At 35.6% G+C, this 142011-nt stretch overlaps 11 protein-coding genes across 25 annotated transcripts in view; 6 read left to right on the forward strand and 5 right to left on the reverse strand.

The window, feature by feature from the left end:
- Positions 1–3873: 3873 nt before the first annotated feature.
- Positions 3874–32896, reverse strand: LOC149942735 (suppressor of lurcher protein 1-like). Its single transcript, XM_090177604.1, has 8 exons — positions 32062–32896; positions 30647–30830; positions 22704–22903; positions 17180–17215; positions 14220–14391; positions 12657–12856; positions 8964–9032; positions 3874–4165 (listed from the first exon to the last, which is right to left on the reverse strand). The coding sequence occupies exons 1-8, from the start codon at positions 32468–32470 to the stop codon at positions 4128–4130; spliced, it is 1308 nt and encodes a 435-aa protein (XP_090033730.1). The 5' UTR covers positions 32471–32896; the 3' UTR covers positions 3874–4127.
- Positions 32897–34154: 1258 nt separating this feature from the next.
- On the reverse strand, positions 34155–37733 carry LOC149942736 (uncharacterized). The gene is made up of 5 exons (XM_090177905.1): positions 37511–37733; positions 37093–37302; positions 36898–37021; positions 36670–36828; positions 34155–36607 (listed from the first exon to the last, which is right to left on the reverse strand). The coding sequence occupies exons 2-5, from the start codon at positions 37276–37278 to the stop codon at positions 34194–34196; spliced, it is 2883 nt and encodes a 960-aa protein (XP_090034031.1). The 5' UTR covers positions 37279–37302; positions 37511–37733; the 3' UTR covers positions 34155–34193.
- Positions 37734–43864: 6131 nt separating this feature from the next.
- Positions 43865–49390, reverse strand: LOC149942737 (solute carrier family 71 member 1). Of its 2 annotated transcripts, none has more exons than XM_090177313.1 (9): positions 49180–49390; positions 47666–47952; positions 47481–47595; positions 47201–47419; positions 47022–47135; positions 46878–46949; positions 46468–46678; positions 45727–45929; positions 43865–45649 (listed from the first exon to the last, which is right to left on the reverse strand). In XM_090177313.1, the coding sequence occupies exons 1-9, from the start codon at positions 49255–49257 to the stop codon at positions 45296–45298; spliced, it is 1653 nt and encodes a 550-aa protein (XP_090033439.1). In that variant the 5' UTR covers positions 49258–49390; the 3' UTR covers positions 43865–45295. The 2 variants fall into 2 exon arrangements, with proteins under 2 accessions (XP_090033439.1, XP_090033438.1); XM_090177312.1 differs by having other exon boundaries at positions 45718–45929.
- Positions 49391–49674: 284 nt separating this feature from the next.
- LOC149942738 (oxysterol-binding protein-related protein 9-like) lies at positions 49675–57264 on the forward strand. 2 transcript variants are annotated; one of them, XM_090179654.1, is made up of 21 exons: positions 49675–49816; positions 51269–51351; positions 51447–51497; positions 51567–51645; positions 51728–51813; positions 51876–51974; positions 52043–52120; positions 52198–52248; positions 52343–52454; positions 52521–52745; positions 52810–52957; positions 53355–53482; positions 53555–53581; positions 53653–53815; positions 53886–54139; positions 54209–54383; positions 54445–54541; positions 55111–55233; positions 55291–55382; positions 55447–55582; positions 56198–57264. In XM_090179654.1, the coding sequence occupies exons 1-21, from the start codon at positions 49801–49803 to the stop codon at positions 56312–56314; spliced, it is 2340 nt and encodes a 779-aa protein (XP_090035780.1). In that variant the 5' UTR covers positions 49675–49800; the 3' UTR covers positions 56315–57264. The 2 variants fall into 2 exon arrangements, with proteins under 2 accessions (XP_090035780.1, XP_090035781.1); XM_090179655.1 differs by lacking the exon at positions 52198–52248.
- A 358-nt stretch (positions 57265–57622) lies between these two features.
- On the reverse strand, positions 57623–58613 carry LOC149942739 (uncharacterized). Of its 2 annotated transcripts, XM_090179668.1 has the most exons (3): positions 58390–58613; positions 58075–58327; positions 57623–57685 (listed from the first exon to the last, which is right to left on the reverse strand). In XM_090179668.1, the coding sequence occupies exons 1-3, from the start codon at positions 58417–58419 to the stop codon at positions 57633–57635; spliced, it is 336 nt and encodes a 111-aa protein (XP_090035794.1). In that variant the 5' UTR covers positions 58420–58613; the 3' UTR covers positions 57623–57632. The 2 variants fall into 2 exon arrangements, with proteins under 2 accessions (XP_090035794.1, XP_090035793.1); XM_090179667.1 differs by lacking the exon at positions 57623–57685 and having other exon boundaries at positions 57937–58327.
- A 135-nt stretch (positions 58614–58748) lies between these two features.
- Positions 58749–61899, reverse strand: Atg14 (autophagy related protein 14). The gene is made up of 10 exons (XM_090179666.1): positions 61015–61899; positions 60881–60943; positions 60761–60803; positions 60614–60695; positions 60317–60554; positions 60077–60249; positions 59868–60015; positions 59355–59537; positions 59063–59282; positions 58749–58998 (listed from the first exon to the last, which is right to left on the reverse strand). Exons 1-10 carry the CDS (start codon positions 61314–61316, stop codon positions 58909–58911), a joined length of 1542 nt encoding a protein of 513 aa, XP_090035792.1. The 5' UTR covers positions 61317–61899; the 3' UTR covers positions 58749–58908.
- Positions 61900–62619: 720 nt separating this feature from the next.
- Positions 62620–66514, forward strand: LOC149942741 (REST corepressor 3-like). Of its 2 annotated transcripts, none has more exons than XM_090179664.1 (11): positions 62620–63109; positions 64209–64346; positions 64407–64621; positions 64682–64803; positions 64869–65039; positions 65098–65308; positions 65370–65447; positions 65521–65578; positions 65639–65817; positions 65877–66043; positions 66124–66514. In XM_090179664.1, the coding sequence occupies exons 1-11, from the start codon at positions 62968–62970 to the stop codon at positions 66203–66205; spliced, it is 1563 nt and encodes a 520-aa protein (XP_090035790.1). In that variant the 5' UTR covers positions 62620–62967; the 3' UTR covers positions 66206–66514. The 2 variants fall into 2 exon arrangements, with proteins under 2 accessions (XP_090035790.1, XP_090035791.1); XM_090179665.1 differs by lacking the exon at positions 62620–63109 and adding an exon at positions 64058–64121.
- Positions 66515–66842: 328 nt separating this feature from the next.
- Positions 66843–71908, forward strand: LOC149942742 (unc-112-related protein-like). 2 transcript variants are annotated; one of them, XM_090179657.1, is made up of 12 exons: positions 66843–67149; positions 67837–67995; positions 68072–68305; positions 68377–68579; positions 68642–68844; positions 68935–69037; positions 69106–69213; positions 69279–69454; positions 69531–69762; positions 69832–70047; positions 70123–70269; positions 70338–71908. In XM_090179657.1, the coding sequence occupies exons 2-12, from the start codon at positions 67854–67856 to the stop codon at positions 70632–70634; spliced, it is 2061 nt and encodes a 686-aa protein (XP_090035783.1). In that variant the 5' UTR covers positions 66843–67149; positions 67837–67853; the 3' UTR covers positions 70635–71908. The 2 variants fall into 2 exon arrangements, with proteins under 2 accessions (XP_090035783.1, XP_090035782.1); XM_090179656.1 differs by having other exon boundaries at positions 66844–67113.
- A 137-nt stretch (positions 71909–72045) lies between these two features.
- Positions 72046–78844, forward strand: ps (RNA-binding protein Nova-1-like protein passilla). Of its 5 annotated transcripts, none has more exons than XM_090179659.1 (5): positions 72046–72171; positions 72292–72436; positions 74444–74587; positions 74687–74841; positions 74913–78844. In XM_090179659.1, the coding sequence occupies exons 2-5, from the start codon at positions 72325–72327 to the stop codon at positions 76290–76292; spliced, it is 1791 nt and encodes a 596-aa protein (XP_090035785.1). In that variant the 5' UTR covers positions 72046–72171; positions 72292–72324; the 3' UTR covers positions 76293–78844. The 5 variants fall into 5 exon arrangements, with proteins under 5 accessions (XP_090035785.1, XP_090035784.1, XP_090035786.1 ...); XM_090179658.1 differs by having other exon boundaries at positions 72071–72090; XM_090179662.1 differs by lacking the exons at positions 72046–72171; positions 72292–72436 and adding exons at positions 72452–72679; positions 72752–72968.
- Positions 78845–81941: 3097 nt separating this feature from the next.
- beta-Spec (spectrin beta chain) lies at positions 81942–96117 on the forward strand. 5 transcript variants are annotated; one of them, XM_090177722.1, is made up of 42 exons: positions 81943–82208; positions 82881–83028; positions 83101–83252; positions 83430–83603; positions 83667–83839; positions 83913–84028; positions 84261–84373; positions 84431–84618; positions 84679–84861; positions 84927–85184; positions 85245–85788; positions 85868–86068; positions 86143–86259; positions 86318–86395; positions 86473–86937; positions 87010–87138; positions 87204–87254; positions 87329–87670; positions 87751–87918; positions 87982–88154; positions 88219–88309; positions 88396–88542; positions 88615–88878; positions 88946–89464; positions 89535–89743; positions 89810–90014; positions 90081–90344; positions 90412–90522; positions 90588–90832; positions 90905–91128; positions 91192–91283; positions 91526–91630; positions 91697–91821; positions 91883–91971; positions 92751–92810; positions 93265–93378; positions 93533–93629; positions 93686–93761; positions 93826–93929; positions 93994–94036; positions 94101–94249; positions 95483–96117. In XM_090177722.1, exons 2-42 carry the CDS (start codon positions 82899–82901, stop codon positions 95484–95486), a joined length of 7092 nt encoding a protein of 2363 aa, XP_090033848.1. In that variant the 5' UTR covers positions 81943–82208; positions 82881–82898; the 3' UTR covers positions 95487–96117. The 5 variants fall into 5 exon arrangements, with proteins under 5 accessions (XP_090033849.1, XP_090033852.1, XP_090033848.1 ...); XM_090177724.1 differs by lacking the exon at positions 81943–82208 and adding an exon at positions 82590–82717; XM_090177723.1 differs by having other exon boundaries at positions 81942–82208; positions 94101–96117.
- Positions 96118–131677: 35560 nt separating this feature from the next.
- Positions 131678–142011, forward strand: part of LOC149942745 (uncharacterized) — a 10440-nt gene continuing 106 nt past the window's right edge. The window contains exons 1-6 of one of the 2 annotated variants that reach the window (XM_090177266.1): positions 131683–131953; positions 138762–138837; positions 138919–139197; positions 139327–139523; positions 139593–139776; positions 141187–142011. The exon at positions 141187–142011 is cut by the window's right edge and continues 106 nt beyond it. In XM_090177266.1, the coding sequence (XP_090033392.1) occupies positions 138792–138837; positions 138919–139197; positions 139327–139523; positions 139593–139776; positions 141187–141716 (1236 nt within the window). In that variant the 5' untranslated portion in view covers positions 131683–131953; positions 138762–138791 and the 3' untranslated portion in view covers positions 141717–142011. Of the gene's footprint in view, positions 131954–138761; positions 138838–138918; positions 139524–139592; positions 139777–141186 lie in introns of both variants that reach the window. The other variant, XM_090177265.1, reaches the window with a different exon arrangement.

Raw genomic sequence — 142011 nt, forward strand, 5'->3', positions numbered from 1 at the left:
GTCGGCGTTCGATTAACTTTTATCCATGGATAAAATAAGTTCGGCGATATTTAAATAATATTTATTTAAATAACCAATATTTGAATAATAATTGTAAAATGTTTAAATAATCGAAAGTGGATAAGCCTATTATTTAAACAAAACAAACAATTATTTAAATAAATACCATTTTAATTCCAATAAATGCTTGGTTGCGTAAAAAAACATAATTAAATAAGTTAAAATTATATTATTTTTACCAACTTTTGTTAAATAAATCGGAAATTTTGTGGATAATGAATAAACAATCCCGAGCACTACTTGGAAATAAGCTTTTCTTAAAAAAATACTTGAAAATATAACCACTAGGCTCCATGAATTTAATTTAATTACCTGGTCATACCTGATGGACTAAATGACCTCTGCACCTAAGATATAATTTATTTCACAGTGCATTACTCGAAATTCGCTGATCAATATGACCACTAGGTCCCGGGTAAATTACTTTAACTATACATGGCTCGAAATGAACTAGTCGAAATGACCAGGGGCCGTAAAATTTAATTTAATTAAATAGTCATGGTTTGAAATAAACTAGGCAAAGAGTCCCAGTAGGCCCCCCAAGATGCCATTTAATTAACTAGTCAAGGCACCAAATAAACAGTCCAAAATGACCAGTAGGCCCCCAGATTTAATTTAATTAAATAATCATGATTCCAAATAAACAGTCCAAAATGACCAGTAGGCCCCCAGATTTAATTTAATTAAATAATCATGATTCCAAATAAACAGTCCAAAATAACCAGTAGGCCCCCAGATTTAATTTAATTAAATAATCATGACTCCAAATGAACAGTCCAAAATGACCAGTAGGCCCCCAGATTTAATTTAATTAAATAATCATGATTCCAAATAAACAGTCCAAAATGACCAGTAGGCCCCCAGATTTAATTTAATTAAATAATCATGACTCCAAATAAACAGTCCAAAATGACCAGTAGGCCCCAGATTTAATTTAATTTAATAATCATGACTCTAAATTAACCGTCCAAAATTAACTAGTCAAGACTAGAAATAAAGTGTCCAAAATGTACCGTAGGCCCCCCCAACAGATTAAAGGGGTTTTACCCCTAGTTCTTCGGTTTCCCCGTTCCCTCAAAACTTGTAGAGGTTAACGGTAAAGTGTAGGGAGCTATTGGCTCGCGTGGTTGAAGGACTTGCCACCACCCTCCTACGCATTCTAACCCGGCCACCTGAATTAAACGCAATAAAAGTCGATAGATGACTTGGGCCTATTATTATTACAATTATTTATTTTCTTTATTTCATTTAACTGATAATGACTCGAAATAAACTGGATTTTGAGCGTGGCCACCATATTTACAAAACTGGTTCAGAATAATTTATTTGGCATTCCTTTTAACAACAAACACGCGAGCTGTTAGACAATTGATTTTTATAGGTAAAGTGATTGAAAACGGAAGTGTAAAAAGGCAAAGGTACAATAATGAAACCAGTATAAAAATATATTTATCATTTGCTTATACGTTAGAAAGAAACTTACAATCTTAAAATAAGTTTTGAGCTTTTAATCAATAAACAAATATTAAACGAACAAATCAATCAGGAAGTTGTATTTTTTTCCTTCAGTCCTAACATATATCATATTATAACAACATGGAAAAACCGTTCCTTTATATTTTTATATAATTAATGAGAATGGTTCTCGATTGTGAATTGAAATAGATTCCTGTACATTTTAATCGCGGACGTGAACTACTTTTTCCACTCGAGTTACAACGGTAAAATGCGTGATATTATACATCATTTATTGTGTGTCGGTGCCCGAAAAAATGTGCGCAATTTGTTTTCCAATAGACACGGTATTCCCCCATTTCCCTCCCCCGTTCCGGAATAAACAGATCATCCGGGACGTGTCAGCCGTGAAAATATAATTATACAGAATTGCCACCCCGAAGTTGTTCTTTTATCGTCTTCAATATTAGATATAGCTACGTGTATTCTATTAAACTACGCTACCTCCGGAATTGGATAATTTGAAAAATCCTATTGAACATTTATTTTATATTTCATTTTTTTGGCACGTATGATATTTCAAAGACGTCGTTTCGAAGGGGTCCCGTCCGATCGTGCCGGTTTTCGTGTAAAGACGAAACTAGGCTAGATTTTTGGATAGGTACAATATTATTTAGATGATTTGAGAAAACAATGTTTCAATACCACTTTTTACAAATATTGTTACATTATGGTAAATAATGGTAAGTAATATTATGGAGTAAATCCTTCGGAACAGCGGGAAAACGTTTAAAAAATTCGAAAACTTGCAATTAGGTAACGTAATTTTTTTTAAATAAACGATGGTAATTTAAATTTTGGTAAATAAATGATGATAATTTAAATTTTGGTAAATAAACGATGATAATTTAAATTTTGGTAAATAAATGATGATAATTTCAATTTTGGTAAATAAATGATGATAATTTAAATTTTTATTAAATTAATGATGGTAGTTTATATTTTTGTATATTAATGATGGTAGTTTATATTTTTGTATATTAATGATGGTAATTTCTATTTTTGCAAATAAATGTGGTAATTTCTATTTTTGTAAATAAATGTGGTAGTTTCTATTTTGTAAATAAATGTGGTAGTTTCTATTTTTGTAAATAAATATGGCAATTTCTATTTTTGTAAATAAATGTGGTAGTTTCTATTTTTGTTAATAAATGTGGTAATTTCTATTTTTGTAAATAAATGTGGTAGTTTCTATTTTTGTAAATAAATGTGGTCATTTCTATTTTTGTAAATAAATGTGGTAGTTTCTATTTTTGTAAATAAATGTGGTAATTTCTATTTTTGTAAATAAATGTGCTAATTTCTATTTTTGTAAATAAATGTGGTAATTTCTATTTTTGTAAATAAATGTGGTAATTTCTATTTTTGTAAATAAATGTGGTAATTTCTATTTTTTTAAATAAATGTGGTAATTTCTATTTTTGTAAATAAATAATTGTACTTTATTTATCAAATTTACCACTGCTTTAATTTTATATCATAACTGTGTCGTAGCCAGAAATTCGTCAAGAACAGGGATCAACCAATTTAAAATTATATATATAGGGGTCAAAAAGGGTTAGTTTAAATTTAGAACTGTCCAAACTTAAAGACAGAGAAAGGGGGTGGTAATTCCCCCCTAATCTATTCCATTGTCTGTACTAAAAGGTGGGTAAAAATGGCGACCCACCCATAAAAATTTGAATTTATACGAAAGACCAATAAGAAACTGCTATTGTTACACGTCGTCGGAAAGGCAGACGATTTTAATCCGAAAACACGAAACTCCGCAAGACCGGAAATTAGTTTTCATATAAATTCAAAATTTATCGGGATGGGTCGTCATTTTTATCCACCTTTTAATATAAGACTTTATTTACCATTATTAACATTATTACATTTTTAACAAGAGCGTCACTGGATTTTCACGTTTCGTCAAGATAACTTAACAGTGTTGTGGAAGCACGCTATAATGAACACTTGGGGCAGCACTGTCGGGTAAGCAAAAAAATAAATTTACAAGAAAACCGTCGAACAGACAAATAAAACCCTTCGAAACTCCACGAACTAGTTATTTGAATAATAACCAGGCAATTAGTGTTATTTGTTTTGATATAGTGATGTAAATCACGTCATAATCTAACTAAAAAAGAAAAGAATAAAAGTTTCGAAATCGAAACAATTGTTCCTCCAAAAAAAAGGTATTGTTTCCCAACAATCTTTCACCGTGAAAACCACGCGAAAAATATAAAAAGAACATTTTCAATTGTCTTTTTTTTAAATTTGTCTTTTACACGTTTTTTATTAATATATTTTTTTATTACGCAATTGCTCGCGCACTTGATAAAAAATAAAATAACGCCATCTATCACGCGTAACAGAAACTAAAACCCAATTCCGACTAGTAAATTAAAAAAATAATAACGTTATATTAAATGAATATAGAAAACAATTTTTTTCACGTCCTTTTTTTCTATTCACTCGAATGAGAATAAACCTTTTTTTCTTTCTTCTTTGATTTTTTTTTTGTGATTAGCCGGTACACAAGTTATCAGAAGGAACAACGGGCCATCTCAGAGAAGCAGGAGCCAGATTACGACCAAAAGGAAATCTGAAAAGAAATGAACGATCGAAAAAGAGAATTTTGCGGAATTGAAAAATTTTGACAATTTCTAAAGATTTCCAGCTCATTTATTATCGGACAGAAAATGTTAATTTTTTTATTATCGGATCCGAGAAATTCCGATGGAAAAATCTAATTAAGAATCTGAATTAATTTTATGCAAATATTCGGTTCTACAATGGAAAAAAACCCAGAGAATCTGAAAGAGAACAAGGACTTTGTAGCCAAAATTTAATCACATTTACATAATTCTATTATAAGTCAAAGGTCATAAAACTCGGGTATTTTAGAAATATAATATTTTACGGAGGTTTGGATTTTGCAGAAGGGTTATAGGTCAAGGGTACAGCTAGCACCAATATTTAGGGGCAACATTTTGAAATTTAGTAAAAGCAGAAGTATATAATTCTTTTATTAGATAAGTATATATCTCAGTGGCGTAGCTAGGAGGGCGGGCGGCGAGCACCGGGTGGAGAAAAAAAATTACACAAACTAGAGAAATTCGAAAAAACTTTTTTACACGTTTGGACTAGTAAGTAGCACACCATGATATCCGCACCGGATTCCACCCATGCTAGCTACGCCACTTATATATATATTTCCATACTGCTCATGAAACATGTGTCATTGCTGGTTGCTTTTCCAAATACGTAGAAAATATTTTCGACTTTATAAAACTATTTTACATCGGAAAAATATGATTTCTAAATAAATAATATTAATATTATCAAGAATGTATTTATTTATACTCAGGGAGAATGAATTTGTCGAGATTATTTAAATAAATAAAATAGATTATTTTTAGCGTTTCTCCAATTCCACCCGTTGGGGCCCCCAGTATGCTCCTCCGCTTTAATAAAATCAAATAATACTGCAATCTCATTGGTTCTTAAAAATTACCTTTTTTCGACGCGATTAACGCTGCTGCGAGGACGCAAAAAATAAGACCGCCTCCTTTTTTCCTCCCCCCTTAGCGTGACGGGGTTAGGGCCTCAACGTGTCCGTCGATAGTCTCGACATTTTCATTCTCTCTGAGTAGAAATAAATACATTCTTTTATAGCCTGCCCGAGACCCTTTGAACAACGATTACAGGGGAATTGACACCGCGTGGGAGGGTTGTGGTTAACCCAGCTTCAGCAGGGAGCAGGGGTTTAGTGCTCCCTGGCCTCAGATAACCATTAGCGTCCCTACATTAACTATTGCTTTAAAACCTCTTTGATATTCCTAATCAGATTCATTTTTAATTTTTAAACCGTTACGCGGACGAATACGCGTGAAATACTTGGCAGGAAATTCGAGCAGGCGAACGTAACTGTTTCGCTTTATACATTTTAAATGAATCCTGGTCTGCTAATAAATTATATATTTTTGGTAAAAGGCAAAGAGTTGAATTCATGTCCACAATTAAATTTAACCAGAAGTATATAATAGCAAAAGTGACATAATTACCAAAAGTGTGTAAATCGGACCTATTTCTTAATGAATGTTACGAGTGAAATACAAGTTGGGAGGGGAGAAGGGAAAGTATGCCTTGAGGAGGGAAGGAAGTTAAAACCAACAAATAACGCCTCGTAGTGAGGAACGGAGGAACTAAGTAGCACTGGTCGGAGATGCTATCGCCATCTACCTACGATATAATACCATAGACTAAAAAAAGATCCAGAAAGGCGACAATAAATAGTTTTTATGTGGTTGATCTCGAGTCGAGCATTCATTAAACCTTTAACATACGAAAGTACAGGGATTGTCACACTTTTGGTAATTATGTCACTTTTGATAATACACCTGTTACGAGAGAAGCATTCATCTAGGCTGTTAACATAAAACATAGGGACTATTTTATAGCGGAAGTCTACACCACATCACGGCTTTAAATGTACCAAGGGTATTACTCCGCCTGACGATGTAAAATATAAAAACTAAACTCAGTAGGAATATATTAACTAATAATAATAAACCATATTTTTACAATTAAATAGTATATGATATAATTTTCCCAGCGCTATTTAATCTTCCCAAAACCATTTTGAAAAATAATACCCAATATGTTTGAATCGAATAACCTTGGACAGTATAGGAAAACTAATACTTATCTCGCAATAAATATCTTATATACTTCTGGTCATATGAAAATATTAATTATAAATATCGCCAGCAAGTTGCTATTTCGGTTAGACCAAGTGATAAGAAAACAATCAGAATACCGCACCATTACGTTTCGAAGTAAAGGTACAGTACCACGAAAGAAAAGCTAGATGATGACTCTTACGAATGTCCCTTCGTGTCTCCCATTAATAATAATAATAATGAAAAAAGAGAGCCAGACTTAATGGGAGATAAAAAGAGATAGAACCGAGTTAATGACCTATTAACTCAGTTTTTTATTTCTATCCGATTCTCCAAGGCCGTTCGGACGACTCTATTAAAACTCTTAACTTCATTTCGGTCGACGAAATCGCGAAATAATTACCGTCGTTCGACATTACGCCTTACCACCGAATCATCATTTTCAAAGTACTATCGTTGACTTTACCCTCTTTAGACGCTTTTCACTTTAGCGTCAGCTGATATCCGCGACTTTAAGAGCGTCACCGTTTCGAATACGCTGCCAAGTAAGGACAAACGCTCACTGCTCCTCGTAACGTCTCCGTCCTAGCTTCCACAAGCCTTTGCTTCGTAACGGAGACAATGCCTTGTGGAAGGCAGGGCGGATACGAAACAGAGAGCCAGTGGGCGCCTAGTCTAACCCGTTATTTCATAGTTTTAAGCGTAGATTACGATTATAGGGAAGTTTTATATCCACTAGCAATATCTGGCGTCTTGTTTGGACAGCGCGTTTTGATGGGCAACGAGCCGCCCTGGCGGATTTTAATTGAACTTCGGGGGATTTAAACGAGAATTAGCTCGACTTTCGGATGGGAAAATTTCGGGTGAAATTTGCCTCGTAAGAGCGAAGTAATAATCCGTCTGAAAGGTATTTCGTGTTTCCTGAATTATACTTCAAATCCTCTCAGATCATTAGCATTTTTAATGAAAAATGCATCGCGTTTACGGGTAAGTAACGATGGTGATTAAGTATAACAATTTTTGTAGTCATTTACGAATATAACTTTGGCAATATAAACCTATATTTTGGTAACGCGAAAATCTCATCGATAAATTTCCACAAGTTCCATATTTTAAAAACGATTATAGAGACAGTATCTCCATCTATGGGTGAAAATGTTAACTATTTGAAAATAAAACACTGGAATTTTAGGATAAACGTTGTAAATGGGCTACCATATACGCGTTTAAAAATAATTATAGCGAACGACATCTTTTGGTGAAACGTATAACTAATTTCTAAAGACGCGTCGGATATTTTTTGGATAAAAATTTATTTTTAGAATAATTAGGAAAACAAAATTAACTTTTCAAAACAAATACTCACATTTATGTTTAAAAATATTATAGAATACTAAATTAAGTCACAGATTCCTTAAATAAAAACTATAAAGTTAAAACCTGAACAATCTCAACATTCAAACAAACAACCGAATACTATTTGCGCGATTTCTAGCTAATAACTGACTGGTATTGCCATCTAGTAATACTTGGTGTTTTTATTAAATCGGCCAAATATGGCCGGTAGCCCTGTTAAAGCAAAGAGTATAAAAACTACGTAACCGTAGTTTTTATACTCTTTGGTTAAAGTATCTTCTCCCACTTCAAATATGTATCGGTGACTCGGTCTATAGGAGTTTGAAAACCATTATAGAGACCATAGCGACATCGTTTGGCGAAAATTAAAATTTTAGAAGGTGCCACGGGGAGTTTTGATGCTTTTTCACGAAAAGAAACGTTAAATTTCTCCTCGCCACCTAGCGGGTAACAATTTCCCTTGAGAAAATAGCAGACGGAATTTTAAATCTTGTGGTACCAGAGACCTTCTATCTCAAATAAAACCGCGTTTCCCTAATATTCAGGGCTGGAAAAGATTTAGAAATACAGAAAAATTGTAAAGCTCAGAGGTCTAAATGCAGTTAAATAGGATTTCAAAATTATATTCAAAATTGGACTTTGATCGAAAATTACAATCCAAAATTTGTTATATTTGATTCAATGACAATATACGAAATTCGTTATTATTACGATTGGATTCAAATTATTAAATCCACCAAGAATTGGAATCAAACTGAATGTGTCTTGATGGCAGTTTGATCCAAATTTGAACCAAGTCATTTTCGTAAGGTTATGTAACCCGACCACCTGTTTAAAGGCATTAAAAGTCGCTCGATGACTTGGGCCTAAGGTGGTGCCTTGGGTATTAGCCTAGCTGATTATAATTATTAATTATTATAAGATTATGGCAATAATATTTTGAAGCGAAGCTATTAATTTTGGCATGAGTTTCAACTTTTATAAGCAATTTTAGTAGATATTATGAAAGATAAATTAACAATGAAAAGAAAAAACATTTATTCGGAAACGTCGGATCGTAAAATAAATTTATTTATTTCGTTTCACAATGTGCTTCTCACTTGGTTTATGAAAGATAATTATAGACTTATGGTAAAACGTGTTTGAAGCGAAACTACTAATTTGTACATGAGTTACAACTCTTACAAGTAATCTTAATAAACAATATGAAAAATAATTATACATTTATGGTCCCAAGTGTTTGAAGCGAAGCTATTACTTTACGCATGAGTTACAACTCTTACAAGTAATTTTTCTAGACATTCACAAACGCTCGTACACAAAATTAACCTAAAACTCGAGGTTTGAAAAAGGTAAACTTACTTTTAAATAAAGAATGTTTGCTACATGATCCCGAGGGTACTCCGTGCTTTTTAACCTGGTTAGCGGGATCTTAGAGACGTTCCAAATCCATCCAAAACAGCATCCGGAAAGAGAAAAAGGCAGACGGGAGAAGAAATAAAAATGAAAAGACGTAAACTTCTGAAATCCATGAATAATTTACACGCGAGAAAATCTCATCTCTAAATCCACTGTTTTGAATGAGATAAAAAAAATAACGTAGCAATCTCTCTTTGAAAAGATTTAAAAGACAGGGTGCGCGGGCGGATTCAACGGAGTATTATCCCAAAATTTACATAATCCTAGTTTTACAAGCCAAATGATACAGAAAACGTAACGTATCTACGAGTTAAAAAACTTGGTTAAGCGGGCGCTAGAAAACGGCTAAGGGAAAACAGTCTGCGCGCTCTAAAGCCGCGGATACGCTGCTACACGTTCTCCCTACGCGTTTCCTAGCGCGTGCTTAACCTGTCAACAGCTATCCGTTTGCTAGAGCGAATTTTATACCTCAAAAAAGTTCCTTCATTACATAGGCTAAAAGCATGCGCATTCGTTTAAATAAATAAATATCATTTCGAGAGACGGATATAGATGGCGCGATCGTGGCCAGACTTGCTAATGCCGCACGTATATAGAAACAAGAGGCGTAAGACCAAAATGTGCGTTAGATGAGGTATATTTTTTCTGGTTAAAACGTACTAAAAACCCGATGCGGAATTATTGCATTAACCCTAATGATGGGTGGAAACTGATATGATATGGGTATCTGTTACCAATATTGCGATTTTCTCTATTCATCGATTCACGTCTAAATTACCAATTTAAAGAATACCAATACCGATTATTTACCATTTTCCCCCGATATTTTAAAATCGATTTCATCAAAAACTAACCTGTACCTTTAATTTTGCTGATATGGCTACACCCATGTGCGCGAATATTTCACTTGATTGCCCCACGTGAATCTCCAATATCGGTTAAATTATCGGTATCGGTAAATTTCCCAAAATCAGTATCGGTTAATTCTCAAAATAAGTATCGGTTAATTCTCAAAATCAGTATCGGTTAATTCTCAAAATAAGTATCGGTTAATTCTCAAAATCAGTATCGGTTAATTCTCAAAATCAGTATCGGTTAATTCTCAAAATAAGTATCCGTTAATTCTCAAAATCAGTATCGGTTAGTTCTCAAAATCAGTATCGGTTAATTCTCAAAATCAGTATCGGTTAATTCTCAAAATCATTATCGGTTAATTCTCAAAATCAGTATCGGTTAATTCTCAAAATCAGTATCGGTTAATTCTCAAAATCAGTATCGGTTAATTCTCAAAATTAGTATCGGTTAATTCTCAAAATCTGTATCGGTGAATTCTCAAAATTAGTATTGGTATCGGTATCGGTAAATTCCTAAATTCGGTATCGGGTAATTCTCAAAATCGGTATCAGTAAATTCTCCAAATCGTTATCGGTTAATTCTCAAAATCAATATCGGTATCGGAATCGGTTAAATTACGAAATCGGCCAACACTAACCCATTAACACTATATATGCGAGTTAAAACAGAATGAAATGAAGTGAATCACACCTCTTCGGTAATTATCATGGCGCCATCTAGGGAATATTATCGAAAACAGATACTATTAAAATTTTGTAGAAATGACATACTAAGCATTTATCTATTCTGATACTTAATGTCACCTGAGTCACGGCAATTGTGCAGATCGTATTTTCAAAACGCTGTACTTTAAATATATTCCGGACATTTTCCTATATGTTTTAATACCATTTTCCAGGGTTGCCACAAAACTTTCAATTTCAAATTCCCTGAATTTTCGTTGGCCACTCTACAAATTTTCCCTGACCTTTATTTAAGCCCAAATTTTTTCATTTTGGAACTTAATATTTTAATTTTATCAGATTTTAATCGTTGTACTTCAGCTTTTATTTTTCCCTGACTTTTCTCAAATTTTTAAAATTCCCTGATACTTCCCTGACATTGTAGGCCTACGTTTAGCGGTTTTCCCTGACCTGTTTTCCGAATCACGCGTGCTAAAAGACCACTTAACTATCGCCACTTATATACCAGTGGCATAGACAAGGGGTTGATTCCTAACTAAATTTTCATCCCATGTACCATCCCTCGGCAGTTTTCCATATTGCGATTCCCCCTTCGACACTGTCCCGAAAATACCCACAGCTCAGCACTGCAATTTTTATCAGAAAATAAAATTATCATATCAATTTCTGTTCATTTACTTCTGATAGAAAACCAACATCCATCAACAACTACGATGGCGGAAGGAGTAAAAATATATCTACGTACACTGACGTGTTTGGTCGGACTAAAATGCGGAGATAGATGGCAGGAAAGAGGTTAGCGGGCGTAATTTACATATCTGTCAGCCTTGGAATGGCGCTTCGCTTTCAGTACATCAAAGTCGATTAGGATAAAAAGAGGGGACTCTTAGACTTCATCTGGAATACCCCCTTCGCAGATCTAACCCCCCCCCCTCGCGCCATCGAGCCCAGTGATATTAGTTTTGGAGGAAACTTTTAATCATATTTGGAGAAGAATTTATCGAAAGCCGAATTTGAATGAAGTGAAGGGTGCAGTAGAAGGACCTGTTGCCGACATTATTAGCTGGCGTCAAAAACTGTTTATCGAACGAAATTTAAACGCGTTAAAACTTTCACATATTTTAGCCCTAATTTCGCGCGATTTCGAGAGTTCAGTTGCTACGTCTCCAAAATATTAAGTGGAAATTAATATTTCATAAATTTGTAAAAGAGGAAAAGTTAGCGAAGTTCCGAACTTTAACTTTAGTAGGTCAAAAATAGATCAGACGCCTGTAGAAGTGTTCCGCATGCAGCGCTTCGGAGCTCAGGGATAAGTCGGCTACCAGGGTGCGTGGCTTTTAATGACTAAATCTAGTTTTAGGATTAGAAGTGCCGTAATTAAGATTATTTTAGGCGGAGTGCTTCGAAAACAAAATTAATTCCTTTCTCTTTGTCGTTTTAGTGGAGGTTCGAATCAATTTTCAAGTTGTTTAACGAGCCATTCAGAGCAACAAAATTGGCTCATCTACCGAATAACAGGAAAATTTCCTAATGATAGGAAGTTGAAAATAAAGGAATTATTACCAAATATAGGAGGTTACCTTGGGATATTAAGATCGGTACAAAATTTCGACGATAGAGCGCAACCCGGAATACTAAGATTAGTACGAAATTTCCATGATAGAGGGCGCCATGGAATACTAAGTTTAGTACGAAATTTCAATGATAGAGGGCGCCCTGGAATACTAAGTTTAGTACGAAATTTCTATGATAGAAGGCGCAGTATGATACTAAGTTTAGTAAAAAATCTCAAAGACAGAGGGAGCCCAGGGATACTAAAACTTTTAAAAAATATTATTGATAAAGGGTGCCCAATAATACTAAGTTTAGTGCGAAATTTTGATGCTAGAGGGCGCTCTGGGACCCTAGGTGTAGTACAAAATCTCAATTATAGAGGGCAGCCTGGAATACTAAAACTAGTAAAAAATATCAATGATATAATATAAAGCTTTGTACAAAATTTAATTATCAGATGGCGTCCTTGAAAAATAAGAGTAGTACTAAATTTCAATGATAGAGGGCGCCATAAAATGATAAAAATAAATTGTCCATTTCTCACCGATATTGCTTCTGAACTGGTAGAATGCTTCGAAGCCGGTGCCATCAAATTTGTCGTTGGATTTGAAGGTAACCCTGAAGAAGTCTCCGTCCGAGTCGATCTTTTCCGGTTTTTTTACCCCACAATGCCTTGGCAGCTTCCGGTCAATCGTCCGGAAGTTGGAGAATTCTACATAGTCGCTCGCCGTTTCCGGACTACATCTGTTCGGGTTTTTTTTTTGTCGATTCGGGGAATTGAAAAGAAGAAGGAAAATCGTGTTAAGAACAGATGGAACGATTTTCTTAGGGCGACACTTTTGGACAAAAAAGTGAAAAAAAACTTAAAAAAAAATAAAGAATTTATAGGAGAGAAAGGCGCAGAAAGCTAGAATCGAAAAACGCTTTCGAAGCTGCAGTATTTAGCTCGTAAAAAAATCCGATTTTTTATTAATCATTTTATGTTTGTTCCTTTCGTATCGGAAACCGTTTTAAAATTGCGTTTGGATCTCGGCGCCCTTAGAACGAAAAATAAGTAAATCCAGTTTGTCGCGAAATAGTTCTAACTTTCGCTTTTGGCACTTTGTCAACAGCGAATTAAAAAAAAACAGATGTATACAACATTTCCCTTACGAAAGAAGTACACATCGAGGTTATAAAAATAAAACGTTGTAGCTTCGCAGACTCCAGTCAAATTTTTAATTCTTAAATCTGATAATTTTAAAAATTATCAAATCTGATAATTTTAAAAATTATCAAATCTGATAATTTTAAAAATTATCAAATCAGATAATTTTAAAAATTCTTAAATCTGATAATTTTAAAAATTATCTAATCTGATTATTTTACGTATTTCCGAATCTAATAATTTCCAAAATCTCGAATATGATAATTTTTACAACTATTGAAATCTTATAATTTTTACAACTATTGAAATCTTATAATTTTTACAAATACTGGAATCTGATAGTTTTTACAAATATTGGAATCTGATAATTTTTACAAATACTGGAATCTAATATTTTTTACAAAAATATTGGAATTTAATAATAATACGCATTTCCGAATCCAATAATTTTAAAAATTCTCGTATATGATAATTTTTACCACTATTGGAATCTGATAATTTTTACAAATATTGGAATCTAATAATTTTTACTAATATTCGAATCTGATATTTTTTCCCGAAAATTTCGAGTTTGTTAGTTTCTTAAAATTTTTAATCTGCTATTTATGCTAATTTCTAACTTGATAATTTTTACAAAATTTCATTTTCGAGGCAGTTTCCAATGAATCTGACTACCCTAGCAAACAGCGGTAGTAAACACCGCAACACGACTCGAAAATTAACTACTGCGTGTAGTGCTGACGATGTGAAATATAAGAGCTCGCGAAGTTATATGTTACGAGCGAATAACATTAAAAGAGATGGGTACTTCTCTCGTAAGAGATATTATGCACTTCTGATAATCGTCTTTACATATTTGCTGGAATATTTGTGCTTTTGTAAAAAGGTCACTAAAAAGGATTTGGAGAACGTTTTGAAATGGGATTTGAAAAGAAGCGCATGCGGGCGAGTTGGACTTACAGGGGTATGCCGTCGACGTCGAAGTAGGCGAACGTAATGAAGACCCTTTCAGAAGAGGATCTGCCTAGGAAGAAGTAGCTGCACTCGGTGTCTCGTGGATAGTAGCCCGGGTAGTTTGGCGACATGAACGTACCGTTGCTGCGCACGCTGCTGTTGAAGTAAAAAGTGCACCCTGACGCCGAAAGAGGAACGAAACATTTGGCTATTAAAGTCAACGAGAAGCCTAGCGGATTATTATTATTATTATTATTATTATTATTTATTACTATTCACACGACCCAACAGATTTGCCAAACTTTATTTGTGAAACACATCGCGTTGAGTTTGCAAGTTATCTCTCCGCGGTTAAAGGAGTTTTAACCCGTGTTCTTCGGTTTCCCCATTCCATAAAAACTTGTTGAGGTTATCGGTAATAGTGAGTGTATTGAGCTGTTGGCTCGCGTGGCATGAAGGGCTTGCCACCACCCTCCTACAAAATTGTAACCCGGCCACCTGATCTAAAGGCATGAAAAGTCACTAGAACTGATGATTTGGGCCTAAGGTGGTGCCTTATTATTAGTACTAAGATAAATACTTTTTCTACGATATGCATTATATACTTCTGATATTACCTATTATTGAAATTTTCGAGTGTATGAAAATATAGTTTGGGCATGGTAGAATCAGGTGGATTAGTATTCGGATTCCAAGGATTTTTGTTTAAAATGTAACCTGTAATTGAAAAGTAGTCTGTGCTGGACTCAAAAAAAAGTGGAGATGTTTAAGAAACTTCGCTAATAACGTTATTACGGGTAATACGTATAACAAAATGTAAACTTAACTGTTAAAAGTTAAATACGTGGCTCCACGAAAAGTTGCCGATATTTCACGCGTTAACCGGTGAAAGAAACTACCCGTAATTATTAAAATAAATGCATTACCTACTACAAAATATGTCAATTTACATTTATAAAACTATTTATGTTAATATTATCAATTAATAGATTTAAATATTAGTAAAAAATCGACCGTTCTTTAAAAACTTGGCCGACAAAAACGATTCTGTGTAAATATTTTTTCTTTTAACGCGGAGCAACTCAGTTTCCTAGACCAACACGGTCAACATTGTTTTGCAGAAATTTTGTAAATATACCATAATTTGTCTGTAACGACCCGACACTGAAGTCAGGATCTATTTGTGGAGAGGTCAGCGCACGGGCCCATCTCTGTCGTATAACAAATTACGTAGTCTGCCAGAGCTTATTTATTGTTGAGGTTAACATAATAATAATAATAATAATAATAATCAGCTAGGCTAACGTTAATAGTAAGTTTAGGGAGCTGTTGGCTCGCGTGGCACGAAGGGCTTGCCTCCACCCTCCTACGCATTGTAACCCGGCCACCGGAATTAATGTCATTAAAAGTCGCTAGATGACTCGGGTGGTGCCTTGGGTATTAGCCTAGCTGATTATTATTATTATTTTAGTGCACAGTTCTACTCTATCTAGGTAGGTATAAAATTGAGTACTACCGAAAAGTGTGTCAGCCCTACCTTTGTGGAACTATTTAATTTGTCTTGGTTAACAATAATAATAGAGATAAGTTCTAAAACGCCACACTTGGTGGCGCTAGAGTGGCGAAACTTTCCCCCACACTTACTCCCTATTTTAACTTCGTGAGCAGCTCTCAGTAGGAAATACAACGATCTGGCACATTTTTGGATCTTATGACGCTTTTTGTAGTTCTAAAATTGAGTACTACCAAAAGTGACATAATTATAAATAATAAATAATGTAACGAGTGAAATACAAGTTGGGAGGGGAGAAGGGAAAGTATGCCTTGAGGAGGGAAGGAAGTTAAAACCAACAAATAACGTCTCGTAGTGAGGAACGGAGGAACTAACAAGGAGACTACCCGAGGTGTTTATCTCCGATTTGGTTCAAACTCGGGTGGTAAGTAGACCTTCATGTAACTTGAAAATCCCTTAAAAGTGTGGACAAGAATGGGCTTTCGTTTTGCCATGGCAACCAAAATTGTTTTTCGCAAATTAAAAACTGATTTTCTCTATGAAAATTAACATGGGAAAATCGAAGATTTCAAGGGTCCCCCCCCTAACAATATTTTTCAAAAAATTAAAAAAGGTTCATCAATTAGATACATAATTCAGATCATGGCTAAACCTGGTACATTTGGACCAATATACGTCAATTTTGGTAAATATGAGTATATATATATATATTGGGTAAATACGAGTTTATAAGTTGTGAAAAATATTTTTGGTTGCCATGGCAAAACTAAAGCCCATTCTTGTCCACCCTTTTAGGGATTTTCAAGGTACATGAAGGTCTACTAACCACCCGAGTTTGAACCAAATCGGAGATAAACCTCCTTCTAAGTAGCACTGGTCAAAGTTAGTGTATTTTTTGATTTTTCGTCGTTCTGGAAGCCATTTTGGGTAGTGGTAAAATTGGTTTTGACAACTAAATTATTGCAAAAGTGACATAATCACCAATCTTATCATAATTTTGATAAATGAGCAAGATTTCTACTTCGACTATGTTTCAAGATGGGGGCTTTCCTGCTAGTATTTTATTTGGGTTCTTCCCATTGCGCCGAATCCCATTCGACCGAATTCCCATTAGACCGAATTCCACCAATGTTTTTGATGAAATTAGCCCAAAGGCGGGTTTTGTATTTTTCTAATCGACCGACGCAATATTCACAATTGAGCGACCGCTAAAAAAAATAGTTTTTCTTTCTACTCCTTTTGATTTTTTAGGTAGGTTAGGTTAGGATAAAACCGAATCCTAAATCCGCCAAAGTGCGGCTTTTTCGGTCGAATGGGATTGGGTTCGGTCGAATGGGATTCGGCGCAATGGAATAGATTCATTTATGCGGTGGTCAGTTCGTCGGTTGTCATGGAAACGAACTAAGTTAATTAGGTCTAAAAAACTTGAGGAGGGGGAATTAAAGGTAATTACCTTCTTGAGCTTGCTCTCCGGATGTTATTCCGTAATCTGTGCAAAAAATAGAATGAAAAAAAAATGTCAAAGTTAGTCCTAAAATAGCACAAAAGGCCACGCAAAAAAACTTCGCTTTTCTATATTAAAACGCTGCAAAGAATAGCCTCAAAAGGAGACCAGAGGCTATTAGGCGTTTCTTTATTGTTTGGCTCGGTGCAAAATGTAAAAGATTTCACATAGCGTTGTAATTAACTTTTAATCTATACGCCAGGCTCGTTCAGATAGCCCTAATTATTTTTATAATTTATATTTTAGCAAAAGTAAATAATATATCTCTTACGATAAAAGTAGGATACTAGGCTGGGGCCAGGCCGGCTCAAGACATTTTTCTCACCCGGGCAAGGGGGATATTTGGCGCCCCTCTTATTTTGAGACTAAATAAAACTACCCCCCCCCGTAAAAACATTACCATGTCCATGTTCTAAATTTACCGTTTTCATAACAATAAATAATCCCTATAATCACTTTCTAAATACTCTGTGTAAACATATATAATACCTTCTTTCTGGTACATGGTCATTTTACATGGAGCTTGAAACACTAGGTAAGGTGGAAAGACTAGTTACTGTGTATACCTTAAGTTCATTAATAATAATGTCCATACTGATTAGTATCACGGTTAATATATGTGAAATAAAAGAATTAAGTTTACGAAGAACCCGTGAGTTAAAGATAAAACACATAAAAGTAATGGATATTTTTATTTTTAACTCACGGGTTGTTCTTAGTAAACGTAATTCTTTTATTCCTTACATTAATTGCTTTAACAACTTAATTAAAACACTTTTTGCGGGATTTTTTAAGGCCTACACCATATGTGACATAATAACTCTTAAGTAGGCCATAAAAGCATTTTCGTTAATGAAACCTTGTTCACGGGATATGACGTTATTTACGTCACTTACAATTCCGTAACGAAATAAGCGTCATCAACTTTACTGATTGGAAACGGAAGTTAGTGAGAATTCCTCGCGCGTTTCTGGCTTTGCCCATGTCAAGTTTAGTTCGTGCCTCGCGATCACATGATTTCATTTCCATGGTAACCTTTTCAATAGCGCAAGGATGATAAGCATTTTTGCATTTTAGGGTTCGCTTTATGTTCCGCGTGAAACAAGGTCTCATTGAATTTTTTTCAATGGAAATGTTATACAGAGGCATACTTATGTTACATATGCCTACACTTATGAACATTTTTAAAGCTGTCGCTCGCTTTTCTGCTTCAATGACTTCTCTTCATTTAGTTTTTTTTTATAAAAAGAACCAGAATGCTTCTTTTTCTCGGACATCTTAATTCAATTCAACGTGACTCTAATTAATATCTATCTAACTAAAACTATTTAACTATTTAACTATTTAAGGTGGGGTGGCGGATTGGTTAGCACTTCCGCCTCGCAGCAAGAGGAGCCGGGTTCGATCCCAGCTAGTGGCACTGAGTGAAAATCCGGAACCACTCCTTCTGCGTAGAGTTTGTAAGTTATCTCCCCACTGGTTAAAGGGGTTTTCCACCGAGATCTTCGGTTTCCCCTTCCCATAAAAACTTGTAGAGGTTAACGGTAATAGTTAGTGTAGGGAGCTGTTGGCTCGCGTGGCATGAAGGGCTTGCCACCACCCTCCTACGTATTGTAACCCGGCCACCTGTTACTTGATCACGCACAAGCAACATTGCTTATGTGGTCGAAGGTGGTGCCTTGGGTATTAGCTCTATTTAAAAAAAAAACTAATAAATGGCTTTCTGCGCATGCGCGTAAAATAGAAGAGACTAACTGTAACCACGGACACACGACAGATTAAATCGTACCGATAGACTGCTTTGGAACTAGCCATCGAAAACGATTTAAATGCATTTTAGAATTTTAAATGCAGGTTCATAATAGCCTGAGAAACAAATAGAATTCTTGAAGATGGCTAGTTTATTTATCATAAAGCTGGCTTTTTGGAGCACACCAGGATCTACGGTGCCAGCTGTGCCGGGCTATGTGGACCGCTGTGTTCCCATCGTTCCACTTTAGGAGCTCTCTCCAAAGGATATGACTCTTTACCTACGTAGGTAGGGTGTCGGCTGGAGTTGCTATAGCCTCCACTCTTAATCCCACCGCTGTGTGCGAAGTGAGAATTGGTCCACCCGTTGCTGCACCTTTTGCTTAGTTGAGTGGTTTTCGTCAAAGGTGCGACCAACAGTAGTAGGGTACTACTACCCATGCTGGATTTGTCACCTGTCCGGGCTTGGGGACACTGGCGTAGGGCACTATGATGATAGGCCCCCGGTGGTATGGCCCCTGTTGCTAGGTACACCGGGCTAATAATTCTGGCACACTTCTATTCTTGTAGTATAGCCCAACTACTTTTTCTTCTTAATAGTATATACCCTGGTTTATAATGAAAATACCAGGATAATGCTTCATCCGTCAGAACTATATGCACCGAAATTTTATGGTTTATTTGATATTGTAAAATATATAGTCGTAAAAAAACGTTCATCGACGATGTTGGACATTTTGGTTGGGAAAACGATTTGTATTTCTAATTAGCTAAAGATTTTTCAAATTATGTTATGCTTTCATTAAAATTTTTATAAACAAATCCAATTCTTGGTAAACCAAAAAGGCCCACAACTCAATTTCGGCGCCCCTCTCAAACCGGCGCCCTGGGCAGTTGCCCGGGTTGCCCGGCCCTTGAGCCGCCCCTGAGGCTGGCCATAATGACAGGATACTGAAGGGTCATTCCAGGACAGATTTTCCCACTTGTTCACCCGACCATCGCCAAATTTCGTGAAAGGGGTATACGAAATAATTTTTTTTCTCGAAAACAAAAAATATTACCCTCGCAGTTTTTTGACTGCAACTAAAGCGCGTATAGGGAATGCGGAAATAAATTAAATTTTGAAAATTAAAAATGAGCTATTTTCAGGGTCAAAGGTCAACTATTTAAAACTTGATTTATTGTATTTTATATTATATATAGCATGAACTTTAGTGCTAATTTACATTCCGCTCTTCAATTCCTTTAAAATGGGCCCTCTTTCGAATTTTTGGGTTAAGTAGAAGCTGAGATAAAAAGTGGTTAATGGTAGGGTTCAATGTCATTTTCAAAAATGTGACTACACTGTATCTCAGCAACCGCTCCTCCAATCTTTCTGAAAATTTAAAAATTGACTTCTACGGCCAAAATAACCCTAAATAAAAGTTTTCACGAAATTTGGCGATGGTCGGGTGAACAAGTGGGAAAATCTGTCCTGGAATGACCCTGAAGCGAAGCGAGCAATTGCGTAGTTTACGTTTTTGGCTAAACCTATAGCGGTGGGAAACGTAACAAACGGCTCTATTTTTCGTCTGCTCCTTTTATTAAGGTCCCCAACTGGGGTGGCGGAGTGGTTAGCACTTTCGCCTCGCAGCAAGAGGAGCCGGGTTCAACCCCAGGTTGTGGCACTGGGTGAAAAGGTGGAACAACTCCTTCCGCGTTGAGTTTGCAAGTTCTCTGGCCACTGGTTTAAGTGGTTTTCCCCCGAACTCTTCTGTTTCCCCTTCCAAAAAAACTTGTTGGGGTTAACGGTAATAGTTAGTGTAGGGAGCTGTTGGCTCGCGTGGAATGAAGGGCTGGCCACCACCCTCCTACGCATTGTAACACGGCCACCTGAATTAATGACTTTAAAAGTCGCTTGATGAGTTAGGCCTAAGGTGGTGCCTTGGGTATTAGCCTAGCTGATTATTATTATTATTTTTAATTGTTACTAGTTTCCGGCCCGAGCTCCGGAAATGGTGATTAAGAAATCCAAGAATGTGATTAACTGGAGGTACGGATCAGCTAATAGATTTTCGTCCAATTTAACTTTAAGTGAGAAGGAAATTAATACTAATTTATTTAAAAAGATCCAATTCTAGCACTATTTTAAGTTATGAATAATATAAAATGAAGAACACTTAGAGATATAGATGTATAAACCATTCAAATATTGTAACCGTCGAAAACTGGGTGTAGAGGAAATCTTTGAGGGAACTGGAAATTATCTCGGAAATTATTCATCATCAAAAAAAGCCTTGGTACAATCATTTATATTTATGAATAATATTATATTATGATGATAATAATTACCGTATCAAATTTGGGAATTGCTTTCCGACGGTAAGCAGAATATTTTACTATATGTACGATCGGAAAAGCTCGACATTCTAAATTTTTACGACGATTAATTTAAAAGACTAATATATTAGCACCGCATGGTAATCTCATGGTTCAACTTTCAAATTCCAAGGCCCAAGCATTCCAAGGAAGCTTCTTTCCCTATTTTGTCCCCCCCCCCGGTTATTTTGAATCACCAGCCTATACAAGCATTTCCTTTTATGCCCGCGAGTACCGCTAGAGTGCGTCGATGCTTGTTCTTTTTACCTTTTTCCCGGGCCGGACCGTCCCTGTTGATAATTAGTCCATGGTTTGCTTTAGATCCTAGTACACGCATGCGCATTTACGATTTTTATGTTTAAATAAATAAACATCGGATCTTAGTCATTTGTTCCCTTATTTTTTTGTAAACTTCAATGGATTATCGATAATTATTTTCAATAAACTGATATAGACAAGAAAACCAAAAATAAATCAGTTAACCAAAATAAAGCTTTTATTACCTTTTAACGTTGAAGGTCTAATTTGAAACTAAGCCAAAATTAACGTTTAAAAGAGCTCTAAGCCTTTGGATTTGTTATAGCAGACGCTGCGCTGACGAACTTTCAAAGATCAAATTTTAACGGAAAAAACCTTGAAAATAAATAATTGTTTTGGCCATAGGTGGCACTAGCATCGGGTCTACGTCATATTCCCCCCCCCCCCCCCATTTTCAAACAAAACCTTCTTTGGGAAGAGGATTGGCGAGCTTATACACGTATACTAATACTTTTGCTCTTACAAGGAGACGTCCCGAAGTGAATTTATTCAATGGGCAACCGTTTTGCTATAGCAACGAAAAATGGTTTTGACAACAAAAAATTGAAATGTTCCCATTGAAAATAACATGGGATTCTGACCAATTTTAACAAATTTCAAAATTTCGAAAATTCCAAAAATAGAAAAAAGAAATAAAAATTAACAAAAAAAAACATCAAAACTGATCAACTTTTGATCAATTTGAGGTTAAAATCCCTTGTTATTTTCAATGGGAAAATTTAATATTTCGTGTGGTCAAAAACATTTTTCGTTGCCATGGCAAAACGGTTGCCCATTGAATAAATTCCCTTTAGAATTTTTAATGATACATGAAGGTCTACCAATCCCCCGAGTTTGAACAAAATCGGTGGGTTACACTTCGGGATGTCTCCTTGTTAGTGAGCCTACAACGACAATATGGCAAGTTTAAGATACGACTTTTTTCTTCTAACAAAACCCAAGTCGTTCGAATCCCCTTACGCGGACAAAAACTGGCCAACTTTTGGAGCCTTTTTCCCGCGCACTATCGCTCTGGGGACGGGGCGGGGGTAGAGAAGAACTTACTAACTCGTTAGGAATCTGTAGATGGCGCGAAATCCGCGGACATTCCTGGCCGCCTGAGATTTGCTGTGGAATTCGACGGTCATGTTCGGACCGTTGGACATCAGTTGCGGAGGCAGTTTCGTCCCGCAAAAATTGTCCACCCGCTCTCGTTGACCCTTGATGGTAATGAAAACATTGACCACATCCACCCCTTCGCAACTATCCCTGCAAAAATTATCAAAATTCGAAATTAAACGTGTTTGACATTCAGAAAAAAAAGTATTGGATTTGAAAATCGAACTGCATTTTTTCTGCGATTTATTGATTTTTTACTGGATTTGTGGAATTTTTTCTGAGATTTATAAATTTTTCACTGGATTAGTAGATTATATTCTAGGATTTGTTGATTATATTTTAGGATTTGTTGATTTTTAACACGATTTGTTGAATTATCTCAGGATTTGTGGAATTTTCATTGTATTTGTGTATTGTATTTTAGGATTTGTGGAATTTTCACACGATTTGTTGAACTTTCTCAGGATTTGTGGATTTTTCTCTTAGATTTTGCCGATTAATTTGTGGATTTGTTAAAAATTCGGGATTATTTAAAAAATACAAAATCATATTATCATTGGTGATTTATTTCTTGGATTTGGTATTTTGTAGTGGGAATTTTTTGTATGTTCGACCAGTCGATTGTGGTCCATTAAAATTTTGACAGGGTAAAAACAAACAAATTTGAAATTCTTTGGACGTTTTAGAAATTTCGATAATACAATAAAAAGGACACTGGATCACCTTTCTTCGCCACTGACAAATTATTCGAAGGATTAGCAAAACAGCATAGTAGTTCAGTCGGAGGGGAGTTTGGTGTGTTTTGATAATCAATATTATGTTCCGATGTAACAATTTGTAGCTGCTTGGCCAAAATAAGCGTTATCTTTTATTTCTAATGCGTTTTAAATTACGTTAAGCCTTTTCCTTGTTGATAAACTCAACGTAAAACGCGTTTAGATCTGAATGTACTTCTACAGACGAAGCCAGTGTTTTCAATAATCAATATTAGGTTCCGATTCAATCGTTATTTTGCTACACAAACAATGTAAGCATTTTCTTTTATTTCGAAAGCGTTTCAAATTTCGTTAAGCCTTGGCCTCAAATAATAAAGAGAAGACTGAAGGCGATTACATTTCCCAACGTCGCTACCGGATGGCGCTTTTTTCGATATTTTCTGGCGTCATTCTGAAGAAATGGCGTAGTAAGCTTTCACCAACTATTTATCTTTGTGTTGTTATATTACTTATGAAATAGCTATTTATAACTGAGCGTTTGAACCAATCAGATACACGGGATCGATTTGATTGACTCTTAAGGGCAGACTGTGAAGTAGATTTGGTGCAATGCTAAAAGGCGGCGCCTTGGGTATTAACATAAGTAACATAATAATAGTAAGTATGTCTATTATGAAACATTATCACAGCTTTTGCGCAATCTAGGTTTAGTTTTTAGTACAGAGCCCCCTAGTGTCTAAATACGCCTAAAGCGAATATACCAAGGACGATAACACGCTACTCAGTTCGAGTGCGAGTCCATGTCGGAACTTGTCGAGAATGTCAGCGTCGAAAAAAGGTTCGGTCGGGAAATTCGAATTAAAACAAAAGGAAGTGTCTTACTTATTGTTATTATGTTACTTATGATGATCTTATACTGCTTATGTTACTCGTTTGAAACTTGTACCTTCTAAAACTATTTACATCGACAAAATATGATACATTAATAATTACAGATCCCTAAGCAGTATAATTTTTACATTTCAGGCGGATAAATAATAATTTTATATAGTGATGCGGTTGGAAGGAAATTCACCTCGTAAGAAAAATATTATAGACTTCTGACATAATTTATATGGAAATAATTTTAAATTCCTAACTATTCCGAGCTTTGTAGCGTTACCGGATAGTTGAGAAAAGGTTTTTATACGGGTAAAGTTTAAGAATAAATACAGAGAATGGAATTTTTGAAAAAAAATTCTTTTGTTCGGGTTTCTGTTTAAAATAAGAAAAGAGATTGATCAATGCTTCCTTTCACGATGAACGCCAAGCGGAACGCGGAGAGTATGCGTGATAAATGACTTTTATTCCCAATAGTGCTTTTAATGCGAATATAACGTCTTGCAGATGTCAGTTCAAAACTTTTAATATACCTATATCATCAACTAAACAGCGTCTATGTCAACAATAATTTATTTATTAATACCAGAAGATTATAATACATCTCTTACGAGAGAAGTATCCATCTAGGCCATAAAAATGAAATACGTTAGTGTGACGAATACTTATCGCGTTAGTGGTATATTATACACCTCTGTTCATACCAGTGATGCGCACTTTTGTTAAAGAACGGCTCGTGCTCACGAAATTTTCGCTTCTCTCATTTCGCTCTTTTTTGAGATGTAGGCCTAAAATTTTCGCTCCTCAGCTTCGTTTTTCTTGAGAGGCAAAATTTCCGCTCCTCTCGTTTCGTTTTTGGAGCAGTTAAATTTTCACTCTTCTCGTGGCGCTCTTTTTTGAGAGGCAAAATTTCCGCTCCTCTCCTTTCGTTTTTGGAGCAGTTAAATTTTCACTCTTCTCATGGCGCTCTTTTTTGAGAGGCAAAATTTCCGCTCCTCTCGTTTCGTTTTTGGAGCAGTTAAATTTTCACTCTTCTCATGGCGCTCTTTTTTGAGAGGCAAAATTTCCGCTCCTCTCCTTTCGTTTTTGGAGCAGTTAAATTTTCACTCTTCTCATGGCGCTCTTTTTTGAGAGGCAAAATTTCCGCTCCTCTCGTTTCGTTTTTTTAGATGTAAAATTTTAACTCATCTCATTACCGTTTTGTAATCTTATAAAAAGATAATTTAGCGCTCATTTTGCTCAAAATGAGATGAGCGCGCCCATCACTGGTTCAAACTTAGCAATGATAAATCAAAAAGGGTCTGCTTAGCAGATGAAAATCGAGAAGTTGAAGAACTTCTCGCATTAACCGCTACGCGGCTTTATATAAACTGAAAAGTCAAATTTTCAGCTTTTCTTGAAATCCACATCATGCACTTTAAATTCAGCCTATGTACATATGATGTGGTTTCTTTTAGCTTGTTTCGGAATTCGGAATAGGGTAAGAAGAGTAAGGCTATATCTTAGTTTCCACTGTGCATATTTTTCGTCCGGAATTTTTCATTTTTCGTAACAAAAATATTTCTTTTTCGGTTTCGTGACGATTTGGCATTTTCACTGAAATATTTTACGGCTGATATTTTTGGATGTAGTACGGCCGATATTTTGTATGTAGAAAAGAAAATGGCTCCCAGAAGAAATGACTCGATTCGAGCTAATCTCATAATTTGTAATCTAGCTACTATTTTGTTAGCGACCAATATTTTGAAGAAGAAACTAAAATATAAGAAAAGATGTTGGATTCGAGAAATTCTTCGAAAACGCGAAGATCGGGGATATTTTAATAATTTAATCCTCGAAAAACGGTTTGGTGACAGAGAAAGCTATTTTAGCTAAGCCTTGTTGAAAAATATCAATTTAATAAAAATTATAAGTTATTACATTTCCATGTATGTTCTATCGAATGTCACCTGAACTGTTCGATAAAATTTTAGGCCTGATCAGATTTTTGTAGTCAGGATGACTTGCGTCATATAATATCGGTCTTTTTCTAACAATTTCTATTAGTTTTTCATTATTTACATTTTTACATCTGTTCGGCTTTGCCAGCTTGGCGATGCTGCAGGTAGAGGAAATGGTCTAGAAGTCACGTGAAGTTTTTGAGAGCCCTTATTGGCTACGTAAAACTTTACGGGCGAAAAAAATAGAAACTGGCTTTCGACCGCCGAAAATCCGTTTTCGTTGACGGCCTTCGTAAAAATTTTCGGCACGACAGGTTTTCGTCCGTTTTTCAGTGGTTTTATGCCCAGTGGAAACTAAGCTATAATATGACGTCATTTTACTCCGATTCCGTGGTGGCGAATAGTTTGAGTCGGAGTAAAAAATTGCCTTTTCAGCGGATAAATTCTGGCTAGCAGACGACAAAATCCGATTTACTCCTTTACACCTCCTTTTCAGAAGGAGTAAAAAGAGTAGCCCTAATACTCCGGAACAAGCGAATAGTTTCTGGGCCGGAGTAATTCTCAACATCTTCTAGGAAATCACAAAGAATTAATATTTAACAGAGCCAGGACCTGCAAGTTACATTTAATATAGTGCTTGTTGAAATAATGGAAACTTTTCACCTGTAAACCGAATGTCGTGTTTTTGTTAAACCTTAATATGTCAAAAAAAGCTACCAGGTTAAAAGGGAACACTTGTTGCGTACCGTACAGGTGAAAAGTTTCCATTATTTCAGTAAGCACTGCATAAACAGTAACTTGCAGGTCCTGGCTCTCAGAAATATTACTTTCTCAAAGAAGTTTTATTAAAGTGCCCATTGCCAAGAAATCGTTCCATGAAGACCCTGGCGCCATCTAGAAGCCTTAATTAAAACTATCACGTCGGCTGATTTTCATCATTTGATTTTGGCAGTTCGAGCATTTTACGGCCAATTATGAGCTACGCTTTTGTTGGGGATGAATGTAAATCGTTTCTAGTGGTGAAGAGCCGGTTCGCTTAGAGAGCGGGAGAATAAATTTTGTCTTGATAGCGAGTTCGCGAAGCAGCGTTTGTTTCGCGTCTTTTGGGATATTCAATCGACTAAAACCAATGATCAAGAAAGGTAAATAACATTGCACCAAATATTATGTTTAGCATATTTGCTTAAGTTTATCATATTTACGAAACTTAAAAGAGTGTAAATACGAAACGAAATTTGGACTATTTGTAGTAGGATAAGTAACTTAACACCAATAAGTATGACAATAAGCAAAAATTATTATATATATATGGTGAGTGAGGGTAAGAATGGACACTTTTTGTAAAATTCGATTTAAAAACACAAATTGAGAGTAGACCATTTTAAAACGATTTGAAATACAAATAATGAATGTTCATTTTTAATATATTCTGGTTTTTGGTATTTAAATTTGTGAATTTTTAAAACAATAATTATTTTAAGAAATGAAGTGAGTAAGTCAAACATTGGACCAAATAGTTTTGAATTAGCCTGGGGGGTGTTAACTTTGGACACTATTAGGAAAACTATGGACAAGAAGGGTAGATATTGTAATATTACAATATTAATATATAAAAATATTAATATATTACATATTATACTTCCCGTGTCCAGTTATCACAGAAATAGTTTACGGTATCTTTGGAAATTTCTCCTTCGGGGTTTTTTTTGTAAATTTCTAAATTTTGAAGATTTCTTAAATTTCCCGTAGAAATTTATGAATTTTCTCAAGATTTGCTAAAATTTCAATTCAAATTTCATAAAAAAATTTCGGAAAACCATCAAATTTCACAAGATTTATTAAATTTGAGAAATTTGTTGGAATCGATAAAAAAAATTAAAATTTTCCAAAACATTTGAGAAATTTGAAAAGATTTTCTAAAATTTAATACGTAATTTGAAATTTGGAATTTTTCAAATCACTGGCGTGTACGAAATTTGAAAGAGTGTCGACTGTCAGACCCCTCGACTCTCCTTCACTAGCAATGTAAGCGAGGCAGCCTCATAGCTACGTGTTTCGTAGAGCTCCAACCTCACAGCCGTACACAGTCAGCCGTCTGCTTTCCCGGGAAATTTGAATATGAAAACTTGTTTTTAAAGTTTCCTTTCAAGGAAAGACTTTAAACTAAATCCTACCTCGTTTAAAATTGAATACAATCGACATGTGATTGATCACAAAGTAGGCTGTCCAATCTTAAACTTTGCACTAGTTATTTAAATGCTTATAAAAATGGCAAAACCTTCATTAAATTATAAATTTCGTGTACTAGAAAAACGCCAAATTGCTTAAAATAATACTTAAACAATTTATTTTTATCTCACCATTTCATGTTTGCATGCTATATCTTATTTCCTAAGCCACAAAACGAAATTTCCAATGAAATTTCAAGACATTTTTTTCGATAATTTTAGTTGTTTTATTTCAAGACTTGCTGTATAATCTGTCGCGGTGTAAATATTTAGTAATAAATTGCATGTTTTAGGGTATGTTTAAGGCTTCAAAATGAGACCAATTTTGCGCTTTGGCATCAAAGTATAAATTTTCAATTAAATATTTTTCAAAAGTGTCCAAACTTCGCCATGTCCATTCTTACCCTCACTCACCCTACTTATTGACATTATGTTACTTACGGTGGTAGTCCTACTAAAAATAGTCCATTTGAAGTGACAGTGTGAGCTAGGAGCCACAAACACAGCACCCCGGACAAGCAGTGCCGTATTTCCGCCTAGGCCTACCTAGGCCGTGGCCTAGGGGCCCATCCTTGGAAGGGGCCCTCCAGTGACCGTAATTACTGTATTCGAAGGCATAAATCTATAATATCAATCGTAATTTATATTGGAGAAATTTTGTTTTAAAATTACCAAAATTTCTGACTGGCAGTTTACGGACCCAGCCTTTAATCGCAACGTTGCATAATTATCGCATATTTAGTCGACGATTGTTAAGAGCTTTTATTTAGTAATATATAATAATATAATATATAGTCCGGCCCTGCGCACAAGGAGAACGCAACCCGTCAAAAGTCGTGCATTTTCTCGCGTACATTTTTCATTGGTTAGACGCTTTAGCGCCTGCTGCCGTCGGAAGGGGAAAATTGGGAAATTGTCTTCCCCCCACCCGTAAAACGTTCAGCGTAAAGGGATCGTCCAATGAAATTTGTACACAACTCTGCCTGAAGGCTGGTTCACACGGGCAGTGTTTTCCTGATTTTCTCTATTTTCTCGTTTTACCACTTTTTCCCGTTGTTCTGGCGCACGGGAACACGACTGTACACACTGACAAAATTTGCCGGATTTTATCACAGCGAGCGCTGCCGGGGAATGAGAAATCGGATAACCTTTTTTTGAGGGGCGTTGGGCTCGACCAGTCAGCGAGCGTTATGCCGTCACGTGGTAGACGCAAAAATTCTTAAGCCTACTTTTAAAGAATTTCAAAATCCCGTGACAGCGAAACGCTCGCTGATTAGTCGAGCTCAAAGTGCTTCAGAAAACCGGGAAAAAAAGTAGAGATATTTCAACATCTTTTTCTCCGTTTTCTCGTTTACCGGCAGCGCTGACGGCGGAAATATCCGTTTAATTTTGTCCGTGTGTACAGTCGTTTTCCCGTGCGCCAGAACAACGGGAAAAGGTGGTAAAACGAGAAAATAGAGAAAATCAGGAAAACACTGCCCGTGTGAATCAGCCTTGAGCGTGGATTAAGGCTAGCTGGGTTTTCCTCAGTGTTGCCAATGTGTGGGATAAATCCCACATTGTGGGATTTTTGGCGATTTTTTGGGCTGTGGGGGATAAAGGGATTTTTAAGCGAAAATCATTGATTTGGTGGGATTTTTGGCCTGAATTTTTGAAAAAACACTTATTTCCAGAAATTCATAAACCGAAAATATCAGACTTCTATAATCACAATAACCATAATATTAAATCTCTTGCAATATTAAAAATACTGCTCATTTAAGCGTACGTTTCAATCAAAGAAGATGGTAAAATGACTTAACAAAAAATTTCCTATAGATTTTTTTAATAAAAATTATTAGTATTTTGTATTTAATTTTTTTTCCCGCGCTGGCCTACGAAACTGGAAAATATTTGGCATGTTTTCCGCCGCGTTTTGGGAGGGGGCGTGGCTAAAAACGTGTAGGGGGTTTGGCTGGAAATTTTGGAACTGGACTGTGGGATTTTCGCTCGTCAAACATTGGCAACACTGGTTCTCCTTGTGTTTGTTGCTTCTAGGTGTGAGGAGGTGTAAAAGTCGATACATATGTCAAACAGATCTGGCGTACACAAGAAAAGAAAGAATTTTGTGATAATTACGACGGTACTTACTTGCTAGTGATATCGTGAGGGGCATACAGATCGAAATCCGTGAACAGTATTTGAACGCGTTCGTGATCCTGCCCTAGGAACTGATACGAACAATGAACGTCAGCTGGGTACGGCTCCGGGTAGTTGGGGGAAGTGAAATTGCCATTCTTGCTTACGTCGCTACTTATCCATTGGCGACACAACTCTGCCACGGAAAAAATACCACAAATACCATTACGTATCGACAAAAGTATATAATACGCTTTTAGAGATAAGTGCATTTATACTCCTAATATCAGAAGTAACATAACACGTTATAACAAGTGTATTATATGTTACTTATTCTAATGCCGAAATATATAATACACTTCTAGACATAAATATTTATTGCTCTCTATATTGCTAATGTCATAAGTAACATAACAGGTCTTTTAGAGATAAGTATTCGTCTCTTTATACTCCTAAATTTTCATTATTTCATCAAGCACCAAATAAACAGTAATTTGCAGGTCCTGGCTCTTGGATATATTAATTACTTCTTGGTGATTTCCTAGAAGGTGTTTTATTGAGGCGCCTATAGTGCATACGCGGGTTGCGGGATCTCGCGAATTGACCAAAATCTCGTTTAAAATTAAAATTTCTTAATGCAACCGTAAACTTAGTTCCAAAATGATGAGCATGCACTAACTAAAAATATAATTTTCAACCCAGTCGGTCTTCATTTAAAAAAAAAGTATGTAGATTTAAAGTCAAATACCGCCTAAAATCATAATAATGGGCCGAGAGCATGATACTTCCTTTCGATTGAGCCTAATTCTTGGAGAGTTATGACGAATACGACGGCGGCGGCATCGGCTACACTGTACACGAAATCCCTTAGGGATTGTGTGTAAAAACTACACCGCAGCGTGAAATAAAGAAAGCGACCAAAATCTCACGACGCGGGGATACACTTCTATTCTTTTTATAATAATTCTTTTTCTTTTGACATAACGGTTTCTGCCGAAAAGTCCTTTTGAAAGGAATCCTAGGTTTTTCCCTTTTTATTTTTCCTTCTCCTATCCCATTTTTTTTCTCTTACAGTCGACCCACATAAATTCGGAATAAAATATGTCTTGCCTCAAAAGTTATCTTACAAAAGAGGACGTTTTCTGGAAAAGCTATTTCGAGCTCTTTCATTGTTTGAGGAGAAACAACTAAACAAAAATGCAATTCCAAAAGGAAGAAGATCATTTATAATTCTTAAATGTTCCTCCTTTTAGCAGTTATATCTATTTCAATGCCGCTACGGCGTTGAAATGATTTGGGGAAAAGCAAAATCATATCGGGGCCATGAAAAACACGTGGCTCCTAACTTCGTAAGGAGGATAACGAACGCGTTCTTGGGCCGTTGGAGGTAAAATTGGACAGACTTTGAAAAATAGACGAACGCTTACCCCCTCTATTGGGCATCGGTTTCGCTCCTCCGGCTTCAGCCGTTGAAAAACACAAAGCGAAACAGTAGGCAAAGAGGCACAAAATAATATTGACAAGCTGATACCAAGAAGAGGGATTCGGATTAAGTTCGCGTCTGTTGTAATTGTGGCCGCGCGAACAGTTCGCTTTCTTCTTTCTCGAGTAATTGTAGTCGAAAGTTGCCGAGTTCAGACACTTGACACTTCGTACATTCATCTTCTCTTTGTTTTCACTTATTGACAAAGTTTTCGGTTCGATATCGTTCGCCAGATTGCTTCTGGACAGTCTCCTGGCGTCCGCCGTCGTAGAGAAACAATATCCAACGTGCTTGCCGAAAATTATATGGCTTTTGTAATTGACGACTAAGTTTCTCTTGACGCATTTGCTCATCTTTTATCTCTTTTTTATTTTAATATTAAAAAAGAAAACGGGATGCGACGAAGGGGGTAAAATTCATTCGGACTCGTTCATCATCCTTATCAAATCGCTGCCGGGGCTTCCCTTAACTTTCGCTAAAGCTCGCGGCTGGAAACGTCGCTGGTTCGCCGCCGCCTGATATCGGAAGAGACGTCCACGCTATCGGGGAAAAATTCGAAAAACGCGTCACCGCTTATCGGGGCAAATTCGAAAAACGCCTCACCGCTATCGGGGGGAATTTCTTACATGATATCTTCAACGAATGCTACGAAGCTTCGAGCTAAATGCTAAAACGAGAAGTACTTCGAGGACGGCGTGGAAATTCGTGTCCATCGTCTCCTGGGTAGATGGGCGCTCTGAGCCTCAGCCGTTGGATGGCCGCGAACTAGCCCCTGTCTCATCTCGATTCTATCCAAGTCGCGCTTCCGAAATGAGGGAGAGGAAAAGGGGGATGAATTTCGCGGAGGCTCAAGAGCGAACCGGCGCGGAGATGGAAGGTGGGCCGAACGGGATGACGGGTGGGGGGGGGGGGGGAGACGAGCTAACGGTGTTCATGGACTTCGCGGAATGCTCCTATCGAACGCTGACAGGGGGGAGGACACACGCGCGTATTATTCCGTAACCATTTGTGATCAGGAAATTGGGAATATAATTCCCCCCCTTTATTGTCCCCCAACCATTCTATTGAATTAGAAAAATATTAGACATTCACCTTTTTTTATATATAAAAGCGGTTTTATTTTTTTTTATATAACTACGCCTACAATCGATATTTTTTTCATTCACAGAAAAAATTATATATGCTGTATTTTATACTTTTGAAGTGATAAAATTACAATGTATACAGAAACCATAAATATCTTTTAAATATTGTACACAACCTAATTGTTTTTTTATCAACAAACATTATTAAACTATATAATTTATTTCCTTACTTTAATGAATTCCTAAATATTCAATAGTAATGGTTTGTTCATTGCAAACAAAAATACACTCTAGTCATTATATCTCACATGATTAAAAGTCACTAAATTTGAAATTTTTTCCTTGTGAAACAAATAAAAAAAACTTCTTTTAAGGGATGGAATTTTGTTTTATACATGTATTTATATTTATATACAGAACCATGACAGTTCAAACATTTTTCTAAATTGTTGAAAGCTTTTATTTTTATATAAAGGACTTTTTTTTATAAGTAGATCAAAAATAGGTGAAGTGCATTTTTAGAAAATGCACTGAGAAAATGTATCACTCGAGTTAAATATTTTTTTTCTTTAAATCTTCAAAATTAGTTGTCATTTCATTTCTATATATTTAACTTAAATTGACTTTAGGCATTCGTTTAAAATAAAATATGAAATAAAAATGATACACCTACATTAACAAAACAAAATATTTGGCAGTAATGATAAAAATTCTGACTTAGAAATGGTAAATTAAAAACAAGTCATTAAAACAGCTAGTAGTAAGGTCATTCTTATGCATGATAATTTTTTAAACTAATATTATAAAAAAAGAGATTGGTTCATGAAAAAATTTATATGATCTTAAAAAACCAATTAATTACACGTACTTCATTAGTTCAGAGTTCTTCTAATAAAAATAAATAAATTTAAAACACTATATTTTGAAGGATGCAGGCGTATTAGCTGAGAGATTGACAACTAGATAAATTTTATTAATATAATTACAATGCCTAAGTGTTTGAATTCCTGGAAAAATCATTTCCATTGCCGGAAACATGTCGATTCTTGATTTGCAAATAATACCCATTGGTGGTGCTTTTACCGTGATCATTACTCGTCGTCAAGAGTTCCGAACTGTCATCGTAATCGTGAGTATTGGCAAGTTCATACATTGATCTGTTAGGTTTTTTACCTCCATATTTTTTGTGTTTAGAAGCCATTACACACAAGACTATGAAAGTTACGTAGCAAAGAGCGTTTACTATCATATTTACATACATAAGTACCATTGGTTCTTGGTTGATAAATAAATCTACAATTATGGGAATGACTATTTCCCCAATGGCAGCCCCTAAGACAAACATAGAAGCCGTTTTGTTAGTTATGTGCAAATATCTTCCTAGCCAAGAAATGGAAGTGGGAAATAAAGGGCCCATTCCGCATCCCAAGACTACGATGCCGATCCAAAGCAAAGCTTCCAGCTTATCAGCACCCGCCACCAACATGATGGAAGCCACCAAACAGATTGAAAGATTTTTAATTAGCATGGCGCGACTACTGAAACGAGTGGCCACAAATATAGAGATTCCTCGGGCGACTGAAAAACTAGCCCAAAAAACGTAAGGGAGGAAATATCCTCTTGATTGGGGAAGTTGCAAGTTTTCCTTTGTGGCAAACGTTTCTAATAGTTCCCCTACGGAAACTTCGATGCCAACATAGAGGCAAAGGAAGAGTGACATTAACCCGACCATCACTACTCTGAAAGAAAGACTCATATCTCGTGATTTGTTGCTATCTTCCAATTGCATCGACCTGGGTTCTCTGGGATTCTTGCACAAAAACACTAAGAAGATTATTGCAACGACAAAAATATAAACAGCAAGCAGAATGTAAGGAATTTCAAACTTTCCCAAACGATTCTTACGCAGAAAATTGAATACGGTGGAAAAAATATCATTGTCCCAACTATTAGAGCTCTGATTTTTACCCAATAACAAATCACTTTCATTTTGCACCAATGATGGATTGTAATTGACATATAAATCACTAATTGGTGGGGTTGTTGTCGTTTCTGCTATAGGACGTTTAGTGGTTGGTGGTTGTTCGGTTTGACGACTGCGGTTTTTGGGGTGCAAACCCAATGGTTTTTTCAAGGTTGGGAAGGGCATTCTTCCTGGAAGAATTTCTGGTTTCATTTTCTCAGAAACTGGTGGTTCTTCGGGAATTTGGGGATTAGCTTTTTTGACAGAAGACTTGGTTTCAACACTGGTTGTTGCTACGGTAGACGTGATACTTGGCTGTGTTTCTTCGCTTGGTACCAGTTCGATTTGGGTGCCAATAGTTGTTTTAATATCAGTTTCAAGCTGCTTAGTAGGAGGATAATAAGTTAAGTTCTTTGGGGTTAAATTGAGACTAGTATCACTTGAATTGTCCTCTGATGGTTTTGTTGAGTTCTTGTCTACGGATTTGGGGGTAGTTGGCTCCAGACTAGTAACACCAGAATTGGTATATGATGGTTTTGTTAAGTTCGTGACTATGAATTTTTGGGTCATTGGGTCCTTTTCTTTTGGAAAGGTGGATGTCACAATGACGGTACTCTTTTTGGAAGATATAGTTGGAACCGTTGTAGGCGCTTCAGATGTAGAATTGTTTAGTTCCAGCTTCTCGAGCTCAGCAGTAGAGGAAGTAGCAGCTGTTGAATTTACACTATCACTAACATGGATTTCTGCAGGTTTAGCCATTGTGCCATTAGAACTTTCATTGGTATTGACTTGTATATTTGGTTTAGCAGTTGTTGCTGGTTTAGCTTGTTCTGGAGGCGAAACAGGATTTCCTTTATCATCTAGCTTCGGTTTCACCCATGTTTGATCTTGAGGTAACTTGTTACCATCAGCATATTTTGGTTTTGGTTTCACAGTGGTCGTTGTAGTAGTAGTAGTAGAAGAAGTTGTCAGTTTCTTTACGGGCGTAATCTTCAAATTTTCAGTATTCTTGCTATACGCAAAAGTACTATTAAGAGAGTCTCCAGTCAAATTAAAATCGGAGCTAATCACAATTTCAGTGGTGTTTGTCAGCCATTCAGTATCGTTAAAAACTTCCCGTTTAGTTCTATCTAATTCGAACCCATTCTCCAGTGACCCAAACCTGTTCATATCATTTATAGAATGTTTCACTACAGAGTGTTTTCCATTGATCAAAGTAAGTGGGTACTTAGGAAGTCCAACTCTAGGAACACTCAGCAAAGAACCATTAAAAAATGTCACGTTTTCCAAAGAATTTACATTATGATGCCCAGAGAGTGGCGAAAGAAAAGGTTCAGCTACTAAAGGAGCTACAAAAGCTCCCAATCCAAAGCAAAAGTGAAGAGCTTGCATAAATGGCGCACTCCTTTGGCCCCAAAGATCCAAACACCACACATTGCCACCTGCAAAATATTTATCAGAAAATAAAATTTCAGGACTACTTCCATATTTCTCATTTGCTTACCTGTGTCTAAAAATCCCATAGTTATGCCAGTAACAGCGGTACATGCCATTAATGCGGGCAATTCTCGACAAAATGGCATTATTATAATACCAATGCCTGTAGCTAATAAGCTTAGAAACAGCAAAAACTGACGGTTGTAACAATCAAATAAAAATCCGCCTAAAATTAATAACAAAGTTGAAATTTAAGCTTCATTCAGCGAATTTTAATTGAAAAAAATTATTTTACCAATTATAGCACCAAATAAATATCCACTATATCTTGCTGTATAGATGTTCTTAATGTTTTCATTAGCTTGAACAGCTGTTTGTAAATCATTAAGGGTAGCTGTTGGAATAGCAAAGCATAGCCCCTACAGGCATAAAAAAAACATTTTGACAGTTTTAGAGCTAGTGCACAACATAATTAGAGATAAATAGTTACCAGTCCAAAAAAAGACAAGCAAAGGTTAACAGTTTTAGCAATTTGTAATTTTCCTCCACTAGGACAACATCGATACCCAGATTCTCTAAATGCAACATCTTTACGCAGGAGTGTTGAGTGATCGAAAATAAGGTCTTCTTCGTCGTCACTTTTTAGCAAATTTTCTTTTGTATCAATGACCATCATATTGAAATGTTTGGTAATGCGAGGCTGTAAAGAAAATGAATGAACACATTTTATGGTGGAATTTTGAAGGTCTGGTATTTTTCAATGAGGAGAGTGAAAACTCTTAAGCCTTTGCTTTGAACAAAGCCTTTAAATACTAGAAAGTGTGTTAAATCAATGATAATATGAAAAATAAATTAAATAATAATTCATCTAAATGTACTATTTTAACAAAATTAAAAGGCCAACTCACTTTTTACGTAGTATTTTTCGAAACATTCCTCTGATCGCAAAATCCTGCGCGTTGCTCAAGTTGCTCAACTTGCTCTTTTCAAGGTTATAATCGCGAGTGAATTTGTAAATTTGTAATCCACTTTTCGCGGGTGGGGTGCTGCATTTGGCCGACTCCTCATTTGGCCGACTGCTCATATGTCCGAATGCCCATTTGGCCGACAGCTCATTTGGTCGACTTTTCGGTCGGCCAAATGAGCAGACCATATGGCCGACTACTCATTAGGCCGACTATTCATTTGGCCGACTACTCTTTTACCCGAAATTCTGGTCGGCCAAATGAGCAGCCCATTTGACCGACTGCTCATTTGACCGACTGCTCATTTGTCCGACTGCTCAATTGGCCGACTACTCGTTTGGCCGACTACTCGTTTGGCAAACTGTTCATTTGACCGACCGCTCATTTGAACGACTGCTCTTTTGAATGACTGCTCATTTCACCGACTCTTATACTATAGCCTGTCCTTCTCTATGTTTTTAGTGTTAGGTTGACTTATAGAACGGGACTGTATTCTAAGTATTGGCGCCTGGCGGCGCCGCGCACTCACTTCGCTCGAGCGCTGGGGGGCCGAACCGGCACCCCCCCCCCCCAGCCCCGTTCTTTATAACCAAGCTGGGCCTTCTAAAACGCGACCTAGAGGACAGTACCTAGCCAAACGCACCTAGTATCTTCCAAATGCCAAATGAGCAATCGGCCAAACGAGCAGTCGGCCAAACGAGCAGTCGGCCAAACGAGCAGTCGGCCAAATGAGCAGTCGGCCAAACGAGCAGTCGGCCAAACGAGCAGTCGGCCAAATGAGCAGTCGGTCAAACGAAACTCTCCCTGCGGTAGCATTCTAGTTACCTATGAGATTTATATATGGCTACCAACATCTAGTTAAAACGTAAAGTTTTAGTGAAAATTGCGCCGTGGTTTTTGACTTGCGGTTTTCAAGGTACCAGATATTTTTTCGTTATATTGTTTTAAAACAATAATGGATCATGCCTGTAGCTCTAAAAATGTTTCTAAACGAAAGAAAACTATAGGTGAGTAATATAATCTTGGGTTATCTATTGAAATTCCTTATTTCTCACCCTGCTATGAAGCCCGATTTTTCCGACTTCCGGCGCGAATTCAGTAAAAGCCTCATGCTTGTTTTCCACTGGCGCGCGCAACGACGCGTTTCTCAGCTTTGAAACGTTCAAACGTTTTTACGCGCGTAAAGAAAATAACATTATGACGCGCGCTAGTGGAAAACAAGCTTCACGAGTAAACGCGCTAATTTCGAATCTAGGGTGCGTAGTTATATTATCTTTGATTGAGTAGACACTTCAATAAATCATCCTCCAAGGAAATCACCAAGAAGTAATATTTCCTAGAGCCAGGAACTGTTATCAGTAAAAGCCTCACGAGTAAACGCGCTATCAAGAAACGCCGTAATTTCGAATCTAGGATCTGTAGACCCCTAGTGTATTTTTCTCTACGAACCTTGCCCTAGGCTGACCCAGTGTTGCCAATGTTTGAAAGTTGAAATTCCCATTGCAGGGTAGTAAATTTCCCACAAATTCCCACACCCATATTTAGCCCCGCCCCCAAGGAAAACATAACGGAAAACATGCCATAATTTTCAAATTTTTTGGTTGTTAGGCTTGTGCATTGATTGATTGCAGTATTAGGAGGCACCTCCTTTATATTATTTATAAAATCACAAGATTCACGAAAATACACAGCTCTGGATAATTTTGGGCTTTCTGTTGATAGTCAAATTTAAAAAAAAAACATAGGATAAATACCCGCGGACATGAAAATTCCACACAAAATCAACGTTTTTGAAAAAAAATTACCTTTTTTCCACAGAGCCAAAATTAACCCAAAAAATTCCCACAATATGGGAAATTTCCCACCATCTGGCAACACTGGGCTGACCTGTGGTGCGGGCATAGAAATCTTATACTCCTACCTAGAATGCTCCAGTCTACGGGAGAACCTGACGCCAAGTCATTTTGTAGCAACGACTAATGATTATATAGTCTTTGCTTAAGCTTCAGCCAATCAGCGGCCATTCATTGACTACGGCAAGCCGCTAGCGCCATAACATGGTGGTTAAAAATAGTAGAAGCTCAGACTATTTTTACAGGATCCATCCGATCCAAGCTCGCAGAATTCCCATAGGTTTTTGCTGGAATTTTTCACATGAACCACTTCAACGTTTTTGGATTTTTATTTAATAAGTGTTAAGATTTTTTGAACTTTTAGTTTTGTTTTCATATTTACTTATTATAAGGAATATTTAAATACCATTGTGAGGAAGATAAATAAGATTTCGTTTAGGTTCGCTTTGAAAATACTTAAGCCTAGGCCTGACATAGGCCCAACTTTTAAAATATCAGGCAATGCCAATGGCAGTTTTGGGAGAAGCAGTGACTGAAGGTCCTTAGTATTAACCTTTGTATTTAAAGGTTATTTCACATTTAAAGTAAGTAAAATTATATTTATTATTTTGTTTGTAGAAAATTAGATAAACAAAAACATTATGAAAGAGTAATTATATCCCACTAAAAATACATTACACTAAAGAATGACACTTATGACGAATTGACGACAGTCATTGAATTAAACAGCAACAATCATACTGATAATTGTCTAATTTTTCAAAACTTTACCTTCTATTTAATAATATGCTTTTTCTCTGAGAAGCTTAGCCAAGATAAATGTCTCACACTCTGCTTAAATTCAACATTCCACTGTTAAACAACATAAGAGATAGTACTCAACGAAGACCGATATTTACAATGTTAAATAAAGTATTTAAAAAAAACGGATATTGCAGTAATTATAGTCCTGAGTTGTTGTTCCACTAGGCTCACTGAACTTCCTGAAGTAACTTTTACCAAATCATCAATTTGAAAGCCCGCCGTTGGTTAACATTTCAAATTGCCTCGAGGCTTAAGGAAACCCAAACTTTTACCTGTACAACGACACATTACCGTGGAAATGAAACATCGAGGAGCCATAACAACAAACAACGCAATAGTTATCCAAAACGTTTGCATATAAGAGAGCGCAGGGGCCGCGACTCGATTGACGTGGGCCAATCAAATGGGGGTTCTTAAGGTGACGTAATCTAAAATCGAATTATTATTTTCAGTAACTCAAACTAGATGGCAACGAGTCGTTGCCGTAGTCACTCTTTGAATCGTGATTGGCTGATAATGACGAAACCTCCGAAAATGCAATTGGCCCATTTTGTATTTATACGGAATCATTCTATGTTATAAGATTTCTATGGGTGCGGGCCCTTCTGGGGGAATCCCGGGGAATCCTGAAATCGTATTATAAAAAAATTTTATGACTAAAAACCTGATAAGACTATTAAAGCTTTGTATGAATTTTTTTTCATTTTCCTTTTGTGGTGCGGGCCCATAGAAATCTCATAGGTAACTAGAATGCTGCCGCCTACGGCCGAGCTTGACGCCAGTTCGCCTTGAACCTTCAGCCAATGAGAGGCCGTAGAGTGGTTCCGCCAAGGAGGATAATAATCCTCCTTGGATCCGCTACTATAGCGGGAGATAGGTGACGTCATTCTCTCTGGTGACATTAAATTCTTGGCAGAACCACTCTTTGAGCTCTGATTGGCTGAGATCTGGCTATCGTCTGCCACGGCATTTGGCCCATTTGCCAGTTACACGGCAGCATTCTAGTTACCTATGAGATTTCTATGTGCGGGCCCCTAGGATATTATGGCAGATGGCGGTATATTTCCCAAGCTCGAAGTCAATAGGTGGTTTTTTTTCGCCTGTTCTGGGTTTTTTGAGCAGGTTAAAAAGTGTAGCCATATGACGTCATTTTACTTAAATAGGTAAACTTTTTACCCTAAAACGTTTTATTCGCCGGTTTTCGGGGTAAGATTTACCCTGTCCCGAATTTTGTTCGCTTGTTCCAGAGCTCTAAGGTTACACTTTTTACTCCTCCTCGAAAGCTAGGAGCAACAAACACAGCACCCCATACAAGGAGAACGCAACCCGTAAAAAGTCGTGGATTTTCTTGTGTACGTTTTTCATTGGCTAGACGCTTTAGCGCCTGCTGCCGTCGGAAGGGGAAAATTCGGAAATTGTCTTCTCCCCGCCCGTAAAACGTTCAGAGTAAAGGCTCGTGACGCTCGTCCAATGAAATTCGTACACAACCCTTCGTTAGCGTGTTTAAAGGCTAGCTGCGTTCTCCTTGTGTTTGTTGCTCCTAGCTCGAAAGGAGGTGTAGAGGGAGTAATCTAGCTTTGTCGTCTGCTTAAACGAAAACATGACGGGTTTAGACCTCTTCACACGAGGTAAGCTTTTTGTAAATAACCTTTAACCTTTAACTACTCCCTTCTTACTCCAACCACGGACTGTAAATTTTAGAGGACCGGTATTCCCGAGGTATTTTACGCACCGTTCACCGATCAGGCTGACGGGAGTCGCTCAAGGTCATAAAAAAAAACTAAAGCGCGTGTCTTTCGGTCGGCCAGATTTCCAGATAAGATGCGGGGGGGGGTCTATCTCTATGCGTGGTACGAATGACCTTAACGGACTCTCTCTCCCTAGTTCGAAGTGATTGATGCTCGGGGAAACTAAAATACTACAGGGGAAGGCTACGCTTTACTCGTCCTCTAAAATTTAAAGTCCGTGCTCCAACTCGTTTTTTTCGTCAAGACAGAATTGAAGTAAAATGACGTCATATGGCTACACTTTTTAACAGGCGAAAAAAAAACACCTATTTCTGTCTTGACGAAAAAAACGAGTTGGAGTAAGAAGGGAGTAGTTCAAGGTTAAAGGTTATTTACAAAAAGCTTGCCTAATGTAAAGAGGTCTAAAGCATAGAAATCTTATAGGTAACTTGAATGCTGCCGCCTACGGCCGAGCTTAACGCCAGTTCGCCTTGAACCTTCAGCCAATGAGAGGCCGTAGAGTGGTTCCGCCAAGGAGGATAATAATCCTCCTTGGATCCGCTACTATAGCGGGAGATAGGTGACGTCATTCTCTCTGGTGACATTAAATTCTTGGCAGAACCACTCTTTGAGCTCTGATTGGCTGAGATCTGGCTATCGTCTGCCACGGCATTTGGCCCATTTGCCAGTTACACGGCAGCATTCTAGTTACCTATGAGATTTCTATGGTCTAAAGAGTCATGTTTTCGTTTAAGTTGGCCGTGGTAGAGCCACTGGTAGAGCCATAGAAATCTCATAGGTAACTAGAATGCTGCCGCCTACGGCCGAGCTTGACGCCAGTTCGCCTTGAACCTTCAGCCAATGAGAGGCCGTAGAGTGGTTCCGCCAAGGAGGATAATAATCCTCCTTGGATCCGCTACTATAGCGGGAGATAGGTTACGTCATTCTCTCTGGTGACATTAAATTCTTGGCAGAACCACTCTTTGAGCTCTGATTGGCTATCGTCTGCCACGGCGTTTGGCCCATTTGCCAGTTACACCATGGACTGTAAATTTTAGAGGACGAGTAAAGCGTAGCCTTCCCCTGTAGAATTTTGGTTTCCCCGAGCATCAATCACTTCTAACTAGAGAGAGAGAGTCCGTGAAGGTCATTTGTAACACGCATAGAGATAGACCCCCCCCGCATGTTATCTGGAAATCTGGCCGACCGAAAGACACGCGCTTTAGTTTTTTTTATGACCTTGAGCGACTCCCGTCAGCCTGATCGGTGAACGGGGCGTAAAATACCTCGGGAATACCGGTCCTCTAAAATTTACAGTCCGTGGTTACACGGCAGCATTCTAGTTACCTATGAGATTTCTATGGGTAGAGCATAGCCCAGATTTGATTCTGGTAGGCGGCGTTTGGCAAAAATTAAACGGCGGCGCGAAATTGAAAAATTGGTAAATTCTTCCCCTCCGAAAGTTCGTTTAAACCTTTCTTTCCAAAACGATTTTGAAAAAAAAGTTAGGGATATGTTAAAAAAAATCCAAAACCTTTCGGCGGAAAAAAACAGTCTTTAGTGGTAAAGTAAATAACTCGGCGGCTGCGGTTAAGCGCTGGAGAATTGTCGGCGGCGTCGTGATCTAAATATTGGCCCATTGACCCTCAATTTAAATTGAGTGACCCCTCCGTATTCTATTAAAAACAAAGATTGTAAACAAGGTTCGTAAAATCGTACAGGCACGATTGTAAACTAGTAAAGCCTGATCAACATGACACTTTTCAGTACTTCTCACCTGTTACATTTGTTATTTGATTAACGGTATGTCACCCTATAGGATGGTCTTAAACTTTGACCATTCCTTTCCAAAATAGATGGACGCACAACATACAAAACTTACGACGCCAGTTCACAGAAAAAAATACACAAAATATTAAAAAAATCATTTATTCCATCTTTAATTCAAATGTTTATGTACATTTACATTCAAAACGAAATATTTTTTGCTAGGCAGGGAAACTTATACTGATGTGCAATCTCATTTTAATTTTAATACAACCCCTTCCCAACAAAATGACAAAATATTTCATACACTTGTTTTTGGTAAAAATTCTTTAAAAAAATTTATTTTGGTAAATGCCATGATGTTAAAAAGGACATGACAAAAATAACCATCAGAGTTGTCGTAGTTAATAACCAGTCAGGATTAAAAGTTTAAATGGAAAGGATAAAAAATAATTAAAATATATATCATCATCATATATATCTATTATTATAATTTTAAAAGGTCATTTAACATTTTGGCAGATCACTTCAAATTCCCTAAATTTCTAAAAAAAAACAAAATTATCATTCTAAAGGCAGTTAGTAAATCAAAGTTCACTCATTTCCTAAATGAAAAGATAAAATTATTTTCTATAAAATGTTAACATCTTTTATTGGTAAAGTGCAATTTTGTTAATTTGTCTACATAAAATTTTCTAAATACTAAAATTTAAGTTGGTTATTAAAATAGGGTGTATTAAATCTAATAAATATTAACCTATGAAACCCGCTTTCTTACTAACACCACAAAATTTCACTTAAATAAGAATTTTTTATTATTTTAACGTGTGTGCTTAAGTTTAGGTTGCGCTTAGCTGAGAAACAAGTCTGTTATTTTCTTAAAGTACAAATGGAGAGGAAACAAATGTTAGTGGTTAATTAAAAAATATAAGTATTTAGAAAGTGAGAAATAATATTCCTATCACTCCTCCAACCTAATAACATCGCTTAAAGGGCCTCACTTTTTTAAATAATTCTTCATAATTAGTAAACCAAGTTCATATCACTAAAAGGCCGCAATAAAAGTTAAAGAGGGGAGGCAAATATACTGGCCAATAAGAGCCTTCTTACCTATAACAAAAGAAAAAAAAAGGCAATTTAATGGGGAGTTCAACAAATTATAACATTTATAAGGGAAAATATTACTCCGTGTTACTACTTTTAGTTAATGTGAATGGACGAATGTTTTACCAAAAGATCATTATAGTACAGCGTATCTTAATTACCTAACAGTGGTTTATTTGAAGGGGCCTAATAATCTAAATCTGCAAAAAAATTCAAATAAAAAAATGGCTATATTCCAAGCCGACAGTTTTATAACTCTTTTTCTCAATAAAGTTTTTTTCTTAAATATACTGAAATTTCTTTGGCAACACACTCGACGCATCTTCAATCATTCCCTCCTTGTGAAATATCCTGCCTTATATTTTACAAAGTGTACCGTAGTTTCACTCCACCTAATGCAAATCAAAAATTCAGCATCTATTTCTTAATTTTTTTTCCTTCTTAAGGAGGAGAGAACACCGCCGTGATTTCACTTATAATGGATCAGTATCGTGCATAAGGGGCTCTGAACCATCGCTTCTCTTATGGATGGTTTCAAAATGATAGAGATCATTTCCCGAAGTGACCAAGCCACTTTCGCTATCTCTGCTGATGGCACCGACTCCGCTGAGCAGATGTCCTCCCAGACTGTCCGCTTGAGAAGACGAACAAGATGAGTGTTGCAACATGCGATGATAATGACCGGGAGAGCCTCTTACTGAACCTCTTCCTTCTCCCGTATTTGAAGATGAACTATTGGACTTGGTACCCTCTGGTATGAAAGCCGCAACTAAAAGGGCCAAAAACACCAGTAGAGCTCCAAAAACAAACGGTGGCCCTGGGGCTAGCTATAGTGTGGATATAGAAGATAGAAAAACATTACAGAGTGCAAGAGGGAAAAATAGTTTTAAAATACCCAGTCAACCTGAGTGTCAGCCGGAGATTTGAGAGACATATTGGGTGATGTTGTTGGAACACGATAAAGAGGTCTTCCTTCAGGGTCAAGAGAAGAAACCGGTGGGTTTTCATTGAGGTCCATATGAAACAAGTAAAATATAAAGCCATAGACAGCTGGACCCAAGCCATTGCATAATCCTCTCATTCCCGTAATTATTCCTTGAACTAGACCTTTACGACAAATTTACAAAGAATTTTTAAGTCAAAAATGAATCTACCATTTTATTGAACAATGGAAGAAAATGTTAGCACCTAAAGTAAATAGGAGGCAAAAGTCTTCAATTTGAATCAGGTGGCGCAACAAGCTATTTGAGGGGCAAACTATTTTTCAAGATTGGCTTCCATCACCCGAATGTGTAATGTACAGTGGTGAAGTAGTTTTTTCCCCATGGCTAAGGCAAAACTAAATTTCGAGGTGTTATAAAATTACAGTCATTGCCAAGATATTTTAATTTATATTAATTTTTTAAATCAAATTTGCTAATTTGCTAGGGGAGAACAAAATTTTTAAGAAAAGGGAGTTTTTGGAGGAATTCTATAGCCTTTTAAAATGACACATTCTCGAGCTCATTTAATAATATGTAAGCCACAGTAGTAGCTAGAATATGCGGTCATTCTGTGACTTTATTCCCCTAGTTACTTTTGGTTAGCATTACTCCTTCCAGGATCCTCCACTAATTTACCGATATAAATCATTACAAATTTATACCTTGTTTATCAGCATCTGCGTGAGTTGAGACATAAGCGCTAATAGCGGGATAACTAATACTGCAAACAGACGCCAAAATTCCAGCAGCCCACATCATCCAAGTTTGTGATCCAAACCCGTACCAGATGAGTTCCAGCATTTCAAATAAAAGTCCTATCATTATAGTGTGTTTTGCTCCCACGCTTCTCATCAAAACCGTTAAAAGAACAGTCTGAAAGGAATAGATACATATTAGCCGGAAGTGGAAACTTCAGAGCAAAAATAACGGGGTAGATACAGGAAGTGTCTAATCAAGGTCTGGTGCAATATGTTTCATATTTGAGAATCTTATCAGTTTGGTAATCCAAGTTAAACAGAAAATGTCTGTTGAATTGGAATCTGTAAATTCTAATCAAGGGATAATACATTACCTGGGCGACGACTGAGAGTAATCCAACAACAGCTATAAATAAAGCTACTTCTTCATCAGAAAATCCCATCACCTGATTTGATTTAAAAGAAAAATTAAGTCATCATTGAATTTACTTTAAGCCGCAATATAAGAAAATCTATACCAATTTGAGGTATACAAAAAAACAAGAATACTGTCCTGCTTCAGGTAAATAAGACAGGAAAACTGTAACTGACAACATCATTATCATTGGATCCCTGCCAACCTTTCTCAGAGCCTGAAATAAAAAGATTTCAAACTCAGTAATTAAGCGTGAAAGAGAAGCTTAATGTTAGAACTTACCGAGAACGGATCAGCCTGTTCCCACGATATAGGGGCGCCCCAAGAGGCTGGCCGTAGTTTTTCCGGTAAAGATTCAGGGACAGCCACTAGTATGAAGAATATATCTAAGAGAGCGATGGCTGATGCCAGGGCTACGACTAAATTGTCACTGTAGAGTCGAGTTAAATAAGCACCTAAAGCTGGGCTTGTAACCAAACTGGCAGCAAATGTTGCAGACACCTGTTAGAATTTAACTTATAGAACAATTTCTTTAAGCTTCTTGAATATAACTTGTTTATACCAGTCCGTAAGCCGCACTTCTGTCCTGTTCATCAGTTACATCAGCCACGTAGGCAAAAACCACGGAAAAGGTTACAGCAAATACACCAGACATAGAAATCATGGCAAAATACCACCTAGGTTAAATACGTTGAATATAACAAAGAATATAAAGAGGTTAAAACAGAGTACAATAAAGTTTCTTACCAAGTATTAATCTTCATAAGGGGTATCGGGGCACAAGTAAAGAAGACAGTGACTAGAAGGAAAAATTTTCTTCCCCAAATATCAGAGAGGGCTCCGATGAGAGGGGCGCTTAAGAAGGATAAAATACCCTTGATGCCCATGATCAGGCCATTCATGAGAAACGTGTGATTAGGAAAGGTCTCATTTAGGACTGTTATCATGGGCGTTGTTAAGAGCCCCCAAGCAAAGAACTCCAAAAATATGACCACCAAAGCATGGTACACACTAGGCTCTCCAAATCCAGAGGTCTAAATGAGAATTATAAAAAAACTTAAAGGTTTTTAAAGAAAAACAAAAAATGAAGAAAATCTAAGGTTTAAATTTAAAGTCAGAATTAGTTTATTTAGCATATTTTATTTTGAAGGTTTAAAAATATCTGTGCAGTTGTAAATCTTATGAAAATTAAATGTCAATTTATTTGTGAAATTGTGACCTTAAGAAAAAATAAAAAAATTTAGAATTTTAGATAAAAAGAATCAACGTGCACTATCATAATTTTAATAAACCCAACCATATACAATTACATGTACATGACATGTGAATACGTGGAATGAGGAAATTGCGTAGGTCTGACATCTGCTTCAAATTGCCCATGGTTAAAAATCCAATTTGATTGAATTTAATAATGCGTCACAAATATACATTCATAAATAAATAAAATTGCAATAGTAAGCTTAGGGAGCTATGGCCTTGAATAACATGATATGTAAGCCATAAGTGTATAATATTATAATATTATTTTATAGACTTATGGTAAGCATAACAACCCTACCACCTGATCAATGGTATTACAAGTTGCTTCTTTGTATTTGTGGAATCTTAAAGACATTTTGGCATATATAATGTGTAAATATGTTTCATATGATTTTATAGGAGTAGCTAAGACTCCCTTTTAAAGACATCAACACATTATATAGTAATATAATTAATACTAATGAGATATTTCCGACTCTCGGAAGATTGAATATTTTGTTGTTAGTGTCTCAAAAGTACCAAAACATTTTCCTACTGCCCAGAAGCTTTTATGTTGCAGTTAAAAATTTTTTTATATTGATAATGAATGATAATAATCAGTGGTTCTTTATGACGTTATATAGATTTTATGAAATGGCCATTTATGTAACCAGATAAGACTATGGGGTAAAGAAAGTTTCTTCCATTAAGGAGGTAAATTTCTGAAGGAAATATATCATACAAATAAACACAATTTCATTGCCTCATACCTGCAAGGATCTATCATAACTGCCCTACAAAACAAAGTAAGGCCACTAAAGTCTACCTAGGCCCAATCACACCGCGGAATGTTAAAGTAAACCCAAAAACCAAATAATTAACGAATTTTGTGTTTAATTACTAGGCATAGGCCTAGTTATAATCTTTCTCTTTTAACAATTGGAATTTTTCTTACAGCTTACAAGTAAAAAAACAGAAATTATTAAAGAACCATGGCTCCAAGCCTTTGTCATTAAACATACCACAAAATTGTCCTTCATTATGGATTTCCTGCTTCTTAAAATAATTCCCGCAACTTTCTTGGATACCTTTGCGCACATTTTAACATGTTTTTTATTTTGGGAGTAAAGTAACTAAGCAAAATACACTAAAAACTAATTTCAAAATAAATTTAAAACGTTTCAGCGGCAGCGAACAACATCATCGACTCAACGACCGATTCGTTTTTGTTACGAAAGGTGGCGCTTTTTATACATTGCGTCACAATTAATGAGAAGCTCGTCATCAGTATCCATGGCAACAGCTCAATCAAAGGATAAACAAGTTTAATATATTAATTTCATTTAATGTGAGAAAATGAATGAATTTAAAATTTATCTGTGAGTTTGCTTGTTAAAATTAAATAAATTGGTTGATTAATTCAGCTGCTGGTATTTTTTAAACAGTGAATGTACTATAGATGGCAATAGTTTATTTTTCGATGATTATGATTATGATCTAAAGCGAATGATGTTGGATGTCGATTATCGGACGAGTCGTTTTTGCATTATTTAATTTCTTAGAGACGCTATAAAATATAAGTAAAATAAGGAGTGTGAAGTTTTTCCTGTTGTTCTAATTGATGCCTTAATTGTTCACTCAAAATGGAAGGACCTCTTAGTAAGTATGGACCAATTTTGCTTCCCCCAAGGCCCTAATTTGAATACTGCAGTTTGCAGCCTCAGTAGGCAGCGCTCAGTGCCTGTAACCTGCAGTTGCTCTTTCAATAATATTGCCCTCCTACCTGAACGCATAATTTGCACTCGCACAATCATAGTACGATATTTCATATTATAATTGTTATAAAATATTTAATTAACAACAATCTTCACAACTGTTATTGGTATCAGTTATAAGCCCAAAATCTAAATTATCTCGACTCAATTAGTTCCTATCAAGATAGTTGCATCTACATTATGTAATTTAATGAGTCTTCACCACTTCCTCAATTTTTCTTTGAAATATAGAACTTTTTAAATAGCATATTTGTTGAACCTGCAGGATATCATTCTAGCTACGTATTTATTGTGATACATTCAGTGTTTTAGTTAGTTAGTTGAAGGGAGGGGGCATGAATTGAGTAAAAAAAAAAATTATCAAAACTTTACCAATAAACTACATTTTTTAATTATTACTTCCAGTGGGGTGGCACATAACCTCCGTTCCTCCCTGGTTATGCCACTGGTGGGTTACCTGGGTCGCATCGTCATTGAATTGCGTGAAAGGGATTTCATGATGTCTTACATTCCTTAAACCTTCATACAGGTTAATTCAGAAGAGTGATAAATAAAACTTATTTTATCAATTGTTATAGTTAGTCAAATTTAAAAAAAGCTACTGAGAGTAATTTTTCTGGAGGAGGTTTGTGACCCATTAGGTGAATTTGGAGGAGGGGATTAAAATTAGATGTGTATTGATAAGAAAGGTGTTGGTATTTAAGTTTAAAATAAAAGATCATAGCACTCTGTTATAACAGAAGTTAATATATAAAATTTAAACATGTACTTTCACAAGCTCGCAGCAGTTTTTAATGTGCATGAATTTTCTTTCAAACTGCAAATTTGTATACTGCATCACAAGTCAAAATGTACGGCGTGTATTATTCAACCTAACGGTGAAAATTGTAAACATTATATTGCCTAAGGATAATTACGTATTTAGAAACCATATTTTTCATCCACAATAGTTTTAGAAAATCAGTATTTGATGTATTTTGCCCCATGCCATTTTTCTTTAAAAAACCAGCTGTAACCTGCGAAGGTATAGGTTTAAAATGAATATCATTAGCAGTATAGTGAGATGGATACTTCTCTCATAAGAGAGATATTATACACTCCTAGTCACATATATTTCTTATGAATAATTAGAATCAAGGATACATACAGTATTCTATTATTCAATTAAATTTTTATTTGCACCCTACTTGCTTTTTTAAAGCTTTTTATGACAATCCTATTCTCAACTGTCACTTTTTCACTTATGATAGCACTTATGAATTTTTTAACACAATTTTTTTTAAATGAGATTTTTGTTTTTGTATATATCACTTAGCTTTTTGCTTTGTTTTATTAGGCAAATGGACGAATGTTATGAAAGGCTGGCAATTTAGATGGTTTGTTCTTGATGACAATGCTGGGCTTTTGTCATATTATACCGTGTGTACTTTTTATTACACAATTATCATTATTTACACCTTTTTATTTTACCCTGATGATTTTTAACCAATAAAATATGTTTGTTTCTATTTTAGTCAAAAGACAAAATGGTTAGGGGAGCTCGTAGGGGCTGCGTTCGTTTAAAAGTGAGTCAAACTTAAACATTTTGTTTTTTGTTGCAAAATAAAATTTCAACCATCCCAATTTAATATTAGGGAGCTGTGGTTGGTATTGACGATGAAGATGATAGCACTTTTACGATTACAGTGGATGGGAAACAGTTTCACTTTCAAGGTGAATACAGAGTATAAAATTAGTGGATCTTATGAAATAGAGAATATTGATTTTATTCACCAAATATATATGAATTATATAGCTCGAGATACTGATGAAAGGGAACGTTGGCTAAGGGCTCTTGAAGACACAATTTTAAGGCACACTAATAGCAATTTATATGGTTATGTCAGTATTTCTACTTCTCTACAACCCTATAATAATTTAACACAAATAATATATCAATTTAGAAATGGGCGCACGCTAAACACCCTCCTAGTGTGCAAGATTTTGACAAAAAACTTACCGAAGCTGATGCTTATTTGCAAATACTTATAGAAAAAGTTAAGGTAATAATCGCAAAATTGAAATCCACACTTAGTTTGATTTTCTTTAGTCTAACTGAATTTTACTGCAGGATCTGGAAACTAAATTAGAATCCATTACGGATGAAAAAGAAAAAAGTCAAATGGTGCTAGTCTTGGAACGTGCCAATGTAAGTTACTTGTTAAATATTCTACGTGACTGTTTGACTGACATTTTCACTAATAATATTTATTAATACTCATAAAGACACTACTAGAAGCTATCAAGCATTCGATTGTACTTTTACAAATTGCTAAAGTAAAAAAAATCACTATCATTTCCTTGCAACCTGTTTTATAGATAAGATAATTTTATTCCGGGCATTGTGCTTTTCTTTTTTTGTTTGTTTTAGAATACTACCCATCACACTGATAGTATCCTGAAACCTCAAATAACATTGCAAGAAAATAATGTGAACTTAAATCTTTCCTCGACTAATATTCCCGTTAATGAAGATAACTCAGGTGACTTTTAAAAAAAATCCACACACAATTTACGGATCAATAATTGAATTTTTATCTCTTGTTCAGACGAACATTCTCAACACTTGACTGAAACCAAAATTCAAAACCAAGATTTAAGTTTGGAAAATAAAGCTATGGAAGAGAAGAAGGGCTTTACTTCTGCTACCCAGGAAGAGTCAGAAACCTCAAAGCCGGGAGACGTCATATCCATTAATCTAAATATGGTTGATAGAACTTTAGAATCCGCTCAAGATAACTCCAATTATCATTCTAAACATCCCCGAGAACTTTGTCAGTTTCAAAATTTGTTATACTATTTAAAGGAATGTATAAAAATATTGATTTTTGTGAGCAGCCTTGTCAAGCAGCATGGGACATCTCATATCCAGTTCCTCCGCACCTTTGAATTTAATAGTTCCTGAAACCTCTTATTCGAGTAGCGACGATGAAGATTTCTACGATGCTACAGAAGAAGTGATGGCTAGTGCGGCCCAAAGTCCAAGGTTTTACACTATCCCAGTGGCAGCGGAACCAGGGTACTTGGTCCGCTCCCAAAAAAATTGGGTGGGGACCAGGTATATGTTGCCCCCCCCCCCCCCCCCAAAAAGGCTTTTTTATTCATAAGTAATAGGTTTTACAAATCACTAAATGATTTATGCGTTGGAAATACTCTTGAACTTTAGCCTATTGGATTATTATTAGATTAAATTCATATCACGCTTAAAAGTTTTATTAGACAATCCTCAACAAGTATTTAACCAGCTTTCATCCATTTGGAAATATATATATCACGGGTTTGTACCCCCCCCCCCCCAAAATATGAACCTTCCACCGCCACTGCACTATCCCTTTCTAGCTGTTGTTCTAGTTTGAAGTTAATACGACTTAATTTTTTTATAGTAACCCAAGGTTATTCGAAGGTGCCGTGGAACAGTTAGAAACTGAATTGATTCAAAGGATTAATCCCTATTCGACTGATCATTCACACGCTGTGTTTATTAATGAAGACAGTACTATCAATTTTGATGGTTTGTCTTGTACAGTTTTAATTTTGTTGTTTTATCAATATATTTATTTCCATTAATTTTGTACATTAACAGCAATTTATGAAGATGAGGAGGAAGAATGTAATGCTTCGCTTACTTTGATATTTTGTTTCTTAAAGTTTTTTTTTAAGATATTTTTGTTTAATTTGTAGTGGGATCCTTGGAGGGCCAAGGAAGCGTTATTTCTCATTTATTATCTCAAGTTAAAATTGGGATGGACCTAACCAAAGTGGTCCTTCCAACATTCATATTAGAAAAGAGATCACTGTTAGAAATGTACGCTGACTTTTTCGCCCATCCTGACATATTTGTTAGGTAAGCGTAGTTAGTTTTGAATAAATTTTTAAAAAATTTGTATTTTTTATATTAAAACTATTTTTTGTAGTATTCCTGATTTTGAAAGTCCTCGAGATCGAATGATTCAAGTAGTTAAATGGTACTTATCAGCTTTTCACGCTGGAAGAAAGAGTTCAGTAGCCAAGAAACCTTTTAATCCCATTCTGGGAGAGATCTTTCGTTGCCATTGGGATGTCGAAGGCAAGGAACCAGTCAATGAGAGAGTAGATGAAGGTCCAATCCCCTGGTGCGATAGAAATCAATTGGCTTTTATAGCGGAACAAGTTTCGCATCATCCTCCAAGTATGATAAAATTAATCTCTCTTCTTATAAGAAATTTTGTTATTTAACATATCTTGTATTCTCTTGTAGTATCTGCCTTTTATGCTGAGCATTTTGAACAAGGAATTTCCCTATGTGCACATATATGGACCAAATCAAAGTTCCTTGGGCTCTCAATTGGCGTCCACAATATTGGTCAAGGATGTGTTTCTGTCTTAAAGTATGACGAAGAATATATTATCACATTCCCTAATGGTTATGGAAGGTAAAGTAATGTAATTTCATAAACTTAGTTAGGGTTTATTTGTGATATTTAATTTTTTTAGATCTATTTTGACTGTACCCTGGATAGAATTGGGAGGTGAAGTTAACATTACGTGTTCTAAAAGTGGTTACTCTGCCAATATTGAATTTCAAACTAAGGTTTGTTAGTTTATTTATTTTACACCCTTCTGGTAGCAGTTTTGAACATTGATGAGAAGTTTATGACCTAATTTTGTTAAGTTATAAGACTTCAGTGGTAATTTACTTAAATTTGGGCTTTGAGAATAAAGTTCAAAGTTTATAATATACAATGAGGCCACGAACTATGTTTGTGTAACCTCAGGTGGATTCTCCCATTCTAGTCTTTAAATTATGTTGACTTGGCAGAAGGCTGACCTGAGCAAGACAAACTCCATTGTAAATGTATTCTGAATACAAATGTTATGAGGTGACAGCCAGGCATCCGATATAAGGGTGGTTTTTTAGACCTATTTCAGAATTGGAAATTTCAGGGGTTACTGGACCCAAGTTAAGGAAAATTAATGTTTTGAGCCTAATTCTCGGAAAATGGTTCAGGGTAAAAGTATTCTGATGTAAAGATGCTTACACCAACTGATCCAATAGACAAACATTCGCAATTCCATAGTAATATAAGGAGTCTTTGATACAACATATCTTACCCTGTTACTCTCAGCGTCAATCTGGGTTTATAGTGATTTATTTTTCAGCCTTTTTACGGTGGAAAAAAGCATAGGGTGTCTGCTGATGTATTTCAACCAGGAGAAAAGAAAGCATTTGTTAATATCACCGGAGAATGGAATGGCACTATGAATGCCAAATGGGCCAATGGGGTAAATACAATTTTTTTATTATAATTGTCTCATTCTGAACCTTTTTGTTTCAAATAGAAAACTGAATTATTTGTTGACACCCAAAGCATTCCAATTTATAAGAAAAAAGTTCGTCCAATAGCTGAACAAGAATTGTTCGAATCTAGAAAGTAAATTATACATAATTTTGGTTTAGTTAGTTATTTATTTATTCTAATAAAATACTTTGTATAGTTTATGGAAAGAAGTATCAGCTGCCTTGAAATTTCGAAATGTGCAAATGGCTACTGATGCCAAATATGTTTTGGAACAGAAACAAAGAGAAGAAGCTAGAGTTCGTAAAGAAAAAAATGGAAAATGGGAGACAAGAGTGAGTTTACTTTTTTTTAGTTTGGTATTTCAATGATTTTGAGCGTTTAAAATGCGGAAATGTCCAATACATATAACCATAAGTAACAAAATAAACACAAGTATGACACAAAACGATTGAATTAATGACCACTTGTAACAAGGTTTTCGTTTAATAAGAAGTGTTTTCTCTCCTTCTGATTAGCAAGACTTATATTAATTTTTTGGCAGAATTATAACAATTTCTTTTGATGGCGATAATTAGGATAACAATTAAAACAACCATTGTTTAATGGTAAATTTTATGTTATGATTCAATAATTCAAATTATTTTACCAAAGTTAGAATTTTTTTGTTTTGAAAGCATTTCAAAGATTAACATACAGAGTTACGTTGAATTTATTTGCCTATCCGAGCTTTCCACAAGCCCCTACACAGCACCATTTTAATTTCTGTCACGTGACATTGAAGCAAAGCTGTTAATTTTGTCATTGGTAAAACAGATTATTAATAGAAAAATTATAATCAGAAGAACAGGATGTGTCATACTAAATGCTGTTATGTTACATATGCTAAAATGTAACCATAAGTTTGCTACAAAAAATTTTGGTACCCTAAATTTGGTCTATCTGAATAGGTTTTTCACGAAATTGGAGAGCATTGGGTTTACGACAAACCACTGCAAAAAAGGATGAAAAAAAGTGATTCTTCAGAATCATCTTTTCCGCCTTCTCCCTCCTCCTCTACTCATTAACACTTTCCAAATATATTTCCATATTATTCCAGTCAATCCTTCTTAAAAAAATATTGACAATTATATAATTATATGATACCTTAGGCAAATGTTTGAAACATCGAAACAATTTCCTTTTATTTTATGTTTGCCCGCTATGTATTTCATTTTAAGGCTACCATTTTACAAAGTTGTTGATAAAAATATCTTTCTAAATTTAAATTTTATCCTTCAACAATTCCATTTTCAAAAATCATATTGAAGTTAATATCTTCGAAATAGCGTTAAGTGCTTAAATTCTTATTTAAAAACATTTTTTTTGTTTGTTTCTTAAATGTGAAGAATTAGGGCTATATAAGAAATTTATCATGGTGTGTTGAAGTTGGATGTCTTGGGAAAATTTCTAATTTTTTATTTACATTATAATTTTTTCCCTGGAGTATTCCATCTTGCATGATTTGATGATTTCAGTTGTACATTATTTTAAAAAGGGGTTGTTTTACCTCAAATCTCAAGTAGATATAAACGCGTTTTGTTGTAAATTAAACTAGAAAAGGATTTAGGCCTATATGTATATTATATAAATAGTACAAATTATATTTTTGATTTCTCGAGAAGAATTTATGCAATAATATATGATGGTTCTTGAAAAGAGTCTAAGTCAATCATGTTTTTTTGTTCATCTAATATTTTTTCCGCCTTTTTTAAATATAATATGCAATTATACACAGTTCTAAATAATGATATCTTCCCCCTTTTTAATTACATCATATTTCTTTTAACTTAAAATTCCAATTCACTTTGATTGTTGCCAATGTTTGGCTTGAAAGAGTAACCGAACTAGTCGGTTTAAGTTTCTTTGATAAGATAAGGTTGCACCATTAGAATTTAAAGAAAAAAAATGTTACGCAAAATTTGCTTTTGTGTTGAATAAATCTTTGGTGCTAGAAACTAGCTCCTTTGCAGTGTAATTTTGTTTTAAATCAAAACATTTTTATATTTGAACAAAAAAAGGCTAGTCAGTATTAGGCTTATTAAAATAGTTGCCATAAAAACTACCCACTGCCAGTAGTTTGTGGAAAAATCCTTAAATTTTATGTAATAACATTGCAAAGCCATTCTGTGATGTTAATTACTAAATCAGATAATAAAAACCAAGTCTCTTTTGCTTTTTACAACATTTGCCTAGTGCCTGATTTATAATCTAACAAGCTAGCTTCTTTACTCTAAAATATTAAAGCAAAAAAACTTTTATTCTTATATAAGAGGTATTAATTTAAGAAATACTTAAAAAAAAAGTTTATTTAACAATATCAACAAATATTATTTTCCATTTTATTTAGTGATGACCAACAGGGTGGTCAGCATACCATCCAAATGCTCCGCCTTTACCTGAAATTAAATATATAAATGACCAAATTGACAAAAAATACTTTTAACAATCCTTTTTTAGTAATTTGTTTAATTATCTATCAAACAATACCTACTGTGGGGACTATTTACTCTATCAATGGTACTACAAAATAATTGATGAGATATTCCAAAAAAGAAACACTCGTTTTATTCATCTCTATGAGATCGAATAAACAAAACCCAAGTTTGGGGTCCTTTTGTGCGCTTGTTTTTATGATTTTCAATGTTGGCTCTTTTTTACTTTGTCAGGGATTGAGGATATTTATAGAATTAGAAACATGCAAGTAGCCAATTTTTTTCCCGTCTGGGTGAACTGGGGAGGGGTTTTGGTGATTTTACCATATCTATGAAAAAAAACAAATGTTTACCAGAGTATGCACCCATGTCAAGGTAACCACTGGAATCGTGACCATGATGGTGTTCGTGATGACCATGGTGATGTCCACTCTCTGATGACTTTAAATCTTGGTTCTCTGATGCTGAAGCTTCTAAATCTTGAGCTTGTCTGAGATAACTAGCGGGAATGATTATGACTGGTTGTCTTGTATTTTCTGCCAAAAGTTCATCAAGTGGAGAAGAATAGCTCAAATGAGCCATTGTAAAGACAAAGAAGGCAATGCACTAAAATTGAAGGAAATAAATTACTGGAAAGATTAAGCTATGGTAAGATTCTTTATACTTACATAAAATTTCATCATTGCTTTTACTTTCATTAGATTTTAACCTTTCTGCGTACGTTTCAAGTTACAATAACCATAGATCTTCCTCAGTGCTCATCTTTTATAGTTTATGGGAAGCGTCAATTCATTCTAATTAATTCCAGTTGACTACCCAAGCAAGTGCATCATTTTCCCATTTAGAGCATCGTTCCTTCCTCCACAAGCCACAGCAACGCATCTTCATTTGAATTGACCCACTTATGGACAAAAACAACTTTTTCTTTCACTTTTATCCTCAATGAAGCGTTAAGTTTTCACCAAGCAGACCCATTCTTAACAGGGCAGCAGAAAAGTGTGTGAAGTAAAAAGAAAGCTTACAGGTATAAAACACTAAAATATCAAATTTTATTCATCTATCACAGACATTAAAAAATGTGTATCATTCTTAATTTACAGAAAGGCGCTTTTTTTGTGCGCAGTAAAAAAGTCTCAAAGTACAATTGGAAATATTAAAAAAAAAAGAGAAAAAGCCTTAATTACAACTTATTTCTGTCCAGTTGCCGCTCTCCATAATGACGAAATCAGTCCACCACCAAGCGTACTGGTTGTTTGAGGACTTGGTGTAGGTCTTGCCTGAAAGCCATAAAAAATGCTTAATTTGAAATGAAAGAGAATCAGTTTACATTTTTAAAATTACCAAGGACTGGCCAGCTTGCGAATTTACAATGGTAGTAACGCTAGTACTACCATTTGTTGGAACTATAAATGGCTCGAAGGATGGGTCATTGCTGACTGTTTCCCATTCTTCAATATCTAAGTTTACGTCTTCTTCCTTTTCGGTGATAGAAAAATTAAGATCTCTGAAAGACTGCGTCATGGCTTCAGCCAAGTCTGGGCTTATTTCTATCGGCCCAATCCTAGAAAAGTTACCTCAAAATTTAAAAAAAAAAACAGTTTGGGCATATTTAAGAAAAGAAGAATGACTATACCTTCCTAAGTCACTTGTATCAGGATTGAAAATATACATCAGGTTTTGAAGAGTGCTTGAAGGATTCAAGAGAGAAGAATCCACTTTTTGACTGGAGCAAAGATGAATAATATTTATGTTAAGTTTGGCAACTTTAACTAAAAACTGCTCTTCTGTCTCAGCTCCAGCAGCTCCACAAAACTCGCTTTAAAAGAGGTGAATAAAAACTTGGGTTATCTTGCGGCTCAACACTTAAGTTGAGACTATTTTATTTTATTAATGTGATGCGACCACTGATAAAAGTGAAGTACATCATGGGAAATTTGTATATATTAGACCCCATGATAAAGATACTTCATTTTTTTCATAGAGTCAAAGCTTCCCGTTGAAAATTGGGTTCCATTAAATTTAGTTAACTTTTACTGCGGGTATGAGAATGACAAACATATCACCATTTAAGTCGGTGATAAGGATGCTTGACTTCAACGAATATTCAAGAATGATGATAATTGATACGTCAATGATTAATGCATACCTATAACACACATTTTTAGGTAGCTTAACGTCTAAGAAATAAGCCAAAACTGCTACTAGCTGAGCTGTGTACGTTAAAGCCGCAATAATGCGATTGGCAGGATTATTGAAAATGCTTTCTGATGAAGGAGAATCATGGCTCCTCATACCTAGTAAAAAACCATTATTACAAAAATAGCCAAAAGATGTAAATGCAATTTGACTAATTACTAGAGCTATAAGAAGAGTAATCGGAATAATTCCAATTTGCAGGTAGAATTGCATCCAGGATTTTGTACTCTGTTTCTTGGCAATCAGGAACCACCCAGTGTTTCTTAAGGAATGTAAGTTGCTGGGCTTCGGAAACATCAGAGGAATTTTGGGGTTCTTCTTCTTCCAAATCACTAAAGGCAGTCATTACGAAATTAGTCATCCTTGAAACCCAAAAATTTGTTAAGATTTTCATCTAACCTTTTGATTTTTGAAACTTTATTTACAGGAAAAATGTAGTTTAGTAAAAAAATCACATAATTGCGCTTTACTTCTTTCAATGAAACTAAATTCTCTTGCAACGAAATATTCTTCATTTTAATCCTATCTTCTATATGTCCTTTATACCTAAGCATTTTCTGAATCCTTTCAGTGGTTTTCAATTTCCTCAATTTTAAATCATTGAGATCTTCATTAAATTTCTTTACAGATTCTTCTCCTAAAGTTATATCAGTTAATAATAAATATGATTGAATAAAACTAAAATTTATTACGAACTTTGGCTAATGTTCAGTTTCTTATCTTCTATGGCTAACGTTAACAGCTTAACTTTCTCTGCATGCAAATTTATTGAATTTTTCTACAATTGCGCAGATAATAGCATTAGTATACAAATAAAGGATAAATATTACAATAAGCATATACCATTTCCTTGGCAAAGGTCTTCCTTTTATGGGTGTTTTCAATTCTGCAATGTAAAAACTTTAATATTTTTAACATTTAGTTTGATGTTTCCTTTTCCCTAACTATTTGCATGAACCGCACCTTCTAGCACAATCTTCAAGTTCTTCACTTAGATGGTAAAACCTTAATTTCTTATCAGCGAACCTTTGGATGTAAAATAACATTGGTATTCAAGAAAGAACCAAACGTAAACAAAATATAAATTGAATTGATACCTTTCAGGATAATGTTTGGCTGTTGAATGGGTAAAATTTCCCTTCTCAACGCAATCCCTGCAGAAAAACGTATGACGTCTCCGCAAACAAAGGTGACATTTTTTCTTCACTCCGTTACCATTGGCGCTTTTCATGGAAGGTGATGGGCTTTCAAATCCCAAGCCAAGATCCATATCATTCCCACGTACACATTCTGTTATGTCTCCTAACTTTAGCTCAAGATCTATTCCTGGTGGCATATTATGGGACCTTTTGATTCTAGGACTTAAATTAGGTGGTGCATCATTGTCAAAGCCTGCCATTACTTAATGTGACAGGGTTCGATGTAGCTAAACTAGTCCTAAATCGCAATACAGTATAAAACTGAGAAGTTTTTCTACTAGAAACCATCGAGAATCATTCACACTTATTCAGTAATTTATAGAAGAAAAGAAATTACGTATACGAAAAAGGAATCCAACATTTTCTTTGTTATGAGTTTGTATCGGAGTACACAAAGTGCAAAGCACTGCGCCAGTCCAACACGAACCATAATATTGCATAATCAAAACAATCCCTCCCAGAAACCAGAAAACTATACTAAAGGAGGCTTAGCAATTCTATTTACGTGAACGTGTACGTGTATTTTCTTTATTTACATTTAAACTTACGCTTCATAGAATTTATTTTTAAACTAGCTTTTAATATAGCAGTCCGAGATTAACGTTCAATAAAATGCATTTAAAATACATTTTGTCTGTTAAGGTAATTAAATAATTGATAAATGGTTTTTCACGTACGCGTTTATTGAGCGCGAAGGCAGCGTGGCTCCAAGGAGGATCCTCCTTGGTGGATCCTTTAAACTCGCAAACCACGCCTTTTGAAGTACAACACAGTCATATTTTTTTAAATATGTTTGAAGTTTCTTTTGACTATAAGGTAAATTGAACTTTTAGGAAACTGTATTGACCCATATAATAATTCAGATTATTATTAAAACCTATATATTAATTATTTGACAGTAAAAGCTATAAAACAATTGGGTTAACGATTAAAAATCATCCGCATTTATACGGATCTATTTCTCTTGTCTTGACCAATGGCAAAATTCTGAAATCTATCCCTGATTGGATGGCTAGAATCTGAAAACTGATTTTACAGAGATTCTACGAGTCACTAAAATTTCTAAACAGTAACTTTCGTTTAAACCTTTGTTCAGCTATATTGTAAAATAGATTTAAATGATTTTAAATGTAGGAAAGTATAATTATTTTCAATAATATTTCTTTTCTTTTTATATTTTTGACGTTTCAAGGCTTTTTGTTGATTAATTATATTTGGCACTTTTTGTACACTCGTAGGCTGATTAAATTTGAAATTTATTGTTAGTTTCGTAAAATATTTAGTTTGAAATTATAAGAGATAATTTATGAAGTGTAAAATTAATTATGGTAATTTGCAAAAATTATGAATTCTCAGGAAATTTCCACTTTGACGAAAGAACTATTTAAGCGAGCGCCAGGTGACGAGGTAAATTTCCTACAAATAAGCGGCAAGTTTAGCTATCGGCTTTTTCGTTCGAGAAGAACGCGTCGGGAACTTGTACTTTTAAAAGTATAGTGTTTTTGTATGATAATATTGCAAAAAATCTTTAAAAACTTTTTATAATTGAATAAGCGTGTTTTTCACTTAGTTTTAGTTCCTTTGCCTTATTATTATTTCTTAAAACTATAAGTAAATGATACCGTTAGTGGTTAAGCCTTGGCAAGAATTATATTTTTGCCAAAAGCAAAATTTTTACAATCGCGCCCTAGCGGATCGACGGTAAAAGTGCGCCCTCCTTTGACTTTTCGTGAATTTCTCAGTTTGTGCCTTGATAATTTTAATTTCTGTACTGAAAGTACTAGCCTATAGCGGCAAATTATTTATTTATTTTTATCGGCTTGGTTGTAAAGTTAAATTGGCAAAAATCCAATGGTTTTAGCAGAAAAAGGAGGCGATGACAATTGTATTAAACTTAGAGCCGGCGCAAGTGGGCGCCGTTCGCGTGCTGCAAGTCCAAACGGAGTTCATTTAATATCGGAAGATAGCAATGTTTCAGACGATTCCCAGCATGGTAATTGTCTTTATTTTTCTTTTTCGAAAAGCATGTTTTTTTATTTTGTTAATTGGCATGTGTACGAAAACAATGGCAGCTTTAATACGCTATAGGAAATCGTGCGCAAGGAAAACTGTACTGAACTAGACTAGACTAAGCTGAACTGAACTTCAGAAACACATAATTTTATTGGTTTTGATAGATGGCGTTATTTTCTCCATTCGCAATTGTGCCTTTCGATGTTTCGCTCGAAATTTAAAAAAAAAAATAAGCATGACTTTTTTTAAGTTTCTTTTGTTAACAGTATTTGGTTTTTATTTAAAAGTATTCCGTTCTATTAAGATTCAATATTAAATAAGCGCCTGAACAAATCAGAACATTGTGTTTGAAAACTGTTATCGAAAAGTAACGTTACCCCAATTCCCAATAGCTCTACGAAGAAAAATTATTGGAGGTTTAAGTTAAGCTAATTTTTATGCTCTCCTATATTAGCTTTATATTTTTGGATGTGGGGCTATCCTCTACACTTCTGTTATTAGACTAGTACCCTGTTAAAGTGGACCATTGATATTAGCATCAGTTTTTATTAATGAGAATCTTTAAGCTTAATTCATTATTAGGCTATGACATGATGATGTAGTCCTCCTAAAGGATAGGATGAAGATTTAAGATTGACCAGTCAAAGGATAACTCGTTATAATAATATTAGTAAAACAGTTAAGCCTTTCCCGTGTTTACTGATCTCTAAACTTTGTTAAGGTCTTTCATTATATCAAAAGTAAATATTGAGATTTACTTTTGATTATATTAGTTATATAGACCACCATGTTTTCCTCTCTTTTTGTACATAGATGACTCTTAGCTAGTGCAGAACTGTATTGGCTAATTAGAGTTTATTTAGCTGTAATTAATTTAATCTATGTTAGAATTTGCTTCAATGTTGTGTAGTACATTTAGTTAATTTGCCAGGCAGACTGAAAAATGTTACCCAATATTGCAACAAATGATAATGCAGAAGCAACCAAACAAAGTAATAGTCGCTTGTAGTATTTGAGTGTTGGCCGTGTCTTATTGCGCAAATATTTAAGCTAAAAACAATTTTTTTTTTAAATCACAGATTCTGGTATGAGAGTTGGTGAAGATTACCAAGCGGTTGTCCCAGAAATGGTATCTTCCACAGAACCATGCCCTGAATTTATGCCTGAAAGGGCTTTGCTAGTATGGTCTCCATGTTCAGAAATTCCAGATTCAAAATGTAAACAAATGTAGATGATTAAATTAGTATCATCTTTTTAAAAATAAATTCCATTTTCAGTGGAGGAATATATAACTGTTTCAAAAGAAAAGTTTGGTTATAATGCTGAACAGGCCTTGGGAATGTTATTTTGGCATAAATACGATGTGGACCGGGCTTTATCCGATCTTCCAAATTTCACTCCATTTCCTGATGAATGGTCTGTGGAAGACAAAGTTCTCTTTGAACAAGCTTTTCAATTTCATGGGAAAAGTTTTCACAGAATTAGGCAGATGGTAATGGGACTGATGGCTACCTTTAATTGATTTAAACTTAACTAGTTTTCTTTCTCATAGTTACCTGATAAATCAATTGCAAGCTTAGTTAAATATTATTATTCTTGGAAGAAGACAAGATGCAGGACAAGTTTGATGGACCGCCAAGCTCGTAAACTAGCCAACAGTAGAGAAGAAGGAAGGTAAGTTATTAAATAAACTTTTTCCAAAATTTGAATAAATTTTAAATATTTTGACTTAACACCAGTGATGCTGGCTCGGAGGTTCCCTCAGAAAACGAAAGCGATTTGGAAAATGAAACCAAAGAATTGAAAGAAGATGGAAATTCAAAAAATCCTTGCTCAAATTGCAACACTGTTGCTACTCTCTATACCTCACCAAAAGGCAGTCTATGCCACACTTGCATTAATTGTTTTAGGTATACCAAATTTGTGGTTTTCACGAAAAAATTCAAATTAATGAATATGATTTTTCAGGAGAACTGGAATGCTGAGAAGCCCTGGTGGCCCAATTAGAAAGCACGAATCAACCTCCACACGACACAATCCTGTGAGAAGTAAAAGAAAACCTCCTCGGGGGATGCATTTGAGTTACGATGACTTGGTGGCCATCGCTACTGGTCCTTCCAAACAAGGGGATGCCATTTTGAGAGCAATGGATTCTGAAGTTGTGTCCCTAAAGCGACAGGTAAACTTTTAGTTTTGGTAGGAAAAAAATAAAAACGTTTTCTTAAATGTTTTTATTTCAGGTACAAAATAATAAGCAAATCATTAGTCAATTAAAGCATAAAACATCAGCTGGTATTGATGAATTTAAGTTATCCGAGGTAAATATTGCATTTTAATATTCCTTCATTGATGTAACAAAGTAGTTATTCGAAATACATAATATTTTTTCAGGCTAACTCTCGTATAAATGCAAGATGGACCAATGATGAGCTCTTATTAGCAGTTCAAGGTTGGTCGCTTTTAAATTTTCCATTTCTTCTTACCTCTAATCATCATCTATTGTAAATAGGTGTGAGAAAGTACGGACGTGACTTCAAAGCCATAGCGGAAGTTATTGGAAACAAAACGGAAGTCCATGTGCGCAGCTTCTTCGTTAACTATCGTCGACGCTATAATTTGGATGGTGTTTTGCAAGAATATGAAGCTGAATATGGTGTTATACTGGATGATAAATCTGATGACAAATTGGTATAAAAACCCCGTTTTTATTGTCTCATTAGAAATGTAATTGACATCTTGTAATTTAGATGGATTGGGATCCCAGTAGTGTGGCAACGTGTGCTAGCAATTCAGCGAGCCATCCTTCTTCTCCTGTTTCAGCTACTCAGCCACCAGCCCCAGTTTCAAAATCATCTCCATCTTCGCCTATTAGTAAAACAGGACCTTCTCCGTCAATTCATTCAACAAATAATAGGTTATTGTTGTTTCTACTAAATATCGAAACAATTTTAAAAGTGGCGTGTAGTCTAAACGTAGCAGTATGCAATTTTTCAGGTCTGCTCAATCACGAACTTTGCTTCAACATCCATCTCCTTTAGTTCGTCCAACACCAGTTCAACCAACTCCAACTAATTAATACATAAGTCATTTCTAATTTAAATAATTATTGATTACAATGAAATCAATTATATAGTTTGGTTCATGTTTTTATAGAACCGCTTTGCTGAATTTGTTTGTCCCACCCTTTAACAGACATTTAGGTATTTGAAATTAATCCATTGCCTTTCAAGGCCATTAGCAAATAATACTTGAAAATTATGAAGTATATTGTTTGGCTACAATTAGCTAGTGAATCATTTAGAAGAAAAAAATTTTTCACCAAAGTTAAATTTAAGGAAGAAATGGTAAAGCGTCTTTTTGACCATGTTTGAATGAATAAAAATTATTCGCCACAAGAGATAAGTATTTGTTAATTTACTTATGCAATAATTACTCTTTTTAAATAATCTTATGATATTACTACATTTTCATCTCTTTACCCTCAATTTTTATTTTTAAATTGAATTTTATTTAATGAAAAACAAGGGGAAAAGTTACAGATGTGTCACAAATTTTAAGCTTCGTTTGGAACGATTAAGGTAAAAATGTGGTATTCATTTTCCGGGAAACATTTTTTGAATCGGAGGGATTGATGGGTAATCCGCCTACGTCATTTTACGTCTTTTACCATTTTTGGAAAGCGACGAATATCGTGAACTCTCGTTGGTTGCGTAACTAAGATCACGCCCCCTTATTTTTTGTAGTGTTGTAAGAAGCGAACCCTTTGTATCTTTCCCGGAAGCGCGATGAATAATGTAGAATTATTTAAATAGTTTTCAAGGAATACAATCGAAATTTTATTGTAAAATGAACTTTTCAACTGCTGGAGAGTTACTATAATAGTTTCTTTTCATTAATAAATCGAGTTCGCGTGGTTAAATTCGAGATACATTTCAGACATCATCTAAGCCTAAATTCAAGAATCTTTGAAAGTTAGGACAGAAGGTGTGGCGCTTGTTTGATATTCGTCCTACTTGAAAAGTATCGTATTAATTTTGTAGGGGTTTTTATTTTATTGGGAAGTGTTGGTTCTTGGGCTATTAGATAATACTATTTTCATTATTATTTATTTATTGGAAAGTAAGTAGATGTACGTACCTGTTTACAGCACTTAAATGATGAAACTTTTATAACTCCTATTTTAAGATGGAAATACAGACGTTTCTATTATTGTCAATGTCACCAAAATCTGTCTCTTAATAGTTTATCTTTAACAGTTACATGATTAAATATAATTACTACTAGATTATCTTTTATCTCTTTCAATGGACTATTTTCCCTATCAACACCCCTTAGCATTTGTCTGTTTTATTATGTCAGATAATTGGTCACGAATCCCAACTAGAATGGATAATTATCTTTATTAATTATTTCACTAGGAAAGGAGAAATTGTTAGTTCTTTATTCATTTGGCTAAGCGTAGTACTTGTAGCTGTTTTTTTTTTTAATTATAGGAAAACTAAACCTGTACATAAAAAAACATTCCTTACTACAAATAAAAGAAAACTTTTATCTTGTACATCTTTTAATATGTACGTGTACCATTGTAAGCTTTCTTTTATCAGAGACTTAGAGGGTTCCTTTTTTGATAAAGCGCACTCACAGTAATTTTCAGTCATAGTAAGAGAAAGATACATAGACATTGAGAACTATATTTTCTTGTTCCAGAAACTCTTATTACAGTCATGATTTCTGACGGTTATTTGGTTGGGGATGGATCCTGGGAGCTACTTATTGTAGTAACTGATTTAAAAACCGAAAGGTCCCTAAGAGTTAAAGGTGACCTCCACATTGGAGGGGTTATGCTGAAACTTGTTGAAGATTTGGGTTAGTATGATTTGTTGTTTTGCACCTTTTCTTTATTTTTGAAATTAATATTATTTTTTATCTGCTTATTTATTAGATGTTGCAATTGACTGGTCAGACCACGCTTTATGGTGGCCAGAAAAGAACATCTGGTTAAATAGAACTCGATCTACATTAGATCAGTGCGGTGTACAAGCAGACGCTGTCTTGCATTTCACACCGATGCACAAAACACTCCACCTTCAGTTGCCTGATTTAAGATTTATAGATGTGAAGGCTGATTTCTCAGTTAAAACCTTTCACGCAGTTGTCAATCTTTGCAAAGAAATAGGTAAGCGTCTTTAGTGTGTAGTTTCATTTCAATATGTAAATTACCGAATAGACGAAATTTGCAAATAATAGGTATAAAACACCCGGAAGAATTATCCTTGTGTCGGCCACTTTCCCAAGATCATTTGAAACGCAATTTTAGGGGTGTAGGCTGCAGCCCCCGACAAAGACCCAAAGACAGCACAGGCCAACATGGTACCTTAACAATAAACCCCGTCGGAACTCCTGAAAAGACAGTTGTTGATGGCACAAACAATACCACACCACTTAGCAGCGTATGATTGAGTTTAATTGAAAATTTTATCCAATTATGAATAAGGAATTTGGTTTCTTATAGCCTTGGAATTCAAATCAAAGCTACAATTCCACTTCCAACTCTAGTTTCAACGGCTCTCCGTTTCACAGTTTCACTCTTGACAACAGCTTCAATTCTCAAGAAGCCCCACCTTTGGCAATGAGTCCAAAAACTCCTTCTGAAGAATCTCGTCAAACTCTCTTACGACCCAAAACACTCATCGAAAGAGCTAGACTTAATAGCGGGTACAAAATAGCCAACGGAATTTGTTTTCTTTGGCTTCATTCCCATAAATTGGGCTAAAGTTTTTTTTATCTCACTCTCTTTCTTTGTAGTTGGCTCGATTCTTCGTTGTCTCTAATGGAGCAGGACGTCAGGGAATTTGACACTCTTCTTATGAGATTTAAATTCTATTCATTTTATGATTTGAATCCAAAGGTATGATAGAGCTATAAGAATTTATGATCAAAGAGTTCACCTGTTTAATAACCTCTAATTCTTACTAGAGTGACGCTGTGAGAATCAATCAAATTTACGAACAGGCCAAATGGTCTTTGCTAACTGAAGAAATTGATTGTACAGAAGAAGAAATGATGCTGTTTGGTGCATTACAAGTACGATACTTGTGATTAATATTTAGTTAGTTTAAATATACAAGGTATTATTTTTTTTAATGAAGCTTCAAGTAAATCTGCAATCTGATGTGCCTCAACCAAATTATCATAATGAAGAAGACGATGATATTGAAGCTGCCTTGAATGACCTACAAGTTACATTAGAAGGTACGAGTATCAGCAATGGCGGAGGTGACATTACCAGCGTTCCTGAATTAGCTGGTTACTTACAATTCATGAAGTAAGGAAAAAATTTTAATATCTAAAAATTTAGGGCTACCAATAAAATAACTCTTCCTTTGTTCCATTTTAAAAAGGCCCAAAAAATTTACTCTAAAAGGATTTAAACGTTGCTACTTTACCTTCAAAGACACTCAACTTGCTATTTATAAGAATAAAGATAGCAGTACTGGTCAACCCACTCAAATGATCGCCCTTAAAGGCTGCGAGGTGACGCCAGATGTCAATTTGTCTCAGTCAAAATATGGAATTCGTCTAGAGGCTCCCAGTCACGATGGAATGAATGAATATTGGTTAAGATGTGATTCTGTAAGTTTTGTAGAGCTAAAAAAGTATTATTTTCCAATTTTTTACGCTTCCTATGTATTGTCAATGTAGGAAGAACAATATGCTAAGTGGATGGCAGCATGTCGTTTGGCTGCTAAAGGCAAAACTATGGCTGATAGCTCCTACGAAGCTGAAGTAAAGTCTATTTTAGACTTCTTAGCCATGCAACACCCTGCACCAGCCCCTGCTCTCAATCCTTCAAGTGTTCAAATTGCCCCGGAGGATTTTGTAGCTCCCAGATTCTTAAAGAAGATGAAATCAAATAAGGTAAATCATTTTGAAGCAAAGTTAATGATTATTTTTTATTTAAACTGGCAAACTTGTTTAATATATTTTGTTTAGATCACTCATCGCATTTTAGAAGCTCAAGCGAACGTAAAAGATCTAAACCTTATTGATGCTAAATTAAGCTATATCAAAGCGTGGCAAGCTCTTCCAGATTATGGAGTTTCGTTTTTTGTTGTAAAATTTTCTAACGGAAAAAAAGAGGTAAATGTTAAATATTGATTTTATCCTATTATCTAATAAAATGAAAAATATTTACACATGTCTTTCAGGAACTTTTGGGAGTGGCTTTCAATCGCTTAATGCGTATGGAACTAAGTACGGGTGACCACATTAAAACCTGGAGATTTAATACAATGAAGGCATGGAATATCAATTGGGAGGTGAAAGAAATGAGGGTTCAGTTCGAAGAAAATAACGAAAATGTAGCTTTTGCCGTTCTCAGCGCAGATTGCAAAATTGTTCACGAATTTATTGGTGGCTACATTTTCCTTTCCATGAGGTCTAAAGATCAAAATCAAACCTTAAATGAAGAATTGTTTCACAAATTAACTGGAGGCTGGCTTTGAGCTTTCAGTCTCGTACAAATGATTTTAACAAATTTTTTTTATTTTTCTTTTCGAGAGCTCTTGAAATCTTGATTTTATTTTACAGTTGGGCTATTTTCAAATGACAATAGGCTACTATTTAAATGATGACAGTTAAATTGTTAACCTTCAAAAAAGTAGTTCTTATAATAGGAATTTATTATCGTAAAACAACTTATTATTAATGTTGCGCTTTAATGACGGTACTAATTGCAATTAATTACGAAGAAACTTTGTTTGAGGCGAGTAAATTATAGTAAAGAAATTTAGTGTAGGCTTAATAATTTCATTATAATGGTTTGATTATTTAAGACACGTGCTGCGCACATTCACTTAGTTCAACATGATGCTAGTTTTTACCATACATAGACTTTATGTGACCATTTATCCAAAAGAATTATTGGTAAATAAGCAAAATGCTAAGATCAGCAACTAACTTATGTACAAATCTTTTAATGTATATTTTTCCCTGACCAAATGAATTAACTTGTTTTGTATTGCTAAGTATAACTGAACATTTTGAACTCAATAGCTTGAAATAAGTAGTTAAGAAGAAATTCATTCGAAACTTAGGAATAAAAAGTGAATTGGAAACAATTTAATCCATTCTATTGTATTATATTTTTACGGAAGCTGATATTAATATCGTAGGTCCTGTATGAAAGTGTTATTCTTAAAAACTTGCCAGAAATCTTAAAAGCATTGTGCCTTGATATATTTGTTAAACTACTGGTAGCCTCTAACCAAAGTAACCTCATAACATGATTTACCAAAATAGATATTTCATTGAAGAAATCATTATTATTAATGTATTAATAATGATAAAGAATTCTTTTGATTTATTTAAAGTCAGTTTAGCATTTACTTTACGTCAGTTTAGCATTTCTTTTTTTCCTGAGAATCGCGTTTAAAAGGTGGCTTGAAATTTGTGTATTTTTACAAGTGAATACTATATTACATGTAGTTGTGCCAAAAAAAAACAAGCATTTTTTTAAATGCTATTTTGCTAAAGCTTTTTGGAAGAATATTCTGTTTTTAAAAAGTTGTTGAAATTGTATAGATATAAACAGTTTCCAGATTAACCAAAAGTACGGTTGAAATAGTATTGAGGATAATTTATATTGCATTATAAATAAATGCTAGAGTTATACTTTTGGTGTACATGTAAATAACCTGGCTATCATTACTATTTTAACAATCATAGTCTAAAAAAGTACTAAATAAATCATGTTATTTTTTCTGTATTAAAAAATAAAAGCGTAATAAAATTAAATATTTATAACTAGCTTATAACCATTTCAACACTTTTCTATGCGTTTGAAGTGGGAGTCATCTGTCAAATAACTTTAATCTTAACCACGTGCTCAACGGCGTGGCGGGCAAACTTTAAATGGCTCTCTCAACAGCTGCAGGAAGTGACGTCCCACTTTCCGGAAAAGTAGGCTATATTTTTTTTATTAATTTGTAGCCGCATTAAACCAGTAGGAAGAAATTTAGCGTAACGACGGATCGAGTTTAGGTATTTGGATTTGGATTATGTTATATTAAACCGTTTACGAATAAATCTTACGATACAAACTTCTACTTTTATTTTTATTAATTTGAGTTATTTTTTGACGTCATGATCGTGTGACGTTAGAATTTGAACGTCATTTCCGTTAACCGCACCAAGATGGCCAGCGGTTTGAATGGACCAGAATCAGATTTATCGGATTCGAGAAAAAGACCCTTGGATTCCGAATTAGAATCTTTAGGCGCAACTAAAAGATCACATCATAGCGGAGGTACGCCTAAATTTTCATAAACCTCCGTTCAGTAGAAATTCTTTAATTTGAGTTCAAAGACAGTGACGTGTGTGACGACCATATGAAACCCTCGCAGAGTCTCTGCTAGGGCTAGCCCTTGGCCAGCTGAGCTGAGCTAGTATCTATCTACGTGTCGTAACTCGTAACCCCCGAAAAATTCCGTGCCGGTTTCTCTCCCGAGTGATCTTAATAACTTATGCAAGAATTAAATAAAGAATTAATGTAATCGTTGGAAAGCACAGGCCTATATTTTGGCTATGTTTTCCTTAAAGACTTTATTTATTAATTTTTCAGTTTTAAAGTGTACGGTATTTTATTAGAAGGACAGGCGTAGCTAGCCCTACTAGTTTTGCAGTTGCCTAGGCTTAGAGGCCGTACCTGTTACGTGTACGGTACCTAGGGCCTTAAAGCCTGCAGAAATTTTCCCTTATGCCAATTAAACATGAAGAGAGCAACTCAATCATGAGCATAGGCGATTCTTTGAACGACGATCCGTGGACAAATAATTTTGGTAACTCTATTTTGTAAAACTTTTGTATTTGTATCCTAGGCTAGGGTAGTTCACCTTGCAAAAAGCTTTTCTCATGATTCATCTCCCAAATACTCCCTCATTTGTTTTGATATATCAAATTGTTGTCCAATTATACTCTTGTCAATCATTGTTTATCTTCGTGGATTAATTATCATTTAGTATAAAAAATTTTGTTGCATTTAAATATGACTGTCAAGGTCTAATGCCCTATGTTTCTTTCCTTATACAATTGTCATTTAACGTTACCCATTTATATTTCGTAGAAACCACGTAAATTTCACATTAAATTGGTTAGGTTTTGGACAAAAAAATATCTTAAAGTATCCCTTATCAGTGATAATTCAGAATTACATAGGTTGCATGAACTTCTGTAGGCCTAAGCAACTATCATTTTAGCCACATCATCATTTTCATCCCTGTTGTTTATTTATTAGCTTCTTTAGTATTAACAATTTTTCACTTTGTCTGTTTCACAAAGAAATACATATTCTTTAAAGTTTTATAGTAATCTAATAGTAAAACCGAAAATAGTATTAGAAATCTAGGTTAAATTATTTTTTATGCATGTTCCATGTATCTGAACCACTCCCTCTCTATCTTCTAATCAACTTTTTACGACTAATCAAAGCCTTTTCATAATAGACTATTATTACAAAATATTCTTAAAGATGACTATTAAGTAAATGGCTGAATAATTAAACAGAAACCTGTGCCATGATTATTTTAATTTAATTCAGAATATATGAGTCCTAGGCTTACATGGACAATCTGCTTATGTCAAAACTTGCAGATTCATTTATTTTAGACATTCTTGCATAAGTCAAAATACTTTTATCGATTTAATAATTTGAGCATATAATAACAACTCATTGCAACCTCACCATCTGGTTTTAACACCCATTAAATCATTTCATGGGTATCATATGGTTATCATTTAGCATATTCACTGGTGTTTGTTTTCATTTTCACTCCTTATTCTTAAAATCTTCTTTTCAGTGGATTAAAAAAAAATTGGAATTCTCTTACTTTTAATCTTATTGGTTTCTTATTAACTTGTGTTTTTTGTTTTATTTCTTAAATTTCTGAAAATGTCTAGTATGCAAAGATATTCCATGAGGTCTTTTAAAATTATTTTTTTTAATTGTGACAGCTCTAACATTTATACTCACCTTTTCATTTCTTGCCTTTACACTTATTCACTGTCACGTGATTCATTTAAATTGATGTTAAAAGCTTTATTAATTTTTTTGGCGAATTTTAAATTAGATAGGATATAATCAGGTTTCTTAAATGTTGTGCATGCACTTAATTTAAATGAACATGTATGATCATTGGTTTTAATTGTTATATTAGTTTTATTATTTAATTAGACATATATAAGTTTATGGAAAATTTTATGCAAAGTCTGTCAAGTATTTGACTCATTGACAGTTGACTGTTTTAATGTTTTGTAGCGAATGGAACTTATCATTTTAAAATCCTTGTACCAGCGGTTGCTGCTGGGGCAATCATTGGTAAAGGTGGTGAAACAATTGCCCAGCTCCAAAAAGATGCTGGGGCAAGAGTTAAAATGTCCAAAGCAAATGATTATTACCCTGGTAAGAATCTATTTGTTGGTCTAAGCTATGTTCTATTTACTACTATTAAGAGTTGGGTAATATTCCAGGCATGAGAACTTTTAAATTTAACTTTTGTAGGTACGACAGAAAGAGTTTGTTTAATTACTGGTAGTGTAGAAGGAATTATTCAAATTCACGACTTTATAATGGAAAAAATTAAAGAGAAACCAGATCCCAATGCTAAAATGGCCATTGACTTTGATCACAAACAACCAGCTGAGAGAGAAAAACAGGTAACTGCCTTTAAAGCTTGATGTTGGCTTAATTTTACGATAATTCTGCCAATTTTCTTTTCTACAAAAAGGTGAAGATTTTAGTTCCTAACAGTACTGCTGGGATGATAATTGGCAAAGGAGGAAGTTATATCAAACAAATCAAAGAAGAAAGTGGGGCTTATGTCCAAATATCCCAGAAATCCAAAGATCATGCCTTAGCCGAACGTTGCATTACAGTAATTGGCGAGATGGATAACAACAAGAATGCCTGCAATCTAATTCTTGCCAAAATAGTGGAAGACCCTCAAAGCGGTAGTTGTCTCAACGTGAGTTACGCGGATGTCACAGGACCAGTAGCAAATTTTAACCCAACAGGCTCCCCTTACGCTAATCCTGGAAGTGTGCAAGGAAGTGGTAGTGCGATGAACAATAGCAATGCCAGTTACAGTTCTAGCGGAAGTTTAAATAGCCTGAGCCCTACTCTCAATAACAACAGTTTCAGTCATTCTCAAAGCGCTAATACCAATGCCAGCATCTTACCATTTTCGGGTATCAGCATTGGCATGGGAAGTCACACTGTTCCACCAAGCGCTGCCCAAATGATAGAAAATGTCAAACATATGCTTAGAAGTAGTGGATATTCCGAACAAGCCACTGCTGAAATTGGAGCTGCCATGTCCACTTTAGCGAATTACGGAATGTTAGGGTTGATGGGACTGAGTCTAGCGGGAATGTTTAACAGTATGAATGGAGCACCCATGATTAGTGGTCCAATGAGTATGGGTGTGAGCAATTCCACTCCCAATAATTGTCAAGTACCTTCCAGCAGCGTGGCTGGCCAAGCTATGTTTCCTTCTAGCGGTGTTCCTGGTATAGAGGCTGGACCCTGCACAACCGTAGCAGCTGCAGGAGCCATGGGCGCTGGATCAAGCGTCTTTGGTCCGATTGGTAGCATCGGAGGAAATATCGCCAGCTTGAATTTGGGACCAGGATTCGCCTCGCCCACTTCTCGTTCCAGCGAGCGTTTTCCTATGCCCGATCCAAATATTTTCGATCCCTTTCGTAGAAATTCTCCCGCCTTGGGATCCCCAGGAGCTCCATCCCTACCCATCAACAACAATTCCTTTGGCCTGGGAACCGGCTTAAGCACCAGTCCTGGACCCATGCGTAAGAGTCCCACTCCCAATGACAGGCAAGACTCTACCAAATTAGAGGTGGAAGTAGGAGAAAATATTGTGGGTGCTATCTTAGGGCCAGGAGGGAAGTCTCTTGTGGAAATTCAGAGATTTAGCGGAGCGAATATCCAAATATCTAAGAAAGGGATCTTCGCACCAGGAACAAGGAACCGCATTGTCACCATTACTGGCTTGCCTAACGCAGTCAGCACGGCTCAATACTTGATAGAGCAACAAATAACGGAAGAAGAGAGCAAGAGGGCAAGACAGAATCCGATGGGTGTCCTTCGTTAGAGAAGCTACCAGAAAGTTCACAGTCGCGCATTGACTCATTCAAATACCATTGTTGTTTTTCATTTACTTCAAATCTGCCCCTGACATTACACCAAAAAAGAAAAGAAAAAATTTGAGTATAAAAGTTACTGCGCATCTTTATATATCCTAATTGTTACAAGCGAAAAATATTGCCTATTTTGCGTGAAATATTTTAATTATTGAACCCTAGAGCCTTAGAAACCGCAACAAAATTTTTGCGCGATTGGTGTTCAATGACTGGAAAGCGTTGTAATAATTATTACTGGTACCAGTGAAGTAGAAGGTTTACATTTTCATTCGACATAATTGAGATAGGTTTCCATTATTATTTTTAACTTTACAGCCCAATCAGTTCTTCCCTTCTATTTTCATAAAAGTGTTTTCCTCCTTCTCAACGTAACTGCTCACTTATCACAGGTTCAATCATTAAACAAACCTCAAACGCTTGACTTAAAAAAATGAACGAACTACTCTCTTCATATCTAATCATAAATGTAGTGATATTTTGATCATCCGCTAAAACTGGGAAGTTGCAATTTCAGTGTAAGCATATTTGCGTGAATGCTCATAATTGTCTCTCAGGTGCATTATCATTCATATATAGATTCTATGAACATAAAAAAATAATGTGCTAAGCTTCGTTGTTTAACTTGTACTTGTTGACGTTTAGCCTGAATTCCTCTTTAAACCTTGCGTTGGTTTTTCCTCTAGGGTAGCAGGCCTAAATTATATATATATATTTTCTTTTTAAATATAGAAACATTTTTTCTAAATTAAAAAAATAGTGTTAATATTTGAAAATTTTCGTGTTTGTAAAAAAAACGAAAAGAATTTGAATTGTTATGATATTAATAGGGGAACCTTTTATATTTAAGCTTTAGGTTTCGAAGAAATCTGCTTCCTTTCATAAATTGTAGAAACTACATAGTTATTTATCTTAAATTAAATTTATTTCAGCAGTTTGGCTATTTCTTTATATAAAAATAAATAAGTAAAAAAAAATGTTATTTAGGAGTGAAATTGAATACGGAACGTCGCGTAAAGTGTAAAACTTGTAAGATATATAGGATAATATATATTATATGACAAAATGTGATCATGTTAAATGATTTAGGAATGGGTAACAAATTGAACAATTTCTTGTCGAATCTTGAAAGACAACGACGTTAAGAGATTAAAAAAAATAAGAAAAAGACGGCGGAAGTTAAGAATGTGTTGTACTTATTGAAAGCCACTATTATAATTCTCTAAAGAGCAGTATATTAAAAAAAACTACCAGCCTCATCAGCAACAACAATGTAGGTGTCAACTAGTCTTCACTGTGACCGAGTCCAAAATTTTGAAAAGCACTTGACTCTGAAATATTTCTCAAATTTACACTGAACCAGTTTGTTTATTTATCTTAATGTATTTAACCTTTTTTTCTTGTAGTTGGGAATTTGTACCAAACTTTTGCAATGCGTTGAAAAGTTATTTAAATATAGTATATATCTAGCTAGCTCAAATAAGAAAAGAAAATAGGTCTGAAGGCTCCTTCTCTAGGTTCAAATTACATGTGCCTGTATGTGTAGAGGATTATAATCCATTCATCACACACAAGAGTTATCAGATAAACTGATTAAAATGTACTAGAATATAACAATTTGCCTACCTTGTTCTATGTATTCCAATTGTAATGGGGAATGGTATAAAATTTTAATCTTTGATCAGTTTAGGCTGAGCGAGACAATACTGGTAATATTTAATGGCAAACTATATTTTAATTGAGATTTTTTGTTTTATTAGCCGAGATTATTTCGAGTATTTGCATTATGTTTACCAACTGAATGGCTTTTAACCGGTATAGTTATTGTTACCATTTTTCCATTGGATAATAGGGATAAAAAAAAATATATTCCTTTTGTATGTGAATTTTGAATGGTTTAATGTTTGCGCGTAACGCCAAATTGTTAAATGTTACGTCTTAATAGTGAATTAAGTATTTTTCCCATAAAATATGAAAATAATATTACGCTTTAACACTAATTTAAATAGAAAATCATTGTAATAGGCCTAACATTTTTGAACAAAAAAAACTATTGGTACTTATTTTGAACATCAGTTTTTAGGTCACATTGGGGGAGGGGGGTATTTTTATTTGTAACATAAGTAAGTCGTAGCCAAAGTGGAATGATGTATTAGGAAATTTTGAACTGATAAAATACTAGGCCAGCTCTAAGTAAAAGCAAATCACTTATGTTTAAAAGAAAGCAAATACGTGGTATTTATATTATGAGTTTGACATTACTGATCTATAGTAGTTTTGTATATCACACACTATTACTAGCTACAGAGCCCGAGTTTAATATTTTTTTGGTATAATTTAAATAATTTCTAGTTGGTGGTTGCTCATTACGAGATATTACAAAAGGGTGCTAAAAGTTTGCAGTTCGTGTGCCTTGTCCAATTAAAAAAATGCCGTTCTCCGAGGTGAACCATACTGATAATTTCCATGTATGTTAACTAAAAAAATTTAAACATTTCTTTTATTAGCTCTTGCGTCTTTCATCCTAAAAATAAAAGAGGGTTTTTTTGCATGGGGAATATAAAAAAGGGATGATATTATATTTATTTAATTCAATAGCACGTCCCTGCGCGTGTTTTAATATTATTAATAATATAGTACTTTTGCAATCAAATGTATTTAAAAATTGCAAAAAAAATTATTATAATTACATTACGCTTTAAAATGTTCTAGGTGACAAAAAATGTTATATAAACATTCTATAACTAATTATTAGGAAAAAAAAACTTATTCTAAACAGCACTGAAAATTTCTGAATTCAAATAATCATTATTCTGTTTCAAAAAAAAATTAACGTCGAAAACAGAATCCCTTTAAAAAATTGATTTTTTTACAAATCTTTTAACTATAATTTTGTTTTTGAAGTGATCGAGTAATATAATATATACCGGTTAATTATATGTCAAGAGGAAAGGAATTTTTTTATTATATATTAATTTTTTGAGGGATTGATGTTGTTTTTAGTCATTTGTACCTCGTCTTGGGAAAGTTTTATGGTAAATTTAACCAAGCTAGGAAAATGGTTTATTTTTTCGCAGGCCTAGAGCCTGAATGATTGCGCCTACTATTTTCGGTAGTGGCAAAAAATAAATTGTAATGACTCAAATTGAGTTCTCCAACCAGCACGATGGGTTCATTGTAAAAGCTCTTCGATGAAAAATGTAAAAAAAAAAATAAGGTGCCCTGATAAAGGTCATAATCTATTAAAAGGAGAAAAGAACGTATTTGGTAACATTTATAATCTTTGCAACAAATCCTTAAAAAATTACTTTAGTGGGGAATTGCTGTTGTTGACTTCCGTGTATAGGGTATGTGTTTTGTGGCACAGTTAAAACCACAAAAAAATCCTTCAGGTCAAAAAATTATTAAAAAAAATCAAACTGTCCACACAAAAAAGTCACTGATCATATTTTGCATGGACTATAATAACCCTTTCCCAATAAACGTTTGATTACCCAATGTTTTTGTATTTCTTTTACATATGTATATTTTAAGACCAGTGCTATTTATAGTTATCGTTGTAGTTCAGAAACCATGAAAGGGGGAAAATATTCGCAAGCCATGTCCAAGTCATTTATTCATAAAAAAAATGAATTTTATAGAATTATAAATTGATTCGATAGAATTCATTTTAAAATTCATTCCCCTCATTAAACAAATGAAGTAGATAAATTATCGTGTCTAGTAATAACGTTAAAGGTTACCATAGCATAGTGAGGTGAAGTGAGACGTATCTAGTCTTACTTAACTTGTTTATGTTTAAAATTTCGTGCTTTCATTGACCCAAATTAATTAATTGTCATTTTTTATAACTTTAATAATTTGTTTTAGCATAAAGATAATGTTTAATTTGTCTAGCTTTATAAATAATATTATTTACATACAAATGTACAATAATAATTTTACGGCGTTGTTATTTCGTGTTTCGTAAGATTCCAAAGACGCCCTAAGCTTTATGGCATTTAAACCTCCCACGCAAAATTATGCTCTAACGCGTTAAATAAAAGAAGCGCATCTTTTCGCCTATTTTCATATTATCCTACTTATATAAATACCGCAGAGTGTAGGTTGTCTGTCCACCCGCTTCCTAGTTATTGGATGAAGGCCGGGAATGTAAACGTAAAACAAGATAGCACAGGCCATAAATGTTGCCCTGGCTTTGATGACCCAACCTGACACGCACTCTACCCCAAAATTCGATGAGTCCTATACGACAATTAATTAGTAAATAAGACACGCGATAAGCCTTGACTCTTTATGTAAAAAGCCATGTACACTAGAAATGTGTTAATTTATACATTGTTTCAATTATACCACAGTGATCCGAACAACCTCATAAACAATTTGGGCTAGCCCATAATATACTTCCATGTCTTCAGCCTCCATATAATTTGACTCACAACCGTATAATAATTATTATTTATTTCGTCAGGAAAGAGAAAGTTATTGTGCCCTGACACCGCGAATACAGGTAGAGAAAATACACAGACAGGAGAAAAAATAAAAATAAAGGGTTTTTTTTTCTTCTAGTTATTGTTTTTGTTTTTGAACACAGTAATGTTACATACGCAATCACCATTCGCAAAATTTATCTAAACGGGCCTTAAAGGCAGACACAGAATAATTAGTTTTGGTATCCGACGGAAAACTGTTCCAAGCTTTAACCATCCGCTTTCGTAAGTGGGTGATAATGGTTCATGTATCATTTACAATTTTTGCCTCACAGTTTCATATAAATCAAATGACCAACTTTATTGGGTCCCGACATGTCCCGATTTCCCAAAGTCGATTTTGTGACCACGAGTTTCTAAAGATTTGAGAATTATCAAATGCAAAACTTCATGGGCCTCGATTGCTAAATTTGACGTGACGATTGAGATGGTTCGATATATTCTATCGATTGATGTATCCTAGAATTATTGGACCTTTTCAATTTCAGAGATATCAAATGCCCAGCTTTATGGGCCTCCGATTGACCAAATTGACATTGAGACCGCAAGTTATCGATATTTCGTGTAGATTGATGCAGGGGCGTAGGAACGTTCTAGAATTTGGAGGGGGCAAAGAGAAACGAAAAGGGATCTGGAGAATGGTTTTGAATTATTAATGGAGTGTAGTTTCTCCGAATGCATGTGTACTTTTTACTTCTATGTAAATTGGCGGGAAAAGACTGAAATTTAAACACAGTTGAGGTTCTATAAGCTTTAAATGCTTTTAAAATGAGAATTTGAACCTTTCGAAGTTTTCAACTGACCAAAAAGTTGGAGGGGGCAATAACATTAGTTGCCCCTCCCAGCAAAATTCTAGGGAGGGGAATTGCCCCCCCCCCCCAAGTTCTTACGCCCCTGGATTGATGTATCTATAATTTTATGTTGCACAAATTGATATTGCATTCGAATTAAGGACCGCCAACGACTGCGTCGAAAATAATAGTCTCTTTCCCCTTTATATCTAGAGGGGATGAGGCTAACGAGAAAGATACGAGCCACATAAGAGGCATTGTTGTTGGATTGGGAACAGTCCCTGGTTTCCGTGACGCGTATGATTTTTTATACCAAAGTATAATCCTTCATTAAATTACTATTTTTTTAACCTTAAACACTTTCGACGTTGTTGTTGGTTGTTTATTGATGAAATTTAGATTTAGTTAATTGTATTAGTTTGTAAACGGACGAATCTTTTTTTTTCTCTGGGTGGGGTCTTTTATCGGCTTCTTCGGCAGAGTTGGTTCCGTCACAGTTTGCGGCGAGCAAACTTGATCAAGTAGGGTCACGAAACCCTGGCTTGTAGTGTTTTGGTGGTTTCTCCCAGGATATTTAACTATCAATTTGGTAAGTATTACTTTTGATAATTAATTAGTTTTTGTTCAAGTGTATTTTATCTCACTAATCCATGTCATATATGCAAATCAAGCTCTCATGTTTGAGAAGCCAAGTCTTAGAGCCTACCTTAAAAATTCTATCAGGGTGTGTCACCATTTTGTCGGCTTCCGAAAATTATCTTTACATTTTAGGCAAAATTTAGTTTTTTTGAATTAAATATTGGATAAAAACAAAACTTTCACGTTCGTTACTTCTTTTACTGTTTCTTAAAGTTATTTCAATTGATTAGAAAAAATGTGATATAGACCTACTTAAATTTCAGCTGTTGAATTGAGTTTTGATGTCTTTGATCTTATTAAATTACTAAACAGGTCTACCAATAAATTTAAATAGGCGAATATTTAACAAATTTCACATTGTTTGGTTGTTAAAATCTTGGGTTAAATGAAACCTGTAGGTTAATCTAGTAAATATCAGAAACATCCTTTACTCTTTCATTTATGATGACCTAAGCCTAAGTAATGCTTGTTCTTTTTTAATCATAGTAGGGGTCATTTTAATTAATTTACATCTACATAAGCTCTTAAATCGTTTTGTTATCAATGCAAAGATATTAAAATAATCAATACTTTTTTTAATCTTAATAGTGTAAATGATATTGCTTGATTTTTTTTTTCATAGGCTTAAAATTTGGCCAAGATGACGACCGATATATCGGTTGGGGTAAGGTGGGATCATTTAAATCAACAAGAAATTGAAGACTATGACTATGATGGAGGAAATAGCTCTTCAAGGCTTTTTGAGCGATCTCGAATTAAAGCTTTGGCTGGTTGGTTTTGTTTTATTAGTTTTCGAAGGAACATTCTGGGAATATAATTTGACACAATAACCCTGATTTCAGATGAAAGAGAATCTGTTCAGAAAAAGACCTTTTGTAAATGGGTAAACTCGCATTTAGTGCGGGCTAATTCTAGGATAACTGATCTTTACGTGGATCTAAGAGATGGCAAGATGTTAATGAAGTTGCTGGAAATACTTTCCGGAGATAGACTAGTAAGCTTTAATACTAGTTAATAAGCTTACTCACTAAAATCGGATAATTATTCTATAACTTTTTATGCCTAGTCACGTGTTCTGCATTACTATTAGGCTTCTGTATTGATTTTTTCTCTCCCCCTGTCTCTTTATTTATTCATAAATTTTATATTGTTTTTTTTTTTTCTTACTTAGCCAAGACCAACAAAGGGCAAAATGAGAATTCACTGTTTAGAGAATGTGGACAAAGCCCTTCAATTTTTACGAGACCAAAGGGTACACTTGGAAAACTTGGGCTCTCATGATATCGTAGATGGAAATTCCCGTCTAACTTTAGGTCTAATATGGACCATCATTTTAAGATTCCAGGTATATATTTATATAGATAAGTATGGTTTTTGTATTTTAATACGACTTCATTTTTTATAATAGATACAAGATATCACAATAGAAGAAGTCGATAATCAAGAAACAAAATCGGCCAAAGATGCTTTGCTGTTATGGTGTCAGATGAAAACGGCTGGTTATTCCAATGTTAATATAAGAAATTTCACCACCAGCTGGAGAGATGGTTTAGCATTTAACGCACTCATACATAAACATCGGTAATGTCACCGAAAGATTTAAAATAGGAACTACTTAAGATTAATACGTACAATGTTTTCATCCCCAATTTAGTCCTGATCTTATCCAATACGACAAGCTTTCAAAATCAAATGCCATATACAACTTAAATCACTCTTTTAATGTAGCTGAACAGAATCTTGGCTTGACCAAACTATTAGACGCTGAAGGCAAGTTTCATTCATTTATTTAACTTGCATGATGTAAACATACTGTGACGTTTCCTACCCTCCTTTAATTTTTTTCTGTTCAATTTGATGAAGAATTTTTGGCACAGAAACAGTTCTCTCTGCCATCTAAAATTAGATTTAAAATTTAAATGTTTTACTGTGTAATAAATGGTTTCATAACTTCTAAATGAGTTTTTGTCAGATACAATTAATTAATGTCTGACAATTTCAGATATTTACGTTGATAATCCTGATGAGAAGTCTATCATAACATACGTTGTAACCTATTATCATTACTTCTCCAAAATGAAGAAAGAAACTGTTCAAGGAAGAAGAATTGGCAAAGTGAGTGTATTATTTAACTAGCTGAGGTAAATTTTACATAACTTTGAATGGTTTTAGGTTGTTGGCCAAGCGATGGAAAATGAGGATATGATTAATCAATACGAAACTCTTACATCCGAGCTTTTGAGGTGGATTGAACAAACGATAATGGCTTTGGGAGATAGGAAATTCGCTAACTCCTTAGTTGGAGTACAACAACAACTCACGGCTTTCAATGACTATCGCACGAAGGAGAAACCACCAAAGTACAGAGTTTTTTTGTGCCATTTAGTCTTAAATACATAATTCTTTTACCTATCTTTTAGATTTGATGAGAAAGGAAATCTGGAGGTTTTGCTTTTTACCATACAAAGCAAAATGCGTGCCAATAATCAAAAGCCATATTTCCCGAAAGAAGGCAAAATGATTTCTGATATTAATCGAGCCTGGGAAAAACTCGAAAAAGCCGAACACGAAAGAGAATTAGCTTTAAGAGAAGAGCTAATTAGGTAATGACTATTTTTTAGGAAAATCGAACATATGTTTTTTTATTAATATAATTCTTTTTCATTAGACAAGAGAAACTCGAGCAACTAGCTGCTCGTTTTGACCGCAAAGCTGGCATGAGAGAGACTTGGCTTAGTGAAAATCAACGTCTTGTGTCTCAAGATAATTTTGGTTTTGATTTGGCGTCAGTAGAAGCGGCGGCTAGAAAACACGAAGCTATTGAAACTGATATTTTTGCTTATGAGGAGCGTGTACAAGCAGTTGTTGCAGTCGCTCAGGAACTGGAAGCTGAAAATTATCATGACATAGAAAGGATTAATAGCAGGTTTGTGCTTTAATTATCAAAAGTTTTTATTTTCATTGCTAATTAGGCAAATATTCTTAGGAAAGACAATGTACTTCGGTTGTGGAACTATCTACTAGAGTTACTGCGCGCCCGTAGGAGCAGACTCGAAATGTCGATGGCTCTTCAACAGACATTCCAAGAAATGATTTATATCCTGGACAGCATGGAGGAAATTAAGATGCGTTTGATGTCCGAAGATTACGGCAAGCACTTGATGGGTGTGGAAGACTTGCTTCAAAAGCACAGACTGGTCGAAGCCGATATTAACGTCTTGGGAGAAAGAGTTAAAGCGGTTGTACAGCATTCCCAGAGGTTCATTGATGAGGAATCCGAAAGTGGCTATCGTCCTTGCGATCCTCAAGTTGTTGTAGAAAGAATCCAACAGTTAGAAGCCGCTTATTCGGAACTGGTTCAGCTGGCATTAGAGCGACGAAACCGCCTTGAGGAATCGAGGAAATTGTGGCAATTCTACTGGGACATGACAGAAGAAGAGGCCTGGATCAAAGAAAAAGAACAGATTTTGTCATCTGCTGAAATTGGACATGACCTTACCACTGTTCATTTGCTTATTAGTAAAAACAAAGTATGAAATTTATTTGTTAGATATGAATAATTCTTGTTTTTCTTGTGTATAATAAAAAATATATTTTTTATCTCCTAAGGCCCTTGAGGATGAACTTAGTGTACATGAACAGCAATTCCAATCTGCCATACAAGTTGGGCATGACCTTATCAACGCTCAACACTTTGGTTCTGATAAAATACAAGAACGAATCAACGAGATGAACAATATGTGGGAACATTTGAAAGATCTCATGGAGGCTAGATCTAAACGCCTTCATGATGCAGTTGATTTTCATCAAGTAAATAGCTGTCCAAATGAAACTGAATATATGTATTTTCTATTTGTGCAAATATATCTAATAACTTTTTCAAGTTCTTTGCTGATGCTGATGATGTGGATACGTGGATGCTTGATTCTCTACGATTGGTTTCCAGTGAAGATGTTGGCCGCGATGAAGCCAATGTACAATCACTGCTTAAGAAACACAAAGTAAAAAAAAAAACTATCTTAAAGAACCACATGTTTAATTTTTCTTTTTATATTAAAGGATGTCACGGATGATTTGAAGACCTACGCTAATACGATAGACACTCTTCACCAACAAGCCAGTTCACTGGGAGAGAGTGTATGAGTTTTTTACGCTTACCTTATGGTTTGGAATGTTATTTTGTTGATAATTATGTGTTTTTTTCCTTAAACTAGTACCAAGATTCACCTGAAGTTCTCGAAAGGTTGGCCAGCATTAACAGACGCTATAAAGAACTGCTGGAGTTGGCCAAGTTAAGAAAGCAACGTCTTCTAGACGCACTTTCTCTATACAAACTATTCAATGAGGCTGATGGTGTTGAACAATGGATTGAGGAAAAGGATAAAATGCTGGAAACGATGGTTACCAGTCGCGACATGGAGGACATTGAGGTGATGAAACACCGATTCGAAGGCTTTGAGCAAGAAATGAACTCCAACGCCTCGCGAGTAGCCGTCGTTAATCAGCTAGCTCGTCAATTGTTGCATGTTGAACATCCCAACTCTGAAGATATTCTTACCAGGCAAAATGACCTTAACCAGTCCTGGTCAAAACTCAGAGATCAGTCTGACCACAAAAGAGACAATATTAGCTCGTCTCACAGCGTTCAGACGTTCCACATTGAATGCAAGGAAACCATCGTAAGGCCTTTTTTCTTACTACTTTTATTGAAATGTATATGTAGAATTGAAATTCGCTTGTTTCACTTTTAGTCTTGGATTGAAGAAAAAACTAAACTTTTGCAATCAACTGAAGAGTTGGGTAATGATCTAACTGGAATAATGACGCTGCAAAGACGCCTGAGTGGAATGGAAAGAGATCTAGCGGCAATCCAAGCCAAAGTTTGTTGCTTTGTTAGATAAAAGAGGAGTTTTTTGCCAATGTAATATTGTTTGTCCTTGTTTAGCTGGACTCATTGGAACAAGAAGCTGACAAAATTCAACAAGAGCAACCTGAAGTATGTTTTGAAGTTATATTAGGCCATACAAGGCCAGATTTATTGTTCTAATAAATATTTCAAACAAATTTTAGGAAGCGGAAGCCATTAGAGAAAGGCTTATGCAAATAAGAATTGTATGGGAACAACTCACGCAACTGCTGAAAGATAGAGATGCTAAACTTGAAGAGGCTGGTGATCTACATCGTTTCTTGCGAGATCTTGATCACTTCCAAGCTTGGTTAACCAAGACGCAGACAGACGTGGCTTCCGAGGACATTCCTTCAAATCTTGCAGAGGGTGAAAAACTGCTTAGCCAACATCAACAGATCAAGGAAGAAATTGATAATTATACTGAAGACTATAACCGTATGATGGAGTATGGTGAGAAAATTACTCAAGGGCAAACAGATCCTCAGTACATGTTCCTCCGAGAGGTGAGATGTCTTAAAAATAATTGCATCATTGAATTGCCCATATTTGTAAGATACTGATTTCAATATTTTTTGTTTCCTAGCGTCTTAAAGCTCTTCAAGATGGCTGGACAGAATTGCATCAAATGTGGGAGAACCGTCAACACCTCCTCACTGACAGCCTTAACCTTCAAATGTACCTCAGGGATGCTAAACAAGCCGAAGTGCTTCTCAATCAACAAGATCATCACTTGTCTAAGGAGGAAACTCCAGTGAGTTTATCAATTTTTACTTCTCTTTTAGATTTTAACTAAATGGCAATTCAATTAATTCAGGCAAATATGGAACAAGTTGAAAACATGAGGAAACGTCATGAGACATTCTTAAATACTATGGATGCTAATGATGAAAAAATTAACAGTGTGATTACATTTGCCCAAAAACTCTGTGATGACAACCATTTTGCCTCTGATAAAATCCATAAGAAAGCTGAAAATATCAGTGAAAGGTATAATAAAATTACTTGTGTGTAAGATGTCCAAATAGGTACGTAATTTTTATCATACCTCTAGACGTATTGCTAATCGTGAACGAGCTGAACAGCAGATGAACCGATTAAGAGACATGGCTCAACTGCAACAATTCCTACAAGATTCTGAAGAAGTAAGTATTTGAAGACATTGTTTTTTTTTCATGGGATTTTTTTTATATTATTATTATATTATATTATATATTAAATTAAATTTCAGTTATCAGAATGGATTCAGGAGAAATACATAATAGCCCAGGATGAAACATATCGCAGTGCTAAGACGGTTCATAGCAAATGGACAAGGCACCAGGCCTTTGCGGCGGAAGTTGTTTCAAATAAGGATCGTCTCTACAAAATCAAAGAAGTATGAACATTGATCAATGTACAAATGTCAAGCCAGTATCAAAAGTAACCAGAAAGTCTATATTTTTTTCAGGATGGTCAGGCATTGATTCAACAAAAACCAGAATTGGCTGACACCATTACTCCTCGACTGACTGAAATGGATACGCAGTTTGATGCCTTAGAAAACACTACAACTGAAAAGGGAGAGAAACTATTTGATGCTAATCGTCAAGTATTATACGAACAAACCTGTGATGATATCGATGGGTGGATTAAGGATTTGGAGAAAGAGGTCTTAACAGCTGAAACGGGACAAGATTTGACAAGTGTCAACCTGATATTGCAGAAACAACAAGTATGTTCATTTTATTGGGAATTAAATTTGGGTCATTTTTTCTAATTCTCTGCCTTTAAACTTGAAGGTCATTGAAACACAAATGGCTATTAAAGCCAAACAAGTTACAGAGCTAAAATCCCAGGCCAACTATTTGGAGAAAATGGATCCAGACAATACGGAAGAAATTATCCAAAAGAAAGAATATGTTGAAACAAGGTTTGAGAAGCTGCAAGCTCCATTATTGGAACGCAAGAGTCAGCTACTTAAAAAGAAAGAGGCGTACCAATTTCGTCGGGATGTTGAAGATGAAAAATTATGGGTGCAAGAGAAGATGCCGGTTGCCGCTTCTAAGGACTATGGAAATAGTTTGTTTAGTGTGCAAATGTTGAAAAAGAAGAACCAATCTTTGAGGAATGAAATTGACAATCACGAGCCTCGTATACTTAATATCATTGAGAATGGAAGGAAACTGATTGAGGAAGAACATGAAGACTCTGAGGAATTCCAGAGGTTGATTGAAGATATAACATCAGCATGGGATGAATTGAAACAAGCCCTTGATTTGAGATTTAACAAACTGCTTGAATCTGAGAGAGCTCACCAGGTATTTGATAAGTTGTGATTGCTGGTTTTAATTTTAACATATTTCTTAACCCTTGTTGATTTGTCTGTAGTTCTACTTCGATGCTTCTGAAGCCGAGGCTTGGATGAGCGAACAAGAATTGTACATGATGGTGGAGGACAGAGGCAAAGACGAAATCAGTGCTCAGAACTTGATGAAAAAACACGCCAGCCTGGAGAATGCTGTTGAAGATTATGCAGAAACTGTGAGAAGCTTGGGAGAAGTCGCCAAACAGCTAATTTCGGAGGAACACCCTGAAAGGTTTGTTTAAAATCTTCAGTCACTGAAACCATCTTGGTTTTTACATGTGTGTAATTTCCTCTATAGTGACCAAATCGCTGTAAGGCAGTCCCAAGTTGATAAGCTTTACGCTGGTCTTAAAGACTTAGCTCTCGAGAGACGAGCAAAGCTGGATGAAGCATTGAAACTCTTCGCTTTATCAAGGGAGAAGGATGATCTCCTTCAATGGATTGCTGAGAGAGAAGTAGTAGCTGGTTCTCACGAACTTGGACAAGATTATGAGCATGTTTCTGTAAGGTTTTTTTTTTACAAATTGGATGTTTGTTTAATTAGCTAATAAATTTCTTTCCTTCTTTAGATGCTGCAAGACAGGTTTAAGGAATTCGCTCGTGATACTGAAGTCATTGGAACAGAACGAGTCGCGGCTGCTAATGAAGCTGCAGATCAGTTGATAAATATGGGACATTCTGACAGTGCCATAATTGCCGAAGGAAAAGATAACCTGAATGAAGCCTGGACTGATCTTCTAGAACTTATTGAGACTCGTACTCAAATGTTGGCTGCTTCTTGGGAACTGCACAGGTTCTTCCATGACTGCAAAGATGTTTACAGCCGCATCATTGTAATATTTTTAAATTCTAAGAATTTTTTCAGTGTTAAGTTCAATTAAATTTTCATTTCCATGCTAGGAAAAACAAAATGCCTTGCCAGATGAATTCGGAAGAGATGCGGTCAATGTATCAAATCTTCAAAGGAAACACGCTAATTTTGAACACGACCTTCAAACTCTTGGATATTCAGTTAGTTGATTAGTATCCAATGTCCTTCACACCCACCACCGAAACTAACATATCAACTTACACAGGTCCAACAAATTCAAGAGGAGGCTGCGAAATTGCAAGCTTCTTATGCTGGTGAAAAGGCCCGAGAGATAACAGGAAGAGAAGCTGAGGTTGTGAATGCTTGGGAGAATTTGTTGAAATTGTGTGAAGGAAGAAAACGTAAGCTTATCGATACCGGGGATCTTTTCCGCTTCTTCAACATGGTTCGTGATCTTATGCTATGGATGGATGATGTTGTCAGGCAAATGAATACATCAGAAAAACCAAGGTATTACTCGCTATCCCATTGTGTGGCATTCCCTAAAATAATCCTCATTTTTGTTAAAACTAATGTTTACAGAGATGTTTCTGGTGTTGAACTGCTAATGAACAATCATCAAAGTTTGAAAGCAGAAATTGACGCTCGCGAGGATAACTTGACTTCGTGTTTCAACTTGGGAAAAGAACTTTTGGATAGAAATCACTATGCTTCTAACGAGATTAGAGAAAAATTAGACTCTCTCGGTAAACAGAGTAAATCCATGTTGGGACGTTGGGATGAAAGATGGGAGCATCTGCAACTTAGTACGTTATCAGTATCTTATATTTTAAATAACCTTAAGGGAACTTAAATTTTTTTCTTTTTAGTATTGGAAGTTTACCAGTTTGCTCGGGATGCAGCAGTTGCTGAAGCTTGGCTAGTAGCGCAAGAACCTTATCTACTCAGTCAAGAATTAGGGGTATGTTTTGTGTTGTTATTATTTGTAATATATAATAAATTTCTTGGTAATATTTGTGATACATGGGGTAATAGTTAGTGTAGGGAGCTGTTGGCTCACGTGGCATGCAGGGCTTGCTACCACCCTCCTACGCATTGTAACCCGGCCACCTGAATTAAAGGCTTCAAAAGTCGCTTGACGACTTAGGCCTAAGGTGGTGCCTTGGGTATTAGCCTAGCTGATTATTATACATTTATTTTCAGCACACTATTGACGAAGTAGAGCAGCTAATTAAGAAACAAGAAGCCTTTGAAAAGTCTGCAGCTGCACAGGAAGAGAGATTCGCAGCTCTTGAAAGATTAACAACAGTGGGTTTCATTAATTTTATATATTTTTTGGTTACATACAAAATAAATTCGTTGTTTTCTTTAAAGTTTGAATTGAAAGAATTACGAAGAAGAGAAGAACTTGAGGAGGAGGAAAGGAGGCGGCAAGAAGAATTGGCCAGGCGAGCTTTAGAAGCTGCGCAAGCGCAAGAAGTAGCTACCGGGGCTGACAGGTATCAAATTTGTTTAATGATGAGTAATTATTAGAGTAAATTAAATTATGTAATTGCTCAGGCTGGATGGTGACGCTTCTCCAGAACCAATATCAGAACAAGGTTATCTAAATGGTGACCAGGAACAAGTTTCAGAAGCCAGGGCGGAAGGTAATATCCTGTGTTTGTTAAGCTAATGGTGGTGTTGGGTGCACAAATAGATGTTTATAAAACAAAGCCTAAGCTTAGTAAAAGGTAACAAACTAAGCTTAAAAATTCATTATTAACAACTAACACAGCTCTAGATCTGATTTTGGAAGCTTTCGAAGGTTGTAGCTAAAACCTTTAATAAGGTTGTTTTAATCAAAGGCTTTGACTACCTGTATAACCATAATTCCTTGGTTACAATTATTTAAAAAAAACCACCTGTTGCACAATAAAAACTGCTTCTAATTAAACTACTACGGTCACTTAAACTCTCTAATGGATAATCAAAGTGTAAAGGAATTATGATGAAACAAAAGGAGTATTATCAACAATAAGTTGATAATTCTCGCCATTCGTTTTATCAAAATTTATCTTTTGCTTGGATTCTTCATTTTGATTACGATGCTGTTGAAATGGATGGCCATAAATAAAAGCTATTTATTGTACAACGGTGGGTTTTTTTTAAATAATTTTATGTACAAGAAGTTAGTGCGACGTTTTAAAGTGGTTATTTTCTTGGGCTAAGGTAAGCGGTGCTTTAAACTCTTAAGCATGCCTCACACTTTCATCTTTGTTATTACTTTTTACTTTGCATGAATAGTTGCTTGGAGAAAATATTTATTTTCTTTTGTGTTTTATTGGTTGTGTGGGCGGGCTGTGTGTATCTAGCATTATTTTTTTTAGTTTAGTTACAAATTGAGTTAGTCAGTTTTTTTGAGTAACACGCTAAAACACTCACACAGCTCGAAGGGAGAAGTGGGCGACTTCTCAATCTCCCATGGAATCTAAATCCGCTCCTTCTAGTAAGTCTTTGCCATGTTTTTATTTTCAATGCTTGAATTTCTCAAATTTTTTTGTTTTAAGTTAGAATGCCCCAAGTTTTTGTTCATGTGAATTTTAATTTTAATGATTGTTTTATAGCTCACTCTGTAAAGTTTTCCACATCAAAATTTAATTTAAATTATTCTTTTGTGTATTAATTGGGTTTTTTTATTGCTTCAGACTTTTTATGGGTGATCTATACTTGTACTTTCTCAGTATTTTTTGTCATAATGAGGCATGTTTTTGATAATAAAACCAGATCCGCCATTGCAACCTCATAATAAATACTTCCAAATATGGGTTTGAAATGGTAGACATAACTATTTAGGCCTAAATCCATTTTGAAGGTAAGTGCATGAGTCATTTGCATTTTACACGACTATAACTGCATGTGTTTGGTTTGCCTTCCCTTCCACTTGCATTTGCCTTTTAAAGCACCGTCTCCTGACAAGGACAAGAAAAAACGGAGGTCGCGGTCAAAGTCTCCTTTCAGCAGTTGGCGAAAGAAAAAGTCTCCCATGCTAGATGATGATGTGTCCATAGGATCAGGTAGTTTTTAATTTGGGGAGTCCTTGTCATTCTATGTTATTTGTTAATCAGTGATTGTTCTTTGTATTTGGTCAAAAATAAGGTATTTGGTTAATAGGGCAATTCGTAAAAAAAATAATATTGACGTTGTCACTAAATTATCATTTAAATCTAGACAAACCGAGTGTATCTGGTGCTGGTGATGTTTTGATAGAAGGCTTATTAACGAGGAAACACGATTGGGAATCAACTACGAAAAAGGCTAGCAACCGGTTAGTTTTGCATTTGGAGTCTATCATTTTGCAACTAAATTTGGCTCTATTTTTAGTTCTTGGGTCCAGTTATACGTTGTTCTTAGAGGAACTAGTTTGTTATCATACAAGGACCAAAAACATTTTAAACAGGTTATTACTACAGAATTGAATCTTGCGGTACAACTTAATCTTATGCCTTTTCAATGGTTTTTAGGAGCCTGAAACCCTTTTCCGTAATGAAAGTCCAATAAATCTTCAAGGAAGCACGGTGGAAGTTGCTGCAGATTACACGAAAAAGAAGCATGTTTTTAGGTTAAAGTGAGTGTTGAATATATTTTATACTCGCGTATTTCAGTTTCTAATGTAATTTTTTATCAAATAGACTTTCCAGTGGTGGCGAATATTTATTCCACTCAAAAGACGATGTACGTGTCTTTTATTACTATTGACCTTTTGTTTGGTATTTGACCTGTGTATATTGATTATTAGGATGAGATGAACTTGTGGCTGCAAAACCTGCAGTCAGCAATGGAGGAAGAAGCAGCTGGACCTTCTCGTTCGCAGACTCTGCCGGCTAAAGGAGATGCGGAAAGGAAGGAAGAGCACAAGCGACGCGGCTTCTTCACGCTAAAGAAAAAGTAATGTTTGCACACTTCCCTCGTGTAAATTTTGCGGTCTTTGCTTCCCCTACGCAAAGGACTATTTTTATGGCCGCTCACAGCGGTTGCGGGGTTTTTGGTGATTAACCTCTTAATCCTAGCTTGTTGAGCTTTGGAATTAAAACAGACTACTTCCCCCCTTCTTCATGCTTCTACCAAAATTCTTTAAAAGGTCTCTTCCTATCCAGTTTGGATTTATTTTTCGTACTTTTTTTTCGGAGGTGGTTTTTTTATTATTATTTTGCTGTAACAAATTCTTAGTAAATCCAGTAACGGCGCTTTTTACAAGGTACTACTATGGATCATTTATAACAGATTTGAAAATGCCTTAAAAAGCAATATGTGGTTTTATATACAGCGGAAAAAGTAGAACTTTTGCTGTCACAGTGTAGTTTCCATTGGGGAAACGTTATAAATGATCCTGATTGTAGTCAAAGGAAAAAGGTCCGCTTTTGTTTTTTTTTAAGTAATGTACCTCTTGCACTTTCTAAAAACAAGTTGATGCAAAAAGCTGGGGAAATGCATGAACCAACTGATTGTTTTTACAAAAAAAAAGTTTAGATAATAGGGACAAAAATCACAAATAACGTTTGTATAATATTGTGCATGATAGTTCTAGTTCCTTAGTTTTTTTGGCTACCTCATTGTTCACTTTAGTTCTTGCGCTAGCTTGCCCCTAGAAACGTGATGAAGTAAGTCTCTAAATGCTTCTTTAAATGGACGTTTGGGTTTAAACCATTTATGCCAAAGATTGCCCCCCTGCCCCTGGAGGTTTTTACTAAATCTTCTTTCTTAACGCCGCTCTCCGCTGGAATTAACCAAATGTTTTATAATTTTTATTTTTGAATATATAAGTTACAATATATTTTTAAAATTTAATGTAGCGTATTTTTAGATATATTTTAATATTTTGCGCTAGTATCTGCGCCTAAATTAGATTATTCGTTTAAAAAAATTGAAGCTTTCTCTTAACACCCGGTAAATTAAAATTAAAAAATGATTATAAAAAAGCATCCGATATATTACCAATTTGGATAATAATGAAAAAGTACGCTTTACGTTTTAAATATTTGTCAGAAAATATTTTAAAGATGGCGAACTATTTGCTTAAAATCTTATATGGTAACTTGTAAAAGCGATCGTAATATAATTATAAAAGAAATTATCTTTAAAAAATTCTGCTAATCTGAAATGAACCACATTCTCAACCAGTTAAAAATTGCAACCATAATCAAGTGCGCACCTGTCAAGTTCAGCTTCAGATGGAGTGGGAGATCGAATTTTTAGGAAGATTTATACTGCCAGTGTCTGGATTAAGTAAAAATATGGAGTTACAAAAATCCTTTTTTTAAAGACATAATTTAAGTTTATCGCAATTTTTACGTTTATGATCTCCATTGAAACCTCCTCCATAGTCCTAAAAGATGATATAAGCTATTTTCTGTGAGCTTTTTTTAGTTATATTAAGATATAGTAGTTATTTGGTTAGTTTTCGGAATTTTGTTTTAAAGAACTGTGCATTGTTTATGATTTGTCTAAGAGAAAAATAAAAACTAATGTACAGTTTATAGCTTGTTTTATCTATCGTCTGAATGTGATTTAAATTAAATATAAGGAAAAATTCTTTAAAGAAAGAAATTTCACCATAAAATATCTTATTGAAACAAAACATCCCTTATTTTTCACTGCCTTGGAAAACGTTTACTCATTTCCTCCCAAATTTGTGGCAGGGTATGACTGCTAAATGTATATGTCAAAGCTTCATTGTGTATTAATTATCTCCATGTTTCAATATGAATGTAGGAGAGATTGAATAAATTGAATTTATTAAGACATCATTTAAATTTATACCATGTGCATTCTCCATTTCCGAATTTCGCACGTTTCTATTCACGTAGCCGATTTTTTCTTATGCTATCCTGGTTCTCAATATTTCCGTGAGATGTCACTAGTGGCGCCTTAGTGCTCGAGTTTCTGCCGGTCACGATTCTAGGTGGCACCACCCTCTTAGATTTTTAAGAGTTATTGCGCAATCGAGGTATAGTTGAGCACAAAGCCTTGGATCACGGACTGTAAATTTTAGAGGACCGGTATTCCCGAGGTATTTTACGCCCCGTTCACCGATCAGGCTGACGGGAGTCGCTCAAGGTCATAAAAAAAAAACTAAAGCGCGTGTCATTCGGTCGGCCAGATTTCCAGATAACATGCGGGGGGGGGGGGGGTCTATCTCTATGCGTGGTTCAAATGACCTTGACGGACTCTCTCTCTAGTTCGAAGTGATTGATGCTCGGGGAAACCAAAATTCCACAGGGGAAGGCTACGCTTTACTCGTCCTCTAAAATTTACAGTCCATGCTTGGATTAAGAATGTGCTACTAGAATGATAGTTGATATAGCACTTCCGATTTCAAAATTCTGAACCGCGCCTAGCGCCATCTAGCCTTTTGGTGATACAAACAAAGCGGCGTGTTTTCCCACGTGTATTTTAAGCTGGAATATTGTACAGCTCCTGTAGTTATGTATTAACAGAGATTTTATTATATTTATTTATATTTTGGTGTTGTAAAGTAAGTAGATACGTATTTATTTTTTATATTAACATATTCATATTCAAAATAATGTAATAATAATCCTTACCCCTGTACGATATGCGCATGTGCTAAGATGCAAAAAAATTGTATTCATCACCGTTCCCTGGCAACGTGAGACCCCGGGCGACTTTTTTTATCCCTTCCATTACGCTCCTAAGAATGCCTGGACGAAGTGCTATGTCCAGTAAGCGTAAGCTTATATTATTTATCCAAGGTTTAACTATTCCCAAATCTGGCCAGTGTGACCGGGTCGAAAAAAGTTCGATCAGATAATAAGGGTCATACTTATAATTATTATGATGCTTATGATATACGTCGTGTTCAAAGCTGTCTTCATTAGTCAAGGTCTATTCATTAGTGGCATTATCTGCTTAGGCCGGTGTACTAAGTTCCTTTGCGAGAATAATGCAATCCATTTAAATTCTCTTCTGTTTTAAAGAGACGAAAACGCGGAACTAAAGACGAAATTTGCATAATCGACACGTTTATAGGTGCTATTACAATTTTAATTTCGAACGGCGCTTGCTTCCAAGTTTGTGAATGACGATTTGTTCTTCCAAAGAATCCAAACCAATTTCTAATGCGCCTTTGAAATTCCGGAGTGCGATTGAGCTTCCGTGTGTTATATTTATCGCTGAATTCACGCGCTTGAAGAAAACGCCTTTAAAAAGATCATTTTAATACGAAATCGTTTGAAAGCCGACCCACATGATGATTTCTTAATCATTGCCAAAAGTAAATAAGATGAGCTATCAAAAGTAAATAAGATGAGCTATCAAAAGTAAATAAGATGTGGTAGAGAAAAAAAGTAGTTAACTTCTAAGTTTTAAAAATAAGTTAAGTTAACTTCTTTTTGAGGCTTTTATAATGGCAAATATAAACAATCGCTTATATGTTGCTAAGTATTTACAAAATTAAATTTTTTTTGCTAAAAATATATCAGATTTTAAATTAAAAAAAAATAAAATGCCCAAAAAAATCAGTCCGTTAACTCACTATTGAAGCGCGTTGCATGATGAATGCGCAGAAGGCGTGCGCGAACGTTTTTAAACTTAGAACCATCAAGGATAATAGCTATTATCCTTGGAACCATGCGGGATAAATCTCCGCCGCCAGCCCTTAGCACCGTAGCAAGGCTTATTCACAATCTTATCACTTTCAAACTTAAAACTAGCACTTATCGTTGCAAAATGAACCATTAGAACCTAAAACTGGCTTGTAGAAATAATATAACTTGTTTCTGAAGGTATTAATTTTTCAAATGTGAGATTTAGCGGCGTTTTGTGAGTCATTTATCAACCCATGGCAAATAACCCCCAGAAGGACTAGTAAGGCAAGCAAAAGTTCGTATTCATAGTTTGTACCGAAGGGAGGGGCCTATGGTCTCCAAGGAAACTGGGAGGGCGATCAAAAATTCAAACCATTTCGCGCGTAGCTTACTAAATAGGTAGCCATTTTGTTGGTAATCTCGTCAAAACTACAAAACGTATTAGATTTATGCTTTAAAATTTTAAATGGGCCCTAAACAAAGCCATATAAGATTCTAAGGCCGGGTTATTTAAATAAAATATCAAATTACGACAGAAATATCTACGAAAAGAAGTTAACAAAGCTTATCAAAGTTAGGCCTTTGCGGTCATCCTTTTTACAATTACCTTCACTATCGAATAAAATAAACAATTTTCGCTCTCCCTTGGTAATTGAACTACTCGAACAATTTTTAACCAGGCAGATAACCATTTTTAACGTGAAAATAATTCCTTAATCATTTGAAAATAATTAAAATCCGCAAACAGACGATTGAAACTGTTAACCCTCCCGTTTTACTAAGAAATCTACACCTTCAAAATGGCGGCAAAGAACCGTTCATTCTTGCTCAAATTAAATATTTATTCTTGGTTCTTATATCTATACTTGGAACTGCGTCATTGATGACGTAGGGATGCAAACTAACACGCCCAACTAACGTAGCGCTACCTTCCAATATTTAGCGGAAATGAAAATTTAGGCCAATATGGCTGCCAACCGACGTCGGGTTAATTTGACATGACTATATTCAGCAAAAAATCCTGTGGATGTTTTTAAACTTATAACTTCGTAAATGTCATTTATCTTCTCAATAGATTTAATAATTATTCTTTGAAATTGAGTTTCAAAAATATCTGCAAATTATAAATAACTTCAGCAAAGGCTTAAAAGTTAAAAACTATTTATTTAACTTAAACTTTAAAAAACTTATCATGAAGTTACATTTAATTTTGAATCATCTTACTTAATAAATAAGTATGTATGCTCACATTGTTTTATAATAGTTCTACTTAAAAATCATTAAAATGTATTTACCACTTATCAATGAAACCCCGCTTACTCTTTTGGACGCGGCCATATTTATGTGGTGAATTTACAACTCCAGAGAAGAGCGCTAGATGGCGCGCTGTTCGATTAGCTAGACGAAAACGGGCCAACATTTGTACGCTTGCCTTACAACTCCTTCTGAGCCGGTTATTTCTCGATGATCAACCCGAGCGTGGCTGCTCTACCCACGGCCAACTTTGACACTCGCGCAACAGCGGCCAACCCATGATAGGCTTATGTCCCTACTTATAAATAAATACATGGCTTGACAAACAATTGTGTAAAAAATGATAAGCGTTAAGTCAGATACTTTTGTGGCTATTTGCTTTTGTTATTACTAACCTCGTTAGAAAATTCGTCACATTTCGGTCGAAAGAAAAACACACTATGAAAATTTCCGACGCCCCCTTCTTTGTCGCGGTAATTCGTAAATGTGGCTGATTGCTTCACGGCGCCACCTGTTGTAATTAAAAGTGAGGTGAGCCACGCTGGGTCGTGACGCCGTATCGTAGCCACCTTCAAGGACGATAACATCATTTCTTCGACTTCTCTTCGCTCTCACTTTCAAAAGTAGGTCAGATTCGTGCCAAATGAGACGAGCGAGAAAAATTGCATTCTTCCTGGAAGTCGTGTAAAATAGGTTCACTTATATCTGCACCTCACTTTCGCCCTCCTAATTGGACAATACGGGTCACGAAGGTCATCATTTCGGGGATTGAACTCGCGGAGACCGGCCCGTTACTGGGCCATTTCTTAACCGCCCCCCCCCCCCCGTGCCGACTCTCTTGACACCCATTGACGTTTAATTAACGTTATTTTGTATTCTTTATTTGTAACCCAATATTTCTAGTTTTGCCATAAGTATATAATATATCACCATTCGATATAAGTGCTTCAAACCGCCGACATGACAGCCATGAGCGTCTTATTGTCATGGCCGATATAAACTCGTAACCATGGCAATTAAAATAAGTCATACTCACTAGCAAACCTAGGAATACCGTTATTGTATACCCTTGAAACATAATAGTAGAAGTTTTTTAAATAAATGTTTGTTTATTGTACAATAGTGGTTTTTCTATTTATTAAATTGTAGTAATAAAAATAATTGAGTTTTTTTTCCCACAAAAACAAAGAGAAATAAATAAATTAAAGATTTTAAACAAAATGATATCTAAAAACAAATTTAAATATATGAATTTATTAAAGAATTTTGCAGGCTCCCGCTGATTTTGCAAAAGACATTTCGGAAAGGTAAAAATGAAATCAGTCAAGGAATTTACTTAAGAATTTCGTAGTTCAAGTGTACGAAATTTTGACGAGTTACTACTTGGACACATCCCAGATTTGTATTGGAGAGTAATACGTGACCACTGGAAGGCAAATGTTTTCATTTTAATGAAAAACATAGATACTTCTCTCGTAAGGAATATATTATTTACTTGTGGTATAACCTGTCACGTTAAGTGAAGAAATATTATGGAAGTTAATAGCTTAAGGCATGTTGACACGAACCAACATTAATTTGAAGTTTGTTCACGCAGTCCAAGAAACGTTTTTTTTTAGAATTTCGCGCATTAACAGACGAAGAAAATTACTCGTAATTTTTACAATTTTTTTTTAAATTTTTGATAAAATCGTATGTAATGGTGTAGATATTATTTTATTTGTGTTCAAAGGAAAGTATAAAATTATTAAATATGCCAATTTAAATATTTGTACTAACACCTTTATCATCCAAAAATAAGTCATCAAAAAATATCTACTCTTTTGAATGAGCTAAGGGAAAAAACAATCAACATGGAATTAAACTAAGTGTAAAAAGAAATGCAATACTTGTCCGTGATATTTTCCGTACTAATGAAAGGTTATTCCAATACAGTATGAGGTAATTTGTACCCTGTGGCTACGATGAGTGGGCAGATATATTCGCAATAAGCGGTTCATTAAGCTTCTTCTAAAAAACCCTCTCCGTAAAACGCGTAGTATTTTTCAAAGAAAAATTTAATTGATCTCGTCAGGATAATTATTCTCTCCATCAACTCCACTTTCTTTCCATCTTCTCGGTTGAAATGTCTATAATAGCTTTTAATTGCTTTTCGGGGACTATCGTCGCATCCTGGTCGGTCCCACTCGGTCGGTTGTTGATGCGGGGTCGTTTTGCGTCATTGAAGATATAAAATTAGCGGCTCTCACTACCAAATTATATAGCTATTCGTGATTTGTGTGTTTTTTTGAGCGGCGTCTCGTGAAGAAATGCCAAGATCGTCACTTATTTGGGATTAATGAATGGACCTTTTGACACATTTTACTAATTTTTCTCGGCTCGGGTGAAGTCGAAATTCCCGTTGTTTTATTACCTACCGACTATAATGATAAACTTCATATCAAAGGTTCGGTAGAATTAAAATAAAAATAAAATAGCTTAATTATAATATCATTATAAGAGGAGTAAAAGTACGGTATTTTAAATATTTCTTAATTTGTAATTTTACAATTGCGTAATCACTAATTATTAAAATTATAAATTAATGATATTAGGATAATAATATTACTACGCATAATATTATACGATTTGAAATTTTGTTTTTTAAAGATAAATATAATTGGCAGTTTCACGTTTAACTGGTGCCTGGTAGCTTACTTCTCCCTGTACATCTTTGTAATTAATTAATTAATTAATTTAATTAATTGATTCATTCATAAATTGTTAATAGCAGACGCCCTCTGACGTCTAGGCCATTAAAATGAATCTTCGCAGGTTTTTAGAAACTTACTACATGACGTATTTAGCTACGCACTATTTTTTCTTCCAAAACATTTTTTTTAAAATCAGCAAGAGTTTGATAAGGTACATGTATCAAATGTATAACATAATCAATAAAAGGAGTTAATACCAAATCTATTTCGTCGGTAAAAAAATGTTTTATAAGTAAACAAAAAACTGGCTAATATTTCATTTTTCCACACAATCCGTTGGGGATTTGTGTGTATTAGTTTCACTAATGGTGTCAACCGCCGCTGATGTTCGCACGATTTATCGCGGTACGTTAGAGGTAAAAAAACACATGATACGTCAATCAATTGCAAATATTATGCCCTCACATTTGCGAGATCGGGGCCCCGGAAATGGGGCATTTGCCCATTTTAGTTTTGGGTGGTTTTTACCTTAAAATCTACATACTTTTTTTTAAATTAAGAGCGACTTGGTTGAATACCGGAATCCATACCTCTACTCGGAATCCTTATCCTGTCGTATCGCGTATGGTAAGATCACTCTGACGGCTTTGGCCCCGCCTCCGAGAGAAAAAATTTCCTCTGCGCGCGCTCCCCTCTCACGTTGTTGTTTGTTAAGTTAACATAGTGACGTCCAAAAAACAGTCCGCCACATCGAGACGAAAATCTGCCGCGATAAGCATTCCAAGTAGAGGTATGGATTCCAGATTTCCAGTTGAATATTATATTTTTAGTTAGCACTGATCATTTCTGAACTACGTTTTAGGTTGCATTAAGAAATTTTAATTTTAAGTGAGATTTCTGGCCAATTCGTGATACCCCACAACCTCCCACAACCAGCGTGCGCACTATTGTCATATTAGAGTTTCGTGTTAATTGATACAGTATATATTGATGTATTATATACGTCTGATATTAGGTAGAGCGTAAAAGGCTCGATGTCGACTTCCTTCTGTTTGTCATCCGACTGGCAGCACGGTAAAGGCTAGTTCCCACTTGGCGAATTTTCTAGACGAATAAAATTTTCGCGCAATGAAAAAAGACGCGTTTTTTTCGGTCGCTGGGGAAGCGGTTCTCACTTTAGCGCGAAAATTTAAAAACGCTGAAAACAACTCGTGCGGGTTTTTAGTAATGTCTTAGGCCTAAACATAAAACATCAGTTCAAAATGAACCAAATGGATGTTCCTGTTGATAATTTCAATAAAAAACGATTCTATTCGTGATATAATTACCTTTACTTCAGTATCTTGGTCAAGTTGGCTGAGCCGCTTTTCTAAAGACCTAGGCTTAATAAGTGACGGACGGGAGCGGAATAGATCGATAGAACGCGTTTTCTGATTGGCTGAAGCTTTTTATCGCCAAGGTGTGGACGTCAAAAAATAGAACATTCGCTAGATACGGCGGAGACGCGACTTTGGCGGCGAATTTGAAAAAAATCGGAAATTTTATTCGCGAGCGTCAATTTTCAGCGCGAAAATTGGGAACTAGGCTTAACGCGTTAGATTGATAACTTTTTTTACTCCGACTATGCTAAAGATGGCGCTACACAACATTAGGGGCTTTTTCTCTTCTGTTTAATAACCTAACACGTGACACCGAGCTTGCGTCGCGCGCTGTTATTACATAGAAGCGTAGCGCCATCTTCAGCATAATCGGAGTAAAGATAAACGTTCTTCCATATAGAACATTTCTAACGGAATATATTTCGCGATATTTTCGTAAACTTCCTCATCGCCCCTGACCTTATAGAAAACACCTTGGAAAAGCTGTAAGAATAAAATACCAAGTTGTTAGAAATTACGTAAAATTACTTTACAGAATGATGCGCATTCAATACATCGGGCGAATACGAGATATTTACAAAAATAGAAATGACCGACGAATACCAGTGAAAAATGATAGATATAAAATCACCCATTTTAAAGGTTTCCACCGATTATATTCTCATTTACCGAGATTACAGTATTTGGAATGTTGTAGAATCGTATGGGCGTGCTCCCAGAAAAGTAAAAAAAAGGATTACTAAAAACCGGGTATTTCTCAAATTTGAATAGTATCTGTAAAATGACTCTTCATTTTGAAACCCTCGTGACGTTGTTATTATTCCCGTTGCCAGATCCAAGTGACGTCTTCCAGCCCAAATAGAAATGAAAGTAGCCCAAAACTCCCGCCGTTTAAAATTGTATTGTTAAAAAAAGCCCCAAATTACCACTCATTTCTTTAAATGTAGTAGAAAATTTTTGGCCAAATAATTTTATTGTAATTATTGAAAATAATTTAAATTAAATAAAAAGATAAAGCATAAATAAAAAAAAATATATAGTAAGCTGATATTTTCGAATTTATTATTCAAATACTTTAAAAGATAAATGATTAAAAAAAATTATAAAAACTAAAAAGGTTAAAAAAAGTAAAATTAAAAAATAAAACAAAAGTATAAAATAAAAAATAAAAGTAAAAAATAAAATAAAAATAAAAGTAAAAAATTAACGTAAAAATAAAATAAAAATAAAAGTAAAAAATTAAAGTAAAAAATAAAATAAAAATAAAAATAAAAATAAAAATAAAAATAAAATAAAAGATAAAAATAAAATAATAAAAAACTAAAAAGACTAAAATATAAAAAGAAAAAAAACTAAGAAGGTTAAATGATCATATTAATGTTAACCGCCTCCCATCAAAGAATTTACTTTGAAAAGAAGCCCAATTGCGCGGTTAAACCGAGCAACTGGCAACCCTAGCCTGTACTAACTATTGTGTTTATAGTACTTAAATATATATTTTGGTCGTGTCGTACGTTTCTGCACAGCTATCAAAATCTGAAGTTCCCTCGCTTTCTTGAAATTTGAAAGAGCGAAATAATATTAGCTTCTCAGCGAATATTTTTCAAGGCCGGAGTAAATAAGTCGAACGAAGATCCGCGTACGAGCTGGGTTGAGCGGTTGAACTCTGACCTTTTTAGGCGGAATGCGTCCCGGGTTTTCCTGGGATCATTCGCGCTTCTGACGAGATCACGTTTCCCCCTCCCCTCCCCTCCCCTCCCATCTTTATCTTTCAAAACCAATATTATTTATTTATTCGAGAACTTGTGGCGTTTTACTTTTGTTTATCTTTTTTGATAATCGTTCAATTTCTTTCAGTTGTTAAAACCAACCAGGGGCACGAAACGAGTAAATGTTAAAAATAATTAATATAAATTCGTTAATTGTGAATTAATTAATATTAAATAATAATATTAATGTTATTAAAATTAATTATGGAATATATAGTAAAATTAATAGCAAAAACCCATTTAGATTACTGAGAAGGTAAGAGTTTTCCTTACAAGGGCTTCAGCATGATCTATTACCTAAGCCCAGCCCTCAAACATGACACGGTTCGAACACTATAGAAGTAAGAACCAATGAGATCGACAGTTCATCGACTGACCATTAGCAAAATCTAGTAAACGCCATTTAAACTTTAAAAAAAACCTTTCTTCGTTATAATGATAATTTCTCTTTTTTTCATACACTGCTTCAAAAATCCGTGTATACAGAGTGTTTTAATAGTTGATTTTATAAAATGTCTTTACGGTTGCCCAACTTGTTGAAATGTTGCCCTGGAATAGTTCAGCCAATGCCTAAGAATGAGTTCATAAACTCTTTAGTGGGAGAGAAAGCGGATCCATAGCTGAAGCGGGGAGGCAACATTTCAACAAGATGGCCAAGGTTATTTTATAAAAAGAACTATTTGATTGTCCCAGGCATTTTGCTCAAAAACTATATTACCTAGAAATGTGAAATTTTTAGGATGTACACTATCGGCAAAATCGTGACATTTTTCACGGTTTTGGAATTTTATTTGTTCAACGCTAGGTGGTAGACGAAAACTGTCAATGTACAAGTTGTAGAGCATACTCGAAAACCATAAATGAACTTGGTTCGGTTGGAATAGGTCAATTTGTCACTGAGATCTTAGGTCATGAAAAATAACTAGTTGGGACCAGGTGGCCTGAGCGTTTTCACAACTAATTTAATAAGAAACGTATCTAACTTGTAATGTTTGTATGACTGCTAAAAATGAACGTTTTTTAAACTAATTTTTTTATTGGTAATTAATTTTGAGAGAAAAAAAACAATTTTGCGAAAGTGTTACAAAATTTACAAATGTAGCAGTCTTACACTACATGATGTTCAATAATTCCACCATCCGCTGCTATACACGTTCGAGCGCACATATTCTGAAATGAAAAACGGACCATAGCTGGAATTACGAGTCGAAACGCTGCAATAATTAACAAACAAAAATTTACAACTTTCATTGACATTCATAAAATAAATAAATTTGAAATTTGAAATTTAATTCTCTGGCGCAAGTCTTATAAACTTCCCCTTTCACGAATCCCCACAGGAAAAAGTCCATTGGTGTAAAATCTGGGGACCTAGGAGGCCATCGCACTGGACCGTTCCTCCCAATCCAACGCTAAGGGAACTCGGTGTGAAGGAGTTGTACCACACCTCTTGGCTGGTGATGAGGTACACCATCATGCTGGTACCAAAGTTGTGGGATGTCGATCAAAGGTACATGTTCCAACGCTTCTGCAACTTCATTCTGTAGGAAGACCAAGTAGTTCTCCCCATTAAGCCGATTCGGTCGAAAAAATGGTCCAATAACGCAATGTAAGTCGCCTATCACCATCGTGAAGTGCTTGGTGGAGCGTGGAACGGTATGGATGAAAGTTACGGTGGTCAAGGACACTCCAGACATTATACGATGACAAGTTCCAATTGGAGCATGCCATTCTTATACTTGCTCGAGGGTAGGCGACCAAGTAGGCGTTGCAAAAAGATCTTTGGGAAATTCAGTTGGCATAAATTATACATTTTTGTTGACTTTTTACAACCTCCTTTTTAAAATTTTGTAACACTTTCGGAAATTGTTTTTTTATCTCAAAACTAATTACCAATAAAAAAATTAATTTAAACAAGTTGGCAAGCCAAAATATACCTCTCCTCGGTAGAATTATCCCTAGTGGTATTAATTTCTCGAGATAACCCTTAAAGATATATCTCCGCAATTTAGAGTTATTTGTTAAAAATATTAACCCATTTCTATCCCGCCCGGTATAAAATTTTAATTATAATTAAAATAATTGAGACGAACGACCAATTTTAATTTATTCAGAATATCATAAGTTAAGTAGTTACAACAGTAAGTTAGACGTACTATAACAATGCACAATTGAATTAAACCCTTTTACAGAACAAGTTTATCAGTTAAATATAATACGAAGCAAATTTTAATGAAAGAAATATCTACAGAGGCTTTTTGGAATTACTCGCTTACGAAATACTTGCCGCATCTTTAACGCTCATTTTATTTCAACACTCGCCCTTGATGAAGATACCGTAGATATCTGGTAGTGGACGACTCGTTCACTTCCTGTTGACGTTGTGACGCATACCACATGAAAAAGACCAATGCCGTCCAATTTCCAATATCATATAATGACTCGCACACCCAAGAAATCATTGACTGCGTTAGAAATCGTAGATATCCAAATATCCACACCAAATGTATTTACAAGAAGCAAAAACCTTACCATCAACAAAGCACAGAGAGCCACTTGACTAACCGCCACCTCTTAAAGCAATTAACGTTAAATTATCTCCTTTGAATTAACAGAACTATATATAGGTCGTTAAGAAAGTGGACCACCCACAGGGTCTACCCTTTAACCCTCTAATCTCGGCTGACTGCGCTAAAACAAGATTTAACCTTTAAAAAATACCAGATTAGGCCTTCATAAATTCATTAATAAAAAAAGACTTTATTACCTATTATGCTTACGATGCCTGTCTTAATTTCAGTGAATCTAAGCAGCTATCGGTGGTTCTGTGGTAGAGCGCTCGACTGCCAAGCCGAATGGTCTGGGTTCGAAACCTGGGTGGCGCATTTGTTTTTAATCAATAGAGAAACGCTAAATTAGAATTTCTTCGATGCAATAGTTTCAATTTCAATTCTATTTCAATTAAACCAAAATTTCGTACTCTATTAAATACGCTTCCGATAAAGCTGAAGGTCTAATTTTCAATAAGGCGTAACAAGTGTCGGTGGTTCTGTGGTAGAACGTCCGCCTGTCAATCAGGAGGTCTCGGGTTCAAATCCCGCCCGATGCGATCGCAAATTGATACTAAGACGAATACCGTGTACAACTGGTGGAAACCCTGCCATTGGACGTTGAGAGGTAGCATTACACTCAGCACTCAGTCCGTCCCAAAGTCATTAAGAAGAAGTTGGAGAGAAAACGCCCATGTAAACACAACAGACTCAACATGCACAACCATCAGAACACAAACACAACAAATTCATTAATAAAAAAAGACTTTATTACCTATTATGCTTACGATGCCTGTCTTAATTTCAGTGAATCTAAGCAGCTATCGGTGGTTCTGTGGTAGAGCGCTCGACTGCCAAGCCGAATGGTCTGGGTTCGAAACCTGGGTGGCGCATTTGTTTTTAATCAATAGAGAAACGCTAAATTAGAATTTCTTCGATGCAATAGTTTCAATTTCAATTCTATTTCAATTAAACCAAAATTTCGTACTCTATTAAATACGCTTCCGATAAAGCTGAAGGTCTAATTTTCAATAAGGCGTAACAAGTGTCGGTGGTTCTGTGGTAGAACGTCCGCCTGTCAATCAGGAGGTCTCGGGTTCAAATCCCGCCCGATGCGATCGCAAATTGATACTAAGACGAATACCGTGTACAACTGGTGGAAACCCTGCCATTGGACGTTGAGAGGTAGCATTACACTCAGCACTCAGTCCGTCCCAAAGTCATTAAGAAGAAGTTGGAGAGAAAACGCCCATGTAAACACAACAGACTCAACATGCACAACCATCAGAACACAAACACAACAAATTCAACACTCGCAACCTACGCATAAACATTACAAAAACGTAATACACCAAACCGTCACGACGGTGAGCGAAAAAACACCATCCAAACCAAACCGCAAATGCATCCGTTAACGCTCACCGTCACACGGTGGTTTTGCCAACCCTTTGAGAAACTGCGTACGCAGTGATTACACTTTGCACCGAAAATGCGAACGCGTTCGCAGTCCTGACAGACAGACACACCCACAGACCCACCCACAGACAGACACGGTCGTTGTATAACCCCTCCTAGGGGACTTTGTCCCCTCGGAGAGGTAAAAACGTTCATTTTTAGCAGTCTTAAAAACATTACAATTTAGATTGGTTTCTTATTAAATTTTGTTGAAATTTACAAATAACAGCGACCTTCCCCGTTAGTGTACATCCTGAAAATTTCACATTTCAAAATAATAAAGTTTTTGAGCACAATGCCTGGGGCGATCAAACTAAAACACCGTGTACATCGATTTACTATGGGGGGTATTATATTATCACGGTAAAACCTTCTGAGAGCATCACATACGATAGTTTCTTCATGGGTGTTTCAAATGTTTTGGTTTTGGCAAAATAACGTATATCCCACTTAATTGTTTTCACCGTTGAGTTATTGAAAATTCAGTTCAAACCAAGTTGTTCTGGAATATTAAATTGCGTGTACGTTTCTCAAATGGAAAAACAATTTAAATCGCATACATTTGATTTCGCCATAGGACTTCTGAATTTTCCGTTTTGGCAAGACAGTTCCCACGTAATAGGTTTAACCAGGAAAATATGTAAATTTATTTGTACTTTTAAAGGTCAAACAATTTTCTAAACGCTTTAATTTTTAAGCGCCATCTACTTTCTATTATCAGATATTACCTAAACGTTTGTCATGAATTACTTAAAGCAATATAAGAAACTAATAAAAACTAATTTTCAAATATCTCAAGTTTTCACTTTTGGCTTTTATAAGGTTTTGCCAAGAATCTATTCAATTCTACTTTCGGGAGTATGGTTACGTTTGGACGATAAATAAATTCTTAGTTTTGCCATGGTGCCCTATGCTGCGCAGTACATACAATAATTGAGCATACAACCAGGCCCATCAAGGGCGTATCCAGGATTTTATTTCAGGGGGGGGGGGGAATTTCAAATTTTATTTTTTAATTGTAAAGTAATTTAATAGGCGCTTAAATAAAACATCTTCAAGGAAATTGCCAAGAAATAATACATCCGATAGCCAGGACCTGCAAGTTACCGTATATATAGTGCTTGTTGAAATAATGGAAACGTTTCACCTGTAAACAAAACGTCGTGCTTTTGCTAAGCCCATTTAGTGTGTCAAAAAAAAACTACCTGGTTAAAAGGAAACACTTGTTGCATACCGTACAAGTGAAAAGTTTACATTATTTCAACCAGCACTATTATGTTCCTTGCGGGTTTTCGATCTCGGAAACATTAATTCTAGTTGATTTCCTTGAAGATGTTTTATTTAAACGTCTATTGTAAAGTATTCAATAAAGACCAGGCCGTATGAAAAATTAGGCTAATAACGTCCGTGCCCCGCCTGGCTACGTCACTGATAATGGGATAAATATTTCAAATAATTTTGAGTATCCTTTCAACATTTCGTACCGTTGACGACGGCCAATATTGACACCGCGAAGTCGTCCTAAGTCATCCAATTAGGGATCGCGAAAAGACAAACATTTGCATATTTGATGAGTTTTATGTAGATTGGGCCATCCGGGATTGGAAATATCCGAATTAAACTGACATTAGCGAAAATGCGCCGTATAGGAACAGAAATTAAAGTTATTATTTAAATATTTTCAAGGATATTCGAGACAATTGAGTTTCGAGATCACAAGCGGCGCTTCTAGAGTATTTACGTACTGGCGCACTTAACGAGGTCATCTCGCTCGAGATGCGTTCCAATATTCAATTATTAAAAATGAAACTCCACCAATCAGCCAGAAATCTGCCGATAGCCTCGGTCGCTAAATGGAATTTGCTTTGGAAGTCATCGCGGGGTTTTGAGAGTACTCTAATCACCAGGCTCATCTTTTCAAACTCCATTCTTATAAAACAAATTATATGTTATATATATTACATTACATTAATATTACATTACATTACATTAATATTACATTACATTACATTACTCTACATTACATTACACTACATTACATTACACTACATTACATTACATTACATTCCTGATTACATTACATTACATTCCTGATTACATTACATTACATTCCTGATTACATTAATATTACATTACAATAATATTACATTACATTACATTAATATTACATTACATTACATTAATATTACATTACATTACATTACTCTACATTACATTACACTACATTACATTAATATTACATTACATTACATTACATTACATTACATTACATTACATTAATATTACATTACATTACATTAATATTACATTACATTACATTACTCTACATTACATTACACCACATTACATTAATATTACATTACATTACATTACATTACATTACATTACATTACATTACATTACATTAATATTACATTACATTACATTAATATTACATTACATTACATTACTCTACATTACATTACACCACATTACATTAATATTACATTACATTACATTACATTACATTACATTACATTACATTACATTACATTCCTGATTACATTACATTACATTACATTACATTCCTGATTACATTACATTACATTCCTGATTACATTCCTGATTACATTCCTGATTACATTACATTACATTCCTGATTACATTAATATTACATTACAATAATATTACATTACAATAATATTACATTACATTACATTAATATTACATTACATTACATTACTCTACATTACATTACACTACATTACATTAATATTACAATACATTACATTACATTCCTGATTACATTACATTACATTCCTGATTACATTAATATTACATTACAATAATATTACATTACATTACATTAATATTACATTACATTACATTACATTACTCTACATTACATTACACTACATTACATTAATATTACATTGCATTACATTACATTACATTACATTACATTACATTCCTGATTACATTACATTACTTTCCTGATTACATTCCTGATTACATTACATTACTTTCCTGATTACATTAATATTACATTACAATAATATTACATTACAATAATATTACATTACATTACATTAATATTACATTACATTACATTAATATTACATTACATTACATTACTCTACATTACATTACACTACATTACATTAATATTACATTACATTACATTCCTGATTACATTACATTACATTCCTGATTACATTCCTGATTACATTACATTACATTCCTGATTACATTAATATTACATTACATTAATATTACATTACATTACATTAATATTACATTACATTACATTACTCTACATTACATTACACCACATTACATTAATATTACATTACATTACATTACATTACATTACATTACATTACATTCCTGATTACATTACATTACATTCCTGATTACATTCCTGATTACATTACATTACATTCCTGATTACATTAATATTACATTACAATAATATTACATTACAATAATATTACATTACAATAATATTACATTACATTACATTAATATTACATTACATTACATTACTCTACATTACATTACACTACATTACATTAATATTACAATACATTACATTACATTCCTGATTACATTACATTACATTCCTGATTACATTAATATTACATTACAATAATATTACATTACAATAATATTACATTACATTACATTAATATTACATTACATTACATTACTCTACATTACATTACACTACATTACATTAATATTACATTGCATTACATTACATTACATTACATTACATTACATTCCTGATTACATTACATTACATTCCTGATTACATTCCTGATTACATTACATTACTTTCCTGATTACATTAATATTACATTACAATAATATTACATTACAATAATATTACATTACATTACATTAATATTACATTACATTACATTACTCTACATTACATTACACTACATTACATTAATATTACATTGCATTACATTACATTACATTACATTACATTACATTCCTGATTACATTACATTACATTCCTGATTACATTCCTGATTACATTACATTACATTCCTGATTACATTAATATTACATTACAATAATATTACATTACATTACATTAATATTACATTACATTACATTAATATTACATTAATATTACATTACATTACATTACTCTACATTACATTACATTACACTACATTACATTAATATTACATTACATTACATTACATTACATTACATTACATTACATTACATTCCTGATTACATTACATTACATTCCTGATTACATTCCTGATTACATTACATTACTTTCCTGATTACATTAATATTACATTACAATAATATTACATTACAATAATATTACATTACATTACATTAATATTACATTACATTACATTAATATTACATTACATTACATTACTCTACATTACATTACACTACATTACATTAATATTACATTACATTACATTCCTGATTACATTACATTACATTCCTGATTACATTCCTGATTACATTACATTACATTCCTGATTACATTAATATTACATTACAATAATATTACATTACATTACATTAATATTACATTACATTACATTAATATTACATTACATTACATTAATATTACATTACATTACATTACTCTACATTACATTACACTACATTACATTAATATTACATTACATTACATTACATTACATTACATTACATTCCTGATTACATTACATTACATTCCTGATTACATTCCTGATTACATTACATTACATTACATTACATTACATTAATATTACATTACATTACATTAATATTACATTAAATAGCATTAATATTACATTAAATAGCATTAATATTTCATTAAATTACATTAATAATACATTACATTAATGTTATATTACAATGCTTTACACTGCATTGCATTACATTACATTAATGTTATATTCCATTGCATTACATTAAATTAATGTTATATTCCATTGCATTACATTACATTACATTAATGTTATATTACATTAATGCTATATTACATTGCATTACACTACATTGCATTAAATTACATTACATTAATGCTATATTACATTGCATTACATTACATTAATGCTATATTACATTGCATTACATTACATTACATTACATTACATTAATGCTATATTACATTGTATTAAACTACATTACATTACAATGGAATTGTTTTCAAAACTGGTAAAAAATCGATAACTTTGAAACATAAGTAACATAATAAACATGAGTATGTATATTTTTGCTACACACAGCAACGCCATAAATATCGAAATAGCACCTCCTGGTAGCTATTTCTTGAACTATATTTCCACTCACTGGCGACAAAGGCTTAGCTAAAATTGAAAGCTTTCAACTCAACACGAAAACTAACGCTTATTTTAACAAAATATGAATTATCATAAAATTAATTATTAAATATTTTATTACGAACATTACGAACACTTGTTTCGTGGCTAAGGGTAATATTTTTTAATTTTAAATCTAAATATTTTCTTAGTATTATCGGATTGGCTGAATTTGGGTGAACCAGAATTTACAGTTGTTGAGTGTAGGGCCATCTATCGGTAACCTTTATCAAGAAAAAGTGAAAATTTTCAAATCAATCACGTGATTTGATCTAATTCGCGACTTTTATCCGCTTCATAATTCACCCGAAATATGGCGCCATTTACCGTTCGAAGTTACTTTTCCGACAACTCACGAAATAATTCATTAGTTTACGAGTAAACTACCCATATTTCCGGGCTTACTTTGCACGATAGATGGCGCCATGGTACAGTATGGATTTTTAATTAAATTTTAGTTTTCCAGGAATTGCAACCGATTTCCCTTCTAACAGTTTACAGTTTACAGTTGCTTGGGTTCATATACGACGAAACGGCAGCAAGAGGAGCCGGGTTCGATCCCAGCTTGTGGCACTGGGTGAAAACTCGGAACCACTCCTTCTGCGTAGATTTTGCAAGTTCTCTCCCCATCTCTCCCCACTGGTTAGAGGGGTTTTCCCCCGAGTTCTTCGGTTTCCCCTTCCATAAAAACTTGTCGAGGTTAACGTTAATAGTTAGTGTAGGGAGCTGTTGGCTCGATCTCGTGGCATGCAGGGCTTGCCACCACCCTCCTACGCGTTGTAACCCGGCCACCTGAATTAATGGCTTCAAAAGTCGCTTGATGACTTAGACCTAAGGTGGTGCCTTGGGTATTAGCCTAGCTGATATTTTTGAAGTTGAAGTGAAAAGTGTTATCCCCAGGGCCGGATTAAGACTTTATGGGGCCCTAGGCCCAAGTTAATTTTGGTGCCCCCCTTTCAATAGCGAGCTAGACGCTTCCTCAATTTATAATTGAGAAATTGAAGGAAAATTCATTTTGCTGCCAGTGCCAGATTTAGTATGTCGTCAGACGTCAGGGGCTAGACGGCAGTTCGTCAGAGAATGTGACAATCAAACGTTTTTGGTTCATAGGGGTGGACGCATTTACTAAAATAACTTCGGAAAATATTTTGTGAAAAGCAAATGATGAAAGTTTTGTACTTTTATTTTTTTCGAACCCTCTTGGTGCCCCTTGTAGGCTTGGTGCCCTAGGCCCAGGCCTATTCGGCCTATTGGTTAATCCGGCCCTGGTTATCCCCTTTAGCCCTTCACTTCACGCCCTACCTAAAGCAGATGGCCGCCATTTTGATTAAATTTCCTTAACCTCGATTCTAAACGTTTTGCGTCACTTAACTTAAAGTTGCCAAATGTAAGGAAATTAGTTAATGTCAAGAGTTCATCCAGATGAGAGTATTACAACAGCCGTTTCGTCGTATATGAACCCAAGCAACTGTAAACTGTAAACTGTTAGAAGGGAAATCTGTTGCAATTCCTGGAAAACTAAAATTTAATTAAAAATCCATACTGTACCATGGCGCCATCTATCGTGCAAAGGCGAAACTAAATGGACGCCAGAAAATATCGCCAATGGAAATTAAGATAAATGTTAAAATAGGCGCTATTACATGGTATCAATAACCTTTAAATTCTACCAACTGGATAGAAACCACAAGTCTGAATACCTTTAGATTCTCCAACTTCTTATACGCATATTTTTAATTTTTAACGATGTATCAAAGTTGAAACTCCTGTTAATACTCAAATCATAACTAGATAATTTCCCAGCAACTGAAAATTGCTCTATACCTATCCGTCAGTTCCCAAAAAGATGACTAAAGACCTAAATTAATTAAATTATTATCTTAAACACCAATCTACTTTCTACGTCTCCTATGCTTTTGTTAATAAAATTACTTGGCAACCCCAAATTAATTAAATTATTATCTTAAACACCAATCTACTTTCTACGTCTCATATTGCTTTGTTACTAGAATTACTTGGCAACCCCAAATTAATTAAATAATTATCTTAAACACAAATTCACTTTCTCTTTCTCTATAAGTTTGTTACTAAAATTACACTCTTCTTGAAATATACACTCTCTCCTATATCTTATAAGCCAGTCTCGTTTCATCCATTAGGATATTTTTTGTAGAATAGAGAGAGATATTTTCTTCATAACCCGTAAACCCTGTTTTTCTTCGTTATTATTTTTGGCGGGTCTGAAAAACCCGAAACTAGATCTGTTCGTCGGTGGTTGGAAAACAAAATTCTGGGAATGGAACGAAACGCACCTGTGACCGAAAATATAATTAAGTCATTTTAAATTAAATTCGTATAACGTTCGGGACGGTGGTTACGGAATTATAATAACTAGATGTAAATTGGACGTCATTACGGGTAGAGAGATCGTCTTCAAATTTCTATTATCTGGGAATTTCCCCGCGTCGAGAACGGAAGACGCTCTCTTGGCATTTTAATACGGATATCCTCGAGAAAATTATTATTTTTTATTTTTCTCAGTTTCATTCTTTTGTTTGTCTTTTCTTTCGGAAAATTAGCGTGTAAGCGAGAAGTGTTATCTGTGGCTGCCAGCCGACCTCTTCGCTTGTTGAGAATTATCGACGCACTCGCGGCATTTAAGCGGTTCTGTTTTGATCCATCTTTATAACGCTGGTAATTGGAGACGAAACTTTAACGTATATTCTTTTAAAGGTCATAGAGATGAATTGGGAGTCGGTATTTTGATTTTCTTGTGCGATAATCCGCAAAATGCTACTTTTATTTCATTTTATTTTCTTTGGCTTTCACTCAAATACGTACTTTATTTGATTGAACGATTAATTGAAATATGGATTCGATTTCTTGGGTGATAAATTCAAAAAGCGCACTCGTTTTTCTTTCGCTACAAACCCAAAAGCGCTTTTGGATTTTATTTCCTGAAAAGCTAAATGCTTTTGAATTATTTGTAAGATAAATCCAAATGCCCTTTTGATTTTTTGAACGATAAAAACAAAAAAGTGCCTTAAATTTCATGCGAATTAAATTCAGAACGCGGATTTGAATTTCTTGGGCGATAAACCCCAAAAAGCACATTTGAATTTCTTGGGCGTTAAACCGCAAAAAGCACCTTTGAATTTCTTGGGCGATAAACCCCAAAAAGCACATTTGAATTTCTTGGGCGATAAACCCCAAAAAGCACCTTTGAATTTCTTGGGCGATAAACCCCAAAAAGCACCTTTGAATTTCTTGGTTGATAAACCCCAAAAAGCACCTTTGAATTTCTTGGTTGATAAACCCCAAAAAGCACCTTTGAATTTCTTGGGCGATAAACCCCAAAAAGCACATATGAATTTCTTGGGCGATAAACCCCAAAAAGCACCTTTGAATTTCTTGGGCGATAAACCCCAAAAAGCACATATGAATTTCTTGGGCGATAAACCCCAAAAAGCACCTTTGAATTTCTTGGGCGATAAACCCCAAAAAGCACCTTTGAATTTCTTGTGCGATAAACCCCAAAAAGCACCTTTGAATTTCTTGGGCGATAAATCCCAAAAAGCACCTTTGATTTTCTTGGGCGATAAACCCCAAAAAGTACCTTTGGATTTCTTGGGCGATAAACCCCAAAAAGCACCTTTGAATTTCTTGGGCGATAAACCCCAAAAAGCACATTTGAATTTCTTGGGCGATAAACCCCAAAAAGCACCTTTGATTTTCTTGGTTGATAAACCCCAAAAAGCACCTTTGAATTTCTTGGGCGATAAACCCCAAAAAGCACATTTGAATTTCTTGGGCGATAAACCCCAAAAAGCACCTTTGATTTTCTTGGTTGATAAACCCCAAAAAGCACCTTTGAATTTCTTGGGAAATAAACCCCAAAAAGCACCTTTGAATTTCTTGGGCGATAAACCCCAAAAAGCACCTTTGATTTTCTTGGGCGATAAACCCCAAAAAGTACCTTTGGATTTCTTGGGCGATAAACACCAAAAAGCACCTTTGAATTTCTTGGGCGATAAACCCCAAAAAGCACATTTGAATTTCTTGGGCGATAAACCCCAAAAAGCACCTTTGATTTTCTTGGTTGATAAACCCCAAAAAGCACCTTTGAATTTCTTGGGCGATAAACCCCAAAAAGCACATATGAATTTCTTGGGCGATAAACCCCAAAAAGCACCTTTGATTTTCTTGGTTGATAAACCCCAAAAAGCACCTTTGAATTTCTTGGTTGATAAACCCCAAAAAGCACCTTTGAATTTCTTGGGCGATAAACCCCAAAAAGCACATTTGAATTTCTTGGGCGATAAACCCCAAAAAGGACCTTTGATTTTCTTGGTTTATAAACCCCAAAAAGCACCTTTGATTTTCTTGGTTGATAAACCCCAAAAAGCACCTTTGAATTTCTTGGGCGATAAACCCCAAAAAGCACATATGAATTTCTTGGGCGATAAACCCCAAAAAGCACCTTTGATTTTCTTGGTTGATAAACCCCAAAAAGCACCTTTGAATTTCTTGGTTGATAAACCCCAAAAAGCACCTTTGAATTTCTTGGGCGATTAACCCCAAAAAGCACATTTGAATTTCTTGGGCGATAAACCCCAAAAAGCACCTTTGATTTTCTTGGTTGATAAACCCCAAAAAGCACCTTTGATTTTCTTGGTTGATAAACCCCAAAAAGCACCTTTGAATTTCTTGGGCGATAAACCCCAAAAAGTACCTTTGGATTTCTTGGGCGATAAACCCCAAAAAGCACCTTTGAATTTCTTGGGCGATAAACCCCAAAAAGCACATTTGAATTTCTTGGGCGATAAACCCCAAAAAGCACCTTTGATTTTCTTGGTTGATAAACCCCAAAAAGCACCTTTGAATTTCTTGGGCGATAAACCCCAAAAAGCACCTTTGAATTTCTTGGGCGATAAACCCCAAAAAGCACCTTTGAATTTCTTGGGCGATAAATCCCAAAAGCACCTTTGATTTTCTTGGGCGATAAACCCCAAAAAGGACCTTTGGATTTCTTGGGCGATAAACCCCAAAAAGCACCTTTGAATTTCTTGGGCGATAAACCCCAAAAAGCACATATGAATTTCTTGGGCGATAAACCCCAAAAAGCACCTTTGAATTTCTTGGGCGATAAACCCCAAAAAGCACCTTTGAATTTCTTGTGCGATAAACCCCAAAAAGCACCTTTGAATTTCTTGGGCGATAAATCCCAAAAAGCACCTTTGATTTTCTTGGGCGATAAACCCCAAAAAGTACCTTTGGATTTCTTGGGCGATAAACCCCAAAAAGCACATTTGAATTTCTTGGGCGATAAACCCCAAAAAGCACCTTTGATTTTCTTGGTTTATAAACCCCAAAAAGCACCTTTGATTTTCTTGGTTGATAAACCCCAAAAAGCACCTTTGAATTTCTTGGTTGATAAACCCCAAAAAGCACCTTTGAATTTCTTGGGCGATAAACCCCAAAAAGCACATATGAATTTCTTGGGCGATAAACCCCAAAAAGCACCTTTGATTTTCTTGGTTTATAAACCCCAAAAAGCACCTTTGAATTTCTTGGTTGATAAACCCCAAAAAGCACCTTTGAATTTCTTGGTTGATAAACCCCAAAAAGCACCTTTGAATTTCTTGGGCGATAAACCCCAAAAAGCACATATGAATTTCTTGGGCGATAAACCCCAAAAAGCACCTTTGAATTTCTTGGGCGATAAACCCCAAAAAGCACATATGAATTTCTTGGGCGATAAACCCCAAAAAGCACCTTTGAATTTCTTGGGCGATAAACCCCAAAAAGCACCTTTGAATTTCTTGTGCGATAAACCCCAAAAAGCACCTTTGAATTTCTTGGGCGATAAATCCCAAAAAGCACCTTTGATTTTCTTGGGCGATAAACCCCAAAAAGTACCTTTGGATTTCTTGGGCGATAAACCCCAAAAAGCACCTTTGAATTTCTTGGGCGATAAACCCCAAAAAGCACATTTGAATTTCTTGGGCGATAAACCCCAAAAAGCACCTTTGATTTTCTTGGTTGATAAACCCCAAAAAGCACCTTTGAATTTCTTGGGCGATAAACCCCAAAAAGCACATTTGAATTTCTTGGGCGATAAACCCCAAAAAGCACCTTTGATTTTCTTGGTTGATAAACCCCAAAAAGCACCTTTGAATTTCTTGGGAAATAAACCCCAAAAAGCACCTTTGAATTTCTTGGGCGATAAACCCCAAAAAGCACCTTTGATTTTCTTGGGCGATAAACCCCAAAAAGTACCTTTGGATTTCTTGGGCGATAAACACCAAAAAGCACCTTTGAATTTCTTGGGCGATAAACCCCAAAAAGCACATTTGAATTTCTTGGGCGATAAACCCCAAAAAGCACCTTTGATTTTCTTGGTTGATAAACCCCAAAAAGCACCTTTGAATTTCTTGGGCGATAAACCCCAAAAAGCACATATGAATTTCTTGGGCGATAAACCCCAAAAAGCACCTTTGATTTTCTTGGTTGATAAACCCCAAAAAGCACCTTTGAATTTCTTGGTTGATAAACCCCAAAAAGCACCTTTGAATTTCTTGGGCGATAAACCCCAAAAAGCACATTTGAATTTCTTGGGCGATAAACCCCAAAAAGGACCTTTGATTTTCTTGGTTTATAAACCCCAAAAAGCACCTTTGATTTTCTTGGTTGATAAACCCCAAAAAGCACCTTTGAATTTCTTGGGCGATAAACCCCAAAAAGCACATATGAATTTCTTGGGCGATAAACCCCAAAAAGCACCTTTGATTTTCTTGGTTGATAAACCCCAAAAAGCACCTTTGAATTTCTTGGTTGATAAACCCCAAAAAGCACCTTTGAATTTCTTGGGCGATTAACCCCAAAAAGCACATTTGAATTTCTTGGGCGATAAACCCCAAAAAGCACCTTTGATTTTCTTGGTTGATAAACCCCAAAAAGCACCTTTGATTTTCTTGGTTGATAAACCCCAAAAAGCACCTTTGAATTTCTTGGGCGATAAACCCCAAAAAGTACCTTTGGATTTCTTGGGCGATAAACCCCAAAAAGCACCTTTGAATTTCTTGGGCGATAAACCCCAAAAAGCACATTTGAATTTCTTGGGCGATAAACCCCAAAAAGCACCTTTGATTTTCTTGGTTGATAAACCCCAAAAAGCACCTTTGAATTTCTTGGTTGATAAACCCCAAAAAGCACCTTTGAATTTCTTGGGCGATAAACCCCAAAAAGCACCTTTGAATTTCTTGGGCGATAAATCCCAAAAGCACCTTTGATTTTCTTGGGCGATAAACCCCAAAAAGGACCTTTGGATTTCTTGGGCGATAAACCCCAAAAAGCACCTTTGAATTTCTTGGGCGATAAACCCCAAAAAGCACATATGAATTTCTTGGGCGATAAACCCCAAAAAGCACCTTTGAATTTCTTGGGCGATAAACCCCAAAAAGCACCTTTGAATTTCTTGTGCGATAAACCCCAAAAAGCACCTTTGAATTTCTTGGGCGATAAATCCCAAAAAGCACCTTTGATTTTCTTGGGCGATAAACCCCAAAAAGTACCTTTGGATTTCTTGGGCGATAAACCCCAAAAAGCACATTTGAATTTCTTGGGCGATAAACCCCAAAAAGCACCTTTGAATTTCTTGTGCGATAAACCCCAAAAAGCACCTTTGAATTTCTTGGGCGATAAATCCCAAAAAGCACCTTTGATTTTCTTGGGCGATAAACCCCAAAAAGTACCTTTGGATTTCTTGGGCGATAAACCCCAAAAAGCACCTTTGAATTTCTTGGGCGATAAACCCCAAAAAGCACCTTTGAATTTCTTGTGCGATAAACCCCAAAAAGCACCTTTGAATTTCTTGGGCGATAAATCCCAAAAAGCACCTTTGATTTTCTTGGGCGATAAACCCCAAAAAGTACCTTTGGATTTCTTGGGCGATAAACCCCAAAAAGCACCTTTGAATTTCTTGGGCGATAAACCCCAAAAAGCACATTTGAATTTCTTGGGCGATAAACCTAAAAAAGCACCTTTGATTTTCTTGGTTGATAAACCCCAAAAAGCACCTTTGAATTTCTTGGGCGATAAACCCCAAAAAGCACATATGAATTTCTTGGGCGATAAACCCCAAAAAGCACCTTTGATTTTCTTGGTTGATAAACCCCAAAAAGCACCTTTGAATTTCTTGGTTGATAAACCCCAAAAAGCACCTTTGAATTTCTTGGGCGATAAACCCCAAAAAGCACATTTGAATTTCTTGAGCGATAAACCCCAAAAAGCACCTTTGATTTTCTTGGTTGATAAACCCCAAAAAGCACCTTTGAATTTCTTGGGCGATAAATCCCAAAAAGCACCTTTGATTTTCTTGGGCGATAAACCCCAAAAAGTACCTTTGGATTTCTTGGGCGATAAACCCCAAAAAGCACCTTTGAATTTCTTGGGCGATAAACCCCAAAAAGCACATATGAATTTCTTGGGCGATAAACCCCAAAAAGCACCTTTGAATTTCTTGGGCGATAAACCCCAAAAAGCACCTTTGAATTTCTTGTGCGATAAACCCCAAAAAGCACCTTTGAATTTCTTGGGCGATAAATCCCAAAAAGCACCTTTGATTTTCTTGGGCGATAAACCCCAAAAAGTACCTTTGGATTTCTTGGGCGATAAACCCCAAAAAGCACCTTTGAATTTCTTGGGCGATAAACCCCAAAACGTACCTTTGGATTTCTTGGGCGATAAACCCCAAAAAGCACCTTTGAATTTCTTAAGCGATAAACCCCAAAAAGCACATTTGAATTTCTTGGGCGATAAACCCCAAAAAGCACATTTGAATTTCTTGGGCGATAAACCCCAAAAAGCACCTTTGATTTTCTTGGTTGATAAACCCCAAAAAGCACCTTTGAATTTCTTGGGCGATAAACCCCAAAAAGTACCTTTGGATTTCTTGGGCGATAAACCCCAAAAAGCACCTTTGAATTTCTTGAGCGATAAACCCCAAAAAGTACCTTTGGATTTCTTGGGCGAAATATACCTAGAGAGCGCATTTGAATTTCTCGAGACTTAAAACTAGAAAGCGCCTTCGAATTTCTCGCTACTTAAACATAAAAAGCGCGTTCAAATCTTACGCGAAATATACTTAATCGATTTATTTCATAAATCTATAAAAGACCTTTGAATTTATCATTGGTAAACCTAAAAACGAATTAGCATCACCGCGAAAACAAAGTATGCTTATGTAGAATGTTCGAATGAGGCATTTGGACGTCGCGTAGTCGGCGGTTAAGATTCGCTTAATCTCGTGGATATTTATTGTAATTTTTTGAAAAAGTGAAAGTAACGCGAGGAACGCCCGCGGCGTTTGTACGTCTTGGGATTTGATCCGTCTGCGGGGAAATACCCGGGACCCTCTGCGCGGAGCCACCAGAAATTAATGTCTTCTCTATCCTTCATTAAATTGTTTCCCTTTTTAAGACTAGCCAAAAATGAGTCTTCTTTTTTGTCAAATATGTATCATTATTATTATTATTATTATTATCGTCATCAGGACGAGTGTGGGCTTAAACACGCGAAGCATTTTCTCGCGGTCGTTGGGAACGCTTGACTTATTTCTTCTAAAAATTGTTTCCCCGTCTAGGAAAGGAGCTCATTTGTTTTAGGCATTCAAATTTTTACTCGTAAATAATTTTAGCAATTTGGACGAATTTAGCACTGACAAGCGTCAATTATATAATAGATAATTTCTCATCCCTATTGTTTTAAAAACGCTAGCTTCAAATAAATGATATAAGAGTTACCTTCAAATTAACAATGATGTTTTTCCACCTAGGACTATAAATTTAAATAAAAGGGGTATTTTAAGAATATAGATGATTTTTCATTTGTAAATTTATTACGCGCAGCAGCTGTATACAATTATTCTTATGAAGTTCCGTTAAGTACCGCGATTGCGTATTTTACTAGAGTATTTTTTAAATTATTACGAATATATCTTTAAGCTACAAAAAACGTTGTAATTTTTAAAAGAATCGATCGTTTGTTTCTCTGTTCTAGAGTTATAACTTCTTGGTATTACTGTACACTCTTTTATGATACAATAAACAAAAATTATATACTATTCTAAACGCATATTGAGTGATTTTTGACTAGGTTTATCTTTAAAAGTATCTTTATTTCTAACATTAGCGGTCATTTTTCATTTTCAATTAAAAGCAAAAACGAAATACGCGTACGTCAATAGCACAATCGCGTGACGCTCGTGAAAGAAGCTTTCAATTAGTATCGGTTTGATTTCGCACTTGATGGATAGCTGCCCGTAAAAATTACCGCCACAAGAGGATTATTTAAATAATTTCGGTTTTCCCGACGGAATGCGCGGCACCCACGTGTCTCTCCCTCATTTTCTCTCTTTTATTGTGTTTTGAAGACGAGAAACGCCTTTACGATTTTCCATAGTTGTTATCGTCACCTGGAAAGCAAATACTACGTAACACGAAATACGTGATTTTGATTTTACAGAATTATTTAAATTCTAAGATTTGTTCCTTCACCCTGTTCATGAGCTTTGGATACGCTAATAAACGTATTAATTTTGCCAACTCATCCGCGCACGCTCTTTGATACCCAAATATTTACAAAATTTTTACTTTCAAAATAAAGGCCGTCAAAACGTGATTTTTGCTACAGCCGGAGTTGGAACTAAATCGAAAAATCGTTTACTAACATGTGATGCAACTTAACATTAACGTAACTAGCGACAATAAACCCTAGTGTCTGTTAAAGCTGTTGGCAGAAATGTTAAATTCATACATACTTACATCCAGGGCCGTTTTATCCAATTGACATGGTGCCCAGACCCTACGAAGGTTTGAAGGGACCTATTTAGGTTTGAAGGGACCTATTAAGGTTTGAAGAGACCTACGAAGGTTCGAAGGGACTTACGAAGGTTCGAAGGGACCAATGAAGGTTCGAAGGGGCCTTCGAAAGTTCGAAGGGACCAATGAAGGTTTGAAGGGGCCTTCGAAAGTTTGAAGGGGCCTTCGAAAGTTCGAAGGGACCAATGAAGGTTTGAAGGGGCCTTCGAAAGTTTGAAGTTTATGAAAAAATGCAAATAAAATAATTTTTTCTTAGAAATAGGTCCTACAAGGGTCTTAAAACGGCCTTCATAATTATAAATATAAATAAGTTAATACTTCCTTTAAAGAGTTATTTAAATTCTACGATAAATGCTGATATCACGAATATCAATTTATTATAAGACACTGTGTCCTTTGCTCTTTCAAATCCATATTTTTGAAGAAAAGATACGTGGTTTTGGCTTTTGGATAACGTTGTATTCTTTAAACTTGATTAGGCGGCCATTGCTTATCAGCGACCGATCAAAATGGGAAATCATATAGAGACGTCAATCAATCATAGATCTCGGAGATATTAAAACGCGAAAGCGAAATTGATCGGTTTTTAATAACAATTACTTCATTTCATACTCGTCCTCATTGGAAGGTCAAACTTTAGTTGGTTAATTTTAGGTCTTCACCTGTAAAGGTAGCTTACCCTATCAAACCGTTGAATTATTTTGCTTTATGGAATTTATTTTATTGTAAGCTATGCTGCCATGCACAACCAAAAGCAGAAGCATATATTATTAACAGAATTATATATATTATTAGCGTCAGTTTGTACTATTAATTGAAAATTAGCAGAATTATATAGCATTAATCAAAATCTATGTTTTTAGTATAAACCGGAGTATTTAGTATAAACCGGAGTATTTAGTATAAATCGGAGTATTTAGTATAAACCGGAATATTTAGTATAAACCGGAGTATTTAGTATAAACCGGATTATTTAGTACAAACCGGAGTATTTAGTATAAACCGGAATATTTAGTATAAACCGGAGTATTTAGTATAAACCGGAGTATTTAGTATATACCGGAGTATTTAGTATAAACCGGAGTATTTAGTATAAACCGGAGTATTTAGTATAAACCGGAGTATTTAGTATAAACCGGAGTATTTAGTATAAACCGGAGTATTTAGTATAAACTGGAGTATTTAGTATAAACCGGAGTATTTAGTATAAACCGGAGTATTTAGTACAAACCGGAATATTTAGTATAAACCGGAGTATTTAGTATAAGCAATAGTATATATTATTAACATATAAGTATTTAGTATAAGCAGTATAAGCAACAGTATTTAGTATAACCAACAGTATTTAATATAAGAAAGAGTATATAGTATTAGCAGGAGTATATAGTAGTAGCAGTATTGGGGTCTTTCGTTGCATAAAATACAACTGCCTTTATAAAACTAGAGCCCATTCACTCTGAACTGTTACGTAAGATATAATTTCAAACCGGAATCTAAATTTTGAATTATTACAGTCAGAATTTAATACTTTCTTGGTCATTTATGATTATTAATATAATAATAATAAACCCCATCGGGGGAAGTATACCATTTATCATTGATCCCATGTTATTTTGATGTTTCGGCGACAGTTCAAAAACCGCGGGCACTTTCCATAGGTTCTTAGTACTATTACGTATTTTGGAAGAAAAAAAGGTAGTACCGGAGGTAGACACCGGGTGGCTTTGGGGCTTTAAAAATAAAATGGCGTCTTTAGACCGAGCTGGATTCCACAATTATAAATTGATTTACTGTTTTTTCTTATTAATTAAATTTACAATGTAAATTTTACGTTAAAGGTTGTTTAACTAATTCAGTTAAATAAATATGAAACAATGACAGGGATCTTTGTCAGACAATAAACTTGAGTCTGCAATATTGAGGATAAAGTATGTAATTTTTTAGCTTTGGCTTGCTAAAAGGCAGCCTGCATGTATTATATTACTAATTTTAACTGGTTTTCATTAAAAATACGAAAAATTTATTGTCTAGGAAATAAATTTTATTGTTGAAGACTGCTTCGAAAAATTACCATCTGAATCAACTGAAGGAAAATAAATTAACAATTTTGCGCAACCTGAGACAAAGTCTTATTTAGAAACAACCAGACCTGTTTCTGTTTTGTATCGAGAATAATGACAATAATAATCTAATAGTGGATATTTATTTAAAAACATTAATTAAAATAATAATCATCAGCTAGGCTAATACCCAAGGCACCATCTTAGGCCCAAGTCATCAAGCGACTTATAATGCCTTTAAACAGGTGGCCGGGTTACAACGCCTAGGAGGGTGGTGGCAAGCCCTTCATGCCACGCGAGCCAACAGCTCCCTACATTCACTTTTCCCTTATCAAGTTTTTATGGAAGGGTAAACCGAAGAGCTCGGGGGAAAACCCCTTAAAAGAGTGGGGTAAGAACTTGCAAACTCAACGCGGAAGGAATTGTTTCTAGTTTTCACACAGTGCCACCAGTTGGGATCGAACTCGGCTCCTCTTGCTGCGAGGTGAAAGTGTTAACCACTCCGCCACCCCACCATCAATATAAACGTTATACATTACATGAAGTCAATAACTAAACACTAATATCAAAAGTAGCATAAGACCCAAAAGTGTGTCAGCTGTACCTTCGTGCCTATTAAAATTTCTAGTGAGACCTAGTCATACTATAGACTACATTACCTACTAGTTGGAATAGTACTAGCAACATTATATTTAGTCTATAGTCTGGCGTGATTATCTCTCTTCGATTTACTCGCCCGTAGACATACGTTCTAAAACGCCTCACTCGGCGGCGCTGGAGTACCTCGATTTTGATGACGTATTTTCCGACCCCCCCCTCGTTTCCCCCTTTTTACTTTGCAACAAACTCTCATTAACTACTATACCGTTTTGACACACTTTTGGGTCTTACGCTACTTTTGCTAATATTTATATCTTCCTCTCAGGTAGCGATTAGTTGGTGTGTTATTTTGTTGGAAAAATCTTGAACACCTAAATGTTAAGCTAATTGTGTAATATTGTATTAAATAATGTTTTTCTATAAAATATTCTATTAAGATGACAGTTTTTGAAGGCTATGAAAACTTTAGTCATTACGGACGCAACTTTTAAAGAACAGAAATTTATATTATTATGGTCATGCTGAAGTTCAAGCCAATTAAAAATAAATAGGAAATATGATTTAAGTTTATTTTACTTTCAATACAATTATATTTAAAAATAAATTTTGGTTTTAATTAAAACACAATTTATAATAAAACAGACTAATGTAATTACATAATCACATAAACACAATTAAAATCAGTAAGGTATGAAATCCTATGTTTAAAGTCATCTGGGCATTTTTTCATTGTTTTTATTCGACATAAATTTAATATTTATATTAAATAAATTAATAAACCAATAAATTTAAGGTTTATCTCTTTATCACAGTTGTACTAGTAGGATAAGAAACTAAGTTTTAAATAAATATATATTTCAGCTCATAATTAATATCATTTTCTCAGATGCATTTTCAATGCTGGATGTTACGTATTGTATTCACATTAGAAATATTGAATTATTTTCCTTGTCAATTCTTTCACTTATGATTCTTTGTAGAATGTCTTTAAATTGTATTTCATGATAAGGTGAAGTTTTTAGAAAAACCACCAAATTATTTCCCCACCATTTTTTGAAATACATTTTACATTCACGCTCTTTCCTATTTTAAAAGATATTACATATTTAATTTACTAAAATATTTTAACGGCAATGTTATTTTAAAGATCTTTACGTATGCCGACGACGGGCGGCGAACACACGTATGGTGTAGGATTATCACCATCCGCCGGTAGGACGCTTTTGTATTCTGCCACATTTAAGTAGATCCCGTGAATGATCTATCATGAATAAACTAAAGTGGAATACTTCTCGAAAAGGGGTTCATTGTGAACTTCTGGTAAGATATCATTTCTAAATTTTCAATTATTACAGTCACAATTTAATACTTTCTTGGTCATAGTATTATCAGTTTTTCTAAATTTAAAACAAATAAATAGGCTTAATTTCAATTATATTTTAATAATATTATTATTATTTATTTTACTATTAAAATTTACCCTAGGTTACTATGGACTAAAACTGGCATTTTACGGTCTAGTGGTTTCAGAGTCGTGAAGTCGTGGTGCCACATTTGGTTACATTCATCACCTAGATGGATACATCTCTCGTAAGAGATATTTATGTACTTCTGGTATTAGCTATAACAGCTGAACGAAGTTAGGGTCTTTTTGGGCAAAAGTTGGTATTACGTAAATGTGAACGAGACTCGCATCTATCCTCTTCAATTGTTGGACGAACAAAAAAGTACAAATCCATATTTTTCCTTTAGCCGTAAATATGGAAACAACATTTGGTGAACCTCCCCCCCCCCCCCATCCCTACGTAACATTGTGCCCCCCCCCCCCCCCCCACTTTATACAAATATTCTCTAATTGTCTCGTTCTCACGCGCGCCGACGAGACCAACGAATTTAGGCGTTAGAACGGAATTCTTTTCCAATTTTTCTTTTAAAATTGGCTCCAATGGAGGGTGGGAAACACCGGGTTTTCCTTTCTTAGACGCCATTCCATTTCAATTTTACCATAAGTAACGTAACATCCCATAAGTATGACACTGAACGAATTTCCGATTTTGCTTCGGGGGAGTCGCGCAATGGAGAATAAATCAATCAATTGTACATACAACGATACGTTTCGGGGCTTAAACTTGTCATCTGTGTCACCTCCACCCCCCCCCCCCCGTTACTTTCAGTTTAGTTTCTAGGCGACAAATACAAGCGAACTTATTCGTAATTAGCTACCTACAAAATGAAACCTATTTTAGCTTCTTATTCAATAATTTACACTCTTAAAAAAAAGGTGTATTTTCAAACCTTTAAGGGTTTTTTCTTGTCCCATATTTAACACCTTAACAGGTTTATAAAGGATGTTATTCTACACCTTAAAAAGCAGTTTTCCTGCTAGGGTGTTTATTTACACTGTTTGGGGTGCTTATGTCGTCCGTTTTGGTTCCTTTTGTTAACAGTTTGTGGTATAAAACAATTCCCTTCAGGGTTATTATCTACTCCCTCTATTGTACAAGACCACTACTTTTAGGATACCAAACGATTCCCTTCAGGGTGTTACACTACCCCCTTCAGGGTCCTACAATACTCCCTTAAGGGTTCTATAATACTCCCTTTAAAGTTTTTAACTACTCCCTTTAAGGTTCTAAACTACTGCCGTAAGGGTGCTACAATACTCCCTTTAAAGTGTTAAAATACTCCTTTTGGGGTACTAAACTACTGCCTTAAGGGAGCTACATCCTTACCAGGTGTTAAATCACTCAATTTACGGGGTAATATAACACCCTTTATACACCTTTTCAAGTTTTTAATTTGGGACAATAAAAATCCCTTTAGAGCGTTTAAATTAACATTAAAGAGTGTTTTTTTACAGATATTACACCCTTAATATACCATTAAAACACCCTTTTTTTAACAGTGTACCTTTATTTCTCTAACGTAAGCGTTGTTATTTGGTTTTTAAAAGCGTTTAATTTTCAGTAAGACTTGATTTCTAGGTCATCGTGATCCGTCAGTTTCCAAGACTACAAATAACTCGGCGGAGAGTTGTCAATCCTTCGCTAAGATGGGGTGGTGGAGTGGTTAGAACTTTCGCCTCGCAGCAAGAGGAGCCGGGTTCGATCCCAACTTGTGCCACTGGGTGAAAACTCGGAACCACTCCTTCCGCGTTGAGTTTGCAAGTTCTCCCCCCATTGATCTAAGGGGTTTTCAACCGAGCTCTTTGGTTTCACCCTCCATAAAAAACTTGTTGAGGTTAACGGTAATAGTTAGTGTAGGGAGCTATTGTCTCGCGTGGCATGAAGGGCTTGCCACCACCCGGCCACCTGTATTAATGGCTTTAAAAGTCCCATGATGACTTAGGCCTAAGGTGGTGCCTAGTTGCGTTGATATCTTATATACGCGGTCATTGTCATACTTATAGGTATGATGTTAGTTATAGTTCTACTAGTAGTCCTCATTAACCTAGCCAATTATGAGTTTTAAAAGAATTTTAATTTGAAGTCCTACTTCTTCGTTTATGTCACTTATGCTGTTACCGAAACGAAAGCTGTCGTGGCGACGGGCGGGTTGCAGCCCTCCTAACCTTGATCCTTCGCCTCACAGCGGAGAAAACTCTACTTCACGTAATTTTGGAGAAAAGGGAATTTTGTGGGCTCCAGTATTCGTCCGGGAACGGAACAATACGGGTGACGTCATCCATGCACTTTCACTTCATAGGATGACGTCAGGCCTTATTACCCCCCCCCCCCCCCAATACGTTATACCTTTCGCGTAGAATCGTAAGCCTGAAAGAAAAAATAATTTGAAGTGATCATCCTCTATCGGATGAAGTGAAACGCTGGCGAGAGAAAAATTATAAAAACAGGATGCTGGTCGGGTTGAGGTCTCACAAATGCACTCTCGATCTTAAGGCGACGAGCATCGCAACTCGGCCCTTCCAAAGCCATTCTCTGGTCTCTCTGAACCAGTCTTTTCGGGAACTCGTACAAACCGTCTTACACTCGCTCAATTTATAATCGGAGAAAGAATAACGCGCAGTCCTGTATCGGAATTAACCCGCGCGGCGAAAGTCCACGTTGAAAAAACTGGTAAGTTTCTCATTTATTATCCATTTTTTTCACGTTTTTATCTCATTTTTACTATGACCCCATTGTATCAAAAACGTTGCGTAACTAAGTTGACCAAAACTCCCCATCGTGACAATTTCGACATTTTTCTACGAATTGTTTTTATGATATTTCTTATTAGGTTAACACGATTTTATATATCTTAGATGTATGACAGAAGAAATACATTATCTACTAACTTTCCAAAACTATTACAATATAGTTTATAAATAAGTACGTAGATAGCTAACCAGTTTCATTTCTAAATTTTACGTCCTGTAAGTGTTAAGCGCTAATGTGAATCTTATGTAAGAATTCCAGTCCTACCCCAAACATACGTCGATAACATAAGAAGTAATTTAAATCAAAATTCAAAAACTTAGTTACCTTAAACTTGAAAAAATGGCGTTTACTATATATTGTCATGAATAAGGCGAAGGTACATTTTTCATTTTTATAGCAGCGGTGCGCGGTCTCATAGCAAAACTTAGTAAACACCAATTAGGAGTAAATTTAAGTAATTTGTAAAAATGGCGTTTACTAGGTTCTGACATGGGATAGGCGAAGTGACTCGAGCCTACGAAGGTTCGTGCTTCATTTTTATAGCCGAGGTGGATACTCGTCTCGAAATATTGATCTTAATTTAACTGCCAATCATGACACACTTATAATTATTTTTATTAAAGATTTGAAGTTAGTTAAAACTTAGTTCGTCCTAATTTTGATGAGAAAAAATCTACTGATATTTTATTTATTTAATATTATTTAGCGACTTGCACAAGTTATAAGTTAGAACAATGAGATGAGTAAAAACAACGATATTTAAAAGTGCACAAAAATTTGTTTATTGGACGAATAAATTTAAAACCCGACTAGTTTATTGTTATTATGATTCTGGAATTGTTTTCGGTCTAAAGTGACCATGAAAGTAATCACGTTTGGTAATTAAAATGAACTTTAAGGTTGGAGTATAATGTCCAGAAATTTTAACTTTCGTGACTCTTAAAATTGATTCAGATTCTAAACTGTTTGAGGCAGTTTGTTTGAGTTAAGTTTGATACTTTTTCGTTAGATTTTCTTTTAAACTTTACAGGTTTTTGTAATCTAAATAGTTAAATCTAAAATGTACTTATTTAATTCAACAAAAATAATTTATAAATATTTTATATAAATTTAAAATGGGATACCATTTAGGGATTTTAATTAGAAATGGTATAAATATATAAAATTGAAGCTAGGGAACTCCTCGATGAAATAAATAAAATTTGAAGGGAACTCCTCGACAAAATAAATAAGTAAATAAAATTTTAATTTATGCGTTAATTAATTGGTTTACTAACGAAATGCAAGGTAGACAGTCCGTTTAAATTTTATGTGTAAATTGTATGTACGTGGACCTTGGTTTTTTATTAGATTTAACTTATTTGATCCCGTGACCTCAAAAACGTCTACGGCATTAGCGCGTCAATAATTTATGCAAAATGTGATCAGTACGCTTAAGAGTAACGCGTGGGGGATCTTGTTGCTGCCTTGTCGGATTGGCTACGATTATCAGTTTGGGCTCGACTAAAGGTTATCTATTTCCGATAATTATCGTCATATCGATGAAAAAAAAGAAGCGCCGATAATCACGATTTCTCCAAAATATTTCTTTATCATAAATGGAAAACATAGATCTGGTGATTAAAGTAAATGATCCCGTGGTTAGAGAACCAAATATTGAATATATTAAAACTTTTCGATCACGCTTTAGCCTTGGGATTTTTATTGGAATCTTTTAATTTTCGAAGACGCGCTAATATGGCGGCAAACGGGAGAAAGTGAACTGAATTGGGCTTTCCGTCGCTAGGCAGCCACGAAGCCGAAGAGATCCCACGCAGCTCGCACCTCGCTGCCCGGCGTGAATGAAAATTAACGCGATGAAAAGGCGCTTTAGTGGCGCGTCTGACCCCATTCGTGGCATTGATTTCGCCGCTTCCCCATTCTCAACCTTTGCCACCCGCTCCCTGATGTTGCTTTTATACGCCGATGAATTTTCTTTTCAATTTTACGACCACTATTATATGATTTTACCCTCCTGACACCGTGAGCCACTATGCCTAGTCCCTCACTTGCCCGAAAGAGGTAATCAAATGGTTCCTATTGAGCCTCAGGTTTTCACCGGGTTTTAAAATGCCACGATTGTTCTAAGCTTTGCGCTTAATTTCCACTAGCGGAACGTACAAAGGATTTTACGCTCTTAAAGAAAAATACATTTTTACGCGTGATAGTGGACACTAACAAGGAGACGACCCGAGGTGTAACGCACCGATTTAGTTTGAACCAAATCGGTGCGTTACACCTCGGGTCGTCTCCTTGTAAGTTTAATGCTTAGTTTCCATTTGAACGTATTTAGTTTAGTTTCAACTAGAGCGTATTTATTTTAGTTTCCACTAGCCCTAATTAAGCTTAGTTTCCACTAGTGCGTATTTAGTTTAGTTTGGTTTCCACTAGCGCGTATTAAGCTTAGTTTCTATTAGCGCGTATTAAGCCCCATTTTCATGCTCGCTGGTAGCGGATAAAAATCGTCAAAATTCGCTTCCGCTACACGCAAGCGTGAAAATAAAGCTAAAATATCTGTTTGAAACAGATCGACGCGGAAAGTGAAAAAGTGTATAGCTGAAGCGGATTTTGTAGAATTTTACCCGCTACCAGCGAGCATGAAAATGGGGCTTTAAGCTTAGTTTCTACTAGCGCGTATTTAGTTTAGTTTAGTTTCCACTAGCGCGTATTAAGCTTAGTTTCTACTGGCGCGTATTAAGCTTAGTCTCAACTAGCACGTTTTTATTTTAGCTTAGTTTCCACTAGCGCGAATTTAGTTTAGTTTCAATTAGCGCGTACTAAGCTTAGTTTCAATTAGCGTGTATTTAGTTTAGTCTCAACTAGCACGATTGAAGCTTAGTTTCAACTAGCGCATATTTAGTTTAGTCTCAATTAACGCGTACTAAGCTTAGTTTCCACTAGCGCGTATTAAGCCTAGTTTCCACAAAACTTTTCTTACACTCTTAAAGATAAACACATTAGTACTCGCCCTAGTGGAAACTAAGCTTAATGCCTAGTTTCCACTAGCGCGCGTACTAAGCTTTTACTAGCACGACGCGTCACCTAACTGTGGAGTGAAGTGGGGGCTGGTCACCCCGTTTCTGCGCCTTTTGGAGGGTTGGGTGGCTGTCAGCAATAAGGTTCTCTCGCTGCCCCTGCCAGTTTAGTCACCTGTCTGTGCTGTTGACGTTAGCGCAGGGCATTCTGATGAGACCACCGGTGATACGCGATGATATGATATCCTAGGTGCTCCGGTAAATTAATTTCTGACCACCTAACTTTGGACAAAGAAAAATACATGATGACGGGTGCTAGTGCTAATTAAGATTAACGTAGATCTTTGGCTTCGACGCTCGCCATCGTGATGTTTTTTCCTAGTGAAAACCAGCTTTAAAAGCGAAATATATTTTCACGATTGAGCGGTATTTATCTACGTGATAAATTTAAATGCACGAATCTACGTATTGTTTTCTTTGGTTTCGTTTTTATTATAAATACTTTTATGTGAAAGTCAACATTGTTTACAAGACGAAATTTTGTACGTCGTTATAGAAAACGAAGATTTAATTGTACGCGTTGCTATGTTAGGGGTAATTAAACACTATTTATGGGTTTAAAATTTTTTATTATAATTATAAAAAATAATAATTTGAAATTATTTATTTTCATTTAAAACTAAATTCTTAAAAAAATATACTGCTTTTATAGTTGAATAATTTGAAATTTATGGAATTCTTTCCCCGATTTTGTCGCAGTTAAGGAAAAGTTTCCCATACGTTAGTCAAGTATGTATTTATTTATAGTTAGAGATAATGACTATGTGGCTCCTAATCTCCCTCATGGCCCCTCCTTACCCGAAAATAAATGAAATCTGCCCGGTATCCAGAAATTCGTCAAGGGGGGGGGGGGGTCGAAGTACGTGAATATTAAGAGGGAGGTCGAGAAGGGGTGGAAATTTAGTACAGTCAAAGGTAGGCCCAAGGGGGGATCTGGACCCGGAAACCCCCCTTGTCTACGCCACTGGCACACATCGGTGTCGCTTTCCTCTCCCCTCTCGGCTGAAGACAACATGGCAGCGGGTCGTGTGGTCGTACCTACAAATCTTTTAATTATTTTTTTCAATTTTGTGCACCCCCCTGAAACTTAAAGGAAAAGTCCAGGTTGGGTAAAACTTGAGTCTATTTGCCAGATCATGTTTAAATATACTCAAAAATATCAGTCGTAAAATTGTATCTTTTTTTAATGACGAGAAATTAATTTTTAAACGAGCGAAATTTACCCGCCAAGTGAGCTGCCATTTTCTATCGCCGTCCCTCCGCAGACCGCACGCGGAGCAAGCGCGCGCGGGGAACAGAGCGCTGTAACTTATAGCGCGAACAGCGCGTGATTAAAGTCCTAAAACGTCACCGCGAAACAAAATGGCAGCTCGCTTGGCGGGTAAATTTGGCTCGTTTAAAAATTAATTTCTCGTCATTAAAAAAAGATACAATTTTACGGCTGATATTTTTGAGTTTATTTAAACATGATCTTGCAAATAGACCCAAGTTTTACCCAACCTGGACTTTTCCTTTATATCCTGAAATGACCACTTGTAATTGGTTTTAACAAAGCCTCATCTTGCTAAAATGATTCAGTCGACAAATTGTTCGTTTATGGTCGAAAAATGTAAATAGAAAGAGGTAATAGAGATATGGTGGTCTTGACACACTTGTCTCTTGGAAGAGGCAGACATCCTTCGGCTCATCCTTTGTACCCTCCTGCGAGTAATTTTCCCCGGCGCTTTACTAATGAAAACATAACTATTAACACCACACGGGAAACTCGCTTTGCAGATACGGCTTGGAACATCCTTCCCGTCTTAATCTTTCGGCGGCAGGCCGTCTTATCGTCCTTGTTCCAGCCCAGCCGACAAATTCAAGAAAATTAAATAACGGGTTAAGCGCATTTTCATTAATGATTAAAAGAAAAAGGGTTAAATTATAATCGCGCGTACCATTATGATTTATTTTTTTTATTTTTAGCGGACAAAAATTTGCATAAAATTCTTCAATGAAAAATAATGGACTCTTAGGAATAACAACGGTTTTTTTCTTTAGTGCTTGACGAGGAAAAAATTACGCCCGCTATTTAATGGTTTTCGTTTTCAAATATTTCGAAATTGTTTTTAACTCGGCTGGTTCTGTCTCATTTGCCAATTAATTTTAATGGAATTTCGAATGTTTACAGGTTTATATAATAGCAGAAGTATATATCCTCTTACGAGTGAAGTAGACGAGACTCTATCTTAATAATGTGATTTGCTCGAAACCTTCGCGGGCTACAGTTTATTTTTTAACATATTTTTCGATACTGATTTTCTAAAACTAATTACATTGGGGGAAAGTAAATATAATATATTATTAGACAAACGTATTTTAGCGTAACCTGTTCATTATTTTGCTTTTCCAAAATGTATGAAGGTTAAGCGTGAGAAATGCAACTTACTTATCAGACCTTCCAACGCCACCCTCATTGGCCTCTTGCTCGAATTTTCACTAAGATCGTTAAACGAAGATAATTATAATCTTTAATATTAGTAACCTAACAACCATAAGTAAGACACTTGGCCAGCTGTTTAAAGTCGCTCGATAACTTGGGCCTAAGGTCTCGCCTAAGGTGGTGCCTTGGGTATTAGCTTAGCTAATTATTATTATTATTACATTTTTAACTACATCCAAAATTTGTACACAGTGACCCCAAAAAATATCACCAAGGGTTAGCCAAATTCAAGGGGTGTTCACTTTCTGTAACCGGAATACAAGTCCGTAAATTTGACTGTACTAAAGGGATAACGTAACTGATTACGTATTTAGAATTACCAAAGGCTGTACTCAGTTTTATATGACTGTATTCGGTGGACAGAGTTTTAGTGGTTAGCCCTTCGACCAAATTTAAAAAGCCATATAAATGAAAACCAACGCTTAATATTGGCATAAACAAATAATGAATTATTGAAAAGGAACATAAACCTTATTATTGAAACCCTCTCTTCATTTATACAATAATATTTTTTTATTTTGAGTTATAAACACGTTTTCCTTGTGCTATCGGATTGGTTGAATTTGAATCGATAAAAAAGAACAAAGGTTACAGCAACAGTATATAGTACCTCATAATTACTCTACCTGATGATGTATCATATTTAAACTACTCTGGGTAGTAATATTTTCCCGAAGGTCTGCCAGAGCGAATAGCATATACTTCTTTCATATTATACACTTCTGGGTGTAATATGACTTCATAAATTCTTTTAAATTCGCTTTGACTACCCAGTAAGCCTCTATATTTTAAAAAGATATAAACGAAATATTTTATTTTCCTTTAAAATCCCTCACTCAACATTAGATTAGATAATTTCTTAAATTTTAAAAACTGTAAAGAGGAGACACAAATTTTTCGTCATAATTTTTATCCCAACTTGGCGTGACTTGAAGACTAATTTTGAAAACGCGAGAGATTGAAAAAAATAGCTGGCTCTTACTTTTTAATTCTTTTTGGCAATTTTAACATTTTCAGCTCACGCTTGACTTATTTTATGACGTCTTTGACAGCGTGCGCTATTATTATGGCGGCTCACTTTTCCTTCCATTGTATATCCCTCAAGGCTTACACGCATACCTGTATAATTTCTTAGGATTCGTATAAAAACGTGATTTTTCTGTTTCCGCAGATTGTTGGATTGTTTGCGGGAAGCTCGATTATGAATTCCCAAAATGTCTCGTTGGTTCTAGCTTTAACTCTAATTGGTAAGCATTTTTTACAATGACATTTTGTCTCGTTTCTTGTCAGTTTTCAAGTGTTATAATTGTCTTTCGTTTTTGGCCTAGTGTTGTGCACTTTTGGTGACGCTGCGAATCGAGTGCGAAGATGGGGAGATGATGGAAGTGGTCGTAAAGGAGGGCGTGGTCACGGAGGAGGCGGAAGTGGAGGTTGGTCGGGAGGAACCCAAGGCGGAGGAGCAGGTGGAGGAGGAACAGGAGGTGGAAGCTGGTCCGGAGGAAACCAAGGTGGAGGAGGTGCTGCTGGTGGAGGAGGAAGCCAAGGTTTTAATGATGGAAAATGGAATCCCGACCAAGGAGGTGGAGGAGGTGGAGGAGGAACAGGAGGTGGAAGCTGGTCCGGAGGAAACCAAGGTGGAGGAGGAGGAGGAGGAGGAGGTGGTGCTGGTGCTGGTGGAGGAGGAAGCCAAGGTTTTAATGATGGAAAATGGAATCCAAACCAAGGAGGTGGAGGAGGTGGATCTTATAATGATGGAAGCTGGTCAGGAGGCAACCAAGGCGGCGGCGGCGGCGGTGGAGGTGGAGGTGGAAAGTTTAGAGGAACTGCTGGCGTAGACTATCCGAGCTATAAGGAAATTCCAAACACCAATTTCAAATGTAGTCAAGTGCCATACGTACCGGGAATGTACGCGGATGAAGAAACTCAGTGTCAAGTAAGATCAGTAGCAGCCTCTATTCGGGGGTAGATATATCTAGATTTAATTTATTATCTTGATTTTTAGCTGTACCACGTTTGTCACGACGGACGCAAAGAGAGTTTTCTTTGCGGACCGGGAACCGTTTTCAACCAGCAAATATTGGCCTGCGATTTCTGGTACAGCGTAGAATGCGATCAGAGCTCCAAGTTCTATTACATAAATCAAGAGATTGGCGTGGCTGGGGCAAAGGCCAGTGGCGGCGGTGGTGGTAAGTCTTTTGGATACAAGCCCTCTCCCGGACCTGGCCCCATCGATGGCGGCGGAAACGCCATCGAAACAAGACCCCAAAGTAGACCACCGGGTGTACCCGCCCTGACACCCAGCATTCATCCCGTATCTATTCCTCGACCCGGGCCTAATTACCAGCCCGGAAATCAGCCCCAATCGCCTTCTGCCTATCCACGCCCGGCTTCCCAACCAATACCTCAAAAACCACTTGCCGGATATCCAAGTTCTGGTCCAAGTTATCAACCCGGAAGTCCACCCCAATCGCCTTCTTCCTATCCACGTCCGGCTTCCCAACAGAAACCTCAGAAACCACTCCCTGGATACCCAAGTTCCGGTCCAAATTATCAACCCGGTAGTCAACCCCAATCGCCTTCTGCCTATCCACGTCCGGCTTCCCAACCGAAACCTCAGAAACCACTTCCTGGATATCCAAGCTCCGGCTCAAATTACCAACCCGGAAGCAGTCCCCAATCGCATTCCGGTCCTCGTCAACCACAGCCAGCCTACCCAAAGCCACAAACACAACCTCTGCCTGCATACCCACATTCTCCTCGACCAAGTCCAAATTACCAACCCGGAAGTAGTCCTCAATCATCTTCTGGTCCAAGTAATCCACAACCAGCCTACCCAAAACCAGCCTATCCAAAACCACAAACACAACCACTACCTGCATACCCACAATCTCCTCAACAAAGTTCAAATTATCAGCCTGCAAGTAGGCCCCAAACGACTTCCCCGGCTTCCCAAGGTGGCCCCTCGTCTCAATCCCGGGGCCAAACGCCTTTCACTCAACAGAAAGAACAACTACCTGGATATCCAAATCCAAATTACCAACCCGGAAGTAAGCCCCATTCGGCTTCCAGACCTAACCATCCAAAACCAGCGTACCCAAAGCCTCAAGTACAACCAGGATATTCAAAGCCCAAACCACAACCAATTCCTGGCACAAATCCAAATTATCAGCCCGGAAGTAGACCCCAAACACCTTCCGGTCTAAATCCAAGTTACCCGTCCGGAAGCAGACCCCAATCACCTTCCGGTCTAAATCCAAGTTACCCGTCCGGAAGCAGACCCCAATCACCTTCTGGTTCAAGCCCAAATTATCAGCCCGGAAGTAGGCCCCAAACACCTTCCGGTCCAAGGCCAAATTATCAACCCGGAAGTAAGCCCCAAACAACTTCCGGTCCAAGCCCAAATTATCAACCTGGAAGTAGGCCCCAAACACCTTCCGGTCCAAGCCCAAATTATCAACCCGGAAGTAGGCCTCAATCACCTTCAGGTCCAAGAGAACCCGAATATCTTGAGCAGCTGCCCATTGTAGAGCCCTCAACCAAAGACACCAATAAACCCCCGATTGATAACCTCCCGCCTTTTAATCCTCGACCTTCAGGACATCAAGGTGGCGGCAGCACTGGAAGTTTTGCCGGTAGCTTCGGCCATGGAGGCTCTGGATCATCTCAAGGACAAGGTTCACCAGGAGGTTACGGACCGTCTGGGGGACAGGGTCCTTCAGGAAGTCGTGGACCGTCTGGAGGTCAGGTTCCCTCGGGAGGTTACGGACCATCTGGGGGACAGGGTCCTTCAGGAGGTCGTGGACCGACCGGAGGACATGGTTCTTCTGGAGGTTACGGACCGTCTGGGGGACAGGGTCCTTCAGGAGGTCACGGACCATCCGGCGGACAGGGTCCTTCAGGAGGTTACGGACCGTCTGGAGGACAGGGTCCTTCAGGAGGTCGTGGACCATCCGGAGGACATGGTCCTTCTGGTGGTTACGGACCATCTGGTGGACAGGGTCCTTCAGGAGGTCACGGACCATCCGGAGCACCGTGGGCAGGAGGCCCGTTATCTCAGACGCAAATAGGCTTCGGTGGTCAACCACAGGGCACCATGATGATGATGGGTGGAGCAGGTGGAGATTAAAAATTTGAAGGATAAAGTTAAGTTTTTCGAGAGTTTGAAAAGTACGAAGAACAATATTTGGCGGCTTAAACATAATTGTTTTTAAAAAAATTATCATTCAACGTACAACGAAGTTTTTTTTCTTTGTAATCCTGTGCCACTTTACCTTTTCTTATTAGCTCGATTATTGAATGGATAATGACGAGATCGTTGCCACGCGTGCTATCACGCGTCTATAATATTGATCGTTAAGGATAGCAAGTGTCATACTTATCGAAAAAGATTATAGACGTATGGTGCTATTATTATTATTATG

The sequence above is a fragment of the Leiobunum rupestre genome, chromosome 6 (assembly GCF_980474605.1).
Source record: "Leiobunum rupestre chromosome 6, qqLeiRupe1.1.hap1, whole genome shotgun sequence".
Lineage (NCBI taxonomy): Eukaryota > Metazoa > Arthropoda > Arachnida > Opiliones > Sclerosomatidae > Leiobunum > Leiobunum rupestre.

Excerpts from the sequence above, each read along its gene's own strand:
- LOC149942739 (XM_090179667.1), bottom strand. The coding sequence starts at position 58,419 with ATGAAAGTAAAAGCAATGATGAAATTTTAT. Across the intron at positions 58,328-58,389 it reads AAGCAATGATGAAATTTTAT|TGCATTGCCTTCTTTGTCTT; the intron begins GTAAGTATAAAG and ends CTTCAATTTTAG.
- LOC149942737 (XM_090177312.1), bottom strand. The coding sequence starts at position 49,257 with ATGTGCGCAAAGGTATCCAAGAAAGTTGCGGGAATTATTTTAAGAAGC. Across the intron at positions 47,420-47,480 it reads GAAGTGCGGCTTACGGACTG|GTGTCTGCAACATTTGCTGC; the intron begins GTATAAACAAGT and ends AAATTCTAACAG. Across the intron at positions 46,679-46,877 it reads TACTCTCAGTCGTCGCCCAG|ACTGTTCTTTTAACGGTTTT; the intron begins GTAATGTATTAT and ends TATTCCTTTCAG.
- LOC149942735 (XM_090177604.1), bottom strand. The coding sequence starts at position 32,470 with ATGAGCAAATGCGTCAAGAGAAACTTAGTCGTCAATTACAAAAGCCAT. Across the intron at positions 14,392-17,179 it reads CGGAGAGCAAGCTCAAGAAG|GGTGCACTTTTTACTTCAAC; the intron begins GTAATTACCTTT and ends TTTCGGCGTCAG. Across the intron at positions 4,166-8,963 it reads CAAACATTCTTTATTTAAAA|ATTTCCTTTTGGTCGTAATC; the intron begins GTAAGTTTACCT and ends ATTTCTTTTCAG.
- beta-Spec (XM_090177723.1), top strand. The coding sequence starts at position 82,899 with ATGACGACCGATATATCGGTTGGGGTAAGGTGGGATCATTTAAATCAA. Across the intron at positions 90,345-90,411 it reads ATGTTTACAGCCGCATCATT|GAAAAACAAAATGCCTTGCC; the intron begins GTAATATTTTTA and ends TTTCCATGCTAG. Across the intron at positions 93,762-93,825 it reads ACCAAAAACATTTTAAACAG|GAGCCTGAAACCCTTTTCCG; the intron begins GTTATTACTACA and ends AATGGTTTTTAG.
- ps (XM_090179659.1), top strand. The coding sequence starts at position 72,325 with ATGGCCAGCGGTTTGAATGGACCAGAATCAGATTTATCGGATTCGAGA. Across the intron at positions 74,588-74,686 it reads AGCAAATGATTATTACCCTG|GTACGACAGAAAGAGTTTGT; the intron begins GTAAGAATCTAT and ends TAACTTTTGTAG. Across the intron at positions 74,842-74,912 it reads CAGCTGAGAGAGAAAAACAG|GTGAAGATTTTAGTTCCTAA; the intron begins GTAACTGCCTTT and ends TTCTACAAAAAG.
- LOC149942738 (XM_090179654.1), top strand. Across the intron at positions 51,646-51,727 it reads GAAACAGTTTCACTTTCAAG|CTCGAGATACTGATGAAAGG; the intron begins GTGAATACAGAG and ends TGAATTATATAG. Across the intron at positions 54,140-54,208 it reads AGTTTCGCATCATCCTCCAA|TATCTGCCTTTTATGCTGAG; the intron begins GTATGATAAAAT and ends ATTCTCTTGTAG.
- LOC149942742 (XM_090179657.1), top strand. The coding sequence starts at position 67,854 with ATGATTTCTGACGGTTATTTGGTTGGGGATGGATCCTGGGAGCTACTT. Across the intron at positions 68,580-68,641 it reads ATACCACACCACTTAGCAGC|CCTTGGAATTCAAATCAAAG; the intron begins GTATGATTGAGT and ends GGTTTCTTATAG. Across the intron at positions 70,270-70,337 it reads TTTCTAACGGAAAAAAAGAG|GAACTTTTGGGAGTGGCTTT; the intron begins GTAAATGTTAAA and ends CATGTCTTTCAG.
- Atg14 (XM_090179666.1), bottom strand. The coding sequence starts at position 61,316 with ATGGCAGGCTTTGACAATGATGCACCACCTAATTTAAGTCCTAGAATC. Across the intron at positions 59,283-59,354 it reads GATACAAGTGACTTAGGAAG|GATTGGGCCGATAGAAATAA; the intron begins GTATAGTCATTC and ends TAACTTTTCTAG. Across the intron at positions 58,999-59,062 it reads CGCAAGCTGGCCAGTCCTTG|GCAAGACCTACACCAAGTCC; the intron begins GTAATTTTAAAA and ends TATGGCTTTCAG.
- LOC149942741 (XM_090179664.1), top strand. The coding sequence starts at position 62,968 with ATGGTTTTAGCAGAAAAAGGAGGCGATGACAATTGTATTAAACTTAGA. Across the intron at positions 64,622-64,681 it reads TTCACAGAATTAGGCAGATG|TTACCTGATAAATCAATTGC; the intron begins GTAATGGGACTG and ends TCTTTCTCATAG. Across the intron at positions 64,804-64,868 it reads AACAGTAGAGAAGAAGGAAG|TGATGCTGGCTCGGAGGTTC; the intron begins GTAAGTTATTAA and ends ACTTAACACCAG.
- LOC149942736 (XM_090177905.1), bottom strand. The coding sequence starts at position 37,278 with ATGATGGTCATTGATACAAAAGAAAATTTGCTAAAAAGTGACGACGAA. Across the intron at positions 36,829-36,897 it reads TTTATTTGGTGCTATAATTG|GCGGATTTTTATTTGATTGT; the intron begins GTAAAATAATTT and ends TATTAATTTTAG. Across the intron at positions 36,608-36,669 it reads TATGGGATTTTTAGACACAG|GTGGCAATGTGTGGTGTTTG; the intron begins GTAAGCAAATGA and ends AATATTTTGCAG.